Raw genomic sequence first — 144,179 nt, 5'->3', positions numbered from 1 at the left:
GTTCCTAACTCCCATGTTAGAAAATATTCCAAGACTTTCAGTGAATAGTCCATCTTTTTATTTGTTCTAATTCAAAAAACCTCATTCCTTTTCAAAGTTCTTCCATCGGTCAGAATTTTAAAACATGTACTTAGACCCTTGATCCACTTAATTGAGCTAAGGATGTTTTTAAGATGATTCAAATGTCACAAGTATCAACGTTTTGTCAGTGTTGCAAGCAACAAAAGAAAGAGAAAAATAAAAATTGAAATGCTTAGAATTTATTGTGATGCATTTCTCTCTTGCACACAGCCCCTCCTTCTAAATGCCATCTCTGAAGCGAAGGCCTATAAACCATGTTAAGAATGCGTGTTGTCTTTTCAAGAATGAAAAGTTCTTTCAAATCGCCATGAGGTAGTCTCTTCAAATGTCCTCGAAGGATGACAAATCGCGTGAAAGGAAGAAAGAAGCTATACAGTAGAGCAGGCCTGCTGTTTCTTGTGCTGAAGTCAGAAGAAAATGCCAAATGGGAAGGAATATAACTCTCTGAGACTATTTAAGATTCCAAAAGAATGACTCTGCCTGCATTCCAATTTTCTTCCTAAATGCACAAAAAGGCAAAAAAATAAAATAAAATCTGAGTGTCAGGAAATCACGACATGTGACCAGATTCTTTGACAAGCAGCAATTTATTTAGTCCGCCCTTGAGAAACTGAAGAGCTATTCTTATGAATGTTGGTACTGCTGTAATTGAAAGATTAGAAAAAGATTGCAGATTTCTTTTAGGCTAAATACAATCCCAGCCATCTCTAAGAACCACAAATGAAAATAATTTATTGGAAGGAATTGGGTGCCGTAATTGTTTGTGTGAATGATTGTTAGGTGGTGGGGGACACCTTAGCAGTACGACTCTTCTTTTCACTACAACTTCAATCCTGAACAACAGGATGAGAACAGACAGATTTAGTCAGAGCATTGTCAGAACAATCTCTGTCCATCTCTTCAACATCTTCACCAAAGTTTTAAACTGCTTAATTAATATGTATTTCGGCACCTCCATTTCCTTGGGCAAACAACACAGGAATTTGCTTAAGAATTAAAGTATTTATCTTTGTACCTCTCATGTATATCTCCATTTCTGCGTAAAAAAGAGGTGAATAAAAAAGAGTCTTAAAATTATAGAATAGAATACTCAGAGGTGACACTGTAGGAGGAAAGTTCTGTTATCCCATGGTCAAAATAAAAATAAAATAAATTCAGAAAAAGTTTGATAGCACCATTTCTGACTAACATAATTTATTCATGCACTTTTGTGAACTGCACCTAACTTCATTAGATGTACATAGCGGCAAGATTGATTTAGGAGTTGTAGTATTAGGGAGAGGTGATGGATAGAAGGAGGAAAGATAGCTTGGTTATGCAAATACAGGTTACAGGTGAGACAGATTACAATGATCTTATAAATTAACAATTGTAATATGTTTAAAACTCATACTACCAATAAAAGAGAATATCTGTCGCTCAGCGTTGAACTGTGGAATTCTTAGTACTTTCTGAGCTTGGCTGTTTTCTTGCAGATGTTTCATTACCCAACTAGGTGATGGGTAGATGTTTCCTAATTGGGTAATGAAATGTCAGCAAGAAATCAAAGAGTACCAAGGACTCCATTGAAAACCAATTGTGTTTGTGAAGTCCATATGAGATAGCCTGAAAATGTTTACGTATGTGTAAATGCAATGGTTCTGTTAAAGCATGTTAATTTTTATTTATTTTTTTATTTATTATCAAATTTATATACCACCCTTCTTCCGAAGGACTCAGGGTGGTGTACAGCCAAAGTAAAAAACATAGATACAAACATTAAAATACAGTTAAAAAGATATATATGCATTTGGCCCCATAATTAAAAGAACAATAACTAACCTATTAAAAACATTTTAAAAATGGGGCCACCAGTCTACATTGCTTGGCCGATGGCACCCTGAGGAGGCCCTCTCTGTGGGAGCGCACAGGTCGGTGGGAGGCCATTGTAGCAGCAGGCGGTCTCGAAGATATCCAGGTCCTATGCCATGGAGCGCTTTAAAGGTGATAACCAGCACCTTGAAGCGCACCCGAAAGAACACTGGGAGCCAGTGCAGCTCACGTAGGAGAGGTGTTATATGGGAGCGCCATGCAGCTCCCGTAACTACGCACGCGGCCGCATTCTGGACCAGTTGGAATCTCCGGGTGCTTTTCAAGGGGAGCCCCATGTAGAGAGCATTACCGTAGTCCAGGTGAGAGGTCACGAGGGCATGAGTGACTGGAATCCTGATCTAGGAAGGGCCTCATCTGGCGGATCAGGCGAACCTGATAAAAGGTCCCCCTGGCTACAGCCATCAGATGTTCCTCCAAGGACAGCTGCGTATCCAGGAGGACGCCCAAATTGCGAGCCCTCTCCATGGGGGCCAAGGACTCGCCCCCAATAGTCAGTGATGCAGTCAAATGACTATATCGGGATGCCGGAAACCACAGCCACTCAGTCTTGGATGGGTTGAGCCTGAGCCTGTTCCTCCCCATCCAGATCCACATGGCCTCCAGGCACTGGGACATCACTTCAAGGACATCATTGGGGTGGCCCGGGGTGGAGATGTACAGCTGGGTGTCATCAGCGTACAGGTGGTACTTCACCACGAAGCCACAGATGATCTCACCCAGTGGCTTCACATAGACGTTGAACAAAAGGGGTGAGAGAACCGACCCCTGAGGCACCCCACATATGAGGCATCTTGAGATCAACCTCTGCCCCCCTGTCAACACAAACTGCGACCGGTCCAAGAGAAAGGAGGAGAACCACCGTAACACGGTGCCCCCCATCCCCAACTTTTCCAACCAGCGCAGCATGATACCATGGTCGATGGTATCAAAAGCCGCTGAGAGGTCTAACAGGACCAGAACAGAGGAGCAACCCCTGTCCTGAGCCCTCCAGAGATCATCTACCAATGCGACCAAAGCCGTTTCCGTGCTGTACCCGGCCCTGAAGCCCGACTGGAATGGATCTAGATAAGATGTTTCCTCCAGGTATTGTGGAAACTGTCATGCGACCACGCTCTCAACAACCTTCGCCACAAAGCGAAGGTTGGAGACGGGGCGGTAGTTGGCTAATACTGCCAGGTCCAAGGAAGGCTTCTTGAGGAGAGGCCTCACCACCGCCTCTTTCAAGGCCGTGAGGAGGTAATCCTCACTCAGTGAAGTGTTGATAATTCCCTGGAGCCAGCCTCGTGTAACCTCCCGGGAAGACAGTACTAATCAGGAGGGACACGGTCCAGCAAACATATGGCCGCACTAAGTCTCCCCAAAATCCTGTCCATGTCATCAGGGGTCACAGAGTCAAACTCTTCCCAGATAACATTCTGAAGACTATTCCTCGCCACCCTGCCCGAATCTACCCAGTCAGAGTCCAAATCCCCCTGAATCTGTGCGATTTTGTCATACAGATATTGTCCGAATTCCTTGGCCCTGCCTTCCAGGAGGTCCTCCCGCACTCCCGGATGTAGCAGGGAGTGGGTCACCCTGAACAGGGCGGCCGGATAATTATCTGATGATGCAGTAAGAGCGGAAAAGTAATTAAACTTTGCCGCCTTTATCGCCACTAGGTAGGTCTTAATATGCGACCTTACCAGTGTTCGGTCAGATTCAGCGAGACTGGCCCTTCAACCACTCTCTAGGCATCTTTTCCGGCGCTTCATCTCCCTCAGCTCCTCGGTAAACCATGGAGCCCTACGGGATCGGCACTGGGTCAAAGGCCGCAAAGGCACAACTAATATATGCTAGTTGGGAACTCTAGGAGCAGAAGTTCACACATCTTAAAATGCCAAGGTTGAGAAACATGGCATTAGAGTGACTCAGCCTTCCATCCTTTCAAAGGTAGGTAAAATGAGGACCCAGATTGTGGGGGCTGACTTTGTATAAATATATAAAAGTATGAAGGCTATTGCTTAATGCATTGTAAGCCGCCCTGAGTCTCCGGAGAAGGGCGGCATATAAATTAAAGCAAAAAAAAAAAAGAGTGTGTGAACAGACCTCTAATTTGGGGATTCTTTGTTAAGGCCTGTGATGGTGCTGTTGGTGTATATGTAGAGACTATTTGAATTTGTGACTAAATTTGTTTCTGATTAAGATTGTATTTTAAGGCATTTTTCACATGTTTGCCATTTAAATGAAAGGAGATGCTGAATTCCTTGTACAGATTATTTCATCTGCCATTTTTAAACATCTATTGTTTTATGTTTGCATTTGTTATGATTTTTTGCTGAGGGGAAAAGAAAATACCTAAAGCAGGAAAAGATAAAAATGTGCTCAAACAGAGGTTGACTCTTGCTGATTATATAGACGTTTCTGTAAAATGTCTTGGCAAGAGACAATATAGAAATGATGGCTATGGCTTTCTCCTATCAATTTTTTGTTTTGTACCTGAAGGCAAAAACAAACCCACACATATACATACACACACAAACACACATCTCACTGCAGAGGTAAAAAAGTAAAATAAATCAGAGAAAAAACATAACTGATTTAAACAAAAGAGAAACACTTAAGAAAAGTGCATTAGTATACGTGAATTTGAAGTAGAAATGTTTTTTTAAGTTCTGCATGCTGTACTTTTCTCCAGTACAACATTTATGCACATAAAAATAACCCCTTAGGACAAATCTTATTAATATCGCAAATAAATGGTGACTGAATTTGAATAAATTTATTTCATTTATAAGGAGAGGTGGGTTATAGCTCTTTGTTGTGTTAATTAACCAGCCAGAGCCACTCTCCACACATTTAAATATTACTGATCCAATGAAAGCTATATTTCAATTTTCCAGTGTTTTGCAACAGAAACCTACCAGCTAATTCCAATTTCTTATGCCGAATATGCCATAGTAGGTATAAACAACAAATAAACATGGTTTATTGTGAACCTTGTTGGGTGATTGAACATCCTTCAACCAAATATCTGATAATTTGGCAATAACTATCAGTTTTTTATTCCTTGTTAAGTTCACCTCACCACCACCCCTCATTCAGCTGTTATTTGAGGTAAAAATATGCTTTTGTATTTCTAATGCAGTTTTTTTCATGATTGTGCCTTTGTTTCTAACTTAAAGAAGGAATCCTTACAAAGCGCACGTTTTCCCATCAGATGGATAGACAAATAATATTAATGATTATTCTCAAAGTCCATGATGGATATACAAAAGTCTATACAGCTTTCTTGTTTATTGATTTATTTATAACTTTATATGGCTACCCATTTTATACATGAACCTAACAAGAACAGAAAACAAGTTAAAATAATCTTAAAACACAAACAAACAAACTCAACTGCAAAACATACACAAACACACAACACACACAAATATATATTGGATTTATCTAACATCCTAGCACGTGGGGAAAAATCCAGGTCTTCATGTTCCTAACCAAAAGTGTTGGGGCCCTCCAGATCTTAGGGGTGAGCTATTCCAGAGCAGGTACTGTGACAGAGAAGGCGCGATAGCTTGGTTCTACAAGTTGACATTGTTTAATAGAAAAGACTAAAACAGGGCTGTCAATCTCCCGGGCCATGGTCCGAATGTGTCACATGCTGGCCACGCCCACACCCGGTTTAGCGAAGGGGGAAAAAGTCCTGATACATCACATGATGCCACCATGACAATGTGAGATTGACACCCCTGGACTGGAAGGATACTTTCTATATTGGACCTAGATGGGCAGGCAGAGACCCTATAGATGCTATCTGTTCCTCAACATTGGCAATTTTAAGATGCGTGGACATCAACTCCATGAATTCCCCACTGGATTGTGCAGTGTGAGTCATCTTACACTGTCCATTAACTCATTTTACTCTGACTATTCTTGTGCCCTGGAAAACACCATTTAGAAATAATGGTTACTGCTGTAGCTACTTTGAATAAACCTACAATGCTGGCGAAGTACTGATATATAGAATGCTTGCTAGTCTGCTAGAAATGCTTGTATTTCTAGGCACCTGTGTTGCTTGCAAAAAAAAGTAATGGAGTTCAATCACACAGACATGACCACTATCTTGACCACTTCTGTGGTCAACCCTGTGTAGTCCCACTTTAAGCGTGAATTCAGCTGGGTGACCTTGGGCCAGTCATTCTCCCTTAGCCCTAGAAAGCAGGCAATGACAAACCACTTCCGAAAAATCTTGCCAAGAAAACTGCAAGGACTAACCCAGGCAGTTTTCTGATCTAAATGATGACTTGAAGACATACTATCAAACAAAGTTTGATGCAATTATAGTTTGTTATTGCTTATCATTTTAGTGTTTTTATCATATTGGCCCTTGGATTGGGTTTGGGTTTTGTGTTCCATGCCATTTTGTGTACTATACAACTGTACAGTGTTAGCATAAATATATAGGTAGGTAAATTTTTTTGTTCCACCCCATTTTTGTGAAATACTATCCCTTTTTATAATGCAATTCCTGATATGTCTTCAGCCCAGAGAAATGTATGCAGTACTGTACTAACAGGTGTGGGTTCTGTGTTTGCAGCCATCCTGAGAAGTGTGGATTCTTTCTGTGTGTGAGTGTGTATGTGTATGTTTGCAAAGCACTGAATTTTAAAAGGCACTGACAAAATTGTTGGAATATTCAAACACTACCCTGCAGTGACACCAAGAGGTAGAAAACCATATGCTGAATTACGTCAAGGATTAGACATGCTAAATCTGACTGCTGGCATCTGACTTTGTCCATTTGTAGGACACATCAATTCTTTTTATGAGTGGTTCTTCTTATTTTGCACTATTTCTTTCTGCCAGTATCCCGCAGTATCCCACATGCCAAAGATCCCCGATTCCAACTCTGGCATCTCCAAATTAAAAAGTAATCAGATAGCCAGAAATGGAACATATCTCTGGCAGGAACTCCTACAGAAATCCAACAACAATTAGAGTAAGTGATGCTTGCTTTAATGAACCTGAGGAGCTTTCAGGCAACTGATAATATTTCTTCATGTGTATATGTATATAACCTCTTGACTGAGTGTGACAAGCTGGTATTTAGCCATGTCTTCTTGCTAGCTAGACAAGTATCAAGGTTTCTATGCAGAAGCCCCCCAAAATGCTTTGTGTTGGCTTGTGCTTGCTTTGTTGATACGGTAAGTAAAGCTAGTTCGGTTGTCATGAGAAGGTTTCTTATTGGTGATGGGAGAGGATACAGAAGCTGAGCTGGTATCAGAGGTGGTCTTAAAATCATCAGAGACAACTCTAGAAGAATTAATGGGGAAAATTAGAACTGCTTTGTTGTTGTTCAGTCATTAAGTTATGTCTGGCTGTTCGTGACCCTATGGACCACAGAATGCCAGGCCCCCTGTCCTTCACTGTCTCCTGGAGTCCTTCCAAACCCATACCCCCTGTGTCAATGACACTATTTAAACATCTCATTTTCTGCTGTCCATTTCTCTCTTTTTTTGCCTTCAATCTTTCCCAACATCAGAGTCTTTTACAATTATTAATTTATTTAGCATATGGCAAATACATGGACTTACAGTAGTTCAAATGTTAATGCCCAGTCCACTCAGTCATTCAAAGACAGAGTGGTCTATGTTGAAAAAAAACAGACATTGAGCCAGTGTAAGCTCTTGATGGACATTCAAACACAACGTGGTGAATATTTTGTCGAGGAGCACCGCAGTCACACTGAGGGGTAGAGGCAAGACCCCACTTAAACAATAAGTCCTGTCAGACACCATGTTGGGTTCAGATCCTGTTCAGAGTTGACCAATGTTGGTGAGGAAGGTCAAAACCTGGCACCTTTTGTGTAGAATAATCTATGTAACTGCCTGTATGTGGGCATTCAGCAGTCCATTTGGCTTTCCACTGTGTCTTTATCCGTTGCCATGTAAACTCTTTTCCAATGAGTCCTCTCTTCTCATTTGGTGGCCAAAGTATTTGAGCTTCAATATCAGTTTCTGTCTTTTCAAAGAGCAATCAGAGTTGATTTCCTTTAGGGTTGACTGATTTGATCTCCTTGCCATCCAAGGGACTTTCAAGAGTCTTCTCCAACACCACAATTTGGAAACATCAATTTGTTGGTGCTCAGCCTTCCTTATGGTCCAACACTCACAGCCATACATTGATACTGGGAAAACCATAGCTTTGACTATAGAAACGGATATATTGACCATTAAATGAAATAGAGTTAGGCAGTTGAAGGTTTATGATTTTAATAAAGAACATTTTGGTTGGAAAATGTTGAGTAGAATAGGACAATATTTAGGGGTGAAATCCAGCAGGTTCTTACAGGTTCTGGAGAACCAGTAGCGGAAATTTTGAGCAGTTCGGAAAACCGGCAAATACCATCTCTGATTGGTTCCAGAGTTGGGTGGGAATGGAGATTTTGCAATATCCTTCCCCCTGGAGTCGGGTGGGAATGAAGATTTTGCAGTATCCTTCCCTTGCCATGCCCACCAAGCTATGCCCACCAAGCCCTACCCACAGAACCCGTAGTAAAAAAATTGGATTTCACCACTGACATTATTCCTAGTGCTGGTGGTTCAAACTGGAGCAAACCTGGAGAAATTTGTTGAACCGAAGTATGGAATGTGAATTGAGAAAAGGGCTGAAGGGGACAAAGTGTCAGTGGATAGAATCTTCCCCACAAACATAATCCCCAGGGATCAAAAAAGATAGAAATTCAAAGTATTATTGCACAAAGAGGGGGGGGGGGAAGTTCTTACCTTCCTGAGAAAGAAAATTGCACCCAATCTCTGTCAGCCCTTCCTTAACTCTAAAATTAGGAAGCAGGTAGGTTTAAAAATGGAGCAACTCACACATAAATTAATCCCACATTATAATCTGCAGATATTCCTTTAGACTATTTTGAAACAGCAAAAAAAAAATGTTCTTGCTTGCAGTTTAAACCATTTACAGTGAAGGCTTGGTAAGGAAGAATTCTTGAAGTTTGTTTTGCAAGTAGTTTGTTTCCAAATCAAGGCTTTAAAAAAATGGCTCATGCTTCCTAGTTTAATATGCTTTTTTAATAAAAGGATTAAGACATTCAAAAGACTTTCCTTTGCATTGTCTCATTTATCAGATTATATCAACTGGCGGTTCCGGTCGCACTTAATTGATGAAATGAATTTATATTCCACTAGTATCTCGTGGCTCTCTGCGATGTAGAAAATATGAAAAGACCAAAATCATCAACACCATCATCATCCATTGTAAACTGAAAACACAAACACTATGAAGTGAAAATTAAAAAATACCAACTAAATTAGAAGAGAATATTTGTAGCTCAGGGTTGAAGTGTGTGGTTCTTGGTGCTCTCTGACCTTGGTTATTTTCTTGCAGATGTTTCAGGGGTGAAATGCTCCCGGTTCGGACCGGATCACCCGATCTGATAGCGATGGCGGCGGGTGGTTTGGAGAACCGGTAGCAAAAATCCCTCCCCCCCCACCATGCCCAGCTGAGCCGCACGATCATCAGAGGCTTTTTTTTTTTTACTTTTAAAAGCATTTTTTCTACAACCCCTTCCAAAGAAAAAATGGATCATCAGCTGGGATCATCAGAGGCTTTTCAAAGCATTTTTTTCTGCAATCTCTTGGCCGAAGAGGTGGTTAAAAAAATGCTTTGAAAAGTCTCTGGCAACTCCCAGCTTAGTTGCCTGATCGGCAGAGAGGCATTTTTTAAAAAGCCTCTCTGACGATCCCAGCTGAGTTGCCTGATTGGCAGAGGCTTTTCAAAGCATTAGAAAAAATGCTTTGAAAAGTTTTTTTTTAAAAAAAAAAAGTTGGCCACGCCCACCCAGTCACATTAACCCTCCACCACCACCAAGCCAAATCCACAGAACCGGTAGTAACAAATTTTACATTTCACCCCTGAGATGTTTCATTATCAAACAAGGTACTGGATTCATCAGTACTAGTAGGGAGGGGTGAGCAAACTTTACTCCCTTATTAGCACTGATGAGGTTACCTGCAGAGGTGGGATTCATTTGCCTTCCCTACTGGTTCGTAAATGTGAGTGAGCACCTTCCACCTTCCACATATGCTCTTTGCTCGTGCACGCGCCGTCCGCACATGCACACTGCCTCCAAAATGTGGCGAAATAGGATGGCATTACATCCGGGTGAGTGGGCGGGGCCTATCACAGTCGCTGCTACCGGTTTGCCCAAACCGGACATAACCGGCTGAATCCCATCATTGGACTTGCCTCATTTGGTAAGCCTCTTACATCTGTAAGGAAACAAACAAGCTCAGAGAGCACCGAGGACCCCACAAAAGCTAAATTGATAACCATAATAGCATAAAATATGAAGGAAAAGATGGTATTCTAAATAAATATCACTGGAGCACTCTAGAAAAGCTCAGATTTTAATAACCTTCTAAAAACCGCCAAGGAGGAGATTAGCCTGATCTACAAGGGGGCACCAGCATTGATACCGAGAAGCTTTACATTTTAGCCTCTGGTCTCTTGGAAGTGTGGGACTATGATGATGTTCTCTTTCAATGTTTCTTGCAGGTTGGATTGATACATATTGGAGGAGACACTCTTTAGGTTGATTAGCCTCTTTAAAAACATCTGCTGTTAAGATGTTCAGCACGTGAGAGCTATACTTCAAAGGAGCCTCAGGAACTTTACATTGTATTTTTCTGAGTTAGGTGTCCATTGATAATACGGTATGAATTCACGGTAATATGATGCAGTAGTGATAAACTGTACCAATAGTATTTTGAACCATACATCTAATATGATAATATCGAACTGGCTTTAACATCTAAAATTCTTAGAAATTTGTGGTTCCCCATTTTTGAATTCAGAATCCCAGGATGTGTAGTCTTTTCTTGTGATCTTGCTTGGAAATGTTGAGGTTCATATATGTATAGGAAGTGACCTTTTTGGAGAATAGAATAGAATAGAATAGAATAGAATAGAATAGAATAGAATAGAATAGAATAGAATAGAATAGAATAGAATAGAACAGAATGGTTATCCAACTTCTTCTTAAAAACTTCCAGTGTTGGAGCATTCACAACTTCTAGAGGCAAGTTGTTCCACTGATTAATTGTTCTAACCGTCAGGAAATTTCTCCTTAGTTCTAAGTTGCTTCTCCCCCTGATTAGTTTCCACCCATTGCTTCTTATCCTGCCCTCAGGTGCTTTGGAGAATAGTTTGACTCCCTCTTCTTTGTGGCAGCCCCTGAGATATTGGAACACTGTTATCATGTCTCCCCTAGTCCTTCTTTTCATTAAACTAGACATACCCAGTTCCAGCAATCACTCTTCATATGTTTTAGCCTCCAGTCCCCTAATCATCTTTGTTGCTCTTCTCTGTATTCTTTTTAGAGTCTCCACATCTTTTTTACATCATGGCGAGCAAAACTGAATATAGTATTCCAAGTGTCGCCTTACCAAGGCATTATAAATTGGTATTAACACTTCACTTGATCTTGATTGATATAGGAAATTGCCTTTTTCTGAAAACGTTGATTCATCTAGCTCAGCATTGTCAAACCCAATTGGCTATGGCCATTGAAGATTTCATGCAGTTTTATCTGAAAATGACCTGTATGAAAACATTAATTCCTGGTGGATCAGATTTCTCACTTTTTCTTACTCAGCACAACTTGCAACGCCAATTGTGTAGCAGCGATGACCTCATCTCTTTTCTTTCGTCATTGTCCTGCTTTGGTTCATCTGCCTTATTTGTGGCAAAGCAAAAGAACAGCAACAAACCATTCTGTATGATTGTGAGCAGGCAATACATCGCGAATAATTTAGTCTTCTCTCTTTGCAAACACAAGCCAAGCTTTTAAAACATTGCCTAGTCTATTAGCATGTGCACATACACACACATACACAAACAGGCCTGAGCATATGTCATTCCAGCAGCCATCACCCTGTCAAAATGCCCCTGAGCGGAATTCTTTCTCCTGGTTGGAAACAGCCATAGCCGCAGCAGTGAATGTTCAAGTTGTTAGACAGCAAGTATTTTGGGGGAAATGACAGCTGGCTTGTCAGATGTTAATCCAAAGCACTTGTGTTTGTACGTTACAACAATGATGTGTTGAGCTTTTATTTCTGCATTAGCGTATAAAGGGCTGGGGCTGTGAAACTGCCTCCTAAAGGCTGTAGGGAAAACAAGACGAGTTTGTAATGCTTTCATTCATATTGCCACAATCCCGCTCCCTGTAAATTATCAGCATTTCTATTTTTGTTTGTATCACCCAATATTTTCTTGACAGAAACATCTGCTGCTGAAGAAGAAATGTAGTATTAACTACTTGGAGCAAAATTAGTTACCTAAAAGGAAATATTTGAGTAGAAATGCTGGTCATGGTGGTATTGATTGGTATGAAAACTTTCTACAAATTTGTAAATAAGATTTACAAATAACTGTTTTTTTGTTGTTAGTTGCGAAGTCGTGTCTGACCCATCGCGACCCCATGGACAATGTTCCTCCAGGCCTTCCTGTCCTCTACCATCCTCTGGAGTCCATTTAAGCTCACGCCTACTGCTTCAGTGACTCCATCCAGCCACCTCGTTCTCTGTCGTCCCCTTCTTCTTTTGCCCTCAATTGTTCCCAGCATTAGGCTCTTCTCCAGTGAGTCCTTCTTTCTCATTAGGTGGCCAAAATATTTGAGTTTAATTGTTTTTTAAAAAGATAAACAATATAACAGATAACAGAATAACAATGTTGGAAGGGGACCTTGGAGGTCTTTTAATCCAACTCCAGCTCAAACAGGATATCTTATACCATTTTAGACAAGTGGCTGTCCACTCTCTTCTTAAAAGCCTCCAGTGATGGAGCACCCACAATTTCTGAAGGCAAGCTGTTCCACAGGTTAATTGTTCTGTCTGTTAGGAAATTTCTCCTTAGTTCTAGGTTGCTTCTCTCCTTGATTAATTTCCATCCATTGTTTCTTGTCTTGCCTTCAGGTGCTTTGTGAAATAGTTTTTGACCCCTATTTTTGTAGTTTATAGTTTAACTTTATAGTTTTTTGATGGTTGACACCAGTAAATATACATGCTTGACTTCTGCGTTATTAAAAACACTACATAGAATACTGTTGAGGGCTGACTCTCCTCCCCTGGTAAGAGCGATCACTTGATACCTTAAAAGAATGACAGCAATACGAGCCAGTTATATATATAAAAAAATTATCGATTGTAAGGAAGATGAGCTCAGTTAGAGAGGAGCTATCCTATTTGGGTTATCTAGTCTTGGCAACTTAGCTATTGAAATTTGATATTGTAAAATTTTAATGTCATCTATCATATATTTTTAGATTGCTATTTTTGTAACTGTTTTATCTTTTTCCCTTTTTCTTTTCTGTTTTGTTTGAAAAGGCCTTCGGGCTATTCAATAAACTATACTATACTATACATAGAATACTGTTTGACAAAGAAATGTTCTTCCATTTTTCCTAACCAATTCCATGATGATGATGATGATGATGATGATGATGATGATGATGATGATGATGATAGAGGCTTGGCTTTTAAATTTGATTTCTAGGCATCAGAGGATTTTGAAGAAATTACCCATGAAAATTTATTGGGTATGAATGTGCAATGAAGTGGTCTAAATGTCCTATTTCAATGTGCAATCATTTCTCCATCAGTTTCACAGTTTCCCTACTTTACCGCATTTCTACTACATTCCAAAGAAGTTAGACTCCTGTAGCTTTTTCAGCAATGGGACAGTGATTTGAGTGAGTGAGTAAGTGAGTGAGTGAACGAGTGAGTGAGTGAGTGAATGAATGACTATCATTCCATAGCAAATTGTGGGTACTCCGCTGCTGGGAACCTTCAAGAAAAGATTGGACAACCATTTGACCCAGACAGAATAAAGTCTTCTGCCTTGAGCAGGGAATTGGACTAGAGGACTCTAAGATCTCTTCTAACCCTATGATTCTATGCCTAAGCATAATCAAATCAGTGTCCACTCTTAGCAACCACATAGATAGATTTCTTCCATGATGATCTGTTCCTAAACTGTTCTATCGAATTTGGGTTGATTTGTTTGATGGTCCATCAGTTTGTTTTCTTGGCTGTGCACTCTCTTCTCAGGAGTCTTCTCCAACAACAACACATTTCAAAAATGTGAATACTTTTCCTATCTTTCCTTTTCAAAGAAGAACTTTCACTTCTGTAGTTTATCACAGGGAATACCATTGCTTCCCTACTCTGATCTTTATAGGGATAGAAACATCACGACCTCTGAAAAAGTTCTCATTTTACAAGAATTTAATAGCTGCAATATCAAATGCTAGTCTGCAGTGTATTTCTTGACTGCCTGTTTCTTTAATGTTGAGGATTGATCCTAAAAGGCAGACACTATCTATCAATTTAATATCTTCATTGTCAATTCTGCTGACAATGTCAATTCTCTCCATCCTCTGAAGAAATTCAGAGAAAATCTCCATTTAATTTCTTTTACATCACCATGATGTAAAAAAGATGTGGAGACTCTAGAAAGAGTGCCGAGAAGAGCAACAAAGATTATTAGGGGACTCAAGGCTAAAACGTACGAATGGTTGCAGGAACTGGGTATGTTTAGTTTAATGAAAAGAAGGACTAGGGAGACATGATAGCAGTGTTCCAATATCTCAGGGGCTGCCACAAAGAAGAGGGAGTCAAACTATTCTCCAAAGTACCTGAGTGCAGGATAAGAAGCAATGGGTGGAAACTAATCAAGGAGAGAAGCAACTTAGAACTAAGGAGAAATTTCCTGACAGTTAGAACAATTAATTAGTGGAAGAACTTGCCTCCGGAAGTTGTGAATGCTCCAACAGTGGAAGTTTTTAAGAAGATGTTGGATAACCATTTGTCTGAAGTGGTGTAGGGTTTTCTGCCTAAGCAGGGGGTTGGACTAGAAGACCTCCAAGGTCCTTCCAACTCTGTTATTCTATTCTATTCTCTATTCATGAATTTGATGGCAATTTCAAATAGGTAATTCCCTTGTCTAGCACCACTTAATGCTAAAAAAAATGGGCTGATTAATGATTTCCAGTCTCTTGGGAACTGCTTAAAATTTCTTATGTATGAAGCAATCTCTAAATGCTTATGTCAGATTTCCTATGAATCACAGAGAATATGACAGATGTAGCCCTGGCCAAGTTCTTAATTATTGCCTTACAATTTTGTGGAATGAATTAAGAATTAGGAGATAACATGCTGGGGACTGGCCTGTGGATGGAATAATCAATATTTTTTAAAGATGAAATATATATATATATACAAATAATGGCATGTCATTCCAAACTATGGATATGGACTCACATAGGGAAGCATGAAAGTAATCTACTTAGCTAATGCTGCTACATTGCCTTACTCAAGTACTCTATAAAATTTAGATTCAGCTAGTCAATAGCATTTAAGCAATGTACAAATCTATGCAGTTTAGCAAATGGAAAGTTATGCTGAAGAAGGAAATTGTCAGCTTTTCTTCCACCAACCAACAACCAGAGCAGACAATTAGACTTTCAAACATATTTATTTTGGAAATAGAAGACCATTCACCTGCCCCCTTCATGTTTCACACTTAGTCACACTTACCAGTGTCCAGTAGCATGCACCAAAAACATTGTTCAAAGACAAAAAATATATTGTGCTTAACAAGGTTTGGGTATTAGCTATTCATTTGCAAAATAAATTGAACTTAATGTTAACCTTAAGGAAGGTTGGTGCGCAAATGCGTTTATTTCATTGTTCATTTTCTGGCTTAGCGTATTATCCAAACTCACCCTTTTTAGTTAGGTTATAGTTCAGTGTATTGTGCTCTCAGAAAATGAGTTTTTTTTTTTCCCATAAGCAGGTTAAGCATGCTTGATGAACTTAGAGTGGTAAACTAAACCTATGAATAATGCCATAAATCAAGTGCTTACAGATTAACAGAGTTGAAAGGGATCTTATAGGTCATCTACTCCAATTCCCTGCTCAGCAGGAGACCCTACACCATTTCTGACAAATGGCAGGCCAATCTCTTCTTGAAAGCCTCTAGTGATGAAGCTCCCACAACTTCCGAAGGCAACTTCTGTTCAATTCTTTGATTGTTCTCACTGTCAGAAAATTTCTCATTATTTCTAGGTTGAATTTCTCCTTGATCAGTTTCCATCCATTATTCCTTATCTGGCCTTCGGGTGCCTTGGAAAATAACTTAACCCCGTCCTCTCTGTGGCAGCCCCTCAAATATTGGAAGACTGCTATCATGTCTCCCCTGATCCTTCTCTTCACTAGACAAGCCAGGCCCAGTTCCTGTAATCATTCTTCATATGTTTTAGTCTCCAGTCCCCTAATCATCCTGGTTGCTCTCCTCTGCACTTTTTCTAGAGTCTCCACATCCTTTTTATAGTGTGGTGACCAAAACTGGATGCAGTACTCTAGGTGTGGTCTTACTAGGGCTTTATAGAGTGGTATTAGTACCTCACTTGATCTTGATTGTATCCCTCTATTAATGCAATTTAGGATTGCATTGGTTTTTTTGGCTGCTGCTGCACATTGTTGGCTCATATTTAACTGGTTGTCCACTAAGACTCCAAGATCCCTTTCATAGTCACTGCTATTAAGCCTGGTTTCACCCAGTTTATATATGTACTTTGCTCCATGTAGCCTGGACCCCTGCACGATTGGAATTCCAGATCCATCATAAGGCTTAGCTTTTTCTTCTTTGCGCATTAGACTCAGACATAAAAATAGGTCAGATGATAGCAGGGGCTTTATAGCATGTAATATCATAGGTAGGGTACCTACTTACTATGTTCAGAAATTGCATATGATATTGGATAGAGTTCATAATATATGAAAACAAGTTATATATAAATCATTAAGGATATTTTTATGGCATGTTATGCACAAGAAAATTCTCAAGATTGATTTTTGTTTAGCAATTCACAAAATGTGGACTTAAGTGAAATGTTTCATACCCATAAAGCATATTTTAAAAGTCCTTCACATCATCCCCAAAGGGAGAGAAATACATAGCCATCCCAGCAAGACACAAATTGACATTTCATATGGAAAGTATTGACATAATTGTGACAGTCTTCGATCAAGAAAATCTCAGGAGGAAAACAGTTCTTCAGTGTACTCCTGCTCTATTTCTCTGTAAATAATATATTATGAATTGGTTGAGGCTGCATCCAAAATGCAAGCAATCAAATATTCACCAGCTTGATTAGTCAAATAATTAAGCATTCCCAACCCTTTTCTTGGGGAAACAAAAACAAAAAGAAATCTGAACTTACAATACTGATGGAAGATAATAAAAATTTGCTTTCTGATATTTTAGCCATCTGATGCTAAAATAATATGATCATACTGGTACAAAATGGAAAAGTGTATTCTTTTTTTTCAAAGGTAATGGGAAAATAGTTTGGAAACTATCTGAGTTTATTCTATTTATCTGAAAAGGGATTTATCTGAAAAGGAAAAACATTCTATTCATTCTCCTAGTAAGTCATAAACCTTTCAGTAGTACTATTAGTTACATAGAACTTCAACATTTTGTAGGGACATAGGAAATTTTCTTCAGTCCAAGTGAGACTGTTGATCCAGTGTTTCTCAACCTTGACAACTTGAAGATGTGTGAACTTCAGCTCCCAGAATTCCACAGCCAGCATTCTCCACCAGACCTTATATAGGCATAGAAACTATGCATGGTTAGAACTGTGATAAGTTATTACCAGAAAATATTAGGAGTGTAGAGAAAGCAAAACTGGGCCCACATTTTGGGCATGCTACATATAGTATGTTGAATCCATGACTTCACTGTTATCCAGGAAAGGATTGATACTATTTATGTATTTGTAAATGGAGTGGCACACAGTGGCCTAGTAGTGAAGATGCTCGTCTCCCATTTGGAAGGTTGAGAGTTCAATCCTAGGTAGTGGCAGATAAAGAAAAAATATCTGCTGAGAACACTGCATGGCATCAAGAAGGGCATCCGGCCAGTAAATGCTGAACTTCATCCAGTGGACCCAACCTCATCCCTAAATTAAGGGATTACAGGGTCGTAAGAGAGAGTTTATGTATTTGTAAATGACTATGTATACTAGACAGAGTTAAGCGAGACAGGGGAAAAACTTATTATAGGGATGATGGGATCTGTATGTGTGAAGAGGGAGATTAATCCAGAAGGAAGATGGAGTGGAGTAGGGGAATTGACCTGCTCTTTTAAGAAATAAAATATGTTTTGTGGGATAAATTTCCTAATTTTGATTTCCATCAATATAATAATAATAATAATAATAATAATAATAATAATAATAATAATAATAATAATAATAATAATAATAATAATAATTTTATTTCTATACCGCCCTTCTCCCGAAGGACTCAGGGCGGTGTACAGCCAATTTAAAAACACAAGACACAACAATAATTAAAAATTAAAATAATTAAATAGATTTGGCCGATTTAAAACCCCAAAAATTAAAATACCCCAATTTAAAATTATTATATTGATAGCCCTGCCTGGCGGAACAACAGGGTCTTCAGTGCGCAGCGGAACACCCGGAGGTCGGAGATCTTACGTATTTCCGGGGGCAGTTCATTCCACAGGGTTGGGGCTCCCACAGAGAAGGCCCTCCCCCTGGGTGTCGCCAGCCGACATAACTTGGCTGATGGCACCCTGAGGAGACCCTCTCTGTGGGAACGGACTGGTCGGTGGGAGGCTATTGGTGGCAGAAGACGGTCTCGAAGGTACCCGGGTCCTGTGCCATGGAGCGCTTTAAAGGTGGTAACCAACACCTTGAATCGCACCCGGAAGACCACTGTGCAGCTCGCGCAGGAGGGGTGTCACGCGGGCAGAACGAGGTGCGCCCATAACCACCCGCGCGGCCGCATTCTGGACCAGCTGGAGCCTCCGAGTGCTCTTCAAGGGGAGCCCCATGTAGAGAGCATTACAATAGTCCAGCAGGGAGGTGAGATAAATTTGTTTTCTTATGTTTAAGTGAGAGACACCTAATTATAAGGCTCACCTCTTTCATTTCTCTCAAATATGAAATAGCATAGATTCACTATAAAATTAAGATTTAATTAAAAACTATGCCTATCTACAAGAAACATGACATTATAAAATAAATGAATTATTCTGGTAGATTTTCTAAAGGTAAGACTGTTGGTAACTGAACACAGTCTATACTCCCAGGAACAATGAAGAAATAAAATATTCTTTCAGAGTACCACAAATTCTGTTTCTGAATAACCATTTATGGGGGAGAACTATGAGTGGTTGTCCTGAAGAAGAGAAGTTTAGTTTTAGCTATCCTAAATTTCTTTCTTACAACAGTCATTCCATTTTCCCAGGCAACCTTGGCAGTGAAATTTGTTTTTCTATGCAATTTGCCTGGTATGTAGAATTAGGTACAGGTAATCCTCAATTTACAACCACATTTGAAACCAACATTTCTGGTATTAAGCAAGATCGCTGTTGAATGAGTTTCCCCCACCCCCATTTTACAACCTTTCTTGCTACAGTTGTTATGTGAATCGTTGCAGTTAAGCTTGTTAAGTTAGGCACACAACTGTTAAGTGAATCTGATTTTCCTGTTGACTTTGCTTATCAGAAGGTTGCCAAAGGGATCACATAACCCAGGAGTTTATGATGCAACCATCATAAATATGAACCAGTTGCAAAACCCCAAGTTTTGATTACCTGTCCATGGGGATGCTGGAACAGTCATAAGTGTAAAAAATGGTCATAAGACTTTTTTTTCAGTGTCGTTTTAACTTTGAACGGTCACTAAATGAATGGTTGTAAATTGAGGACTACCTGCATTTGGCGAAGATATCAGATTTCCATGCAAGAGGGAGAAAAGGGAATAATCCAGTGGTGAAATCCTAATTTTTTTACTACTGGTTCTGTGGGTGTGGCTTGGTGGGCGTGGTGTGGTGTGGTGTGGCTTGGTGGGCATGGCAGGGGAAGGATACTGTAAAATCCCCATTCCCTCCCTACTCCTGGGAGAAGGATATTGCAAAATCTCCAATGCCACCGTACTCTGGGGGCAGCCAGAGGTGGTATTTGCTGGTTCTCCGAATTACTCAAACTTTCCACTACTGGTTCTCCGAACTGCTCAAAATTTCTGCTACCGGTTCTCCGAACTGCTCAAAATTTCTGCTACCGGTTCTCCAAACTAATCAAAATTTCTGCTACCAGTTCTCCGAACTGCTCAAAATTTCCACTACCGGTTCTCTAGAACCTGTCAGAACCTGCTGGATTTCACCCCTGGAATAATCCAATAGATTTTTTAAAAAAACTGAATGGATTCCTTATTCTGTTAGATTCTTCCTTTGATCTATAAAATCCACGAGACTATTTTCTTCTTAATCCCAGTAAGAAAGTGCTAGCATTATTTTAACTCGGTGTCCCCATTCCAAGTAATACACCCATAGCAAACAGAACTCTGAGGCAGGTAGATTTCTCAAAGAACAGGTTTTTTTTGGAGATATCATATTGGCACAGCCTGGTGAAAACCGACTCTAAAGGTTCCCACGGTTTTCACCTAATTAAAAGTAAAAGTTTCCCCCTTTTCACAAACAATCAGTCACAGAGTGCTGCCCAGTTGCTTGGTAACATCACTCCTCCTCTCTTCAGCCACCTGTGTTGGAACATCCTTGGTTCCCAGGAGAAACTATTTTGTTTTGGCTGCAAAACCTGAGCTATCTCTATTCACCCCCTCCCTATCCTCATCTCCTTTGTGGCAACACTGAAGCCTTAAAAATGGCCTCAATCAGGCTAGCTTCAGAGTTGACACCCAAAAGATGACACGACAACAACACACACCATTTTAATTTTGATCCATCAAGATTTCAGATAGCATCAAAAGTGGTGGATTTTTCCTTTAATCCAAAAACCACTTCATCTCACTGAAAACTTATTTTAATTACTAACGCCCTAAACTAATTCTTCCCACCTCTTATTTGTTTCCATTGCATTTTCACGAATGAAGGCGAATATATGTGACCAAGGATAATGTTGGTCACTGGGACCAGAGGTTTTGTATTTCAGACTCATGCTGAAGTCCATTTTCAGGGAACTTCTCTCTAGCTAGGGAGGCTAGAGAGAGGTTCCCTGAAGATGGGCTCCAGCATGAGAATAGAATAGAATAGAATAGAATAGAATAGAATAGAATAGAATAGAATAGAATAGAATAGAATAGAATAGAATAGAATAGGAGTAGGGTAGGGTAGGGTAGGGTAGGGTAGGGTAGGGTAGGGTAGGGTAGAGTAGAGTAGAGTAGAACACTTTATTGTCACTTTAAATGTACACTAATCGGCATACATTAAAATGAAATTACATTGTACACAGTTCTCAAAGGGTCTCCACCTCTAATATAAACATAAACATAAACATGACAAGATAAATAAATAAATATGCACATACCCACATATATTATATGACATTGAGAAACAACAGTCTACATCTAGTTCGGATGTAAAAAAAATATGAAGACTCTAGAAAGAGTCCAGAGAAGAGCAACAAAGATGATTAGGAGGCTAAAACATATGAAGAGCGGTTGCAGGAACTGGGTATGTCTAGTTTAATGAAAAGAAGGACTAGGGGAGACATGATAGTAGTGTTCCAATATCTCAGGGGCTGCCACAAAGAAGAGGGAGTCTAGATGTTCTCCAAAGCACCTGACGGCAGGACAAGAAGCAATGGGTAGAACTAAGGAGTAATTACCTGACAATGAGAACAATTAATCAGTGGAACAATTTGCCTCCAGAGGTTGTGAATGCTCCAACACTGGAAGTTTTTAAGAAGATGTTGGATAACCATTTGTCTGAAGTGGTGTAGGGTTTTCTGCCTAAGCAGGGGGTTGGACTAGAAGACCTCCAAGATCCCTTCCAGCTCTGTTATTTTATTCTATTCTATACATGTACATGGCAAGAGAATTAATCTGAAAGCTTGGAATACAAAATCTCTAGTCCTGGTGATAGACCCAGATTGGATCCACATTGCATTTTCCCTAAAATACCTTAGATTGTACAGGGGTGTGTGGACACCATGACTTCACTATGTTCATTTCCTTAGACAATGATTTTTCCATTTAGATGGAGAGAATCTACTCTTTCTATTAAGCCTAAACAAAGTGCTAATATAATTCTTCAAGCAGTATATAAAAAATTCATTATCCCTTTGAAGGCTAAACAAGTTGGAGCACCAGCAGAATAATGCAGTGGATCTTACTTACAATCGGCATCTCCCCTGAATTGTGTGCTGTATGCACAGATGTTATTTATTGACAACAAAACTCAAGAAAATGCCTGGCTGGTATTCAGTGTTTATTAAAGTGGACCCTGGAGGCATTAGAGCAGAGATCGCTGTCCTTTGTATGGGGAAAAAAATGCCCTATTGCATACATTGCATCACATTAATTTTGTAAATCTATTTCTTAAGCCACCAGTCCCTCAGTATGATTAGGATATAGATTTTCACAGTATAAGGAATACCACTTCAAATTTCTTTGTAATGTGATGGAACCCCTACTGTGTATGAAATGAAGGAGACCAAATTTTTAGCAGCTCCTGAGGACAGAACAAAATTAATCTGCTCTAAAGGTGACCAGCCTACACCAGTTTCTCCATTATTGAAAGCTATACAGATAGAGATATAGACTAAACTTCCTATGCAATCCATAAATATTTTCCAAAGGTAAAATGACATATATTACAATTTGGAGGATAGGAAGGGGTCCTGTTGAAGAGGTGAAGCCAATTGAGGTAGAAGCTCTAAGATCCACCTTTAAAGCGCTCCATGGCTTAGGGCCGGGGTACTTACGAGACCGCCTTCTGCCACCAATAGCCTCCCACCGGCCAGTACGCTCACACAGAGTAGGCCTCCTCAGGGTGCCGTCCGCCAGACAATGTCGGCTGGCGACCCCCAGGGGGAGAGCCTTCTCTGTGGTGGCGCCCACCCTCTGGAACAACCTCCCCCCAGAGTTACGTACAATAACAGACCTCCGGATTTTTCGTCGGGCCCTGAAAACCCATTTATTTCAACTAGCTGGGCTGGCTTGAGTCAAATTTTAAATTGATTTTAAATTGGAACAGTTTTAATTATGGCCAAGATATTTAATTATTTTAATCAGTTTTTTAGATTTTGTATGTTTTGTATGTATGTCTTGTTTTTACTTTGGCTGTTCACCGCCCTGAGTCCTATATTGGAGAAGGGTGGTATAGAAATTTAAACAAACAAATAAATAAATAAATAAATAAATGCAAGAAAATTCCTGGGATGGAACTGAAGATTATCTATTCCTTTGCAGAGAATCCTTTGAACCTTAGTCTCCAGATCCCAGAGAGCTCCAATTTTGATACAGAATTAGGGGTGAAATCCAGCAGGTTCTAAGAAGGTTCTGTGGAACCGGTAGCAGAAATTTTGAGCAGTTCTGAGAACCAGCAAATACCACCTCTGCCTGGCCCCAGAGTGGGGTGGGAATGGAGATTTTGCAATATCCTTTCCCCAGGAGTGGGGAGGGAATGGGGATTTTGCATCCAGTATCCTTCTGCACAACCATCAAGCCATGCCCACCAAGACAAACCCTCCAAGCCACACCCACAGAACCAGTAGTAAAAAAAAATTGGATTTCACCACTGTACAGAATCATCAGCTAAGCCACAAGCTAGCTTTGAAAAGGTGCCTAAAGACACTCCTGGATGAAGCCACCACTCAAATGTAAACTCAGATCTAAGATCATCCCCAACTGAAGACCCGATTCCTTAAGAAAGATAGTCAATGCGTGTCAATATTCTTCTTCTTGGCTTCATTGCCAGGATTCTATTCCAAGAACCTATCAAGATGTCAACAATTTATAGACTGTTTCCACTTGGGTGAAAGCCAAAAGAACTATTATAATCAAATAATAAGGAAAGGATAATACTAGATCTGGCTTGGCCACAATGGACCGCTGATACATTTGCAGTACCTGAACTGATGTGGGGTGGGAGGAGTATTATAGAAGAGGAATAACAAGACAGAGAGAATGTAATCAACTTGGTCTAACATAATAACATGTATATATATATATATATATCATATATATATCAACATAATCAGATGTTGATGCAATATCAACATCACTCCAATGCCAAGGTGCAGAACTTGACGATCCAGGATTTAAAAAGCTTGAAAGAAAATTGGAATTGTTAATGTGTCAGGAAAATGATCACATACTTTTTATTGATTGATTGATTGATTGATCAAATTTCTATACCGCCCATCTCACCTAAGTGAATGTACATATTGGACTAATGACTTTAAATATGATTGATTGATTTTGATATTAAATTAGTTGAATCTGGTTTTATCTATTTCATCATCTTAGCAATTCCTGCCTTGTAGAAATTGGCTACTGGCATACTGCACAAACTGTATGAATCCACTCCAAAGCATTCCATAAATGACACCAGAAAGATGAAATGTCCCTCACAACATGATGAAGCAAACTCCAACCTTTCAGAATTGCATCTTGATATCACATAGAAGTACATAAGCCATGATGTTTTTATCACCACTCGCTACCCATATAGACATGCCTGTGTTTGTTTTTGCATATATTTCAAAGGTAGGGCTGTGACCAGTGCTTTTATGGTTTGCAATCTCAACTTGAGAATTCAGGGCTAAGTGTTGCACTTTAGAGAATGCCAGTCTCTTTTCCAAAGTCTTCCCTTTTTCTCCTTAAGGACAAGGTCAGGGGTGGGCTGCTGGGGGTTCGCAGGGGTTCGGGAGAACCTCTAGCTAAGATTCTGTGCAGTTCAGAGAACCCCCAAATCCCACTCCTGGCTGGCCCCTCCCACCCCACCCCAGAGTCCCCACACGGCCCATTTTGGATGCAGGTAAGTGCAGGGCGCGTGGGGAGGCTCAGGGAGGGAGAAAAATGGCTCTACCAGAAGTTCGGGAAGGCCAGAAACAGGCCCGCTTCCAGACTCCAAAGGGCCTCCAGAGCCTGGGGAGGCCATTTTTACCCTCCTGGAAGCTCGAGAACAGACCCCGGAGCCCAGGGAGAGCAAAAATACCCACCCCACCATGGTGCGGGAGGCCGACTAGGCCACGCCCACTATGGCCACACCCACCCAGCAACCAGGCAGAGAACCCCTTGCTAAAATTTTTGAAGCCCACCCCTGGACAAGGTAAATGTAGCCAGGTAAACAAGTGGGTCATTTGACCCAAGGGATAGAAAAAAAATGAATTTGAGTTTAAGAAAGAATCCAGTGAGGAGGAACAAGATATGATCAATTGCAACAAAAAGAAGAAAAGCTGGTTAACAGAAGGCTAACAAACTTACCCATCTAAACTTAACAGGAACATTAAACTTTTAATAAATACATGGGGTAATTCCCTCATCGTGCTTGACCTTTATATTCCATCAGCCTCTTGAATTCAATGTTAAATTTACCCAACATGTGACTTTCTAGAAGAATGAGAGCCGTTTCCAAGTAGCATCATTCAAACTGTCTAATCAATGGCTTGTATAACCTTAACGGGTAATTTCTAAATCAGCCTTATCATAGAAAAATCAGCTCATACAATCTTTTGAAGGATATTTCTAACACATTTACATCCAGATTAAAAAGAGAGAGATATTTCTGTACCTTATAGCCAAAGGTACAGAAAGTTATTGTTCAGTTTTGGAAAGATAAACCTATGACTCCAACTATTCAGTGAACTGCAGAATTGATTAGTATAGAATAGCTATGGATGTCTGCAAATTATGGCTTCCATTTATTAAAAGGTATATTGTACAACCTTTTGTGTGTGTGTGTGTGTGTGTGTGTGTGTGTGTGTGTGTGTGTGTGTGTGTATCAGTGGTGGTATTCAGCTGGTTCTATCCGGTTCGGGCAAATCAGTAGCGGCGGCAATGGAAGGCTCCGCCCACCTGCCCGGATGTAATCACATCCCATTTTTGATGCTCTGTGCATGCGTGTGCGCTCACATTTGCGAACCTGTAATGAAGGTAAGTGAATACCACTCCTGGTATGTATGTGTAGGCTATATCCCTGAATATAATTCCTGTACGTTTTTCTTTCTTTTCTTTTTGTTTTATAATTTTGTTGTTCTTTTTTTAAAAAAATCAGCCTAGATTCAGTAGGGTTGATCAAAGCAACTTTAACCAAGTCTTTTGTATAGAAAAAATAATCCAGTCACCAGTGAGGGTATTTTGTACTCATCAGAGTATTACATATTCTGCTTTACAGCTCATCATATTACTTCATTCCCCAAGGGCTCCTAGAGAGATTAAAGTATATATATAATCACTTAAAACTAATTGTGTAAATATGTGGTTGGCAGAATAATTAGTTTTCAGGAATTTAAACAAAGCTGTGGTGATAGGTTAGCAGCTGGACAGTCATGTAGCTTGGATGAGCAGAAAGCTTTCCAGACTAAACCTCTCAAGGGAAGTTATCCAGATCTATACTCTAGTTTAGTTTATACATTCTAGACTTCTGTGGGACAAATGTTCATAAATTCGGTTCACATTTCCAACTTATTGTCACAAAAATCTCTGGAGACTATTTTTGTTTGTCCTGGCCAAAAAAATAAAAAATAAAATGCCAATAATGAGTTAGCATTCGGTTTTGCAACAAATGTCTGGAATTTTGCACAAAGAGAAACAGAGGAGAAAGCAATGGGTTGAAGCCAAAGCCAATTGACACGGCAAGACCAAATCATGTATTAAACTTGCTTTATTATTTTGGAAAGCAAAGGAGTTAGCATCCTTTTTCTAACATACTACTTTTACAGTAGCAACTGCAGAAACATATCTCTAAAAAGAGCTGTGCTGGAGCCAAACAAAACTGATTTATCTAACAATCTATCTCAGCATAACATCCAGATGTGTACACATAGGATGTATGTGAAATAGAACATTACCACTCATGTTCCCTAATAGCTGCCATTTAGTCTCATGCCTCTAATTTAATTAAGAGCATTAATTAAATCAACTGAAATTGAACTCATAATGCACAGAACAATAAGTGTAGCTTGGCCCTGAAGTGCAAGGCAGAAGGGAAAAATGAATTTGAAGTCCTGATGCATTCAACTTTGACTCCAGAATTTCAAGCCACTCTGTTAGCTAATAGGAGACTAGTATAGCAGAATGAATATGTAGTGTGGCTGTGGGAGGTGAACCATAAGGAAGGCTGAGTGCCAAAGAATTAGTGTTTTTGAATTGTGGGGTTGGAGAAGAGTCTTGAGACTAGGACTGCAAGGACATCAAACCAGTCAATCCTAATGGAAATCAATCGTGCCTGTTCTTTGGAAGGACAGATGATGAAGCTGAATCTCAAATACCAATGAGAAGAGAGGACTAACTGAAAAGACCCTGATGTTGGGAAAGACTGAAGGCAAAAGGAGGAGACAGCAGAGGATGAAATGGTTAGATGGTTTCATCAATACAATGAACATGAGTTTGGGCAAACTCTGGGAGACAGAGGTGGACAAGGGGCCTGGCGAACTATGATCCAGGGGGTCACAAAGAATCAGGCATTACTTAGTGACTGAACAAAAATGACAAATGTCAGGATGGAACCTGGTTGTGAAAGTCTGCATTAGATTTTCAGTCTTTTACAGAACACAACTTTAATAGTGTAGACGTAGAAATGCCTGCTATTATCATCTATCCCATACTCAATATTCTCCCATTCTTTAATTTAAGAAAGAGTTATGGCCACCCATTTTATGAACCACAATCCTGGGCAGGTTCACACAGCAACGATACAAAACTCAAACCAGATCGAAAACCTTTAGTGCCCCAAAGGCGGCTGTCCCGCTGTATCAGAATTGACCTTTACTGGGTTCTAGATTTACTCTGTCCCAATGCTTGGGGAAGAACCATCTTTTCAAGACCTTCCAGGAGGCTAGGAAAGTAAGAGTCTGTCAGATCTCAGGATAAAGGTTGCTCCACAGAGCAGAGCTGCTATTGAGAAGATGCACTTCCTAGGCCTGACCAGATGATAACATTTAAGAGAAGGGACTTGGAGTGCATCCATCCTGTATGATTTCTTGGAACAAGCCAATGCATTTAGGGATTGATCGTTCTGTCAATAACTTGCCCCTGTGCCCTTTCAGGCTTTAAAGATGATAAACCAACACCTTAAATTGCGCCTGCAAAAATGGAAGCCAGTGCAGCTAGTGCACCAACAGCATAATACAAACAAACCATGAATCACCCACAATTGCACACAACTGCAGTGGACTAGTTGTAATTCTGGATGGATTTTGCAGAGCCCATTGCAATAGTCACTAGATACTCTTTTATTAGCTACTGTTCCAGAGTTACTAATAAATTGAGAAAGATGTGCACTACGCTCAATAATAATAAGAAGAACTGAAAAAGCAAAAGTCCATTGTTATCATTCAGAGTTTTCCATATTTGACTCCTTTCTCTTTTTACACCTTGTCCATTCTTCTGATATCTTAGATAGCAATAGCAATAAACTTAGACTTACAAACTGTTCCATAATGCTTTATAGCACTGTCTGAGCAGTTTACAAAATCAACATATTGCTTCCGATGATCTGAATTTTACTGACTTTGAAGGATAGAAGACTGGGCCAATCTTGAAACTGTAAGAATCAAACTTCAGGCTGTGGGCAGAGTTAATCTGTATGCTACTAGGGCTCTTCAAAGCCTTCCAGGAGATCAGCCTTCCACAATCTAATGTCCTCCAGATTTGCTCTCTAACAAAGTTTAGAGGATGTTTAGAGTGCCCAGATTTGGGGAATTTGTTGATCCCTTATCTTCACTGTTGCAATATTTTGAGGATCAGACTCAATAAAGATAATAAGAATTAGAGATTTAAATATATTTCTCTTTAATAATAATAGGCATTCTATATTCGCTGAATATTCAAGATAGAAGCAAAGAAAAATGGTGAGGGTGGCTCCTTATATATACAAGGGGTGGAGCCAGGAATGGGAGTGGTAAATTATGAATACATTAAAATCCAAAGAATAAGTTAACCCCTGATGTCCCATATATACATTATTTACACAATAGAGAATAAGGCATTTACATCTGACAAATCCCCCTCTAAATGCCGGTTCGCTATACAACACCAATTACATTCAGATTCAGGACAATATAATACATACAATTTAGAAGTTAAATATTTGTGCTGTTTAGAAGGTAAAGGCTTCGTTAATATGTCAGCTAATTGTTCAGAAGTATCACAATGTATTGCTTTGATGAACCCATCTTGAGATAATTGTCTCACGTGCTTAAATTTTATATCAATATGCCTGGACCTTTGTCCAATGGCATCGGATCTGGATATTTCAATGGCTGCTTTATTATCTTCATGCACAACAAAAGGTAATGCAGGTTTTTTACCAAACATCTGAGATCAAATCATTGAACCATACAAGGTTATTTGCAGCTTTGGATAAACAAACATATTCCGCTTCTGTGGTTGAAGTGGCTACCAGTTCTTGTTTACCAGTGTACCAGTAAACTGGACAATCATTCAATAGAAAAATATAACCAGAAGTACTCTTTCTGCATGATGTATCACCAGCCCAATCTGCATCCGCATAACAGGTAATTTTTGGTTCTTTGTCATTATTAGGTTCTAATACTAAACAAAAATCTAATGTACTTTTCAAATATCTTAGAATTCTTTTGACAGCTTCCCAATGATACATGGTTGGTTTGCTAACATATCTTGACAATAAATTGAGAGGTAATGCAATATCTGGTCTGGTCCAATTAGATATATAAAGGAGTGAGCCTATAACTGATCTGTAAAATGTATTATCTTTAAATTCAGGGGAAGACTCATCAGTGTTTCTAAGGAAATAAGTTTGCATAGGAGTGTCACAGGTTTTGGCATTGTTTAAATTACATTTGTTTAGAAGTTCAATGATCTTATCTTTCTGAGTAAGTTTGAATCCCCTTCTAGTTTTGTTAATTTGTACACCAAGGTATTTATTCACTTTACCTAGAGATTTCAACGAGAAATGTTCGTTTAACTTATTTACAAAGATTTCTCTGCTCTCTTTGTGTTTTCCTATATATAAAATATCATCCACATAAATTAATACAAATTCAATGTGATCATCACTCTTTTTTACAAAGAAACAGTTATCAGCAGTGGTAGCGTTGAAATCCATGGTCTTTAGTACTTTTACCAAGCAATCGTACCATCTCTTGCCAGATTGCTTTAATCCGTATAGACTCTTGTTTAATAACCAAATTTCATTCTTATTAGTGTATTGACTATGTGGTGCTCTTACATATATTTCCTTATCTAGTTTTGCGTGTAAATACGCAGTCTGTATGTCATATTGAAATACGTCCAGATTGAGTGCAGATGCTACTACTAGAGCTGTTTTAACACTCTCTGTCCTCACCGTGGGGGAGTATGTGTCAGTATAGTCTTCTGGATATTTTTGTGCATAACCTTGTGCAACTAGTCTAGCCTTGTATAAAGTATTGCCTCCTTCTAGGTTCTTAATTTTATAAATCCACCTGGTACCTATAATTGTTTTATCCTTAGGTGCGATCGCAGGAGTGAATACATTTAATCCTTGCAAACTTTCCATCTCTTTTTTCATAGCTAGTTCCCATTTTTCTCTTTCTTCACGAGGGAGTTTTAATACTTCCTCATATGTATTAGGTGTTATTTGTTCTCCATTCATATGCATTATGTAATCTTTGTATTTACTTGGTATTTGATTTCTATTGTTTCTAATAGCTCTTTCAGGTTTGCTATGGTTGTCGTGCAAATATCTAGCTTCCTTTTTTGTTAATGTGTCTGTCTTTATTTTATGCTGACTATTTGTCCAAGTTTTGGTTTTGTTCTTATTTTTGTTAATGTTTTGATTTTCTATTGTCCCTTCCTCGCAAGATATCGCATCTTTGCATTTATTTGGAAATATTTCATTAAGGTGCAGTTTAGACCAATTGGCCTGCTCATGGAACACAGCTGTTCTGGAGACTATAAATTTGTTATTATTATCAATGAATCTGTACCCTTTGGTTCCAGTTTCATATCCCATAAATCTTAATCTTCTGGATACGTTTTCTCCCTTTCTCCTCAACTGCTTAGGTATGTGCACATCTGCAGTGACTCCAAATATGTGCATGTGTGCTAATTTAGGTTTCCTATTGTACATCACCTCATACGGTGTCTTATTCACAATACTGGACCAGGTTCTATTTTGAGTGTAATTTGAATAATGTAGGGCTTCTGACCAGAATTGTTTGCCTAAACCAGCATCCTCTAATGTGCATCTAATCATGGTTTGTAGTGTGGAATTCTTTCTCTCTGCAATCCCGTTTTGAAACGCAGAAAATGGATTGGACGTGAAATGTAGCATTCCCCTATCCTTTAACCATTGGGAGAATTCTTTAGACATGAATTCACATCCCCTATCTGTCATAATTTGTTTTATTTTGATATTATGTTGTGTTTCTATGCGTTTGTAGAATTCCTTAAATTTCTGAAAGGTTTCATCCTTGTGCTTTAATGTGTAAACAAAACCATAGCGACTATAATCATCCACTATTGTTAGAAAGTAACGTTTTCTATAGGTAATTGATGGAGTTAATGGACCAACTAAATCCATATGTACTAAGTCAAAAATATTGTTAGTTGATCTGTTAGATTTTTTTGGTCTGGGACTGGTTTTTAGTTTGGTGGATTTACATACTGAGCATTCCAAATAATTATCACAATTTTTTATTTTGACACCTTCTGCGTGTTCAGTCATTTTTTGAACTACAGGAAAGCTTGCATGTCCTAACTTCCTATGTAAGATGTGAGCACACTCATCATGAATTGGTTTACCTATTTTTGGTTTCTTCTCATTGTGTGTATTTTTGTGATCATGAGGTATTTTACATTCATCATTGTCACTGTTACTAACATTTTCATCATCTGCTTTAATACAATCTTCCATATTTGAATCAATGTTATGTAACCATCTTTCTTTTGTTATCAGATAGGGTAGACCTCCTTTTATCATCACAGTGCCTATATTTGTTTTGTCCTTCTCTAAAGTTGCTTTCCCCTTTGAGAAAACTATATTGATGTCAGAATCTCTGCTTAGTTTTATAGCACTTAGTATGTTATGAGGTATTTCTGGGATTAATAATACCCCCTCTATTTTACCTAAACCAGGCAAGGTCACATTTCCTCTGCCTAATACTTGAACCTTTTCTTGATTAGCTACCTTTATCACAAACTTATCTTCTGTAAATGAAGATAATATACTTTTGTTGTTAGTGGTGTGATTGGTTGCACCAGAATCAATAAGCCAATTATTGTTCTCATTTTGTTGTGTTTTGGTGCTTTCTTGTTTGTTTAGTCCATTTAGTGACCCAGATTTTCTCTCTTTTGAATTTTCTCTACCCCCTCTACTTTCTCTGTAATTTGGTGGGCTTCTATATTTGTGTCTATCTGTGGAAGACTGTCTATAATTGTATTTGCTCCTATATTCTGGCCTATGTCTCTCCCTTGAGACTTTGGGACAGTCTCTTCTACTGTGTTCCCTGGACCCACAATTGTGGCATCTAAAGGCTTCATTATATTTTTCTTGGAAAGCTACTTTCCTAAAAGATTTGTGTTCTGTTTGATTACTGGAACGATTTTTTCTTGAATTGTCTTCTGCTATCAATTTGTTAGATAGACTTTCTATGGTTAAATATCCTAAATTAATAGTATCTAAGTGTGACATAAAGCTATCCCATGATGAATCAAGTGAATTGATAATAACACTTTTCATTGTTTGATCTGAAATCACTTCCCCCCTCAATTGCAGCTCAGCTCTTATTTTGTTTAGAGATATCAAATGCTCACTTATAGAAACCCCTGGTTTCACTCTAGAAGAAAAGAAATCCTTAGACATTCTTGTAGTTGTAGCTACGCTATCGCTGTGAAATAGATTAAACATGCATTGAATTATTTCTGACACAGTTAGGTTTGATTTGATGCTATGATACATTGCAGGAGACACGCTAGATATTATTATGAAAAATGCTCTATGATGTAAACAATCTATTTTTAAAGTCCAAGGTCTTCTTGGAGGACTAGTTATAAAGAATAGTAAATTTTCTTTCATAAAGACAACCTGAAGTTGTTGATACCACTCTTGTAAATTAATGCCATCAATTCTAAGTTTTGGGAAGTCACTGGGTAAGTTCCCTACATTATTTTGTCCATTACTTACAACCTGAGGCAGTCCGTGGTCTCGCAAGTGCAGGAAATTACAGAACGGCATGGGGATGCTCGCAACGAGTCTGCGCGGTTCTCTGGCCAGTTCAAGTCTTTCGGGGCCGTCTACGTAGCTTTGCACATGCGCGTTGCTCATTTCTTCCTTGGCGTCGTCGTGGAAGGTTCTCTCCATTTCAGCTCTCTCGTTCCGCTCCTCTTCAGATGAGTCGGTCTCTGGTTCGGTTTTAGGGGTTCTGGTGGTGGCGACAGCTCTTCTCTTTCTTTCGTGTGCGTTGGCACTTGATCCGGTCTGCGGTGTAGGACGGAATCGGCATGGCTCTCTGGGCTCAGGTGTCGTCGCCTTCGAAGTCAGGATGGGAGCGTGCAGGTCTCGAGTTGTCGGTTTGATCTCTTGCTTCTTCGTTGGTGCCTTGGAAATTTTCAATCTTGGCCCAAAAGCAGCAAAAAGCGTTTTCATTGCTGACTTTACTTGAGACTTTGTTAAATCGTCTTCACTTTCTGATTCTGGTTCTTCTGAAGAGTTTGAGTCTTCTTTTTCACTTTCGTCGTCTGATAGCGTTTTTCGCGCCAGAAATTTTGAACTGAGCGTTTTGATTGGCTCTGCTTCACTCTCTTTTGAAGTTCGTTGAAACCAAGATGGCTGCCATTCAAAATTTCGCGCGGGATCACATCTTTTCTTTTTCACAACGACTTTCTCAGTATTCATTTCACTCACAGTTTTTTGATCTTTGGGTTTTTCTTTAACGACATTTTTCTCTCTCGCTGCTCCGTTGTTCTTCAGCATTTCTTGGAGGTTCGCGATGAGGCTTTCATCGTTCTTCTGGCTTTTTAGTATCTTCAATATCTCTGACCTGAGTTCGTTATTTTCTATTTCGATTTCTTCCTGGTCATTATTTTCATTTATCAGTTCTTCTTCTTCAGTGGTGTATTCTTCGGATTCTCTCGAAATCGCGTTAGTGGATTCGTTGATCATCTCTTGTTCAGTTTCTATTTCCTTGCTGTAGGCCCTGGTGTTGGGCCTATCTTTCTTAGACATTTTTAATTATTTATTGAGTCAATTAACCATCCTCTGCTACCAGCTTGTTGCAATATTTTGAGGATCAGACTCAATAAAGATAATAAGAATTAGAGATTTAAATATATTTCTCTTTAATAATAATAGGCATTCTATATTCGCTGAATATTCAAGATAGAAGCAAAGAAAAATGGTGAGGGTGGCTCCTTATATATACAAGGGGTGGAGCCAGGAATGGGAGTGGTAAATTATGAATACATTAAAATCCAAAGAATAAGTTAACCCCTGATGTCCCATATATACATTATTTACACAATAGAGAATAAGGCATTTACATCTGACATTCACAAATCTATTCAATTCTCTAATTATTAGGATAGAGTATTTTCTCTTCGGCTGGATTTCAGAGAGAGAGAGAGAGAGAGAGAGAGAGAGAGAGAGAGAGAGAGAGAGAGAGAGAGAGAGAGAGAGAGAGAGAGAGTATTAGAACATCTGCTGGAAGGGAACAACTGAATCATTAATTAATGAAAAGATCTTATTTTCTAAAAATTGCCTCTAAGATTCATGGTTTTATGTCAGCAATATCTGATGTCCAGGTTGTCTACTTTCTGTAGTCCTGAGAAGAGAATGCCTTCTAATGCTATTTTTTATTTATTAAAATTTTTATCATACCTTCATTGCTTTATAAATAACTCAAGATGATGAACCTACATCATATTCCTTCCTCTTCCTATTTTCCCTCAAACAATGACAACTCTGTGAAGTAGGCTGCGAAGAGACAGAATGATTGGCCCAAAGTCACCTGGTTATCTGAATCTGAAATTCCTTTCAAAAGGTTTTTTGCTTGTTTCAAAATATGTTTCTGTGTAATTCTTAAAATGTTTAATCCCCCGCTCCCCCTCAATTTCACTTTGTGGTATTTATAGTGGGGACAGAAGGGGCTACTGCTGAAAATCTTTTCTGGAACACATTTTTTCTACTCTTTTGAAGCTCAGGGTTGCCTGCTCTTCACAGTCAGAAAAGACTTCATGGAAGGAATTCATTCACGTTCTTCCTTTGAAAAGTCAGAAAGTTACAGAATTCTGGTAAGGAGATTATAGAAAAAAGATGGGTCGCTCATACACAGCATTTGGCCGCTAGGTAACTATAAAACCTTGAAAAGTCTCACTCCATGGATAAAATATAACTAACCTTCTCTTTCACAGAAAGATTCTCTTTTATTGGCCAGACCTAATTTTTCTAATTATTATTTATTTTAAATGTTTAATTAAAAAGGGCAGATGAGCCTGAGTGGCGCAGCAGACTAATGCTACTGTTAAAGGTAGTATTTAGCTTCCAGCTGCCTGCAATTACTGTGAGTTCAATTCTCACCAGGCTCAAGGTTGACTCAGCCTTCCATCCTTTCTAAGGTAAGTAAATTGAGGACCCGGTTTGTGGGGGCAATAAGCTGACTTTGTATGAATATACAAAAGTATGAAGGCTATTGCTTAACGCCTTGTAAGCCGCCCTGAGTCTCTGGAGAAGGGCAGCATATAAATCAAAATAAATAAATAAAAAAAATTGACATTCTGCATAATAAATCTACTTATTTATTTAATAGATTGCGCAACCTATTGCTAGGGTCCCCTGAATATGGAAAATTAAACACAAAATTAGGTACAGGGGAAAAAAAACTTGCAATCAACCAAGAAAATCCTATTTCAAATGCTACATTTTTCTGGAGTTTTTTTTAAAAATGAGGGTAGTCTATTCAGCTCAATGGGACGTGGTGGCTCCGTGGCTAAGGCGCTGAGCTTGTCGATCGAAAGGTTGGCAGTTCAGCGGTTTGAATCCCTAGTACCCGCGTGATGGGGTGAGCTCCCATTACTTGTCCCAGCTTCTGCCAACCTAGCAGTTCGATAGCATGTAAAAAATTCAAGTATAAAAATAGGGACCATCTTTGGTGGGAAGGTGGGAACGCCAGAGGCAGTTAAAAGGAAGAAACAGCTGCGATCACACATATTGCTCCTAGAAGCACGAAGCCAAAAACACCAGCCTGAAGATGATGAATGAGACTTCGTCGAAACATTGCCAAGACACCTCCAATTTTACCCGGGAGAAAACCCAAATAACCAAAGACCTATATATATATATATATATATATATATATATATATATATATATATATATATGTATATATGTATATAAATGTGTGTGTGTGTGTGTGTGTGTGTGTGTGTGTGTTTTCTGAGGTTTTCGTGGGTGTTTGTATGTAGGTCTTTGGTTTTATATATATATATATATATATATATATATATATATATATATATATATATTAGATATATTAGATATAGATATTATTATAGATATAGATATACATTATAGATATAGATATATCATATAGATTCTCTATATGATATATATATATCATATATACATATATATGATATATATATATCATATAACCTTTTAATTTTCATATTAATTTGTTCTTCATCCTAATAAATTTGCACATTCTCGGGGTTGCCTTTCTACCATCATCTCCCTTGTTTTACAACAATTCTTCTTCGCCTCTCCTCTCTTTTTCTTCCCTCCCTTCTTCTATGCCTTTCTACTTTCCTCTTTCCTCCTCTCCTACTCCTTCTCTACTTCCCCTTCCTCCCCCCTCCTCTATTCCTTCCTCCCTTTCTAACCTTCTCTCCTACTCTTATTTCCCCTCCCTTTCTTCCTCTCCTTTTCCCTTTCTTCTATTCCTCTCTCTCCTTCCTCTCTTCTCCTTCTTCCCTCTTCTCCTCCTTCCATTCTCTTTCCATTGTTGTATTCATTTTCAATTCAATATTTTCCACAATGGTATCCAGGAAACCCTGATTTTACACCCCACTTATTAACTATATTTTTCAAAGTCCCCATCACATTTTTTAATTATTTAATTATTAAAAATTAAATTATTTTTTAATTTTTAATTATTAATTATTAACAATGTATTTCAACTCATTCCATATTTATATTGAAACCTTTTAACTTAATTAACCTTCCACCTCTTATTTTCCTTAGTTCCTAATTTCTTATTCCAACATCCATTAGTTATTTTCCTCATTTACTAGCCTTTCAATTTTATATCTTGATTTCAGTTTTTTTCACATTTAAACCAATCTTCATTTCATATTGCATCTGCTAATCCATTTTACAATAAACAATATATTTCTTCTTTTTTACTTCTTACATACATCATTTACTAGCATTTCAATTTTATATCTTAATATCCATTATTTTCATATTTAAACCAATCTACATTTCATATTACACCTGCTGATCCATTTTACAATAAACAATATTCTTCTTGTTGTTTACTTCTTAGATACAATTTCTACTATTAATACATTTTCCTTAAATCAACTAATAAATGCTTTATTTCAATTCCTTCTCTCCATTATTCTTCCCCTTTTACCCATTTTCTTTTGGTCTCCCCAAAATTCCACTTCTTAATATTTTTCTCCCTTTCTCCCATTCTCTTATTTTCTTCTTTTTCTTTTTATATTTATTGTATCTTTCCCCCTGAATCCTTTCTCTCATTTTTAAAATTGTTACCCTTTTAATTCTCCCCCTCAGTCTTTTCCCATTTCCTTCTCTTCCTTTCTTTTTTGGGTGATATTCCCCCAATATACATTTTGTTTTTCACTGTCAATCCCAGTGTAATCTTCAATTCTTTTCCTTTCAACATTATGTTCTTGCTTCACATTTATATTCTCTTTTTCCTTTTTCCTTTTTTTTTTTTTTTGGTATTCTAACCAGATTTCTGCTTCTTTATCATCCTTAAACACTCCATGCACCTTTTTAAACATTTCCATTAATTCCTCATATTCCCAATGTTCCATATTGTCAATTCAAAGACATTTTTATTTTAATTTATATGTAATTAAAATTCAAGTCCATATAGTGTGTCTCTTTTTTTAATTTCCAAATAGTATCCAATTCAAATATTTATCTAAACCATTCCAGTTTAAAGCTTTGTTCTTTTTCTCTTTCAAGGTTGGGATCCAGCTGTTTAAATAAGTACTCCTTTCATGTTTAAAATATGCGTTGTGGTGCTTTCTTCTCTCTCCAGTTCACAAATCCCCAGGCAACACAATATCACTTTTAAATCCACATCGAAAATACTTTCCTTTTATTGTTAAAAAATGCTTTCTCTCAGTTTTCTTTTTCTTGTATTATTTCTAATTTCTTCAAATTCAATTTTAAGTCCAGGTAGAAAGTTTTCTTTTTGGGGCTTTAGTCTTTAACTTCCTCTTTGTTCTTTTCCCTCCAATTAACATTCCAAAGTGCTCATTTCACGCTGGGACCTCTTTCAAGCTTTTTCCAAAGAATTTCTTTTTATCTTTAAATTGGCCAAATTGCTCCTCTGGTAACAATATTCCATTCAAACATTGCTCCTGCACAAATCTTAGTCTGGTTGCCCCAACTTAGAGCGGTCGTTTTAATGGCTGCCACCCCCGCTGCCAGATCAAAGAGCTGCCTCCGACCTTCGAGGAACTTGCCTGTTCTTCTTGGTCTTCTGAGGCGCCTCTCTTTCTTCACTGTCCCTCCAAGACAGTTCTGGTCCAAAGACCTTCCGACAGCAGTTTGTCTGGCTGGATTTTTGCAAAGCTCATCAGAGTTTCTCTATTTTCCAGCCAGTATCTTTGTGACACTTCCAGTTCCTCTCGACTAGACAGGCCTTTGATTGGATCAAACAGGGGTCTTCTTATGTGTTAGAACTCAGACTTTTAGTAAATGAGAATTCTCTGGTGTAGGATGTTTTGCAAGAAAAATCAAATGTACAGGTATAGAATAGATGGAACCTGACTCAATAGCAGTAACTGTGAGAGGGATCTTGGAGACCTAGTGGACAATCACTTAAATATGAGCCAACAATGTGTAGCAGCCACAAAAAAGCCAATTAAGTCCTAGGCTGCATTAACAGAGCAATAGAATCATAGACATGAAATATTAATACCAATTTATAATGACTTAGTAAGAACACATTTTGACTATTACATACAGTTTCAGTTGCCACAATATAAAAAAAGATGTTGAGACTCTAGAAAGTCTTCCAAGTGTGGCATTTACCAAAGCATTATAAAGTGGTATTAACACTTCAAGTGATCTTGATTCTATGCAGCCTAGAACTGTATTGGCTTTTTTGGCAGCTGCTGCACACTGCTGGCTTATATTTAAATGGTTGCCCACTAGGACTCCAAGATCCCTCTCACAGTTACTACTATTGAGCAAGGTGTTGTGACTCCAACCCCCGAGCCCGTTTTATCGGAGGGAGAAGACTCCGAAAGTGAAGGAGAGGAGTTGGCAAGGCCTCCCTCTCCAGGACCCTCCTCTCTGGCAATGCCTCAGGTGTCTTCCGAAGGAGAAGAGATAGGCCAGGAGCCAGGCACTTCCGAGCAGCCGCAGTTAGACAGCGATGGAGATAAGTCTTGGCTGGATCCCCGACAGTGTTGGAAAGACAAGCACGCGCAACAGAGAAGGAGGTGTGCCAGAGATTAAGTTGAGTCACTGGACCACACCCCACAGGGGATAAAAGGGGGTGTGGTGGCCATTCAGGCTTTGTGATGAACAAAACTGAAAGCTAGCAAATCATTCTGCATTTCTGGAACTTTGTTATATGCTCTGCTTGGATTGATTCTTGGACTGGACTTGACTATTCTTTGGCTTTTGTGGATTTACTTTGATGTTTTCGGAGGAGATAAACCTCCCTTTGTAAGTAAAAACTTTTGGCAAGCAGCCACTGGGTTGCTGCCAATCTGTTATCAAAGGAAATTCTTGTCTGCTGGTTTACTTTAACTCTTGGTCGACTGCTGGTGTGCGTGTGTGAGACAGGGACAGAACACAAGGTACCACATATACTGTACCTGTGCATTTTGTTTTTCTTCCAGAGATTCCAGAGGTTGTCTGTCCCTTGCAGTCATGTGACCATATTTTGAACTCTCAGCAACTGGGCCATATTTACAGCCATTGGCAGCAACCTGCAGTCACATGACCATTGTGGCAGTGTTGCTAAACAACATTTACTTCTTTTGTTTGTTTGTTTGTTTTTTTATAATGAATCATTGGTTTTCTACCAACTCTGACATTCACTTAAAAACTGCAGATTGGCTTAACAACTGTGGTGATTTTTTTTCATGACCACCTTAGAAAAGGTGGTAAAATTGTATTGACATTTCTTTGATTATTTTCAGTTTTAAATTTATCAATTTACACTGGGTATATTAAAATGCTATTTTTTAAAGCAAGAGAGTTTTTAGTGTAATTTTAAAAAGGGGATGTCTACATGGATGTATGTACAAATGTGCATAAGCTAATATGTTGTTTTTTATTTGTAATGGGTTTATTTAATTCTCAGAAAAGATAAAATCTACAGATGAACAGATAGTTTATATATTTGAGCAACTGCTGCTCACTACCGTAAAGCATTAGTAAAAGATGCTAAGCAAAGTACATTTAGCTGTTTTCATAATATTGTATTAAAAAGAAAAACAAGAAATGTGAATTTTTGAGTTTAGTAACAAAGTGTTCACTATGTTATTGTTTATGAATATTAAAAGGAAAAGAGAAATAAGAGGGACTGAGAAACATGCCTAAAACTAATATAGATTACTTAAATATTTGATTTCTGATTTTTTTTCATTTTTTTTCATTTCATTTTATTAAATTTGTATACCGCCCTACTCCCGAAGGACTTCCCTTTCTTTGTTCTTTGCAATATCTTTTAAATTAAACTTTAGAAACCATGTTATAAATATTTGCATTAGCCTTGCTGTTTCATGTGCTACTTCTATGTCTGTCTGTCTATCCATCCATCATCTATTTCTATCTATTTATCCATTTATTCATCTATCCATCTATCCATCCATCGTCCATCATCTAATCTAATCTATCTATCTATCTATCTATCTATCTATCTATCTATCTATCTATCTATCTATCTATCTATCTATCTATCTATCAACTATCTCTATCATCAGTCTGTCTGTCTGTCTGTCTGTCTGCCCATCCAGAAGCCAGAAGTTAAACCTTTGTTTTACTTTGAGTGGCTGGATCTCAAAAATGTTTGGTATGTGAAGGAAATAAATTTTCTAAGACTAGTTTTGCATGTATTCCTAATTAGAATTGGGTGTTACCTAACAGAAAATTTGAATAAATTGATTGTTTTTTCTGAAATAAAGCTGCAGGAAAAATAGAAAGGTTGATATTACTGTAGGTTGCAATGTAACAATGTATTACATTTTCTCCCGGTGTAGAGTATAGAATGAAAAAAAAAAAAGAATAAAAATATCTGAAAACTGAGTAATGCTTCCTTCCCTTCTTGGTAGAATGACATAAAACCTTTCAAAGAGAGCTCATAAAGCTGATGCTCTACTGGGTGATCATTCCATACAGATAAAGTTAAAAAAATATAAATCCTATTATATTTTTGAAAACCTGATAAAGACCAACTTGATATCTTATTCCAATGTCAAATAATTATTTTACAAATCTGACTTACAAAATAGGCTGTTTTCTTTCCACTTGCTATTTGCTTCCCTTTTTGGGGTGGTCAAATTCTGATCACATGGTTTTCTGGGATGTCAAGAAGGTAGGCATAGAAGGTTGATGAGTTCACCTTCTTCTGGAGAGGACTCTCTTATCACTGACAATGCTTGATTGTGTAGGAACTATAGCGTGCTAGCAATATCTGTTAGATAATTTGCAGAGATACTGTCAACCCTGATAGCTGACCTAACCGAAGCCAAAGAAAGCTATTTTGAAGCTTCAGTGTTGCCACACTGGAGCTGAGAGATAGGGAGGGGGGAATAGAAAATGCTGGGGTTTTGTAGCCAAAACAAAATACTTTCTCCTGGGAACCAAGGACATTCTCACAGGAGAGAGGAGGAGTGAAGTTACCAGGCAACTGGATGGCACCTTGATTGGACCAGATGACTGATAGTTTGGGAAAGGGAAAATTTTTTTACTTTTAATTAGGTGAAAACCATGGGAACATTTAGAGTTGGTTTTCACCAGCCTATACCAATGTGATATATCCAATAAACCTGTTCTTTGAGGAATCTACCTGCCTCAAAGGTCTGTTTGCTATGGGTGTATTCAGTGGTGGGTTGCCCTTGGTTCGGACCGGTTCTATAGAACTGGTAGTAAAACTGGCGGGAGGCTCTGCCCACTGACCCCGACATCATCAGAACGCTTCTGTGCATGCGGTGCGGCGGATGCGGTGCGCGCGGCCCCGTTGCAAACCGGTAGTAAAGGTAGGTAGAACCCACCCCTTGGTGTATTACTTGGAACCCTGACAGATACTGCATGCAGATTGGTACAGTATGATGAGGAAAGCTAGTAAAGCAGGAATTTCTCATGGCCACACCAAAAAAGTCATTTTATATATATGGGATACTTACAAAAGCCTTCAATGCTGAGACACTAGCAGTTATGTGACCATTGACTTGAAAAGGTAGGAGAAAGATGTCTAGTACTTAAGCCTGTGTTCTAACATAGTCAGGGCAAAATTCTGGGCTAGTGTTAGAGAACTTTGTTTATAGGTAGTGTTGTGACTCTGACTCCCGAGCCTGTCCTCATGGAGGAAGAGGACTCAGAAGGTGAGAGGGAGGAACTGATAAGGCCTTCCTCTCCAGGACCCTCCTCTCTGGCAATGCCTCAGGTTCCATCCGAAGGCCAGGAGGAAGGCATTCCGAGCACCCATTGATAGAGAGTGATAATGATGAATCCTGGCTTGATTCCAGGCCGCGTCGGAGAGAGAAGCGTGCGCAGCAAAGGAAGAGGCATGGGAGGGCCAGGGATTGAGCTGACTCACTCAGCCATGCCCCAAAAGGGATAAAAGGGGGCGTGATTGCTCGGCAGGCTTTGTGACAGACAAAAGTTTAAACTCTAAAGAGTCACATCGTGAATACTGCACTTTGGCTCAAGATATCTTTTGGACTAAACTCTTGTGGATAATTTGTCGCTTTGGAAACAGACTGCAGATAAGGCCTTTCCTGCTCTTGGGAGTACTAATTGGACTTGGCAGGTGTTTTACAGTTAGCTGCCAGAACTCTTTCGGAAACTTCACATCTCGTCTGCCAGGAATTCTGGTCTGTTTATACAATAAATTATTGGCAGGCGTGTTTGATATTGCATTTGTCTGTGTGAAGACGGGGGACAGAACAGGTCTTCTTATTTCTTGCATTCAGTCTTGTGTTTGTTGAGAAGATGAAGCAGGGAGCACTTAATTATCACATAAAGTACAAAGTCAGCATGTAGAATAGCAATAGCCCTTAGACTTATATAGTACTTCTCTAAGTACTTAGACTTACATAAGCCCTTAGACTTATATACAGCCCTCTCTAAGTGATTTACAGAGTCAGCATATGGCCTCCAACAATCTGGGTCATTATTTTAGCAACCTCGGAAAGATGGAAGGCTGAGTCAGCCTTGAGCTTGATTGAACTGCCAGCAGTTGGCAGAGTTATCCTACAATATTGCATTCTAACCACTGTGCCTCTTTTGAATGAGAGTGAATACTCAAGATACAGGCAGGGAAGGACACTGGCACATAGAAAGTGGCATTTATAGACTTGCCACCGCGTCTTATTGGTAGAGCAGTAAAACTTTGGGTTGATGCTAAGAGCATACTGTGTTTCCCTGAAAATAAGACTCTGTCTTATATTTTTTGAATTCCGCTTGGCCTTATTTTCGGGGAGGTCTTATTATTTTTGGGTGCATGGAGCAAGATGGGGCTCCTCTTACCGTCTTACCTGATTTCCAGCTCTGTCTCCTTAACCCTAACCAGAGGAAATGGTGGGGACCAGCTGCACATGCGCTTAAATATTTTCGGGGAGAGTTTATTTGGAGGGGGGGTTATTTTTGAGGAGGGCTTATTTTAGCTCATGTGCTCAAAAGCCCGATTGGGTTTATTATCCGGGGAGGGCTTATTTTCAGGGAAACAGGGTAGCACCCATTCATTTATTGTTAAGAGGTTTAACACTGCACTACATTTACAGAATTTTTTTTTAAAATAGCATCTTTATGCCCACATTTGGAGTGCTGAAAACTGAGCAAAGCTCTAAGTTGTATTGGTAGGACCAGTGCAGAAATAAAAAGTCCCTTAGCAGAGTTAAATTGAGGCTTGCAGCTGGCCACATTCGTGAAGCTGAGAAAAATGAATGCAGCTGAAAACAAAGTCACCCCAAACAGTCAGAGGAGCAGAACTGTTTAATGAGGATTTAAACTAATTGGCCAGTTAATCATGACAATTGCATGAGTTACCCCCCCATCAATAATTCTTAATATATGATAATAATAATATATGAAATTGAAAGGACTCCGGTATCACCCCCCTTGCAAATACTGTATATCTCCTGTAACAACCCAGAAGCAGTGACAAAATCCATTAAACCTGCAAAGCTACTGTATGAATCTCTTTGAAGCTCATTGCTTTTGATTTAGGTTTGAAGTAGATTCCCACCTCATTTTGTGAATAAATAGGAATAAAATAATCATCTCATCTATATCTAATTGGAATCACCATTATGTGCAAATGAAATAAAAGCAAATTCATTGGGTTGTTTTCTTCTTTCAAGGACATCCCCTTCAGATCATCACTGCAAGGATGGGTGAACTGATGGGTGGATGGACAGGTAGGTAGATGATAGATAGAAAGAAAGAAAGATAGATAGATAGATAGATAGATAGATAGATAGATAGATAGATAGATGATAGTTAGATAGATAGATAGATAGATAGATAGATAGATAGATGATAGATAGATAGATAGATAGATAGATAGATAGATAGATAGATAGATGATAGATAGATGATAGATAGATAATAGATAGATGATAGCTAGCTAGCTAGCTAGCTAGCTAGCTAGCTAGCTAGCTAGCTAGCTAGATAGATAGATAGATAGATAGATAGATAGATAGATAGATAGATAGATAGATAGATAGATAATAGATAGATAGATAAAAGATAATAGATAGATAGATAGATAGATGATAGATAGATAGATAGATAGATAGATAGATAGATAGATAGATAGATAGATAGATAGATAGTTGATAGATAGCTGGCAATAGCACTTAGACATATATACCACTTTACAGTGCTCTCTGAGCAGTTTACAGAGTCAGCACATTGTCCTCAAAAATTTGGCTCCTCATTTTACTGATCTCAGAAATATGGAAGCCTGAGTCAACCTTAAGCCAGTCAGGAACAAAGTCTTTGCTGTGAGTAGTTAGCCTGCAATACTGCATTCTAACCATTGTGCCACTATGAGTCAGATAGATAGGTAGGTAGGTAGGTAGGTAGGTAGGTAGGTAGGTAGGTAGGTAGGCAGGCAGGCAGGCAGGCAGCAGGCAGGCAGACAGACAGACTTCAGTGCAGTGGTGGGATGCTGCCGGTTTAACAACCGGTTCGGTGATTGCGCGCTTGGTGCGTCCATGCGCCTAACATGCGCTGTGCGCAAGTGCACAGTTTTAAAAATACTAACCTTCTGTGTTTCCACTTGGGAGTACCACAGCTGAGGTGCAGCAATCTGCTCTGTCATGCCAATCAGCTAAATGTAAGTAAAGTGCAGAGGCGGGTGGGTGGGTCGACCTGATCATCGGAGCAAACCGGTTTGCTCCCAGCTGATTGTCAGAATTACTGGTTCACCCAAACCGGTCTGAACCGATAGAATCCCACCCCTGCTTCAGTGGATATGGAGGTTTTCTACACATAATCAATACAGCAGTTAAAAAACAGGCCATTTGAATCCTTTGGAAAACTTGGGGATGAACAGTCCCGATATTATTCCTATGAGTCTATGAGAGAGAAAGCAAGAGAAAGAATTGGGAGAGGTGAAGAATCACTGAATGCCAAGAGATAATGCTAATGCAATATGCATCTGCAGTTGCCATTTGAAATATGTTGACCATTTTAATGCTCAGGAATAGACTCTAGTTCTCTCAGAGGCAAAGCGATCATCATTTATATCCTGACTAAATCAAGGGCAGTCCAGTTACTATTTATGTTGTATACTCCAGTGAGTTTCTGCTATATTCACTGCATCGGTATTGCAATTTAAAATGCTGGGTTGCAGCCAAAGGAGAGTAAGGTAGATGCTTTATTGTGAACCCATGTGTTGTACTGTAGATGTGGAAGGAGACCAACAAATCAGCAGATAACCTTTCCATCATAGCCTTGCATTTAATAAACAGGCAGATCCATTTATTCAATTGAGCAAAATGTCAGACGGACTGGACATACTTGCCCTTGAGGGCAGTGCATCTAGCCTTTGTAAAAATTGTTTTATATATACTATAGCTACCACACCTGGGCTGAAAAACTCTGGGCAGCCACTAGAGGAACACAGAGAAGCAGATCAAACACTTTACTGCCATCTTGTGGATGACCAGATTTTGCACCCGAGAAGGTAAAAGTTCCTCTCGCACATATGTGCTAGTCGTTCCCGACTCTAGGAGGCGGTGCTCATCTCCGTTTCAAAGCCGAAGAGCCAGCACTGTCCGAAGATGTCTCCGTGGTCATGTGACTAAACACCAAAGGTGCACGGAACGCTCTACCTTCCCACCAAAGGTGGTCCCTATTTTTCTACTTGCATTTTTTACGTGCTTTCTTCACCTCTCCCTCTTTCCCTTCCTCCCCACCTCCCCAACACACTAAATTTAACTGAATTAATTCTGGGTACATTTCCCTGGAGAATACATGAACAAAAAAGGAAGCAGTAAAAGGTGTATAGATGCATACACTTGTGTGAATGTGTGTGTATCTACAAATCAGTCCTGACTCCTGCCAACTGCCTGAAGCATTTTCTCTAGCTATCTTGGCAAGATTTTTCAGATGTGGTTTGTCGTTGCCTCCTTCTGCCTACTTATGAGAAAGTCTGACTGACTCAAAGTCACCTAGCTGGTTTATTTCCTAAAGTGTTTTCATGATCTCCCATTTTCTAGTCTGGTGTCTTAATCACTACACCCAATTTGCTTTCTAAATACAGTTTTTTTCTGTATCTGGGCAGCAAATTTTGTGGAGCCAATTGCTGTGGGTCTGAAGCTTCCTCCAGTTTTATTTGGTGATCTCATCCAAGACTAAGGACTTATCCTTATTGCCCAGTTGCCCAATCATTTCTAAAAGACAGAGACAGATGACATCACTAATCACAGATGACATCTATTAATTTCTCACCCACCCTCAAAGCAACATCAGAAAACATTTTTCTGCTCCATTTTCAAAGTTCATTTCATGTATGTTACTTTAAGTGCTCTTGTCTGCTTGGGATAAAATGCTTCTAATTCATTGGCCGCTTCAACTGAGCCAATGCTTCTCATACACTATAATAGTCTTTATACATCTCCTGATCAGCATAAATGAATAGCACATGGTTAAAATCTTTACCTTTTTTTCTCCTAAGTTAGATGTCAGGTTCCAAGCAATGCATTCCTCATAAATTGAAGTCCTAGGCATTCCTGTTTCTCAAAGTACAAATTTATTTAGACACATCATATTGGCACTAATAAGGATGCAGTGGCTCAGTGGCTAAAATGCTGAGCTTGTTGATCAGAAGGTTGGCAGTTCAGCGGTTCGAATCCCTAGTGCCATGTAACAGGGTGAGCTCCTGTTACTTGTCCCAGCTTCTGCCAACTTAGCAGTTCGAAAGCACATAAAAATGCAAGTAGAAAAATAAGGACAACCTTTGGTGGGAAGGTAACAGCGTTCCGTGCACCTTTGGCATTTAGTCATGTCGGCCACATGACCACAGAGACATCTTCGGACAATGCTGGCTCTTTGGCTTTGCAACGGAGATGAGCACCACCCCCTAGAGTTGGGAATGACTAGCACATATGTACAAGGGGAACCTTTACCTTTACCTTTATTGGCACTAACTGGTGAAAAGCCAGTACTAAAATTCTTGGGCTTTTCACATCAGTATAAGTTTCAGTTTTCTCAAGTTTCCAAAACTATCGGTCACATTGGCCAACCAAGATGGGAACTGGTTTCTTGGTGACTTCTCTCCTCCTCCTCCTCCTCCTCCTCCTCCTCCTCCTCCTCCTCCTCCTCCTCCTCCTCCTCCTGTCAGCAAGCCATTGGAATGTACATGACTCATCGGCTAGCTATGCTGTGGGTGCTGAAAGCTCCAAACTGTGTCAAACTGAAATTCAGAGTTAATAGAGATGGCCAAATCAGCTGCTTTAGTTGAAGAAAATAATATATCCAGTTTTGTGTCTACTTAGAAACCACTTGTAGACTTTGTGCTCAAGACACCCATTCTATACCTGTGCATTTGATTTTTCCTGCTTAAGCGCTAGACCTTACTTTTCTTACCAATGAATTGCTGAATAGGATCCATTTCTCTAATCTATCAAGATCCTTCTGAATCTTTCATCTGTCTTCCAAAGTGTTAGCAATTTCCCCCATTTTCTTGTTCTACCTTACCAAGAAGGAGGCTGTGGTCTACTTTGTCAAATGCCTTGCTTTGTCAAATGTCCAACTATGCTATATCCATAGCATCTCCCTGATCTACTGATATACTTTGGGAACTGAGCCCATAGAATCTGGACAGATGTTAACCACAATAACATCTTCAATAACATCATCTAGCACAGGGGTCCCCAACCTGTGGTCCATAGACTGGCACCAGTTCGCAGCATGCCAGAAACTGGGCTGCATAAACAAGCGATGCACCATCCACAGGATGCAGGCAGCACATGAAACGACACCGCCTCTGATCCATGGAAAAATCTCTTTCCACAGAACTGGTCTTTGGTCTCCAGAAGTTTGGGGGTTGCTGATCTAGTGTATGTATTGCAAAAGTTGTGTTAGTTGAAGGAGAAAAAAAATGCTTCCAATCCAGGATTGCTCAAGATTCAGATATCTTACTATCTGAATTATTACTCAATGGGCTGGAAATGAAATGAAGACAATATTGTCAGTATATGAGTGTTCATAGACTGGAATAGACATGGCAACAGGTCAGCCAGTGGGGACTGTTTGGAAACTGAAACATAGTATTTGTTGTATGGGGCCATAAGAGACAGTTTGGAGCCTGGGTGTGGCTTAACTGTTCTGTATATAAGCTTGAGGGCACTAGCTTCTCCCTCCTCCATTCTGCCTTCTCCATGTTTGCTTTCTCCATTTTGTGCTTCCATTTTATGCTGTGTTTGTACTTGCTATTTCTCTTCTCTACGACGTGGAAAAACCTACAAGGGTCTTGTATGACTTATGTGTTATTATGTACATAAAGAAGTTTTGAATCCTGATGAATTGTCTGATTGTGTGTGCTGCAACAAACTCTGACAAATATTAAGAAGATTTGTCTTCTTAAAAATCCAAATCTTTCTTCCACGAAATTGCAAAACAGAGTCATAAGAATTCTGGACAATATTATTTCTAATTTCTTTGTCTGTAAAATAAATCACCACATCTCTAGGCAATTGCCTTTGTTTTGCCAACCAGGAGTTTATTCTATAAATTCTGTCAATCCTGCAAAACACTTCATCAGGTTGAACCTTTAAAATCCCAGCCAGAATTTCAGAAGATATCTTCCTTAAATCATCTCTGTCATCTTCCTGCAAACCTCTCAGTCTAATTGCATATTCTGTAAAATTGTATTGGATCCTTAAAACTTCTCTTTCAATCCTCTGTTGTACATTTGTACATTGTACATTTTCTTCATTAACAGACTTTTGATCAGCCTCCATTTTAAGTTTGTCTTCTGAACTATTATCCTGAATGTTTGCCAAATCCTTTTTAATTTTTTGGATCTTGTCATCCAAATTCTCCTCAGTTTCTTTCATTTTAGAGTTAGTATTTGCTTCCAACTGAGTCATAAAGTCTGCTAAGCCTTTAGCTACTTTTAAAATCTTTCGATCCAAAAAGCCAAACTTAGATTTCATCAATTCACCAATTTCTTTGATTTCCAACTTAAATTTTTCAAGTTGCTGATTCACAATCTCATCCCTTCTTACAATCTCCTCAAGAAGAAATTCTATTATATTAAAGTCAGATTTCTGAGACTGGAGAGTTAAAACTTGTTGATGTAATTTATTAATGGGGGAATCCCCCCCCACTGCCTGTTTGTCTAGTTTTATAAGTCTCAGTGCCATTTTTCCACGCAGACAAAATTTACTAGAAAAGAGAGAAAAAAAAAACTTTTTTCCAACCAAGATCAATATCAGATCCTCAAAGAGAAGAAAAAAAAGAAAAAAAAAACAGAAGTGAGAGTGAGATTTTGCCTCAGTTACAGCCAAAAGTATTCATTCCGCTACTTTGTAATTGAAAACGGAAGGAGTTTCCCTTTCAGCCTCTCTTCAAACCGCAGCAGCAATCGCCATTTTAAAAAAAAAACTTTTTTTCCCTTCACTTCACTTCTTAGGCAAAATAGAATAGAAAGAATACTTGCGCTTCAGGATCAGAGGTCCAACTCATATCTTCTTTAATTAATTTATTTGACAGATTTACAGGCTTGCTTTTGCCCCCTAGCTCTGCGTGTAGCAGAGATTTCCCAGAGCCCGGAGCATCGGCTGGGGATACGGGGAGTCTCTTCCGCTCCCTCCCAAAAGTAAATAAAAAACTTTTGGGATTAGGCAGAGGACTCTACTCACCCCAGCCGGCTCTATCTCCGTTTCCTAATGGAAACGGAGTTTTTTCGAGCCGCCATTCCGCTGAAAAAGGCGGCTCTTTACAGGCAGTGGGTTCGATGATCCCAAAGGAGCGTCCAGCGGGGACAAGCAGCAAACCGGAAGTCCGGTTTGGATTTTTAAGGAACTCCCGCCCAAGATGTTAATGGAGAGGAAGAAATTTGGTTTTCTAGTGAATGAGTTAAAAAAAGGAATATTCTATTTAGGTGGGACGGTTTAATATTGAGACACCAAGGAGTAAGATACCAACTGGATACAGTCGAAAAAGCGGAAGAATTTTATCAAAAAATTTTAAAAATAAATTTAACATCTTTAGGCATAACACAGGACAAGCAAAAGGAGTTGGAAATAAAGGGAAAACATCAAATTACAGAGGCTGTGGTAGATAAACTGTCTTTGGACTCCTTGGATACCCCAGCTGGATTGTCTATAAATTTGAGAGCAGTGTCATCTGATTCTAATGTGATGAACTATCAACTTACAGACAAGTGCGCAAATCAATTAGTTGATATACAAGTGATGGAAAAGACATATGAGATAATAAAACAAAACCAACAAGATCAATTTACAAAGCAGAATGACAACCGAACAGCTGATACACAACTTGTAGGAAGGAAATCTGGATGGAAATGCAACCCGCAAAAGAAAAAGAAAAGAAACAGATCTCGTAGAAATAGTAGTTTCTAAACTAAGCAACAGTGAAGCCAGGGATTTTAAAAAAAATAAATGAATATGTGAAAAGATATTGGAGGCGAATTATCGTTTAATACTATCTTGAGGAAAGTGGCAGATCTCTGCAATGCCGTGATTTTGGGATGTGGAAAGAGCCTTACACTGTTGGATTTGAACTATCTATTTTGGATTTCTTTTACCGATAAATATATTATATCTATTTCGAGTTACAAGGCAAGAGAGTCATGCTGGGGCATGCAGAAGATCTGGTTGTTACCCACTAAGATGATGGGGATTTATAATCCTGATGAAAACCACAATTATAACTATATGGAATATAATTATAATGTCACTCGGGTGGTTGTTTTTACTTTTATATATACATGAGGATACTCATTATTGATGGGGGCAGAAGATGACTGAAGATTTTGAATAAACTGTTGCACCAGGATGCTATGTTACCCTATTATGGATGATGGATTTAACAATCTAGTGGAAAGACATCAAAGAAGATACTAAATGAATTATAAATTTAAAGTTATTGTCTTTTCTTTTTTTATAAAATGGAATGTATATATAGACATATGTATATTTTAGCAGAGTGGGCAGTGGATTATATTTAGAATTGTAGTGCATGGTAATCTTGCAGGAAACTGGGTTGAAATAGGTTAGTTTAGTGATTGATTAGTTTAAGAATAAGGATTTTTAAGTCATATATTTCGGGGAGTGGAAGAATTGGATAGAACTGAATAAATGTTAAATTTGGAGAAGGCTGCTTTGAAATGTTAAATTAATATATATAAAAGTAAAGGTTATGTTGTTGTAATAATAATAATATTTTATAAGTTTGGGGGAGGAGAAAAAGGGTAGATTGTGAAAAGCGGAGAAAAGCGGAGTTATAAGAATACTATGCTAAGGGTCAGTATTTTGAGGAGTGAGTAAGGGCATGGTAAAATATTATGTAATTAATTATGAATTAGTTTATTGTTGTGAAGAAGAAGTCACAGGGGGGGATGGGTGGTGAGGGGGGGTTAGGGAAGAAGGGAGGAAAAGGGGGAAAAACTTGTATTTGAAAAACTTTTTCAATAAAAAAAAAAAAAAAGAAGATTTGTCTTCTGATAATGGCTTGTGGGGCATCTTCGTGACCCTAGGGGATGTAAGGAATAGCCTTGTGTTTCCCTCAGACTGCATATGCAGAGGGGATTTAATAGGTGGGATATATCTGAAGCAGAATCAGAAGAGATGAAGAAAAGAAGTCAACGATAAAGAAGACAAGAGAAGACAGCAGAACTGTCAGAAAGCAGAACAAATGAAAAGAAGAGTGATAGAAGCAATCATGAAGGGTCAAAAGAAACAGTGAAAAATATTGAGATTCAGCAGAAGTGACCAGGATAAATCACTATCCAATTTTCATACCACATTTGTAATCAATTGTGATTTTGGTAACAAGCCTTTGTATTTGATGAACATCATGGTTCCCTACCCTGGATTTCATCTTCTATAATCCCCAACAATCACAATCAATGGCTGCTAGGGGATTATGAGCATTGCAGTCTAAACTCATATCAGGGCAAAGAGATTGGTAGTCTGATTTATTTAGTCATTTTTTCTTTCTCCATTTTATTTCATCCTGCTGCTTCATAAAGTTCCAAAAACCCGTGAGAAAAAAACCTAAATCATTGCAATCTGCTTCTTTTCTTTCTGGTTCTAACATTCTAAAGATTTTATTCCTGGAGATCAGGGGTGGGCTTCAAAATTTTTAGCAAGGGGTTCTCTGCCTGGTTGCTGGGTGGGCGTGGCCAGGGTGGGCGTGGCCTAGTTGGCCTCCTGCACCATGGTGGACTCCCCAGGCTCCAGAGGCTTTTCTCGAGCCTTCAGGAGGGCGAAAACAGCCTCTCCAGGCCCTGAGCCTCCGAACACGCCCTGCACTTACCTGCATCCAAAACGGGCCACCTGGGGACTCCCAGGAGCGGAGGGGAAGGGTGAGCAAGGCAAGCCAGGAGTGGGATTTGGGGGTTCGCCGAACTGCACAGAATCTTATCTAGAGGTTCTCCCGAACCCCTGCAAACCCCCAGCAGCCCATCCCTGCTGGAGATCAGAGCAAATGTCTGAAGATGTCATCTCCTGATTCTAGACAGCGTTGTATATGATGGGTTAAAAATTGTCTACCCATAAACCAGATTAGAAAATACATGTGCAAATCTTCTTCTGAATATTTACCATTCAATGCTCCAGTTCCTCAAAGAAATCAGAGGCAGGCAGGCGTTTTTGTTATAAACAACAACTAATATTAAACAATGCTATTTTTTTTTTAAAAAATGTAACACTTATTTATAGAAATTTGGCCTCCAGATGAAAAGCTGCTAATTAAAATGCTTAGTGTGTTTAAACAGCTTTATGCTCTTATTGATCTTCCATATTCATTGTTATGTCTCTGCTCTCACGCACAGATAGAAATATCAATAGGCGCCCACAACGTGTTTTTTTTTTTCTGAGATGGTAATAAATTCACTGGCTAAGTAATGCGATCAAATTAATGCAAGATAAGTCACTTCCTCCCCTGAAATAACACACTCGTTTCCCCATTTATAAGCAAAAGAAATGGGAGCAGATAAGACATAATACATCAGTTGGGGTTTGATTAGCGTGATGATTCATTTCCATAGCACTTTTCAAAGCACAGAGGTGCTCATTTTATTTTTCTTTTCATTTACACTAGCAATAAACTTGCGAGACAGGCAAACTAGAATAAAGACAGCTTCAAGCCTACCAATGACTTGATAATTCACATCACTGTGGAAAGTAGTTTTGATTTCAAATGATCTTTTCAAAAGCAATCAAAACCTCTAACATTTCAATCCTCTGCGTATGTTCCCTTACAGGTAAATGTTAGACAGTGCTCCCAAGTAAATCTAATATCATTAGTTATCATGGGGTTATTGTCACCCTGATGGAAGTAGCTTCTACAAATAAGAGCTGTGTCCAGAGGGGGTTTTATTCACTCATTTGCAGAACTATAGCAACAGGTGCCCTTGACACTTTCTGGGAAGCTACAATTACAATATTGCAAAATTTTCTTATTCATTTTTGTACCACCCTTTCAGGGATGGTATTCACTTACTTTCACTACCGGTTCGCAAATGTTTGCCACCTCCCCGCATGTGCAGAGCTTTCCGTGCATATATGCAGAGAATCAAAAATGGGACGTGATGACATCTGGGCGAGTGGGCGGAGCCTCCCAAAGCCGCCACTACCGGTTCTCCTGAACCGGATAGAACCAACTGAATACCATGACTGCACCCTTTTTACAGTTCAAAGCAACATACACACTAGAACAGGGGTCCTCAAACTATGGCCTGTGGGTCAGATACGGCCCGCTGAAGCCATTAATCCAGCCCATGTGGAACCATGAGGTTGCCCTGCCCACATCATCCCACCTACCTGCTGGCCCCCACTTGCCTTCTGGTTGCTGGGGAGGCCAAAAATGGGATGCACGGAGGCCTCTGGAGGCCAAAAATGGGCCTGTTTTTTTGTCTCCCCAGCCTCCAGAGGGGGAGAGAGAGAGAGGTAGGGAGACACACACACACACACACACACACACACACACACACACACACAAGCAGAAGTCCCTCATACACACCTTAAGGCAGCCACATCCCTTCTAACCACCCCCAGGAGCAAAACAAATTACACTTTAATTTGTGTGTATTGTTTGGACTGCTAAATTGGCCATGCCCACCCAGTCACATGACCACCTAGCCACGCCCCACCCAGCTGGTCTGCCCCCCCCCAACAGTCTAAGGGACCGTGAATTGGCCACTCTGTGAATAACAGAGTTTGAAGGGGCCTTGGGGATATTCTAGACCAACCTGCTGCCCAAGCAAGAAACCATATTCCATTTCAGACAAATGTTTGTCCAATCTCTTCTTTAAAACCTCCACAATTTCTGGAGGCAAGTCTTTCCACTGATTAACTGTTCTAATTATCAGGAAATTTCTTCTCAGTTCTAGATTGGTTCTCTCCTTGATTAGTTTCCATCCATTACTTCTTGTCTTGCCCTCAGGTGCTTTGGAGAATAGGTTGATCCCTTCCTATTTGTCCTATACCAACAATCTGTGAGGTAGACTGGGCTAAAGCAGAGAGCAAGTCTGGCCCAAAGTCACCCAGTTGACTTTTATGGATGAAGTGGACTGGAACTCATCTTTTATCACTTCTAGTCCAAAACTCCTACATCACACTGAGTTTCTGATGTGGCAGCTATATTACTGGCAGCATTAACACACAAGCACAATGACATATCCATTCATATCACATTTCATGCTATGCTTTCTGGCCCACTCCAAAGTTCCCATACAACACTGAGATATATTGGCCATTCTCTACCAGGAGAGATTCTTTTCTGCCTCTCTGATTAAAAGGTCCTGTTGAGGAGACCACCACCTCTCAAGGTTCATGGATGTAAATGGAAAAAAAAAAAAGACTTTCTTGGTGGTGGCCTCCATCCTTTAGAACATTTTTCCTGAAAAATATGCATGGTCCTCCTAACCCTTCTTTTCCGTTTGAAGCATGCATTTGTTCTTGATGTCTTATTCTATTGCATGCTTTTATTTTTTTTCTTTTCATTTTTGTAGAGTGTATTTATTTTATAGATAAAAATAAAAAGGAAGGAAGGAAGGAAGGAAGGAAGGAAGGAAGGAAGGAAGGAAGGAAGGAAGGAAGGAAGGAAGGAAAGAAGGGAGGGAGGGAGGGAGGAATAAAAGAAGGAAGGAAGGAAAGAGAGAAGGGAGGGAGGAAAGAAGGGAGGGAGGAAAGAAGGAAGGGAAGAAGGAAGGAAAGAAGGGAGGGAAGAAGGGAGGGAGGCTTTGAAATGAGATCAAATTGCTAAACGAAATATATAAAAAACAGGACATTCTACTAGCAAGGACTATATAAATCCATTTGGATTTATTCTGGGAACAAAGTATTTGCTCATATGCATTATTACCATTTTCTCCCTCCTGCATTTTAATCACAGCAGGTAGTTTCTCGGGTTATCTGGAAATCACTCTTCTACCTCCACAGTTGAACTGTTAGAATGGAAGTCAAGTGGCCAGATTTCCTGAAAGGCATGGTTCAACCATTGACATTTGCAAGCAATCGTTGTATTTCAAACAGTTACTGGAAATCATTCCCAAGTCAGCCTGACATAAACCAAAGGGCTGACTTTCAAAAATGCCCTACATTACATAGTATGATCTCACCAAGATCTGAATGAAAGCTATTGAAGCTTGTGCTTGAATATCAAAGAGAAGGGAAGAGAGAGAGAGAGATGAAAGCTACGAATAGCAAGTATGATGCTTTTTCAAAGACCAACTCAATTTATTTGCTTTTTATGGCAAGTCCCCTTCCCCAGTTCTCCAGGTTTCAGATTTTTCTCTGAAATATGTATTACAGTGTCTGAAGGCTATATATTTGCAAATAGACTCATATAAGTTCTTAGACTAGGGAGTTATGCTCAGAATAATGCAATCTTTTACACCAAAACAAGATTGTGTGTTTCTCGGTGTCAGTTTATTTAAGTTTGTACATACACACAATATATGTAGATATATATATATATCTACATATATTTCTATCTCTATCTATCTATCTATCTATCTATCTATCTATCTATCTATCTGTCTATCATCTACCTATCTATTGATAATAACAGCCAGATTGATAAATATATATATATATATATTATATTTAGCAATCTAATTCTCCAAAACTCTTTTTAAGAAATAGCTTTTCTATTGTACTATAAATGCAATTATCCTTATTTAAAGACTACATTTGAGGAATTTCTCTCTCCCCTTATGGCCTGACTTCCATATTTCCATTTGACTTAAGCAGTGGTGGGTTGCCCCCGGTTCGGACCGGTTCACAGGAACCGGTGGTAAAACCGGCGGGAGGCCTCGCCCACTGCCCGGATGTCATCATCGGCAATCTGCGCATCTGCAAAAGCAAGGCGCGTGCACTTGCTTCACTCACGCTTGCGCGTGAACCTGTTGCGAAGCGGTAGTAAAGGTAAGTAGAACCCACCCCTGGACTTAAGTAAAATATCATAGTACCAATATATGATTTGTTCTTGCTTAAGGCAAAATCTTTTGTTCCTTGGAATCAGGAGTAGTATTCACTTACCTTCGCTACCAGTTTGCAAATGTGAGCGCACATGCTCACTTCGCTCACACGTGCCACCTCCGCGCATGTCCAGGACTTCCGCACATGTGCAGAGCATCAAAAATAGGATGTGATGATATCCGGGTGGGTGGGCGGAGCGTCCCACCGCCGCTGCTACCGGTTCGCACGAACTGGATAGAGCCAGCTGAATACCACCACTGCTTGGAATGTAGGTTGATATAAGTTTACAAAGTTATTAGCCAACTTGAAAATAAGAGCACAAATCTAAACTAGACAAACCACTTTTTTTTCTCTAGGAGGAAAATAAGCATGAAACATAAATCTCCTCTGATTGCCTTCCTGCCAGATGGAAGAGCAAGCTAGGCCAGATTTTTGTAAAAGCAACTGTTTAATCACATCAGCTTGCACTTGGCTAACATTTAAATCTGAACACTCTTTCATTTTAATTATTTGAAATACTGCAAAAAACTTTGTGTTTATTTCTCGAAGGCAAGCTGCTAAAAATAAATAGTTCAAAATGCTTTCCCCCTAGCTTATTACACACAAACAAAGCAGTTCAAATGTTTAGAAACGTGGAGCCAAATGGACTATTGTAGAAAAATGGTCATTCTTTCTACCATCCAATTTTTGAAAGGGGTGAACAGTCAAGAATACCAATAGGACAACATACGGATGCTGTGAAATTCTACCTGGCTAATTTGTGTCTCAAAGATCAAATGAAAATTGTTTTCTTCCTGCAATAGCTTACCTACAAGTATACAATTTGGTACCTGGTTGAAGGTGAGCTGTTTATTTCAGCTTTATTTGTTCGACATTCATCTTGCCTTAACAAATAACAGATTAACAATGTTGAAAGGGACCTTGCAGGTCATCGAGTCCAACCCCCTGCCCAAGTAGGAGACCCCTACATCTGCCTCTACCTAGGATTGAACTCACAACCTCCTGATTGTGAGGCAAGAGCTCCACCTCTAGGCCATCGGGTCTTCAAACTCGATTTCATTGAGGGCGGCATCAGGGTTGTGTTTGACCTTGGGGGGCCAAGGTGGGTGTGGCCAGGGTGGGTGTGGCCAGCTTGACATCACTCATGCCAGGGAAACCTATGGTGGCCCGAGGGTTCTGCCAGGGAAAACAGGGATTTTTTAAATGTGGTAGACCTGAATATAATTTCTGTAGGATATAAATATATTTATACATTACTATTTGAAGTCAGAATCAATTTTGTTTCTTGGAAAAGAAATATTTTCTTACATTATAGCTAGAACAGACTCTGGTGCTTCTTATACTTCACAGTATTATTAAATATCTTAGAGCTTTGGAGTGGCTAATATCTTTGTCCATTGGGATTGTTTAATTATGGCAAACACACTTAAGCCCTCTGTGTTTACTATATTTGCAGTTCTCCAGAAACTTACATTGTTTAAATAAACCACAGAACTGCATTTGAGTTCCTTCCCCAGCACCAATCGCCATACTGGACAGTATATGTATTTACCACGTATGCTCGGAAGGAATACAACTTGCCAATGTTGACAATAGAGGACTCAATTTACATTCCTGCTCCATGGGAATGACAGATAGGCCATAGCCAGTGTTGGTTTTCAATCAGACTTGCACAAATCCTGATCCAACAAAGTTCTTTTGGCTTTCTCTTGTGGTTGCCAAAGGTTTTCACAAACACACAGACCTATATATTTCTGCAGTTATAGGTAACCCATTAGCCTGGGGAATTTATCAACAGCCTCATGGACTTAGTTACAATGGTGATGGGTATACCTGTTGTGGCTCCGTTACCTGAGCCTGTGTTATCGGCAGGAGAGGACTCCAAGAGTGAAGGAGAGGAATTGGCAAGGCCTCCCTCTCTAGGACCCTCCTCTCTGGCAATGCCTTCGGTGTCCTCCGAAGGTCAAGAGATAGGCCCGGGGCCAAGCACATCCACGCAGCCACAGGTGGACAGTAATGAGGAAGATGAGTCTTGGCTGGACCCTTGGCAGTGTCGCAGAGATAAGCGCGTGCAGCAGAGGAAGAGGCGTGCAAGGGATTAGGCTGAGTCACTGGACCACACCCCACAGGGTATAAAAGAGGGTGTGGTGGCCGGTTCAGCTCTGTGACAAGCAAAAAACGGATATTGGACGACCTTCTTTGTATTTACTGGACTGTGTTGATTATTATGTATTGGCTTTGTTCCCGGACGAAGGGAGAAACTCCCCCCTCGTGAGTAAAGAATACCTGGCAGCCAGCCACTGGATTGCTGCCAATACAGAGCCTTGATAGTACAGTGGTTTACACACCCTGTTATTAACACAGCTGCCTGCAATTTACTGCTGGTTCGAATCTCTCCAAGGCTCAAGGTTGACTCAGCCTTCCATCCTTTCTAAATGGTGAAATGAGAACCCAGTTTGTGGGGGCAATAAGCTGACTTTGTATAAATATACAAAAGTATGAAGGCTATTGCTTAACGCATTGTAAGCCGCCCTGAGTCTCCGGAGAAGGGCAGCATATAAATCAAATTTAAAAAAAATAAATGCTGATACCGGATAAACTGTTGTCAGCTGAGTTCTTTAACTGTTGCCTGTCTGCGGGGGTGCGTGTGTGAGACGGGGACAGAACAATACCATTGGAAGACCATATTAGGGACATACCTTCATGGAGAAAATCTGTCAGTGTGATTGGTAGAGTCAGAAATGATTTGATGGCACATAAACAATGAAGCACAAAGATCAGTTTGCATATCAGAAGCTAGGCAAATTCTTTGGACCATTCTCTTCTCAGAAACATAGCACCTACTTTTTAAAATAATATAAGTAAACAAGCTTTTTAAATACATTTATTTCATCCAACATGTCTCAGCGGCTCCATCTCTCTACTGCCAAATAGCATTTATCCAGATGTCCGCAATCCAGATCTGATAGCTTTATCTTTATTGAATATGATAGGTTGACCCTTGATACCACGGGTAACTCCAGTTAGGGCTAGATTAACTTTCATTTACCAAGCTTAAATTACGAAACAAAAAATATATATGTAAAAACCATTGTAGAATCACCTCAAATGCCCGTTTAATTCTTCTCTGGAGACAGCAGCTCATTTTCTCTGGCAACTGCTATTGAGCTTGATGTTTTCAAAATTGACCCCAATATATTTGGCTAAATAAGTACTTTAATGACTTCATCTAAAAGATGTGCAAATCTTTTAAGGCTGGCAGCTGCATTGGTTTCATTTGTTTTCACCGGTAACATTGTACTGCAAATTAGGGCATACAAAACCTTTGCTAGACCAATTCTCGAATACAGCTCATCTGCCTGGAATCCGCACTGTATATCGGATATTAATACAATTGAGAGAGTCCAGAGGTATTTCACGAGAAGAGTCCTCCACTCCTCTAACCACAATAGAATACCTTATGCCACCAGGCTTGAAATTTTGGGCTTGGACAACCTAGAACTATGCTGTCTACAGTCTGACCTAAGCGTAATACACAAAATTATCTGCTAAAACGTCCTACCTGTCAATAACTACTTCAGCTTCAACCACAATAATACACGAGCACACAATAGATACAAATTCAAGGTAAACCACTCCAAACTCGATTGCAGAAAATACCACTTCAGTAACAGAGTGGTTAATGCCTGGAATGCACTACCTGACTCTGTTGTTACATCCCCAAACCTCCATAACTTTAACTTTAGACTGTCTACCATACACCTCACCCCATTCCTTAGAGGTCTGTACGGGGCATGCATAAGCGTACCAGTGTGCCTACCGTCCCTGTCCTACTGTCTCCATTTATTCGTACCCATTCACTATGTTCATATTTATGTTTATACTTATGCCTGTTATCTTTTATATGTTTGACAAACTAACTAAATACATAAAAATATAATAAAATACTAAGAACAAGAAAATGCATAGCAGTGACATCACCAGGCCTGAATCTTTTTACAGAGTTTCAGTGGTGTGAAAACTTAACACATACGTTTTACTTTATTTCCCCCTTCCAAAAAAAATAATAATCTAAAAATGGCAGTGATACTTTAGTGATTTTTCTCACCAATGATAACAGAGCCATCCTGGGGAGTCTCTAGGGAGGTTTTTGGAATAAAGCCCCCATAAGCAATCTGGTGGGCATTGTTTTTCCAATTTTAAAAGCTGTCCAGATCAAGGTCCATCAATGCATCTTGTAGTACTTACTTCCAAAGTATAATGTGTGCTCCGCAGAGATTCCCCGCCCCCAATTCTTCTCCAGCAGTCATTTTATTGGATTAGTTTGTAACTAAAGCTTTCTCCTTATCCACCTTTTTGACATAATGCATAACTGACTAAGCCCTTTTCATGTTTTCCCCAAACTCACTTTTCTAAGCTAAAAGAGACTGATTTTTCCTTCCCTTGATCAAAAGATTTCAATTTTTCAGTTCTACAATATATTTTGAAGGTTGTAAAGATATGCAAGGCATTAAATGTGGTAGTAATAGAGATATCTATAAAGCATCACAATATTTTAAAGTCCTGGTAATCTCCAATTCAAAATATAAAAACAGCCTGAAGTTGACCACTCTGTTGATGAAAGAAACTAGTTTTTTCTAAATTATTATAGCTGTCCTCTGTTGAATTTGAAGATTTGATAAATGTGTTTCATAACAAGATTAAATCTGATGGATCACATGGACTTGCATTATGTACTGTTATGGTTGAAATTTTAAACATTCCTTCATATTTTGATAGCTTATGACATTTGAGATTCAACACATATTTGATATATGACAATTTGATATATGACATATGACAAAATATGAACAGCAACAATTTTAGCTATTAGACTTGCAATTCTTTAATTCAAACATTATGTTTGATATTTCTAGTCCATATGCATTTTTAATTCTGCAAATAACATTTGACTTGCTACCCAATCTGTTCATATTATTATTAGTAGCTGATAGCTACTGCAGATGACTCCTAATTTCAATGAAGCTTTGTTAGTTGTTTTAAATCCATGAATATTTAATTAAAACATGCAGTTGGCTGGAATATTCCTATTATACTCAAGGTAGACCTTGAAACTAAACTGTCAAGATTCCTTAGCCAAGAATAAATGTTATGCTTTTAGGAGTTCCAACATATCTAGTTGGGACTGGTTGGTTTAGAAGAATTTACCTGTTTAGTCAAATTGAACCCTTTGACAATCAGAATTACTTTTCTCCATTGATTTCAATCAAGGGTGGGTTCTAAATTTTTTTACTACCGGTTCTGTGGGTGTGGCTTATTTTATGGGCGTGGCTTTATGGTCATGTGACAATTCTTTAGGATTTAGCAGAGGTGCTGGTCTACCAGGCTTTTAGCTGCTTGCAGAGCTGTACTGGTCTACCCATTTATTTTTGCAGGCACCGGTCTACTCATGTATTTTTGCAGGCACTGGTCTATCCATTTATTTTTGCAGGCACTGATCTACTTTTTTTTTTTTATTTGATTTATATGCCGCCCTTCTCCGGAGACTCACGGCGGCTTACAATGCGTTAAGCAATAGCCTTCATACTTTTGTATATATATACAAAGTCAGCTTATTGCCCCCACAAACTGGGTCCTCATTTAACCTACCTTAGAAAGGATGGAAGGCTGAGTCAACCTTGAGCTTGGTGAGATTCAAACTTACAGTAATTGCAGACAGCTGGTGTTAATCACAATGCTTTTAGTCTGCTGAGCCACCAGGCCTACTCATGTATTTTTGCAGGCATTGGTCTACCCATTTATTTTTGCAGGCACCGGTCTACCACCAAACTGCCTTTTACCACTGATCAGCTGTAAGGCAGCCCTTTGAAGCCCCGCGGCAAGAGTTTAAACAGTTTTTTTCCTTATAGCCCATCAGCTGGGACTCAGGAGGCAGCAATAGATTGGGGGTGGGGCCAAATAAAAGATAAGAATAACGCGGGGTGGGGAGACGGGGGGCAGAACCAGTTCAGTGACATCATATCGTCACCGCTACCGGCTCGGCGGAATCAGGTGGAACCCGGAGGAACCCACCACTGATTTCAATGTGTCCAAAATCTGTCTAAAATTCACTGAATTGACTCACTTGCTTGTAATCATGACATGCTAAACATGCAAGAAGATGAATGAGGACAAATGAACAATGATTAACAAAAAAATTTAAGTTACATTTTTAAATTCAAGTCTATTTTTTTCTAAAGTATATCTGTATGTCTCGTATTTTCCCCCCAAATTTGAATTTAAGGTCATTTAGTAAATTTTTAAAGATCTCCAATCCATCCAAAGCAGGAGTGGGTTCTACTTACTTTTACTACCAGTTTACATCACACCCACATGCACACTCTTCTGCGCATGCGCAGAAGCTTCTGCGCATGTGCAGATCACCTATGATGACGTCCGGGTCAGTGGGCGGAGCTTCCCACCAGTTTTACTACCAGTTCTTGTGAACCGGTCCGAACCGGGGGTAACCCATTACTGATCGAAAGACCAAACCTGATCTCCTTAATATTAACAAGGTTGTTTGTTAGGTATATTGTGACTTCAGACCAAATCCTAAGACTTTAAATCCAAATTAACACAACACAAGAGCTAAAGTCTCATATAAAACTAGACTATGATATCAAAAAGGAAAGCAATTTGACATATCATGCATGCTGCAAAGAAACATTCAGGTTCTCTACCAATAAGGGAGTTTATGTTTTCACTATATCTTTTCTAAGAGGTGAAAGGCTTCTAGCTTAAGGAGTGAAGTCTGAGCCACAATCAATAGATTGTAGCGTTCATGCAAGCTTTTTAAAAATGCTTCTCAATAAGCAGCTGTAAATCACAGGATGTGACAAAGAACTTGGGAAAGGGATAAACAAAGCTTTATTGTTCTCTTTTTACTGCAGGAAGAAAATATGCAGTGGAAATAGATTATTAAAAATTCTCAAAGTGAGATTTGTACAATTAATCATTCTTAATGAACATCATTCTTCATCTGACTCTTCTGTTAATCAGATTATTTATCCAAAGGCACTGGTAAAATACCACAATTTTTATTCTCTGAGCCAGTCCTGTAATGGTTAATAGTTGTCATTTTTGCAGCTGTAGCAACTTCTCACCTCAACCAATCAGGGCTCTTTTTGAAGATACTTTTCTTCTTAGTCTCAACATTTATTTTTTTATGTTTCAGTGTCCCAATAGAAGACATCATTTGTAGCTCAGGGTTGAACTCTGGAGTTGCACTGATGATGTTACTTTGGGTAAATGAAATGTCTGCAAGCAAACATTCTCAGAGAACTCTAAAGAACCAAGAATGCCACCCATTTCAGTGTCTTCAGTGACAAAGGAAAGCAAAAATATAAACAGCTGCTGGCTGACCAAAGTTTATTATGAAAATACTGAGCATGTAACAGGGACTTGTCACCTGTAGGGAGTGGAAACACCAAGAAGCTAAAAGGCAGAAATTGTATATAGAAGAATAGCTCCATAATGTGTAAATTCATATATATATATAGAATAATGGAGTTGGAAGGGACCTTGGAGGTCTTCTAGTCCAATCTCCTGCTTAGGCAGGAGGAAACCCTACATCACTTCAGACAAATGGTTATCCAATCTCTTCTTAAAAACTTCCAGCGTTGGAGCGTTCACAACTTCTGGAGGCAAGTTGTTCCACTGATTAATTGTTCTAACTGTCAGGAAATTTCTCCTTAGTGCTAAGTTGCTTCTCTCCTTGATTAGTTTCCACCCTTTGCTTCTTGTCCTGCCTTCAGGTGCTTTGGAGACTAGCTTGACTCCCTCTTCTTTGTGGCAGCCCCTCAGATGTTGAAACACTGCTATCATGTCACCCTTAGTCCTTCTTTACATCATACTAGACATACCCAGTTCCAGCAACCATTCTTTATATGTTTTAACCTCTAGTCCCCTAATCATCTTTGTTGCTGTGTTCTGACCTAGGCTTCCCCAGCAGCACGAAGCCGAGTCCTCGTCCCGATAAACCCCTTTTATTTAATTTACAGTGAATTCCTTTCCAGCAAAGTCTCCCACAGTCTTTCAAGATAGTTCACAATTACCGATCTTTATCAGGCTTGGAGAGTGGCCAGGCTGCTATCTTTCAGATGCCGCAATACTTGGCAAAAATGCAGGAATGAACTAATTATCTCCTGCAAACTCCACTCCCCTTTCGCTCCTCTTTTTTTCCCTCTGGGAGGGGCCATTCATCGTCCACCTGTCGCCTTATTCCCAAGTCGACCCTTGTTCTTTAGCTGTTCCCTTCATCTGGCAACTCTGCACATGCACACACTGGGAACAGGCTCCAGCTGTTCATTTGCCTCACTGATGTCTGACTCCAAAGGCAGCTGATAACTGGCATACGGTTCTGGCCCCCTCTCTGCCCCTGATGTAGAGCCCTCATCAGAGCCTTCCCCAGACTCCAGGACTGGCCCATGTTCCTCCCCAACCTCCTCATTGTCCGAATCTGCTGCCAGATCCACTGGCCGCTGGCAGGCCACAACAAGCTGTTGAGTCTTTCAAGTGTTACTGTGATTGACAAACATAGAAACCATGTAAGCAGATGATATTTTGGGGCACTGGTTGCTCTGCTTCTAGTAATATTTATTAAGTAGTGACTGAAACAATGAGTTGATTTGATCTCTTCCTGCCCGAAGGAGAACCAGCTTCATTATACTTTTCTCATGGTAAGGTTCAGGAAACTCGCAATCTGAATCACGAATGCAATCAAAGCACAAAAGGCTGTGTCTCATTATTTTCTGAATATTTTAGAAATGTTCTACGGATATTTTAGGCAGGGGAAAATAAGCCCTCCTCCTGAGGTGGTATTATCACCCATCTCCATCTATATTTTGATTTTTAAAAAAGGAATACACAATGCACTAACAAATGCCTCTGTCCCCATTTGCTGAAAGATGCTAAAGACTTCCTCTGAGTTAATAGTATATTATAGGATAATACATATAAAAAGGGGTTGACATTTCATTCATTCATTGCAGCCCAGATACAATAAGACTTGTGTATCTGAAGAGAAAGAACGACACAGAGGCTCTGCGTTTAATGAACAAGGAATACCTTTTGCTAAATAGAGATCATATAACATTACCTAAGCTGTTCAGTCACAATGGCTCAACTGGCATAGAAATTAGTGAAATTTAGCACAGACTTAAGAAATATTCTTAAGATTAAAGCAACCAACTTTAAGTTAGACTATAAAATAAGTGGGTTGAATGGATGTTAGTGGAACATTCTACCTGCATTCAAAACAATGAAATTTTGGTGTCTGCCCCTGGCAAGACTGGCCAAAATGTTTAACAATATGTCCCCAAAATTTGGAAATGTAAACAAATACCTGGCACATATTACCATGTTTCCCCCAAAATAAGACATCCCCTGATAATAAGCCAAAATGGGCTTTTGAGTGCATGCACTAAAATAATCCCTTCCCTGAAAATAATCCCTTCCCGAAAATATTTAAATGTATGTGCAACCGGTCCCCACCATTTGCTTTGGTTAGGGTTAGGGAGACAGAGCTGGAAATCAGCTAAGACAGCAAGAGGAGCCCTGTCTTGCTCCATGCACCCCAAAATAATAAGACCTCCCTGAAAATAAGGCCAAGCGCTTATTTTGGGGTTCAAAAAAAATATAAGACAGGGTCTTATTTTGGGGGGGGAAATGGTACCACATATGGTGGGCCTGTATAAAGGCAAGGAAATTTTGGATACAAATTCATATGTGGTTAGAAAAAATTGACCAGACAACATATAGAGTTTAAGCCAGAATTATTTTTATTAGGCATTATATCAGATGTTATGGTAAAGGGACAATATACCTAATATCACACGTTTTGACCGCAGCAAGAATTATGTATGTACAGCAGTGGAAGAGCAAAAACACCACTTCAGAGGAGGAGACTATAAGCAAGATACTAGCTTGTGTGGAAATGGACAGACTAATGCTAAAAATAAAAGATAAAGGAGATACAGTATACTATGCAGTAGTGGGTTGCCCCCGGTTTGGACTGGTTCACAAGAACCAGTCCAAACTGGTTCTCCTCATTTGTAAAAATAGTGAAGAACTTGCAATAAATTTATTTGGAGCAGAACCAAGGGTAGGGTCCATCACATCTTTCCAATTTAAATCAACGTCCCATATAGAAAATGTTCTGTTTTTTTTTAAAGTAGAGATTCACTTCTCTTTTAAAAGACAGTTACATCTGCAACAGGGTGGGTTCTACTTACCTTTACCTCCCGGTTCGCCACCAGATCGCGCACATGCGCTTGCTTTGCTCACGCGCGCGTCTTGCTTCTTTGCATGCGCAGATCACTTCTGATGACATCAGGATCAGTGGGTGGGGCCTCCCGCCGGTTTTACTACCGGTTCTATAGAACCGGTCCGAACTGGGGGAAACCCACCACTAATCTGCACCTAAAAACATTTTAACAGATATAGTAGGTGTTTTTTTGTTGTTGTTCCTTTAAATTTGGCTGTTGATATGGATAACAATCCACAGTGATTATATACTTGTAAAAAAGTCCGTCTGAATCATCAAGTATAAATTTTACCATCATCACCCTCCCCATATTATAAGTTCAGAAGGTTGTATTTTTTAAAAAATACTTGGCTTTGACAGTATGACTTCTAAATAGAAAATAGGGCCATGACCATGGACATCCATGGGTGGAGATGGAGGCAAACATTCGTGAGATGATAAACATCATCTCAGGAATGCTGCAGCAAATGTTTTTGCATTAGGCTTTGTGATCTCAATACATAATTATAGCATTACTGTGATGACATCATTCTTTTGGTGTCATGGCAATTTGTTACACTTGCCATTCCTCAAGGAATCTGCATTTGTTTCAATGTATAGTTAATTTAAATTTAATTAATGAATGATTATGTTTCATTAGAAATATCCCTATTTTTTCCCCTCATCTATGATATTAAGAGCAACAATTTTAGTAGGAGCTTCTCTTTTGGAAGGCCACATTCAAGGCTTTAGGAAAACTGCAGGTCCTGGGGCTCCACTTTGTGCATCCCAGCTTAATGAATACAATTTTTGCCCATCAGTTTCTAATAAAACCCAGGAAAGGTTTTTAGCTAGAAAGAAACATATTGATTACATTGATGATTGATGAAGATTATGAGCTAACAAGTAGTTTCTGAATCCCAGCAATTATATAGGTTTTCTCTATAATGACCTATCCAGGGGTGGGCTGATCGGGGTTTGCAGGGGTTCGGGAGAACCTCTAGTTAAGATTCTGTGCAGTTTGGAGAACCCCTAAATCCCACTCCTGGCTGGCCCTGCCCACCCCGCCCCTCCCAGGAGTCCCCACACGGCCTGTTTTGGATGCAGGTAAGTGCAGGGCATGTGCAGAGGCTTGGGGAGGGCAAAAAACAGGCCTACCAGAAGCTTGGGAAGGCCGGAAATGGGCCCATTTCTGGGCTCCAGAGGGCCTCTGGAGCCTGGGGAGGCCATTTTTGCCCTCCAGGAGGTCAAGGAAAGCCTCTGGAGCCCGAGGAGAGCAAAAACACCCCCACCCCTCGCCGTGGTGCATGAGGCTGACTAGGCCACGCCACCATGACCATTTTTATTTATTTATTTATTCAATTTATATCCCGCCCTTCTCCCCGAAGGGACTCAGGGCAGTGAACAGCCGAAAATTAAAATAACATACAATATAAAAGTTAAAATAACTAAAAATAAATTAAATTAATCGGCCTCCCAATTTAAAACCCCAAGATGTACAATTAAAAACTAACCCATAAAACCTATTCAGGCCAGGCCGGCTTGCTGAAATAAAAACATCTTCAGGGCCTTACGGAAAGTACGGAGATCCGGAATCAGCCGTATTCCGGGAGGTAGCTCGTTCCAGAGGGCGGGTGCTCCCACAGTGAAGGCTCTCCCCCTGGGGGCCGCCAGCCGACATTGCTTGACCGACGGCACCCTGAGGTGGCCCTCTCTGTGAGAGTGTTTTGGCCGGTGGGAGGTTATCTGTAGCAGAAGGACCATGCCCACCCAGCAACCGGTCAGAGAACTCCTTGCTAAAATTTTTGAAGCCCACCCTGGACCTATCCCTAACTTTTCAGGTCTTTCAATCACCACTCTAACTGAGTCCATCTTGCTGTTGGCCCTTTTCTTCTCTATTGTTCCATCTTTCCCAGCATTAGAGCCTTTTCCAGAGATATAAGTCTTTGCATGATATTGCAAAGTAGACTAATTTGATCCTTGTCATTATGCCTCAAATGAGAACTCTGGGTTGGTTGGTTTAATGAACCATCAGTTTGTATTCTTGGCTGTCCATGTATTCACAGGAGTCTTCTCCAACACCAAAGTTCAAAGGCATCAACACTTTTCCTATCCTGCTTTCTTCAAAGTCCACATTTGTCAGAGTATGAATATTCATGGACTGGAATAGATCAGCCAATGGGGACTGAATGGAGACATGTTAACAAGGTCAGCCAATGAATAGGCATGATAACGGGCTCAGCCAATGAGGCTTATTTGAAACAGAAACTTATGTCTGAAGTCTGGGCATGGCTTGGGCAACTGAGTCTGTGCAGAAGCTTAACTACTCTGTATAGAGGAGGCTCTCTTTGTATTAAGCTCTGTGCTCAGCTCTGAAATGAAACAAGCCTGGGCTTGTCTGCTCTGTTGAAATGAAACTAACTGTTCTCTCCTGCCTTGTGTTTTGCTTGTAACTGCTACTATGTTGAAGAAGAATCTATATTGGTATTGTACATTTATCTTCATGTATTATTATGTATATAAAGAAGTTAATGAATCCTGCTGCATCAGTCTGCCTGCATTAGTCTGCCTGCATCAGTCTGCCAGTGTGCTTTCTGGATTTAATTTTCTGCAACAAGCTCTGACAAAATTTCACTTCCACAGAGTGTCACAGGTCATACATACCATGCTTGCATCATTCTGATGTTCGTAGGTCACATCCTGGCATTTGAATATCTTTTCCAAGACTTTCATATCTTCTCTACCAACTGCTCGTCTGCAGCATCTTTCTTGTTCTTGTTCCTTTACTCAGGTTAATTAGATTAATAATTATTAATAAATAATAATCAACAAACTCAGGCAGAAAATTACAGTTTCTTCTATTTTTCACCTTGCAGAGAGGAACACAAATTGAGTACAGCTGCCTGCCACTTCTTTGAAGAGCTCCACTGCCGAGGCTAAGAAACAATTAGTGCTTTGCCTTTTGAAACTGGTTCAGAAAAGCACCAAATTGGAAGCATGTCTACTCTTGAATCTTACGGTGTGGGGGCTCTATGTTCTTTGATTCACAGCTGGTTGAAGCTGATTGGTGCCAACTCCCAGCAGGTTTCTTCTTTATTGCATGTGCTGTCAGTGTTCTAAATTTTAGTATATTGAACTTTTATGAATATTTCTAAACATAAAGCGCCATGAAATCACGTCAATGCAAGTTTGCTTTGAAGTGAACGCTGGCAGCTTTCAGACTCAAGTGATGGAGGATCAGAAGATTTAGTTGTGTTTTAGCTATTTTATCTGGGTATTTTAGATTCTTAATTTGCTACTCACCCTAAGCCTTCACGATGGGATATGATAAATGGGTGTTAAGAGCCATTGTGGCAGCCCAAAGGCTAACACTCCTGCCTTAATAGAATAGAAAGGGACAATTTCTACATATAGGTCTTGACAGTGCAAATGGATGACCTAACAGGTAAAAAAAAATCCCTTTTTTGGAAAAAAAAAAGATGCAGCTATCTAAATGGTAGGGATAGAGGAAAAATAAAGTATATTTCATGTAGATTAAGATTGTGTAGGAAGTTAGCACCCACCCCTTTCCTGGAAGAGTGAAATATTTTAGGAAATATGAAAAAGGCAGAATATTATATTTCCCTGGATGAGAAATGGAGAAGCATATTTTACAGACAAAGCAGCTCCTATCTTCCTGCCCCCACCCTTTGTCAATGGGCCATTAAGGCCTGGGCCAGTCTATTCTACATAACAAAGATCTACCTCCTTCAGGCAGAGCCATAGTAGGAATTGCCAAAGATCCAACAAAGATAGGATTAGCCCTCTACACAATAGCAGCAGAAACTCACCACATGTGACCTGGGAAGCACATGTGACCATCAGCCAGCAAGGCTAGCTAAGACCCCCACCCCCTGGGAGTCTGACAACCAATCAGGGTACTCTTTCTGGGCCCCAGGAAGTTCAAAGCCAGAGAGAGCATAAAACTCAAAAAACTCGCTGTATCTGCCCTTTTCTGTTCAGGAACTCAAGCCATGTGATCCTGTCCACCATTAAACCATCTTTCCAAGCAGTCTCCATGTTTCCAGTGTCTTTTTCCCCACTTGGAGCAGAACCTAGACGGAGATTTCTTCCAACAATTGCATGTGCCTAATAAATAAAATATTATTTAGAATTGAATTAAGATAGAAATCAGGAGAGATATAATATAATAATACTAATAATTCCACTAGTCTCGGTCCAAGGATTTCTCCCATTTAACTGAAGAAGTCTACGTTGAAATAAAGATTTGATTATCTCAGCCTATTACCATCTGGAAGGGAATAACATAGGTAGAATTCATTAGGTATACGAGGTCTATGGCTTTATCATTAATACTGATGGTGGTTCATACTCATGCATGTCCATCATTTAATCCTCATATCTTGCATCTTTGAAGGAGCCACCACAGGCATAAATAGACTTTTCATTAAAGTTCAAGGAAGTTCAACCAAATTAGGCTATGAACTAAACTTCCCAGAGAAAGCGAGAGATATTCACATAATAGTTGCATTCCACCAACGCATTAAATTATGCAGATTTCCCAATTGCTACAAGCAGCTCAGTATAGCATAAATTACCAGTGCAAAACTTAGCACAAAACAAAACAAAATCCCCTTATACTTTTGCAGAGATACAACTAATGCTGTAGATGTGATACATATTTAAATAATCTCATGAATGAAAATTTGAATTTCCATCTATGTTTCTAAATTACTTGTTCTGTGACTGCACAGGCCACATAATATTTCTATGGATTACAGAGTCTGTGTACTATAAATGAGATGCAAAAGGATCCATGATGGAGAATGCTTCAAATATAGGAAGTAAATAATTTAAACCAAAGTCCTTTCTGGATTACTCTGTTGTTGAGCTCTAAGACTTATGAATGAAAGTGAATATACGTGTCCCAGGATAATGTTGCAGGATCCAATCTGGGTCGGTCACCCAGATCCCAATAGCTAATATATGGGACTTCTTGTTGTGTTTCATGCTTGTGTATATGCATGTGTCATGCCAAGGGTGGGATTCAGCCAGTTCGGACCAGTTCGGGTGAACCGGATATTAATTTTAATCTGGTTTGCTGAACCGGTAGTTACAAGGACTGGCTGACTCCACCTACCCACCCCCTCCCCTCCCAGGAGTCTCCGTGCGGCCTGTTTTGGATGCCAGATAAAGTGCAGGGCCTGCATGGAGGCTCTGAGAGGGTGAAAAATGGGCCTACAGGAAGTACTGGAAGTCCAGAAATGGGTCCGTTTCCAGCCTCCTGAGGGCCTCCAGAGCCTGGGGGAGGCCATTTTCACCCTTCCGGAGGCTCAAGGAAAGCCTCCAGAGCCTGGGGAGGGTGAAAAACTGGCCTACTGGAGGGTCTCTGGAGCCCAGGTGAGGCCGTTTTCACCCTCCCAGAGGCTCGAGGAAAGCCTCTGGAGCCTGGGGAGGGTGAAAATGCCCTCCCTGCCATTGTGCAGGAAGCCAACTAGGCCACGCCCCCATGGCCATGCCCACTCAGCAACTGGGCAGAGAATCGGTTGCTAAACTTTTTCAATCCCACCCCTGGTCAGAGCCCTACGATTCTTTTTTTTTTTTTTTTAAATACTTTATTGAATTTTCCAATTTTTAAAAAGACAATGTACAATCACAATCTTGATCCGAGGTGCAATGTTTACACATTTCATAGATCAAACATTAAGTGAATTCCATCCATAACTATACAATATACAGTTCTATACAATTCTCTACATTTCTATACAATTAAGTCCATTTCAGGTGTCTAACAAATCATAGCCTATTATCATATTTTTATCCTATTCTTTAACCAGTTATACCAAATTCCCCATACTTCGTAGTACTTAGAGTTCTCTTCATTTTTTAGCTCGCTCGTCAATTTAGCCATCTCTGCGCACTCTAGAATTTTATTTATTAATGTTTCTTCAGAGGGGGTAGAGTTGGATTTCCAGAGTTTCGCAAAGGCTAATCTAGCCGCAGTAATAATTTGAATTGCCAATTGGGTTTTATTGTTGTCGAGACCATCTTCAATCATACCTAAGAGGAAGGATTCCGAGGCCAGGGCTATCTCCTGTCCCATTATTTCCGAGAGCCAGAGTCGAATCTTTAACCAAAACTTTTTGGTCTCAGGGCAAGTCCACCACAGATGATAAAAGGTGCCGACCGTCTTTCCACATTTCCAACATAAAGCAGAGGAATTTGGAAATATTTTGGCCAGCCTGTCCGGGGCTAGGTACCACCTATGCAACATTTTGTAGTGATTTTCCCTGAATGTTACCGATTTCGTTATTTTAAAATTTCTGTTCCAAGCTATCTCCCAGTCATTGAAATTAAGGCCATATCCTAAGTTTTTCTCCCAAATGCTTAGCTGATTTTTAGCTATCGTCTCGGCTCTATCCTCATCTAATATAAAGTTATAGATTTTCGATAACATTTTCTTATCTGGTCCCCAAATAATTTTGTCAAAATATCCATATTTCATTTCAATACCACATTTATCTCTATCTTCTTGAAATCTAGACTTGATCTGGAGATATTTCCACCAATCCAGAATAAACCCCTGGTCCCTCAATACTTCCAAGGGTTTGAGCTTCCCTTCTTCATCCAAGATATCCTTATATGTGCCCATTTTATAGTTCCCTCTTCTATTTGGGGCCACTAGAGCATCCATAATCGACAACCAACTAGGAACCTTGGTATATATCTTCTGTCTAATTTCCAGCCACGTACGAATCAATGTCTCTCTAATTTTATGTTTATAGAAATGAATTTTCCTCCTATCCTTTGTATCCCAGAGGTAAGCGTGCCATCCTTCAAGGAGATCGTGTCCTTCTAGTGTCAAAATTCTACCTTCTTGTAATTTGATCCACTCCTTTATCCAAATTATTTTTGCCGCCTTTTGATATAATTCCCAGTCAGGGAGCCCGAACCCTCCCAAATTTCTTTTCCCTTGAAGTGTCTTGAGAGAAATCCTCGATTTCTTACCCTCCCACAAAAAATTCCTGATATGTTTATTCAAATCCAAAAAAAAATTTTTATCTAATGATATCGGTATATTTTGAAATAGAAATAGAAATTTCGGTAAAATATTCATTTTGATCGCCGCAATTTTACCAGTCAGGGACAATTTAAGCCTCCTCCACCTATCAAGGTCTTGATTAGTTTTCTGCAATAAGGGGATATAGTTATCATCTTTTAATGAAGAAAGTCTCGCCGTAATCCATATTCCCAGATATTTTATCTTCTTAACTACCTGGAGGCCTAATAGATCTTCCAATTCTTTCGTTTGTAGGTTTGTCATATTTTTCACAAGTATTTTGGTTTTGTTCTTATTAAGTTTAAGGCCCGCGACTTCTCCATAATTCTGAACTTCCTGCATTAATTTTGAGCCAGTGTCTAATGGGTCTTCTATTATGAAGGCAACGTCGTCCGCAAAAGCCTGTGTTTTAAATATTTCCTTCCTAATCTTCAAGCCTTTGATATTTTCATTAGTTCTAATCCTTCTAAGTAAGACCTCTAATGCTAGAATGTAAAGTAAGGGGGATAGGGGACATCCCTGCCTGACTCCTCTTTGAATCTGAAATGTCTGGGTTCTGTCTCCGTTAACTAATATATTTGCCCTCTGATTTTGGTAGATATTCTCTATCATCCTCCTAAAATTAGTCCTGAATCCCATTAGGTCTATTTGGTTTATCATGAAGGTCCAATTCAAATTGTCGAATGCCTTTTGGGCATCGACAAACATTAAAGCCATCTGTTTTCCAGGGTGTTGTTCATAATATTCAATGGTATTTAGAACTGTTCTCAAGTTGTCTCTAATCTGTCTCCCTGGGAGAAAACCATTTTGATCCTTATGTATCCATCGGTTTAGAATTTTCTTGAATCTCTCCGCTATTATAGTCATAAATAATTTGTAACCTGCGTTAAGCAGTGAAATAGGTCTATAGTTAGAGATCTGCTTCGGGTCGGCACCTTCTTTCAGAATGATCGTCAGGTACGCTTTCCTCCAGGAGTCTGGGATTGTTATGCCAGCAATAACATCATTTAGAATTTCTAACAATTCCAGTTTCAGGGCATCATCAAGTTTTTGGTATAATTCCCCGGGGAGACCATCAGGGCCTGGGGTTTTGTTCTTCTTTATTTTGGATAAGGCGGTTCTTAACTCCTCTATGGTGATCTTTTCATTTAACATTTCCTTTTCTTCTTCCGGAATTTGAGGAAGGTTGGCTTCCAACAAATACTGTTCTACCTTGTTTAACTCAATTCCTTCATTTTTGTAAAGACATTCATAAAATTTTCTTATGCTTTCTAATTTGTCTTCTTCCTTCGTCAACAGGATGCCCTGTGGATCTTCTAAAGCTAGTATTTGGTTTTTTCCTTCTCTTTTTTTAATTTATATGCCAGCCATCTCCCCGACTTGTTAGCGTTCTCAAAGCAATAGTGTTTAGATCTTCTTATTTTTTGAGCTACCTCCTCCTGGTCCAATAGATTCAATCTATGTCTCATCATCAACCACTGTTGTTTCGTCGCCTCATCTCCCGGTCGTTGCTGTAGTTCAGCCTCAGTTTGTAATAATTTTTGAGTAAGTTCTTCTCTACTCTTTCTTTTTTCCTTATTTTTAAAGGCAGTATATGAAATAGCTACTCCTCTGACATAGGCCTTCATAGTGTCCCACACAATTTCTTTGGCTGTCCCTCGATTTCCGTTTTCTAAGAAGAAACGTTTGATTTCTTCATTCAATTTGAGTGTGAACTCTTTTTCATTTAGGAGATTGGTCCTTAAGCTCCATCTCTGTTGTATTTTCTTCGTATCATGGGACCAACTGATTTCAAGGAGCTTATGATCTGCCCAAGTATTGGTACCCATGTTAACTTTCTTAATTTCTAACGCCAATTTTCTAGTAACCCAAACCATATCAATTCTGGACCAGGAGTTCTGTGGGATGGAGTAAAATGTAAATTGTCTGTCCTGGGGGTGTAAGGTACGCCACATGTCAATTAGATTTATCTCATCGACCAAATCAAAGAAAGTCTTTGGTAAGGGAGATCTTTTATTCTTTTTGGTTATATCACACTTATAATCAAGCTTTGGATCTACAATTCCATTAAAATCCCCTAGCATACATATTTCAAGATGTGCCCAATTTGCCAACTGTTCCTGCAGTTTCCTATAGAATTTCCCTTGTTTTTTATTCGGTGCATAAACCCCTACTAATAGCAGTCTAAAGTTACCTCTCGTTATTTCAACTATGAGTATTCTCCCTTTTTCATCTTTATATTTACATTCTGCCATTATTCCTTTCTTAACATAGATAGCGACCCCCCTTTTCCTTTTCTCAGCTAGTGAGGAAAATACTTTACCAAATTTACAGTAATTTAAATATTCAGCTTCATCTTTTTTTATATGGACCTCTTGGATGCAGATAATATCGGGATTTTGTTTCACCAATTTCGACAATATTATCCTTCTTTTTTTGTAATCGTTTAATCCATTCACATTTACCGATATGATCTTGGTATCGTTCATTCCTGAAATTGGTTTCTAGTCTCTTGTTCTTATTTACCTTTTAAAGTTACTGCTCTCACTGGTCTTGATTTTTTCCCTCTTTCCTCAGTATCCTCCTTTTTCTTCTCCTCTTCTATGTCTTCCCTAGTAATTTGCTCTTGGGATATCTCTTCTTCCGTAATTACTATCTCGTTATCCTCCTTACTAGTTTGTTCCTCCTCTCCTCCCCTTAGTTGTTCTAAAAAGTCTTGAGCATCACTTAGACAATCAATTCTTATTTTCCTCCCTTGCCAGGAAATTTGCAGTCCTTCTGGCAAAAGCCACCTAAAAATTATATTTCTCCTGTTTAGATGATTTGTCAAAAACCTATAGTTTCTCCTCCTTTCCCTCACTCTTCTCGGAATTTGTTTCAGAATATTAATTTCTTTTCCCCCATAGGTAATTTTTTCCTCCCGAGCTATATTATACAGGATATCCCTAACTTTTTTTCTAGCAAAGCGCACATGGACCTCTCTGGGGAGTCTATTTCTTCTTACGTAATTTGTCTGAACTCTGTACACCTCGTCAATCTCCCGAATTATTTCCTGCTTGTCTTGCTGCAGAGTTTCTGCAATCAACTCCGCTATCTTATCACCTAAATCCTCATCTTTATCTTCCAGGATGTTCTGGAAACGCAAGAAAAATGAGGCCTTGTCCATCTCAAGTTGGATCAGCGCGTCTTCCATTTCTTTGTTTTGTGCTGACAAAGTTTGGTCTACTGTGTCCAGTTTTTTCTCGTTTTTTTCAATTCTTTGTTCTGCTTTTAAAATTCTATTTTCGTTACTAGCAATAGCAGTTTGAATCTCATTCATTTTAAAATCAAGAGCATGGATGTCTGATTTTAATTCGGAGTGACTATTCAAAAGTTTTTCTTGCATCGCAAGCATTGTTTCTTGGATTGACTGAAGAGATGTTTGTACCGTTTGCAGTGTAGGAGTTATAGGGGGTTTGTCTAGTTTCTGGAGACCTTCTACTGATTTCTGGGTGGCTGGGGAAGACATCGCTAAGGTAGGTATAGATGTCGCTTTTTTACCAGTTTTTGCAATTGTAGAGGTCAGACTTGCCATTTCTTTCAGAACCAATTTTTGGTCTCTTATTATCTCCTCTATCTTTCTCCAAATTCTCCTCCAATGGCACTTGCCACGTTTTCTCTGAGGAGCTTTCTTAGACCTTTATTTCGCTCCTTTATTGGTCCTCTCTACACTCTCAATAAGTTCCAATTAATACTAGGTTCTAAATTTCCAAAGTACTGTAGTAGGCTACTATAAAGTTTCCAGCAATTAACAATCACTAATTATATAATTATATAATTCTCCTCCAAATAGGTAGACAAAATATCGATACAAATCAATTAATCACTTAATAAAATCTAAATTCAATCTTAGAAAAGAGTAAGTAATATATGTAAATTGTTAAAGGCTAGCAGTACAAGTAATTGTTTTAAGTTAATAAATTCTAATTTCAGATCCTAATGGATAATATTGATATAGATAAATACAGATGGATATTCTAAATTGTATAAATTGACCCCAATAAGTTAATGAACTAATAAATTCTAAGTTCAGATCTTAATAAAAGTTGGATATAAATAGATATAATAAATATAAATAAGTATAAATAGGTATAAATAGATTACAATAAATATAAATAAATATAAAATCCTATATAATAATTTAATTAGTAGGATACAAATCCAACCCTTTTTTTTTCCTTTAACTAGTAATAATTATAGAAATCTAAATTCTCATATATAATCAACCTTTATATATATATATATATATATATATATATATATATATATATATATATATATATATATATATATATATATATATATATATGATGGCTTAACAGGTCTAATTAATATTAATTATAAAATTATAAAGTTAGAGAGAAAAACAGAGTTCACTTATTAATATCACAGATACTCAAGAGAAGGATAGGAAAAATATAAACATATAAATATGTGGGTATAAGTATATTGTTTTATAGTATTTATAGTATTTACGGAGTTTTAAAGTATGAATAGGAGTTCTTCAATTTCCCACTTTGCTGGGCTCCAACCAAACTCGATGGTAATAGTCTCTGCCAGAGCGTCTTCTTATTCAACCACTACTGTTCCACTCTTCCAACTCAATGGACGCACTTCCTGTTTGCTGGAAGCCTCAGACAGCTAATCACTGTATTTCTTCTGTTTTCTTCCACTCAATCCCAATACCAAAAGCCAGCCACACCAATGGTCTTTCCTTTTTCTTTTACTCTCTCGCCACACCGCACTCTCCAAAGCTCCTTACAGACGCAATCCACTCCCCCCGTTTTCTCGTCTGCTCTTCGGCTTGTCGGATCGCCGGGAGTACAAGCTGCTCCACCCTCTCCGTCTCTGCCTCTCGCCGCTCCGAGCACTCCTCTCCCGACACCACCGATCCCCTCTCTACCGCACGATCGTAGGTATAGGGAAATAGGCTTAAATCTGTCACCGCACCTCCGATCTTCTTCTTAGCTTCCCGTCTTTGTTGGCTATTGCTGCTTCGCGCCCGCCATCAATGGCCGGCTCACCGCGTTGGCTAGACAGAGCCGCCTGGTCCAGCGAGAGGTGATCGCACCCACTTCCCGCTTGCCTGGCTTCCTCTTTTGCCCGCAGGGCTCTCCGGGTCCCGCGTCCCCCGAGGGGATCCCCAAAACGCGATGTTTAAAGGTGTTGAGGAGCAGCGAGCTCTCACTCAACACCCTGTCGCTGCAAATCACCAACCGGAAGTCCAGAGCCCTACGATTCTATGATATAGGAAATTGATTGAGTCAAATGGTTGGCAATAAAAACATTACAGTGGTCCTCCAGGACACCTAGATCTCTCTTTCAGGCATTATTGTTGAGCCATGTGCCTCTGGTTTTCCTGCCTAAGTGTGGGACCTTACTTTTCTCACCACTGAACTGCATCTTGTTGAATATATACAAAGATCAATGTCAGTATTGATGCAATAATGACAGTGAGACTAGTCTGCAATGGGATTGTGAAAATGCAACCATTTATACATTCTTAGAAATAAAAAAAAATGGTAGGATCTATTGGGACTCCTTCATTTTACAACTGATGGTAAAAATAGCAATCTTTTAATCTCATATTCTAGCCAAGAAGGTGTGGAACAATTCAAAACATTCAACAAATAAATTACAAATATCTAGGTCTAACAACCTAGACTAGATTCAGAACAGGAAATGCTGTTTTGCTTATTGTAATGTTACTTTTATAATTTGGTGTGTTATCTACCTTTGATTATGTCTCAGATCTTTGGAGTTGGCTCTACAATAAAATCAGTATCAGTTTCTTAGAATTTAGGAAAATGACATAGGGATCAAGCAGTGTCCTAGTGAAGGGGATTAAAGAGGATCAATGCAAGCTACAAGCAACTGGTTTGCCTAGTGATACATGGGCTGAGCTCCCAGGGCAGCTATTTTGGATACAGGCTTTTTCCAACTCCTGCTATTGTAACTTCAAAAGAGACTTTGCCCAGCTCAGAAGGCATCTTCTAGTTGTCATTGGATGGTCTTTATAAAAAGATCTAAGCAGAGTTAGAACCACTTAGATTTGAGATTACCAGGAAAGGTCAGAATTGTAAGACACACAAACAAAATCCTGGGATAAAGCAGTGGCAAACCACTGCTATCTTATTGCCAAGAAAAGAATATGCATGAATCCATGGAGATATCAGGATTTATGTTCAACTTGATGGAGTCTTTAGCGCTGTCCTTGATCTTGAGAAATCTTGATCAGAGTCAGAAGGATCAAAGAAGTCAAGCTCAGCCTGATGTTAAAGGGTATTTCCAAATCAAGTTCTTGAATGCAAAGGATAGGATCTAGAGCAGTGATGGCTAACTTTTTTGCCATCACATGCCAGGAGTGGGGGCAGGGGGGGGGTCGCATGTGTACATGCCCACATCCATAATTATATGTGCCCTGCCCCCAGGCATGCGCATGTGATTCCCCTCACACTCCCTACGCTCCTGGCACATGATGGCATGGTAGGCCCGTTTTTTGCTCTCCTCCAGCCTCCAGAGCCTTTCTTGGAGTCTGGGGAGTGCAAAAACGGCCTTCCCCACTCCCCCAGAGACTGGAAATGGCCCGTTTGCCAACTTCCGGTCCCACTGCAAGTTGGCAAATGGTTCATTTCTGGCCTCCGGAGGGCCTCCAGGGTGGCTGGGGAAGGCCGTTTCACCCTCGCCAGACTCCTAGAAAGGCTCTGGAGCCTGGGAAGAGAGAAAAATGGGCCTTCCCCACCACCACCCCCGAGGTCCTCCGGAGGCAGGAAACAGCCTGTTTCCCTACTTCTGATGGGCACAGAAGCCCTGAAAATCAGCTCGCCGGCCCATGCATGCGCACCAGAGCTGAACTCGTGTGCCCACCGATATGGCTATGCATTCCACCTGTGGTACGCTTGCCATATGTTCGCTATCACGGATCTAGAGACTAAATAATGGAGGAATATAGTGTGTTTTTCTATGTGCATATGTGGATTTTTTTTTTGAAAAGTTTAACGAATTCTAGTGTTGTTGTTGTTATTATTGTTATTATTATTATTTCATTAAACATGAAACTCGGTCAACTGAACATTTAAAAATGTATCACACATATCATTGACTGGCACTGATGGTTGATACGGGTTGCTGCCAGCATCCTAGGTATCAACCAAGTATCTTCTTAAAATGTATGATGTTCCAAGTAGCCCAGTTTTTTGCAGTTCTGCTGGTGTTATTGCAGGAAGCTGCAATATTATTATTATTATTATTATTATTATTATTATTATTATTATTATTATTAAGTTTGGTAGCAATTTTCTGTTTAAGTTTGCATTTTCATCCACAGAATATTTATCATATTAAATATTATAAAAATAAATATTGCATATTACAGAAAAAAATGAGAGAGATTAAACTGGCCTTGAGAAGGTCATTCAAAATGCATTCTGACAATTAGTTATCCATTGACTTAGTCTGAGAAGCTTCTTGCTACATTTTTTTCCCAACTATACATGACTTGTATTGAAATTGTGATAATGCAGAGAAGCTCTCCACCTTACCCCCACATGTGATCATTTTTTATCATTCTTCATTTTGATCCCAAAGGGATCTGCAAAAATGTTCCAGATGATGTCAAGGAAAAAAGTAGAAGGTATTTTACCCCAAAACCTAGACAGGACTTTTAATTGGACAGGTGTGCAATCCTGTTATGCTCTTTCAATACCTAAGGGCTGCCACAAAGAAGAAGGAGTCAACCTATTCTCCAAAGCACCTGAAGGCAGGACAAGAAGCAATGGGTGGAAACTAATCAAGGAGATAAGCAACCTAGACCTAAGGAGAAATTTCATGACTGTGAGAACAATTAATCAGTGGAACAATTTACCTCCAGAGGTTGCGAATGCTACAACATTGGTAGTTTTTAAAAAGAGGTTGGAGAACCATTTGTCTGAAAAGGTATAGAGTTTCCTGCCTAAGGAGGGGGTTGGACTAGAAGACCCCCAAGGTCCCTTCCAACTCTGTTACTCTTTTATAACTCTGTTATAACTCTTTGCTACCTTTAACAAATGAATATTAAAAGAACGGTGAAAGCTGTTGCAATAGTGAAGAGAACTGCTCATTCTCAGCAATGTCTGGATTCATTTGGCTCTTTAAAAAGCCTAAACTGTAGGTTCTTCTATTACAGCTTTTAACATATGGAAAAGTTTTTTCTGCTCATTAAGCAAGGACATATTGCTTATTTGGGTGTAAACTGTAATGTCCGGTGCTTTCAGGAAGAGCAGGGGATGACGAGGAAAAGTTGACTTGCAGAGAACACAGCCTTGCCAAGTAGGCAGATGGAACAATAATTGTTTAAAAGGACAAATAATAGAGTTGATGTCCTGTCTCTGCCCAGAAAGCTTCTTCAGTCACCCCAGGATCCATTTTGTGCATGCATCATCCTTTCAGATCTGACGGTTGAAGTTAGAGAGAGTTGCCCAGGTGAGTTGAAGCAACAAGTGGAAACATGGAAAGACATTTACAACAGAATAAAAAAAATATGTTCCTCCTGTACAGAACGCAAAGCTCTCCAAAGCTGTAACTCATATATTATAGACCATTTTCTCCATTCCTAATCAATCTTTCTAACTATAAAAATGCTCAAGGCAGTTTGTAAAAATTAATGGAATGTGAAATCAGAGTAAAAGTAATTTGACTGAATTTGCAGTATGAAACGGCAGAATGGGGGGGGGGGGGAAGCTTTCCAGTGGTTAGAGAGCCAAAAATGGTCAACCCCATCAATGAGAGCAAAAAAGAAAAATAATGTATAAACGGTATTCTGATGAGTTGCAATTTGGTGAGCTTTTATAGAAACAAAGATCCGAAATTATGGTTTCACCAACTTAAAATGGATGCTCTATTTTCAATCTCTTTTCAGGCCTTGCCTAAACTGAATAGTTTGAGAACTATACCCCATGGATATTTGTTGTTTCATCATCATCAATAAACCCCTTCAACGACAGATGTAGACACAGACTTTTCTGTAGCAATATACCACTGTCTAAAAGGGATTCAGTGGCTCAGTGGCTAAGAGGCTGAGCTTGTCTATCGAAAGGTCGGCAGTTCAGCAGTTCGAATCCCTAGTGTCGCGTAATGAGGTGAGCTCCTGTTACTTGTCCCAGCTTCTACCAACCTAGCAGTTCAAAAACACGTAAAAAATGCAAGTAGAAAAATAGGGACCACCTTTGGTGGGAAGGTAACAGGGTTCCATGCGCCTTTGGCGTTTAGTCATGCCGGCCACATGATGACTGAGATGTCTTTGGACAGCACTGGCTCTTCGACTTTGAAACGGAAATGAGCACCGCCCCCTAGAGTTGGGAACGACTAACACATATGTGTGAGGGGAACCTTTACCTTTACCTATACCACTGTCTAAAATGAGACTAGATTAGATCACCCATATATAAACAACTATTTGTTTGTTTGCTTGTTTGTTTGTTGCATTTTTGAACCATCCATCTCCCTCAGGGAGATAGTCTGAACATTGTACAAGAAACAGTTAAAATGTTTTTTTTTTTAATCTAAAATATAGATATTTGGCTTTTGTCCTTAGCTCCTAAGTATTTGATAAGTCAACTCCTGTTGACTGACGAGGGGTCAGTCAAAAGTTAACACTGTTCTCCATACAGCTTCTTGTCAACCTTCTTTTTTTTTTTAATTTTTATTATTGTAACATAAAATGACATTACAAGACATACAACATTTATATATATATATATATATATATATTCTGTTAACAGCTCTTTCATGATGATCTTCTTCTAATATTTACATTTTCCCCTATTTTCCCTTTATATTATTCCAGTTTCTTCTTGTCCCCTTCTCTTTTAATTACAGTGTTTTTCTTAAGACCCATATTAACTTTATATTTTCTATATATTGACATATTCATTCTTTCCTTTTTTACATTTCACCCCTATTTTTCTTCTCCATTATTCCTGTTCTCCAGCCACTTATACCATTTGTGCCAGATTATATAATATTCCGTATCCTCTTTTTCTTTAAGTTCTTTTGTTAATTTATCCATCTCGGCACATTCTAAGATTTTTTTATATATTTTATATAAAATATACCATCAAAAGAAGAGTTGATAAAAAAAATCTTGTCAATATTTTTGATCCAAGTCTACAGACATAATTTTTCTAAGAGAAAAGTTAGAGAGCAGATGTTGTAGGCTGGGCTTTATTTAAGAGGGACCAAAGTCTCCATGGGTCAGGACAGGATTTTCTCCCAATGTGGATTTTCTCTGAGTCTTTTCTGGAAAATCCTGGTTCATTTTTTGGTACATTTTAAAATATGCAAACTTTATTTGGGATACAACTTTCATACGTTTCTCATTTGGGAATGATAGGAAACCACACCACTGATTTTTAGCAACAGTGGTTAAAAGAGTTTCCAGAAAAGGAATTTGAGAACATTTGCCTTATTCTTGCCTTTAGAAGGTGCTGCACAATTCACTGCACTCAAATGTCTTAAAGCTGTAAAGCAGTCTCAGCTTCATGCATTTTATCCCTATGGTGTGAAGTCAGTTCTCCAACATATGCAAAATGATCTATTGTTTTCGTATACAGGGAGTTAGCATAATAAGAAAATATAATTTATATATCCATCGTATCATCTAAAATGTATACTTAGCTAGGCTATGGGAGATTCACAAAGCATCTACTGATTTCATAATAATTGCTGGGTGAACTGGAAAGGGAACTAAGATTTTGGGACCAGAAAATTTCATGTAGTTATAATCAAAACCATTGTTCACAGTAGCTGATTTAGAACCGTTTCTTTCTTCAGGGTGTTAACCTGCTTTTTCTTCTTCTTCTCTGTCTTCAAAAATGATGCATTACCATAGCAAAGTAGTTTCTATAGACATATTTTGTTCATCAGGGAAGGAAAGAATAAAGTGATATTTCAGATCCAAATTCATTCTTTATTCTGCCCCTATACCAATATTTGAGATTCTTCTATGATCTTTTTTTTTTTTAGTGTTCCATCAGAATGTGGAAAAGTCTATATTTTGTTAACCTTGAATGTTCCTCCTTTTGTTCTTGTCATCTCTTTTTAACTCCTTCATGATCAAGTAGGAAATGTTGATGAATTGCAAGTCTGAATGAAGATAGATCCTTGTTCTTCTTTTTAGACTTTGTTGAATATTGAAATACACCTCCCAGAAGTTAAATGTACAAGAAATGTAGGACAGAGAGTCTATTGAAATACTGAGAAATGCCAAATGTGGAAGAAATCATATGTTTGCAAAGAATGTTTTTGTCTGTCATATTTGCGCATGAACTAAGAAGTGGAAATCTGGGACAGAACAATACATCGGATAAATTAATATTTATTTATTTCTATTTTTTTATTTCTTATACTTATATGCCGCCCTTCTCCCAAAGGACTCAGGGCGGCTCACAGAAATCAAAACAATGAAACAACGAAAATAACTCCTAAAATAATCAATTAAAATCTCCCAATTAAAAATCACCCATCAGATCAGCAAATTTGTCGGAAAAGCCAGGTCTTCAGGTCCCGGCGGAAAGAGCGGAGGTCAGGGGCCATCCAGAGCCCTGTGGGTAACCCATTCCGGAGGGTCGGTGCGCCCACAGAGAACGCCTTCATTCTGGGCACCACCAGCCGACATTGTCTGGTCGATGGCACCCAGAGGAGGGCAGTCCTGTGTGAGCGCACAGGGCAGTGGGAAGCAGGCAGAAGGTGGTCCTGCAGGTACTCCGGGCCCATACCATGTAGGGCTTTATAGGTAAGTACCAGCACCTTGAAGTGGATCTGAAGGACCACCGGTAACTAATGCAGCTCACGCAGGAGAGGTGTAACACGGGAGTAATGGGAAGCTCCCGTAACAACCCACGCGGCCGCATTCTGGACCAGCTGAAAATATGTGCATATTTTCTCCCAAAAAGAAAAATACCTCATTTTTCATTGTTTTATCTTGCATTTTCTTATTTTCTTTACTAAGAAAGCATTATTTAACAGAATAACAGTGTTAGAAGGGACCTTCAAGATCTTCTAGTCCATCCCCCCTAGACTATTGCAGACAAATCTTTTCTTAAAGACCACCAGGGATGGAGCACCCACAACTTCTTTTTTCACCTTACACACAATTTTTAACTTCATATGCAATTTTTCCCCTTTACACACAAATTCATTAGTTAAGGATCCTTGGTGCTCTCTGAGTTTGGTTGTTTTCTTGCAGAGGTTTCATTAACCCAAGCTAGGTAGCATTAACAATGATAGCAAAGCAACCCAGCTCAAAGAGTACCCAGGAACGCTTATTTTAATCCTGAGCTACAAATATTCCCCTTTATCAAAGTGCATTAATATTATTATTATTTCCTTGAAACTTGTTACCATTTTACTTCGTTTTCTGGGGGTCAGCACCAGGGATGAAATGCTCCTGGTTTGGACCGGATAACCCGAGCTGGTAGCGATGGTGGCGGGTGGTTCGGAGAACCGGTAGCAAAAATCCCTGCCCAGCTGAGCCATGCAATCATCAGAAGCTTTTTTTATTATTTTTAAAAGCATTTTTTCTACAACATCTTCAGCTGAAAAAATGCTTTTAAAAGTAAAAAAAAAAAAAGCCTCTGGTGATCGCGCAGCTCAGCTGGGATCGTCAGAGGCTTTTAAAAGCATTTTTTCTACAACCTCTTCAGCTGAATTAGTAAAATGTTTTTAAAAGAAAAAAAAAGCCTCTGCCAATCAGGCAACTCAGCTGGGATCGTCAGAGGCTTTTAAAAGCATTTTTTTAAACAACCTCTTTGGCCGAAGAAATTGTACAAAAAATGGTTTTAAAATGTAAAAAAAAAAGTTGGCCACGCCCACCCAGTCACATTACCCCCACCACCACCAAGCCATGCCCACAGAACCGGTAGTAACAAATTTTACATTTCACCACTGGTCAGCACTAACTAACTTGAGCCTGGGCATGTACTGTATTTGGCTTTGCCAATCTATGATACCAGAGATGATAACCCCAAAACATCATCAAAAAAGCACAACAAAAAATGTTCTTTCTGTGCCAACTCAGAAAGCTCAAACCGCCCAAGGAGCTGCTGATACAGTTCTACAGAGGAATTATTGAGTCTGTCATCTGCACCTCTATAACTGTCTGGTTTGGTTCTGCAACCCAACAAGACAGACACAGACTTTAGAGGATAATTAGAACTGCAGAAAAAACAATTACTACCAACCTGCCTTCCATTGAGGACCTGTATACTCCACGAGTCAAAAAGAGGGCTGTGAAAATATTTACAGACCCTTCGCATCCTGGACATAAACTGTTTCAACTCCTACCCTCAAAATGATACTATAGAGCACTGAACACCAGAACAACTAGACACAAGAACAGATTTTTCCCAACAGAATTATTCCCAAATAATTCCCTCAACACTGTCAAACTATTTACTAAGTCTGCACTACTATTAATCTTCTCATTGTTCTTATCACCCATCTCCTCCCACTTATGACTGTATGACTGTAACCTTGTTGCTGGTATCCTTACGATTTATATTAACTGTTTCCTAATATGATTTGATTGCTTATTTGTACCCTATGACGATCATTAAGTGTACCTTATGATTCTTAATGAATGTATCTTTTCTTTTATGTACACTGAGAGCATATGCACCAAGACAAATTCCTTTTTTGTCCAATCACACTTGGCCAATGAAGAATTCTATTCTGTTCTGTTCTGTTCTGTTCTGTTCCGTTCCGTTCCGTTCCGTTCCATTCTATTCTATTCTGTTCTATGACAAAGCAAATCCATCTGGACTTTAGTGAAAGATAGTAAATATAATCCTAGGCTTCTCTGTTCAAAAGCATTGATTCCAGTGAAACTACCCCCTTACAGAAACTCTTTTCAATTTTCCTTTTCTTCTTCTTTTCTTTGTTAATGGCCTCTATTCTGGACTTCAGGTGAACAGACAATACACATGTTCCCCCAAAGACCCTGTATTCAAATAGTAATTTGATTTTTTTCCTCCTCTGACATGTTTAATTCAACAATACTTCTTCAACATGTTTTAAATTACACCACATCCTGGCAGTACCTCTTATTTAGACCAACAGAAGAGGGGGGGAGGGGGGAGAAAAGCTGTCACAACAGTTGTTTCGATAATAATAAAAATATAGAATTCTCGACAACAATCAGGCATAAGACAAACAATTCAAAGATAAGGAACCAAAAGAAAGCAATGAGAAAATGTAGTGTTCAGCCATCAGTCAAAAACATGGGGCTTGCTTACATTCCTACTTGCTTGCAGGCAATATGGAAACTAGTGCTTCTAAATTAATGTTCTTGCAGATCACTATTGCCATCTTCTGGTACACCAATTCTTTCAGCTGATTCCTTTAAATGCTTTCTCTTTCTCTCAGTGATCAATGGACAGCGATCAAGAAAAGATCGCATCATAAACAGGCACTGAAAAGTGCCAAAACATGGAGAAATATATTTACATCTTCGGTGGATAGGCATATATTGATATAAAGAGATAGCTCCCTTTTTTTTGTCAGATTAATAGTTTACTGCCTTTCAGATATGTTAATGTTCAACTTCTCAACTCTTTAGTCTAGCTCAGGGGTGTCAAACTCGACTTCACTGAGGGCCGCATCAGGGTTCTGTTTAACTTTGGGGGGCCGGGGTGGGCGTGGCCAGGGTGGGCATGGTAAGCTCAACATCACTCATGTCAGAGGCGCCTTTGGTGGCCCAAGCGCTCTGCCAGTGAAAACGGGCTCCCAAACTCTGTTTTTGGCTGTGACGGCATTCTGCAACCCTCTGCCAGCGAAAACGGAGCTCAGGAGGGCTGCATGTGACCCTCCCGAGCTCTGTTTTCACTATCAGAGTCACCTCTGGTCCTTCACTGTTTCCAGGGCAGCCCCATGGGCTTATCTGGCCCCCAGGCTTTGAGTTTGACATCCCTGGCCTAGCTATTCCAGAGGGCATCAGGATGGAAAAGGATGTATACAGCACCAGGGCCAGTTTTTAGGGACCACCAGGGGGAGAGCCTTCTCTGTGGGGGCTCCTGCCCTATGGAATGAGCTGCCCCCGGAAATAAGAAGGATCCCCGACCTCCGCGCCTTCCATCGTGCTCTGAAGACTCTATTGTTCAATCAAGCCGGCCTGACCGAATAAATTAATTTTAATGGGTTTTAATTGGTTTTAAAGGGGTTTTAGCTAAGGGTTTTAATAACAGCCAAATTGCTTTAATTTATTTTAACGGTTTTTAATTTTTGTGATGGGTTTGTTTTAATATGGCTGTACACTGCCCTGAGTCCTTCGGGAGAAGGGCGGTATAGAAATGTAATCATCATCATCATCATCATCATCATCATCATCATCTATTGTAGGCTCAGTTTCCTGTCATAATTTTCTCTGGGAAATATTTATAACTTTAGGATTATCATAATTTATTTCATTATTTGCATGCTAAATTAGTGAGTGCTGGATATTTAATTTCCTAGTTAATATTGTAATGATCTCTTTAGGGTAACATACATCCTTGGTTCTTCTAAAGCAGGGGTGTCAAACTGGCAGCCTGCGGGCCAGATGCACCACACGTAAGCCACACCCACCCCAGCTCCATGAAGAAGAAAAAATCACAAAAATATCACGTGACGGCAATGTGATGCCCCGTAAAGCATCAGTGGCATATAGGTAATCCCAGGGGTGAAATCTATTTACCTTCCCAACCGGTTTGGAAGTGCACGCGCTGTGTGTGTGTGTTTGCTTTGCTCGTGCGTGCTGTCATGTGCACGCATGGACCTTCTGTGCATGCGCAAACCCTTCTGCACATGCGCAGGGGGTAAAAAACAGATTACTTCCTGGTTAAAATCAGGAAGTAATGACGACCAGGCAGGTGGACAGAACCTTGCGCCGCTATCACTACCAGTTCTCTGAACCGGTCTGAATCAGGAGCATTTCACCCCAGGGTAGTCCTCAATTTACAACCATTCATTTAGCAGCCAAAGTTACAACAGCACTGAAAAAAAATGACTGATGACCATTTTTCAGACTTATGACTGTTGCACATCCCCATGATCACATGATCAAAATTTGGATGCTTGTTCAACCGGCATGCATTTATGATGGTTGCAGTGTCCCAGGATCAAGTGATCACCTTTTGCGATCATCTGACTATACGAAGTCAATGGGGAAGCCAGATTCACTTAACAACCGTACTAGTCATTTAATAATTGCAGTAATTCACTTAACCACTGTGGCAAGAAAGTGTTGTGGCCCGTCAGCGGCCTGTGCAGATTGTAGATGATTCTGACAGCGAGGAGGCTGGTGTGGTGCTGCACCAGCAGCCTGTGCAGCTGGCACTCAAGTCAGACAATGAGGAGGCTGGAGAAGATGTGGTGCCAGAGGTGGGAATTCAGCCAGGGTCTTCAGAACTTCCAGAAGCTCCTTTAAGTGAAGAGGATGAAGAGGAGGGGCCTCTTCTCAATGCACGGGTGCACAGAGCTGCCAAAAGGCAGGAGTGGCTCCTAAGGAGGACGTCTCCTCAAGAGTAAGGCTTGAGGCTAATTGGCCACTCCCTTAGCCTATTTAAGGAGGAACACTGATTGAAGCAAATTGTAGGGAACAACTTTAGTTCACTCTCCTTCGTGTCTGGGTTCTCTGTAAATTGCTTCTGGGCTTTCTGCTAACCATAGTAAGATTGTGATTATTATATCTTTGTTTTCTTGTAGGCTGTTAAGAAAGTTTATTAACAGCCTTTGTTTAAAAAAAACTGAGTTATTTTAGTAAATGTAAGTGTTGCACAGACTTTGTGTGTGCTGTGTTCTTTGGGGTCCGTAGCTGGGGCAGAACAGAAAGGTTGTAAAATTGGTCAAAACTCACTCAGCAATTATCTTGCTTAGCAACGAATATTTTGACTCCATTGTTGTCGTAAGTTGAGGACTACCTACTGAATACCTTTAAACAAAATTCTCAAGACCTACGAAGCAAAGGAGAAATGCAAATTCCAAGTCAGTGACAGGGGCTGCAATAGGTGTTTTTAGATTCCTATAGAACAGCAGTTTAAAAGCAGCCGTAGCTTTCAGTAGGGTACATGACTTATTCGTGGAATGATGGAAAAATATCTCCCTGGCACCAACTATACCCTTTTTAAAACAACTATACACGTTTGGTATTCTATGGCTTACAAGGGTATCGATCTGTGTGCATTTTGCAATGGAGCTGTTTTCATTTTTTACATTGATCTCATTGTCATGTTGCCTTGGTGTCATCCTTGGTGGCCCTCAATAAAACAAAAGTATTTTGCGTTGCTGGCCAGAAATCCAGACATAGCAAAGCTATCCAGACAAAACAAACTCTATTTAGCCACAGCTGCACATGTGAAAATGCCCCTTCTCTGAAAATACTGGCCTACAATGATTGAATTTCACAACAGCAAACAAACATCAAGAAGGGGGAAAAATATGCTTCTATTGTTTCTTTTCAACTCAGTTTTGGAAGAAGCTGGAAATGGAATTTGCTTTCCTTTTGGTCTGGGGTTTGGGGTGGGTTTTTGTTTCTCTGTGTTGTTGGGTTGCCTCTTAAATGGTTGAAAAGAATATTTTATTCCCTAATGGGTTTGTGTTTTTCCTGCTTGGAAAACATGTATCCCTCCCAGCTTTCATCTATCTTCTTACACCACACAAGCCAACAATATTCTACTGACTCTATGAATGCCACCAAGTTTATAACTATCATTTTCACAGGAAAATGTTAGTTTTCTTCTTGGGGAGATAAAGGCTGCAAAATAGGAAATGTATTGTGATCTGACTAGATGGCTCAGTGGCTAAGACACTGAGCTTGTCGATCAGAAAGGTTGGCAGTTCGGCGGTTCAAATCCCTAGTACAGGTCTCCTATGTGAGCAGGGGGTTGGACTAGATGACCTCCAAGGTCCCTTCCTACTCTGTTACTGTTACTGTATTGGCATTTCAGTGTTGGAATGAGGATAATACTGAAAAATGGCGAAGAAAGTAGATTCTGATTTTCAACATTAACTCTCAAGGATGTCTACCATATACCTCTGCATGGCGGTGGGGGTGTATCTTTAATATACTTCATTGTTGATAATGCAGAAAAACTATTACCGATATTGTTTTCCAAAGCATATTTTTCATTACTTAGGAAACTGCAACGTTTTCAAGTCAGGGAAATGAGAAGGATCCCTTCCAATCTTTTTTTCCCCTCTCTTGGGATTTAATTTTCCCCTCTCTTGGGGTACTTGCAGGATCACTTCCTACTGGCCTCCCACCACCCAGTGCGTTCACATAGGACTGCCCTCCTCCAGGTGCCATCGGCCAAACAATGTCGGCCGATGGCACCCAGAATGAGGGCGTTCTCTGTGGGCGCACTGACCTCTGGAATGGGTTACCCACTGAGCTCCGGACGGCCCCCGACCTCCGCTCTTTCCGCACTGACCTGAAGGCTTTTCCAACAAATTGCCTGATCTGCTGGGAGTCTTAGTTTTAACTTCCTGGGGATTTTAATTGGATTATTTTAGTATTAATTTTATTGTTCCGTTGTTTGATCTTTGTGAGCTGCCCCGAGTCCTTTGGGAGAAGGGCAGCATATAAGTATGAATAAACTAAACTAAACTAAACTAATGGATAGGTGAAAAGCTAGAAGACAGCAGACTGCTGGAGATATGATTATACTGTAACATTCATATAGGACCTTCACCACCTTATTAACAAAGGGTCACAGTTGTTTTTCCACTGTATATAGCTAATTGTTCCTGCAGGTGCAGAAATGAATTCCTTGGCTTCCTTTTTTGTGCATAGCAATAGCATTTTGTTATGGCCCATCAGCGGCCGGTGCAGCTAGTAGCTGATTCCGACAGCGAGGAGGCTGGTGTGGTGCTGCGCCAGCAGCCTGGGCAGCTGGCACTCGAGTCAGACAATGAGGAGGCTGGAGAAGATGTGGTGCCAGAGGTGAGGATTCAGCCAGGGCCTTCAGAACCTCCAGAAGTTCCCTTAAGTGAAGAGGATGAAGAGGAGGAGCCTCTTCTCGATGCACGGGCACGCAGAGCTGCCAAAAGGCAGGAGTGGCTCCTCAGGAGGAGGTCTCCTCGAGAGTAAGGCTTGGAGTTAATTGGCCACTCCCTTAGCCTATTTTAAGAGGAACGCCGACTGAAGCAATTTGCAGGGAACAACTCCGTACACATACCTTCGTGTCTTGTCTTGCTTATCTTTTCAACTTCCTGCAAATTGCTTCTGGGCATTCTGCCAACCACATTAAGCTTTCAGTATTATTCTTTGAATTCTTGGTGGCTGTTAATGCAGTTAATTAACAGCCGTTGTTGTAAAAAAACTGGTTTATTTAGTAAACTAAGGTTTGAATGGACTTTGTTGCGTTCTTTGGGGGTCCGTAGCTGAGGCAGAACACATTTAGACTTATATACTGCTTCATAGTGCTTTACAGCCCTTTCTAAATTGTTTACAACAATCTGGGAATGATGGAAGGCTAAGTCAACCTTGAGCCAATCAGGATCGAACTCCTGGCAGTTGGCAGAATTAGCCTGTAATATTGCATTCCAACCACTGCGCCACCATGGCTCTAGATACATAGCTATACTTTATATCTATGTCTCATTCGATGATGAGAATAAGGTAGTAACAGACTGTTCTATCATGACATATACTAACATGAGGGTGGATCCCTGATATATCCAAGTATTATTTCATAAGGTTAATCACACTTCTTCAAATTCTAAACTAGTCATTTTAGTTATTAAGATTCTTTGATAGATGATTGCTAAGGACTGAATTGAGAATACTTTCTTAATAGAAAACATGTTCACAACACTGGATGTTGAATTTTTGTCATGGAATGTAGTGAGGAGATACAGTCTGAGAAGGGAGGGTGTGCATCAGTGGTGGGATTCAAAAATTTTTACTACCGGTTCTGTGGGCATGGTTTGGTGGGCGTGGCTTGTCTTGGCTTGGCAGGTGTGGCAGGGGAAGGATATTGTAAAATCTCCATTCCCACCCCACTCCTGGGGGAAGGTTACTGCAAAATCCCCATTCCCTCCACACCCCACTAATCTACTTTCCGGCATCGTTCTCCTGTGCAGGGCAACAAAAGAAGACCCAGCAGATCAGCTGGGACTCGGGAAGCAGAAAATAGATGGGGATGGGGCCAGTCAGATGTGGTATTTGCCAGTTCTCCGAACTACTCAAAATTTCCATTACCGGTTCTCCAGAACTGGTCAGAACCTGCTGAATACCATCGCTGGCGTGCATTGCCGAAGAATAAGAGCAGCTCAGACTTCAGTTTTGTGGGTGAAAACAGTCTCTCCCTAACAGTTCTCAGAATATATGTTTGAAGTAAATAGTAGAGGACTTTAGTTTGGCAGGATTCTCTCTATAGGTGAGAACAGTCAAATCTGCTTGGAAAAATCTCCAAGTGCCTTGGTTTTTAGGCCTGACCATTTTCTTCATATATTCTATGTTGAAATACTACTAGTCATTGCTATATGTCTAGCAATATCTGTCTGATCTTCCTAGGAACATAAGAGAATTGGTTATTTAGCCCAATACAATGTTTACTGATTTACCAACAGAAGTATTTACAATCCTACTTGGAGATGCCTGTGGTTGAATCAGGGACCTTCCATATAGAAAGCATGTAGCTCTGCCACTGTCAAAGCTTGGCAATAAATCTCAGAACTCAAGCTCTCTTTGAACTTAGCAGTAAAGAATCAAAAACAAAATTTGGATAGTAGGATGGAATGTTGTCTGTATTCCCAAAACAGAGGGAGGGTGGGAGAGAGTACATTCCAGAGGACCAAGAAATATCACAGTTCATTCATTCATTCATTCATTCATTCATTCATTCATTCATTCATTCATTCTTTTTATAGTCTCCCATCTCAGTCAATGACTCTGGGTGGCTTACAATTCAAAAAATTTAGATAGCTGATTTGGGAGAAAGAGGGTGAAGACAACTCCTCCCTATTTGTTCTCAGTATATGAGTTGTATGGTACAAGCAGACAGGTTTAATTTGGCAAAATTTGAGGAAGAATAAAGAAAACTAGTTAAAGAATCCCAATGTATCTTTCTTGGTTTTTGGAGGTTGACAGATAGGAATGTTGCTATAATTATTTATTTATTTATTTATTTATATTGGATTTCTATACCGCCCTTCTCCCTGAGGACTCAGGGCGGTGTACAGCCAGATTAAAAAACATGCAGAACAAATATTAAAAACAATTAAAAGATATATAAATTTGGCCCAATTAAAACTCATTACCAATTAAAAACGTTTAAAACATTTAAAAAACAGTTAAAAATTTCATCTTAAGCCAGCCCGGCTTGTTTAAATAAATGGGTTTTAAGGGCGCGACGGAAGGCACTGAGGTCTTGGATTCTCCGTATCTCTGGGGGGAGCTGATTCCAGAGGGTAGGTGCCCCCACAGAGAAGGCTCTCCCCCTGGGGGTCACCAGCCTACATTGTCTGGCTGATGGCACCCCGAGGAGGCCCTCTCTGTGGGAGCGCACGGGTCGATGGGAGGTCGTTGGTAGCAGCAGGCGGTCTCGAAGATAGCTAGGCCCTATGCCATGGAGCGCTTTAAAGGTGATAACCAACAAATTAGAGAGCTGATAACACTCTTAAAAAGATCATCAACTGTAGAATCAAGACTTCTATGCAAAACACCCCCAGTGTTTAAGTCTTACATCTTTTTGCCACTCTTATCCATAATGAACTCATTGCTATTGATGTCGTGCTCCAGAATATGGAGGATATCTCCACTACATATTTCTGGCAATTCTGTTTGATCTCAAGCTCTTTATTTCTGTTTCAACCTTCACAATCATTGAGATGAGCCCACCATTTTGTAATGCATAGGTCAGCATACGTTTTTTTTTTTTCATTCTATACAAACTCCACTAGTTTCTTATTTACTTCCAAGTCCAGTTTTCATCTGTTTCATTTCATCTTTATTGATATATTGTTAGGACTATTTTGTGTCCCAAAGCCAGATTGTGACAAGAAGAGAAGTAATGATTGCTCATTGGTGACTTAGCAATCAGCTTTATGGAGATCTACTGTTTATCTTCTGATAAATCAGTATACATTTTTAGAAATATTTTCTTAATCCATTCTCAACAAACGACAAAAATGCAGTGCAACAGATAATGAAAATGGATTTTAAAAGCCCATTAGCAGAGTTGTGCATTACTGGTGCTGTATTAAAGTTCTTTGTGTTATCATTGTTGATCCATAATTCTGGAGGTTTGTATCATTTATTCACTTAAGATGACTATTCCACTGAAACAACAAATAAATAAGGGGGGGGAATGTTATTTAAGCACTCTATTGAGCAATAACTATGCGTCAATTGCCAAGCACTGAGAAACAGTATATTACTTTATCTTAGGAAAGTAAAATTTAATACACTGTTAGTCTACAAGCTCCAGAATGAAATGATTGGAAAACACTTCAATTTTCAAATAGAATTTACTTCTCTGGGAGGTAAAATGAACCATTCCAGCTAAAATTATTTGAGATCCCCTCGGCCTTTTTCAGTCAGCAAATACTGAAATTATTTTTTTTCACTTGCTTCTTTATCTTTTGCATTCTTATATTATATACCAAGAGCCTTGGGGGTGCAGTGGACTAAAGTGCTGTTAAGTAGCACTTAGCTGCCAGCTGCCTGCAATTACTGCGAGTTCAAATCTCACCAGGCTGAAAGGTTGACTCAGCCTTCCATCCTTCCGAGGTAGGTAAAATGAGGACCCGGATTGTGGGGGCAATAAGCTGATTTTGTATAAAAAGAACACCGCTTAGGGGGGGGCCAAAAGCCCTACTAAGCAGGTATATACAAAAGTGTGACGGCTACTGCTTAACGCATTGTAAGCTGCCCTGAGTCTCCGGAGAAGGGCGGCATATAAATCGAACTAATAAATAAATAAATAAATAAATAAATAAATAAATAAATAAATAAATAAATAAATAAATAAATATTCCAGAATTCAGGATTTGATTATCAAAATAACAGAACAACAGAGTTGGGAGGGATCTTGGAGGTCTTCTAGTTCAACCCCCTCCTGAAGCAGGAAACCCTACACCATTTCAGACAAATCATTGTCCAATCTCTTCTTGGAGCACCCACAACTTATGGAGGCAGAATATAGGTATCAGATATGAGCTGTGTCAACTCTGAGAAGACTTCAATGTTTGAATACAGCCAATCATTTAGCAACCATTCCAAGTTACAATGGCACTGAAAAAGATGGCTTACAACTAATCCTTGTACTTATGACTGTCATAGCATCCGTACAGTCACATAAACAAAATTTGGGTCTTGGCAACCCACACGTATTTACATCCCAGTTTCAGCATCCCAGGGACGTGATCACTATTAGCAACCTTCCCAGCTGGCTTCTTTTTTATTATTATTTAAAAAGTTTTTAATTTTTTTTAAATTAAACAAACATTATATCATTAATCAATCAGTGTGTTATCTGAGTATAATTTTTGTGTCATCATATTTAACGCTTACCACCATTTTCTTTATATTTTATATATAAAATATTTCTTTATAATTTATATTTTGCTGATAAAGAAATAAAGGAAGACTAGTATAGATCTATTTCAATGTGTGTGTATATATATATATATATATATATATATATATATATATATATATATATATATATATATATATATATGTCTTTTTCTTTTTCGTAGGCTTTTATGTGCATATTCTTTCTAGCCAGGTTTTACCTACGTAAACCAAGTTGTTCTACAGCCCTGGTTCTGTGAAATCTCATTCACAAGTTTCTGGGCCTTTTTTCTGCTGACAAACTGCAACTCTGTGTTGCTCTCTGGGAGACTCAGATAGCTATTTCTGCCTTTTAAGGCATCATCAGTGAGCCACACCCACTTCTCAGACATCCTCCCTGTAAAGGTACAATGTGTCTTTTTCTTTTTCGTAGGCTTTTATGTGCATATTCTTTCTAGCCAGGTTTTACCTACGTAAACTAAGTTGTTCTACAGCCCTGGTTCTGTGAAATCTCATTCACAAGTTTCTGGGCCTTTTTTCTGCTGACAAACTGCAACTCTGTGTTGCTCTCTGGGAGACTCAGATAGCTATTTCTGCCTTTTAAGGCATCATCAGTGAGCCACACCCACTTCTCAGACATCCTCCCTGTAAAGGTACAATGTGTCTTTTTCTTTTTCGTAGGCTTTTATGTGCATATTCTTTCTAGCCAGGTTTTACCTACGTAAACTAAGTTGTTCTACAGCCCTGGTTCTGTGAAATCTCATTCACAAGTTTCTGGGCCTTTTTTCTGCTGACAAACTGCAACTCTGTGTTGCTCTCTGGGAGACTCAGATAGCTATTTCTGCCTTTTAAGGCATCATCAGTGGGCCCAGAAACTTGTGAATGAGATTTCACAGAACCAGGGCTGTAGAACAACTTAGTTTACGTAGGTAAAACCTGGCTAGAAAGAATATGCATATATAAATATATATATATATATATATATATATATATATATATATATATATATATACATACATACATACATACATACATACATACATACATATATGTTTTCATTGCTTCTAGAAGCACGAAGCCAAAAACACCAGCCTGAAGATGACGAATGAGACTTCGTTGAAACGTTGCCAAGACACTTCCAATTTTACGTGGGAGAAAACCCGAATAACCAAAGACCTACATACAAACACCCGCGAAAACCTCAGAAAACAAATATTGTACCTCTACGGGGAGGATATCCACCATCTGACCAGGACCTATGAAAAACTTGAAGTCCAAAGAGCTTCCATTTTATGTGACCTTGCATTCCTATGCAACTTCCGTGATCAAAATTTAATCCCCACATGCTTCCAATTGAAATACCACTCCAACTCTGCAGCCACCAAACGCATCCTGAAAAGAACAGAATTGGCTCTAATCAGAAATGAACTTCACACAAAAAGATTCCTCCTAGACCGAATCAACAAAGATCTCCTCACACTTCACCTCAAACTCAGCAACAAGATCCACCCCGCACTTTGGGACAAATCCAAACAACTCGCTGTCTGGAGAGCCGAAACACAGACCACCCTCAAGACAGACACACACACCAACAAACTCCAAAGACTACAAGAATGCCAGAAACAAACCCCTCTCCCTTACAGCCACACATGAAACAAACAGTGCATAACATCTCAGATAGGATCCTCACCAAAGCCGAAACCAATGTCTTTTCCAAAGGATTCAATTTTGCAGTCGCTCCCAAACACATCCCCACTGAAACCATTATATGCGGAGTTGAAACCAGCCTGACCAAAATCAACCCCGACGATGCTAACAGAATCAGACTCGAAATCACCAACATTCTCTGCACCAGCAAGCCATCCAAAAGCAACTTACCCAAAGAGGAACAGACAGCACTACTTAACCAGCATAATAATCCTACCAGCAGACAAGGGAAACACCACAGTGGTTATGAACACATCTGACTACCAAACCAAATTAACCAACCTAGTCCAAGACTCTACATACAAACCCCTAAACACAGATCACACCACCTACCTAGAAAAAACCACTAGATCCAAAATAAAAGCCTTCCCCATCAGCAAAGAGATCCAGCAAAGAATCATTCCCAGAGAGAAATCATCCAGATGCCCTAAGCTCTATGGTCTCCCCAAGATACACAAAGAAGGAACCCCACTTAGACCCATAGTCAGCTCCATAGGCTCACCTCTACAAAACCTAGCCAAATTTCTCGCCAAACAATTACAGCCCTATGCAGAATCCATCACCTCACACGTAAAAAACTCATTCCAGTTCATAGAGATCATAAAGAAACAAAACTTACAGCCCAGCGACCAACTCGTGAGCTTCGATGTCATATCCCTCTTCACCCAAGTGCTAATCAAAGAAGCCTTGACAGCTATGCAAAACAAATATAACCCCCCCCCAAGCACATCCTAGATCTGACCAACCACTGCCTATCCAACACATACTTCATCTATAACAAAAATAAAAACAAATAGAAGGAGTACCCATGGGATCACCCCTCTCACCTGTCATTGCAAACCTCTACATGGAACATTTTGAAACCCAAGCTCTAGAAAAATCTGACCACAAACCCAAACTCTGGCTCAGATACGTAGACGACACCTTCATAATCTGGCCACATGGGAAAGAAAAACTGGAAAACTTCCTCACACACCTCAACAGCCTACACTCCAAAATACAGTTCACCATGGAAATAGAAGCTAACAACCAACTTCCCTTCCTGGATGTCTTAGTCTACAAGAAATGCTTAGCTTACGAACAACACCTAAAAACCGAACTACACACTCTCACTAACGTACTAACATCCAACGGATTCCAAAGAAATAAGATTACCAACCTAATCCAAAAAGAAACCCCCACTAAAATCCAAGACAGAGAACAAGAAAATGGCAAAGCCCTCCTCCCATACATAAAAGGCACCACAGACAGAATCAGCAAGATCCTCCACAAATACAACATCAAGACAGCATTCTGCACAAACCAAAAAATATCCACCATCCTAAGAAACCCCAAAGACAAAATTGAGTTAGAAAATCAAGGAGTATATGAAATCCCATGCACTGCCTGCCCCACCACATACATTGGACAAACCAACAGAAGAATAAGTGCATGCATTGAAGAACACAAGAACTCAGTCAGAAAAGAGGAACCAACTTCTTCCCTGGTCCAACACCTTAAAGCCACAGAACATGATATTGACTTTAAAAAGACCAGAACTATCGCCAAAACTGAACACTTTAACAACAGAATAATCAGAGAATCCATCGAGATAGAAAAACGTCCACACAGCATTAATAAACGAGATGATACCTCCCGCCTACCAGCCATTTGGAAACCCGCCCTCATTGACAAACAAGTCCCTAACACAAAGAATGACACCAGACCCACACTCACGAAAACCACACAGGATGTCACCACCACACATCCACGCAAAAAGCAAACCCACACCAATGAGGCACGACCACAAACCAGAAGCCAGACCACAGCTGCATCATTAGCCACTTTAAACCCCTCCAATCCATACATGAAGCAAACTGACACCCACCATGAAGATGTGGCACGACCACGAACGTGAAGCCAAACAGCAACACAGCTCACCAGCTCAAATCCCCCCAACTCAGACTAACCCGAGCACAACCAAGCCCCCACCTAAACAGAACACACCCCCATCCAATCAGAGCACACCTCCACCCAATCAGAACATAGCCAAGCTCCCACCCAATCAGTTCACACCCCCACTGGCAGTTAAAAGGAAGAAACAGCTGCAATCATACATTGCTCCTAGAAGCACGAAGCTGAAAACACCAGCCTGAAGATGACGAATGAGACTTCGTCGAAACGTCACCAAGACACTTCCAATTTTACGCAGGCGAAAACCCGAATAACCAAAGACCTACATACAAACACCCGCGAAAACCTCAGAAAACCTCAGAAAAACCTTAGTTACATAAGAAAAACCTGACTAGAGGAAAAACACACACACACACACACACACACACACATATATCTTTGTTTTTACATTTCAATTTAATATATCTTCTATTAAAACATTTTCTTTCCAAAATTTTTAATTTTATAACCACTTTTTATCTATATTCATTTTCTAACCAATGATAAAATTGCCCCCATATATTATAATACTCCGATTCTTCCTTCCCTTTAATTGCCAATATTAATCTATTCATTTCTGCACATTCTAATATTTTCTTAATTACCTCTCCCTCTGTAGGGATTTTTTCCACTTTCAAATTTTGTGCAAATACAATTCTCACTGCAGTTATTACATGAATAATGTAATATTCAAGGTTGACAGCCTTCCATCATTCCGAGGTAGGTAAAATGAGGACCCAGATTGTGGGGGCAATAAGCTGACTTTGTATAAAAAAGAACACCACTTGAGGGGGGCAAAAGCCCTACTAAGAAGGTATATACAAAAGTATGAAGGCTATTGCTTAACGCATTGTAAACTGCCCTGAGTCTCCGGAGAACGGCATCATATAAATCGAACCAATAAATAAATAAATAATCATATATACATTTTCTTTGCTAAATTTCTCAGATAAAATACCCAACAAAAACAGCTCCGGTTTTAAATCAATATGTTGCTGTGTCATTTTCTCTAACCATATTTGAATTTTTGCCCAATAATTTCTCACTTCTGCACATGTCCACCACATATGATAATATGATCCTGGTGTCTGGTGACATTTCCCAGCTGGCTTCTGATAAGTAAAGTCAATAGGGGAAGCCAGATTCACTTAATGACTACATAATTCACTTAACAACCGCAATAATTCACTTAACAACTGTGTCTAAATGGTCATAAAATAGGGCACAACTCACTTAACAACCACCTTGCTTAGTAAAAGAAAATCTGGTCCCAGATGTAGTCATAAATTGGGGACAATGTGTATTAGGTTAGTAAAGGGAGAACTGAGAACTTCAATTATATATATATTTAAAACCAGGTTTACTCTATATATGCATTCAGTATTTTTAAAGAAAATAAGTTATAGCCAAAATTAAACCTGCAAATATTAACTGTAAATATGACAAGAGAAAGAAGAAGGTAGCATCTGATGCCTGAACATAATGTAGAATCACAAGATGTCATAACAGGGCTGAGCTGCTAGAAACAGTCACACAGGGATTGTCATTTTATAATAAAGAACATACCCTAAAGACAGACTAACAAGATACCTTGAACTTTTCACATTTTGAAGCTTTTTGTTAGACAGCCTGGGAGATAGAAATACTGTACATTCAGAATGATCTTCTGATTAAATACATAGCAAATATGCAAAGTCTGATGCACAATTTCAAGGATCAGTCATGGTGAGAAGGGTTTTTATAGAAGAATGGAACGGGACGGGACAGGACAGGACAGAATTCTTTATTGGCCAAGTATGATTGGACGCACTAGGAATTTGTCTGTGCTGCACAAGCTCTCAGTGCACAAGTGATAAATCATGATCATAGCTATTGTAAAAATACATTCATCATAAATGATAAGATACAACACTGAGTGATAGTCATAGGATACGAAATAAGCAATCAACATAAATCATACTAGGATACTAAATGAACCAATATAAATCATAAGATACAAGCAACAAAGTTATAGTCATAAGAAGATAAGGAGAGATGTAATAGGAAAGATGAGAAAAATAATACTGTGTTTCCCCAAAAATAAGACCCTGTCTTATATTTTTTGGAACCCTGAAATAAGTTCTTGGCCTTATTGCCACGCGCTCAAAAGTCCAATTGGGCTTTTTATCAGGGGGTGTCTTATTTTGGGGGAAACAGGATAGTAATACAACCTTACTAGATAGTTTGACAGTGCTGTGAGAATTAGTTGTTTAGCAGAGTAATGGTAGGCAGGAGATGATTGTCCTTGTGTCTAGTTGTTCTGGCGTGCAATGCCCTATAGCGTCATTTTGAGGGTAGAAGTTAAAACACTTTATGTCCTGGCTGTGGGGGGTCTGTAAATATTTTCACAGCCCTCTTTCTGGCTTGTGCAGGATACAGGTCCTCAATGGAAAACAGGTTGGTAGCAATTGTTTTTTCTGCAGTTCTAATTATCCGTTGAATATTGAAATTATCCATTTGATTGCAATGTCAAACCAGATAGTTATAGAGGTGCAGATGACAGACTCAATAATTTCTCTATAGAACTCTATCAGCCACACCTTTTTTGATGATGTTGATGATGAAATAGCTATAACAATAGCACTTAGATTTACATACCACTTCACACTGCTTTACAGCTCTCTCTAATCAGTTTATAGTGGCTGTCAGCATATTTCCCCCAACAATCTGGATCCTCGTTTTACCAACCTCAGAAGGATGGAAGGCTGAGTTAACCTTGAGCCGGTGAGATTCGAACTGCCAAACTGCAGGCAACCAGCAGTCAGCAGAAGTAGCCTATAGTACTGCATTCTAACCACTGGGTCACCATTGCTCTGTAAACCCAAATAATCTTTAAATCCAAATATTCCCTTTCTTTTTTTTCTTCTGGAGGTCAACTACAGAAATAAAAGTCATGTGGGAACACCTCCCTCAAAGAGGCATTGTTCTTGGTACCCAAGGAAGTGCTGAAAGCTTTCTTTTCCTTCCAATTGCTTTAACAGCAAGGAAACAATGGTCAGAACAGAAAACAGGAAGAGGAAAAGGAATAATCTGGGGTGCCCTATTTCATATGAGACCTTCTCACTCAATTCATCAAACTTTCTAATATATTCTCTTCCTCCTTCTCCTACAATCATCACACCAGCATCCTTGCCTAGTTATCCCAGTAACCCCCAGTCTCAATATCTTACTTCAGCCATGACTGTCACTCCAGAAGACCAACTATCTGCCTGTCTGATCTTCACAATGACTTTCTTCTCTCTTTTCACTAGGCAGAGATGCACATTTCCCGTTGACCTGCCCAATGTCTTGAGAATCTTCCCTTTCTTACCTGGAACTGAAAATGAAAGAAAGGCAGAGGCTAACACATAATGGACTAGCAAGAGCTTTCTGAATATGGAAGAAAAAAAGGCAGGCAAGCAAAGCTAACTGAACATGCAATAACGAGTAATTAATCCTAGTTCTGAATTAATATATTTCCAGGAAAGATCTGTTTCTAAACAGCTGCCGAGCATTGTGCTACAATTAATATACCAAGAATGTGTTGGTGTGGTGAGAGATCAAATTAATGATAGGTCTTCAATTAAAGATAATACTCTATTAGAAATATCAATGTAAGGCATAAGAAGGCATTTTTTGAAAAGCTTTCAGATGAATGATTAGATAATCACTCGAATATGAATGAAGTAAGTGATTGGCCAGCCAATTACCGATGTTAGTAGTGATGGCACTGAAATTCTTAATTATCTGTTGAGTAAATGAATTTGTCCAGTTTATAATACTTGGCTATATTACAAATTGAACATATGGTCTCATTGGAAAATTGTCTAGCTCGGAATCTTAAAGAAGTTTTTGTATATGCAGAAATGGCATTCAACATACCTGGAGTCCAGCACCAGCTGAGTGCTATCTATGCATGTTATTTAAATTTAATCTCTTGCCTTCATACAACTTCCATTGGCTATGGGGAAGCTAGCTGAGCAGACTTCTGTATGATAAGTGTTTTCACTATTTAAGTGGCTTGTAGGTAGCCAAGAAATCTGTACAGATGGGTTCATAATGCCACCAGGAGCTGAATTGGATTTGTGGGACACTTTTTCTTAAAATCTAGTTTCTTGTCAATAAATTTATGGCTAGGTTGAGAATGTAATCATTTGCTGAAGCCACGAGTAGAAAAAAAACTGCCTAAAACTGTTGTCAATCTTGTTTTGCATGTGTTGATAGCCAGTTAAACCCTAGTTTACATCTAGAGAACAGGGGAGTGCTAGTGGTGATAAACAATATGACTTTGCTTCCATAATCACATTTAACACTGACTTTGATGGGTTCAGATAATCCTCTTCTTAAGGATTAAGAACGTTTGAGACCTGAGTGCTACCATGGGATGGGTTGAGCTTCCATCCTTTGCTCCAGCTCCTGCTGGGGACATGAAAGGATCTCCCAACCGGGCATCCCCTGGGGAACAGTGATGTCATTAGCTAATCCTTTCACCCTGGAAGTGCCTTGATGCTTCTGACCAGTGGTGGGATTTAGCCAGTTCGGACCAGTTCGGGTGAACTGTTAGCTCTGACCAGTGGTGGGATTCAACCAGTGTAACAACCGGTTCGCTGAATGCACACTTCTTTAAACTTCTACAATCGTCAGCTCCACAGTGGAATCTGCAGGGAGGATTTAAAAAATAGTCAAGATGTCAGTAACAGCCATTATCTATCTATCTATCTATCTATCTATCTATCTATCTATCTATCTATCTATCTTTTATCTATCACCTATCTATCAAAAATCTATATCTCATCTATCTATCTCTCATCTATCTATCTATCATCTATCTATCATCAATCAATCTATCATCTATCTATTTATCTATCTATCATCTATCTATCTATCTATCTATCTATCTGTCTGTCTGTCTATCTATCATCTATCTATCTATCTATCTATCTATCTATCTATCTATCTATCATCTATCACTTATTTATCTATTTTTTATGCCTCTCATCTCCCCCATAAGGTGACTATCAGTACTGCTCATTCATAATAGGGACAATATGTGTCATCAAAGTGTAGCATAAAAACCTGCAAGCCACAATAATTGACTGTTCATTACAATGTGGCTAAATGGATATTCTCTGAATTGTTCTGGTGTTACAGTGCAGGAGCTTAATTAAATAAAGAATGCTGAGAGTTATGCTTTATTTATTAGGGTTTTATGCCATAGTAATGTAAGGGGAAAGTTGCCAATTTAATAAAGTGCTACAAACATGATGTTCCTTTCATATATTATTAACATCTAAGCAACTCTAATAAATATACACTTGCATTTTCTTCTACAATCTTTGTGATGAGCTGTTGCACGACTAAAATATAAAAAAGCAACATGAAGCTTTCAGAATAGGGTATTAAACGATTCAGAAGGCCCATAGTAAAGTTTACATTAAAAATCCTTGTAAACAATAATATAATTTAGCTGAGCAACCCAAGCAAGAAACATCAATTGTACTTCAAAAGGCACATTATATATTGAAGGTTATTTAAATTATATATGATACTTTCTTGGCTGTTTCCAGAAAGAAGGAATCAACCAAAGGATCCTGTAAGCATAAGATTGTTTACATAAAGTACTGAATCAAGTCAGATCAACATTCAGCAGGTACATTGAACCAACATGCTAAACTTAATTAATGTGGACTGTAGGTTTTTATGATTCAGTTTATTATAAGAATCATTTATAATTTAGTATAAGAGCTGTGGCAGTACAGTGGTTAGAATGCAGTATTGTAGGCTAATACTGTTGACTGCCAGTAATTTGATCCTGACTGGATTAAGGTTGACTCAGACTTTCATCCTTCCGAGGTCGGTAAAATGAGAACCCAGATTGTTGAGGGCAATATGGTCACATTGTAAAGTGTTTAGAGAGGACTGTAAAACACTGATAAGCAGTATATAAGTCTAAGTGCTATTGCTATATTGTACACATACAGAAAATACATTAACTTAGTAACCAAGCCATATGAATGCAGCCACAGTAACCAAGCTATATGAATGCAGCCCTTCTTTCCATCTCCCAATTTGGAAGAATTGAGGAATAATCTGAGATTTTGAGCATCCAAATTATATGACCCATCCTTGATCTGTAGGCTACAAAGGTAGATGGGAGCTACAAAGAAGATCTATAAATGTTAAGACTATCATAAGAGAAGCAGGTATTTATGTTCATTTAAACCTTCCCCAGTTTAATCTGTATTAAGAAATCATATTGCATCTTTTGCAGGTGTATAATATCTTCAAGGTCACTTACTCCAAATAGTATTTGCCCAGTTTCTTTTACCAGAAGTATCTTTGTAAAATCCTGACCTTTGTCTCTTTTTTCCTTTGTTTTCCTTTGAAATCAAAGTATTGACTTAAAAATGCTTTGATTGACATGTTTCTCCCACCTAAAAGAAAAAAGAGAGAGAGAGAGAGAGAGGTGAGGACTGCGCTAGATTCTAGCAGAGATTCTATCCTAGGAACCAATGTCCATGCATTATAATCACCATTTTCAAAAATACAACCCAATTAATTTGGTTCCATTTGTATGCACAGATTCTCCCAGCTGTATTCTCAGCCAGGAGTCTATTGCTGGTGTACAATAGCATTTAGCAGATGCTAGACAGTATAATCACCTGTTGTTAGCCACAGGTAGCTTTAATTTTGATGTTAATTGCTTATAGTGTTCTGTTCACTGAGCTGCTTCAAGTGTCAAAATCTGTGTGCTCAATGACAGATGGGTGACAGAACAAAATAGGTTGATGATCTCTCGAGAGAAGAACAAGATTACTTTTGTAATACACAAGAAAGCCACCTGACATAGCTATAAAGCTATAAAGAAATTCAGGATAGTCCTTTTTAGAGATAATAACGACTCTAGGTAAATGAAGCATCCCATAAAATGTACAAATGGAGGAAGGGTGGAAGAAAAGTCTTCTCCATTGCACGGTGCCAATAAATACAAATCACCAACCATGGAGGGTCTGCCTAAATACCTTTCCATGTGTCTTTGTCCCGATCACCACCAGTTTTTCCTGCTTGTTTTTGTCCTTATTAAGTTCTTGCTTTCTATTACCAGTATGGTTCTATTTATTTTCAATTTGGGGATTCAGTTCTAAAACCTCTTTTATCCATTCTAAACACCAAAGTGACTTTTTGAATTGAGTTACCTGTTTAATTATAATTATCAAGTTGAACTGGGTGCTACTGAATTGATTCAGAAAACTTCTGCACATGTATAGGAATTGATTTTTTTTCTTTTTTGATTTGATTTGCAAGTCTGAAGCAATTCTTTCAGTCTGGACATGTAGATCAATTTTTTAAAAATTAAATTGGAAGACCAAATCAGATAGCAAATCAGAAATAAATTGGCAATTAAAATATTTTTTTTAATTTACCCCTTCCTTCCTTCCTTCCTTCCTTCCTTCCTTCCTTCCTTCCTTCCTTCCTTCTTTCCTTCCTTCCTTCCTTCCTTCCTTCCTTCCTTCCTTCCTTCCTTCCTTCCCCATGCTACAAAGGAGGATTTTTCATCAGATTCGCCTGATTCGCCAGTTACGTCCCTTTCTAGATCGGGACTCGTTACGCACAGTCACTCATGCCCTCGTCACCTCTCGCCTGGACTACTGTAATGCTCTCTACATGGGGCTCCCCTTGAGGTGCACCCGGAGGCTCCAACTGGAGCAGAGTGCGGCCGCGCGGGTGGTTATGGGAGCAACATGGAGCTCCCATGTAACACCTCTCCTGCGCGAGCTGCACTGGCTCCCGGTGGTCTTCCGGGTGCGCTTCAAGGTTCTGGTTACCACCTTTAAAGCGCTCCATGGCTTAGGACCTGGTTATTTATGGGACCGCCTACTACCACCAACAGCCTCCCACCGACCAGTACGCTCCCACAGAGAGGGGCTCCTCCAGGTGCCGTCGGCCAAACAATGTCGGCTGTCGGCCCCTAGGGGGAGAGCCTTCTCTGTGGGGGCACCGACGATCTGGAATGAGTTCCCCCCAGAGATACGGAGGATTCCAGATCTGCGCACCTTCCGCCGCGAGTTGAAGACGCTTTTATTTCATCAAGCGGGCCTCGCCTAAATCTTCTCCCTTTTAAGTGTAAATTTTAAATTTTTTAATGTATTTTAAAATTATGGGTATTTTAAATTATGGGTATTAATTCAGCCAAATTTATTTAATTCATTTTATTTGATTTTAAATTTTGTATATCTATGTGTTTTATTTTATGGCTGTACACCGCCCTGAGTCCTTCGGGAGTAGGGCGGTATAGAAATTCAATAAATAAATAAATAAAATAAATAAAGCAAAAGTACTGTTGTGTGTTTTGCTCAAATAGTGGCAGTATCTGAGTTGGTTGAGAGAATTTCTAGGAATGTCAACGCTGTAGACTAGATTAATGATTAGAGAAGACATTAAGAAAGAAAATGGAAAAGCCCTTCCATGTTGTTGCCAATAAAGTTAACAGAATAACATAGTTGGAAGGGACCTTGGAGGTCTTCTGGTCCAACCCATTGCTCAAGAAGGAAACCCTATACCCATGATGGTGAACCTATAGCATGCATGCCACAGGTGGCACGCATAGCCATATCGGTGGGCACGTGAGCTCAGCTCCAGATGATTCAAAAATCACAGATGATTTTCAGGCCTTCTGGGCCCACTGGAAGTAGGGAAACAGATTGTTTCCTACCTCTGGAGGACCTGGGGGAGTGGGGAAGTCCCGTTTTTCGCTCTCCCCAGGCTCCAGAGCCTTTCTAGGAGCCCGGGAGGGCGAAAATGGCTTTCCCCGCCACCCCCTGGAGGTCTTCTGGAGGCCGGAAATGGCCAATTGCCAACTTCTGGTTTGCCAACTTTGAGACAAATGGTTGTCCACTCTTTTCTTAAAAACCTCCAATTACATGGGTGGAGTTCACCAAAAGTCAATTTCAGTAAAAATGACATTATATCTTTTCTTCACTTCCACAAAACCTGCTGGGAAGAGTAGATGATGAATTATAAATTTTGAGTGTACCTTCTCAATAGCCCTTCAACTCTAGTGGCAACTGTGTTTTCCATCTTTATACTTTCATCAGAACTAATGAAGAATGTCTACTCATTCAGGGCCTGAATGAATAAACTCAACAGAAGTTTGCATGAATGTATCAATAGGTTCCATACTGATTTGTCTTTCCAGTTTGCAGCATGACACCAATCTCAAACACACTGCCTCTGATAGGGATACTGTAGTTATGTCTACTACTGAATAAAATATTCTGATTCAAGTAAGGTGATTAGTTCAACAGATATTATTGAATTATAAGCAAGTGGAACAAAACTGTCATGGTAAAATTGACGTAAAGTAAGACTGCAAATACAACACTTTAAGTAACAGAGCAAATCATGCCAGCTTATTATGGAATGAAAACATAATCACAGGATTCTCTCTCTCTCTCTCTCTCTCTCTCTCTCTCTCTCTCTCTCTCTCTCTCTCTCTCTCTCCCTCCCTCCCTCCCTCCCTCCCTCCCTCCCTCCCTCCTTCCCTCCTCCCTGTATGGAAGACACCCAAGTTAAGTAATTATCTCTGGTTCTACCTAATTGCTTGGCAACATACATGTTTACTAATCAGGTCTGTGCTAAATAGATTTTGCTATTAAAGATTTAAAGCATTCAATGCAAAACAGCCTTTACATCTTTTTAATATGATACCTCTAGCATGGTCATTCCAAATATTTTACAGAGATTGCACAGTAGTTTTGCTTAGGCCAGGGGTCTCCAACCTTGGTAATTTTAAGCCTGGAGGACGTCAATTCCCAGAATTCCCCAGCCAGTATTTTGGGAGTTGAAGTCCACCAGGCTTAAAGTTACCAAGGTTGGAGACCCTGGCTTAGATGACCTCTCTAGTTTCTTTCCAGTGGGACATGGCTATTCACATGTTCAGATGGCAAAAACAGTTCCAAAACCCCTTAAAGCATCCATAGTTTCTCCAATGCACTAAAATTACCAGATACTATCTACACATTTCCTAAGTTAGAACATAGAGTAGGGGTGGGCAACTGTGGCCCTTTTATAACCTGTGGACTTCAACTCCCAGAATTCCTGAGCCAGCTTGGCTGTCTCAGGAATTCTGGTAGTTGAAGTCCAAAGGTTGTAAAAGGGCCACAGTTGCCCACCCCTGACATAGAACATAGAATAATACAGTTGGAAGGGACCTTGGAGGTCTTCTAGTCCAACCCACTCCTCAAGCAGGAGACCCTATTTTGTTTCAGACAGATGGATGTCCAGTCTCTTCTCAAAAGCTTCCAGTGATGGAGCACCCACAACATTTGAAGACAAGCTATTCTATTGGCTGATCGCACTCACCCTTAGGAAATTTCTCCTCAGTTCTAGGTTGCTTCTCTCCTTGGTTAGTTCATATGGAGAGATTGAAAACCTAGATTTTCATTAACCTTTTGGGTTTCAGCCCATTGTAAATTTGACTTCATCAACCACAATCGGTGTGGAGAAATGATGTCATTAGCGCATACTACAGTCTTCCCGTTGTTTTTATTTCTGCTAAATCAATTATTTTGGGGAAGCAGAGCAAATAACATTTTGTTTCTTCTGATAGTAATTTGAGTCAAATTAGGATATATCCCTATGGAGTACTCAGATTCATTTTCATGACTATCCTCTACTATATTCTGCTTAAATGGAGAAAGGCAATTAAAAGTTTCCTACTGATAACAACAAACACAAGTGAAGTTGCTTCTCCTTTTTTTGTGCGTTTAGCTGTAAATGTGAGATGCCTAACTACATGTCTACCACAAGGATAGAGGGAGGGAAGGCTAATTCTTCCACATAAAAAGATAAACTTAATGAGATAAAATGGTCACAGCTGGCAGTTTTGTAGATGCTTTTTGCCTGCTACTATTTTCAAACAGTTTAGCTATGATCTCAGTCAATGGTGCCTCTGCGTGAGCTATCCTTTTGTTTTGCTATCTTAAGCTGTGAAAAACAAAGTGGGATGAAATTGTTCTATGAGGGCACACACAGCCTGACATGAGGTGTTTTTGTTTTGTTTTTTTACCTCAGTGTGGGTTGGGGGAAAAAATGAAATGAAGACAAGAAAAAAAATGGATCCGATTCCTTGAATCTTCACTGAAGGTGAGCTATAAATGTGTTAAATAGGGCATCATATTGGGAGTTTCTTCCTGTTATTTGCACAGGAAGAGTTATATTGATCTGGAAATCTTACACACACACACACACACACACAAACTGAAAAAAATCAGCCAGTAAATTCCTCAGTTAGTGGAAATTTGACACCAAATCTTTATTAACCACTTTAACCACTACTAGGAATATCTATAGCTGTGATGGGGAACCTATGGCATGCGTGAGCCAAATCTGTGGGTACGCGAGCGTTGCCTTAGGTCAGCTCCAGCAGCTGATTTTCAGGCCTTCTGGGCCCACCTGATATTGGGAAATGGGCTGTTTCTGGCTTTGGGAGGCCCTATGGGGGTGGGGGGAGGCCGGTTTTGCCCTCCCCAGGCTCCTAGAAAGCCTCTGGAGCCTGGGGAGGGTGAATAATGGGCCTACCGGGTCCACCGTGCTATCACATGCCAAAAACAGGGAGCGCATGGGGGGGTCATGCGCTCATGCACGGGGCGCATTGAATTATGGGTGTGCATGCTCCCCCCACTTTCGGCACATGATGGTAAAAAGATTAGCCATCACTGGTCTATAGGGAGGAGAGAGGGATAAAAAAAATTAAGATGGTTGTGCAATTTAATATTAATATAATAATGGAATCATTACCTCAGTGGCTAAGACGCTGAGCTTATCGATCAGAAAGGTAGGCAGTTCGGCGGTTCGAATCCCTAGTACAGGTCTCCTGCGTGAGCAGAAGGTTGGACTATATGACCTCCAAGGTCCCTTCCAACTCTGTTACTGTTGCCTATTATCATTAATTTTTTTTAAAAAAAATTCCCACGTTTCTATTGAACAGCATTTAAGAATGTTACAGAAAAATAAATGCAGGATTAGCAACCTTTAATTAAAATGATCTGATATGCCTGATCGAGGCATTATTTTTTTAACATTTTCACATTTAGGACCCCTAGAAGGGCTTTTAAAAAATATTTTGATATAATTTATTATTTACATAGGAAGTTATACATTTAGGGGAGATTTGATGGAGGTTCTAACAGCGGAACGTAACTAACATAGACCCCCTGAGCAAGTTAGTACACTCCTTAATATCCGGGATAATTGTCTCCTTCTATGGAGACACAACTTCACAAGAGATACATATGGAGATTTGATGAAGAAAGTGGTTCTGCTGTTCCATGATGGAGATATCAAGAGCCACAGATGGAGAAGCATCTAGACTGTTTGCTGGTTTGACCTTTCTGAACAGGAAATTTGTAAGACTTCATCCTTCTAATTTGGACTTTATTCACTTGGTTTCACCTCAGTTCCTGTTCATCATCCAACCTAGCCTTTAGTTATCCTTGATCTTCCACCTTATCTCATTTGTTTTGAACCTTTCACCATTTCATATAGCTGATGTCCCAGGAATGGAAGGAACAAGAGAGATATTAGTGAAGTTTGCATGATGTACAACATGAAAGTCTACAGTTGTTCACCATGGTGCATTCATTGAAGACTAACTATCACCATCTTGACTCATCCATTGTCAGCCCTTTCAGGTAAACCAGATAGGAAACATACTGTATTTTTCAGAGTATAAGATGCTCTGGAGTATAAGACGCACCTTAGATTTTGGGGAGGAAAATAAGAAAAAAAATTCTGCCTCTGCCTACCAGCATCCATTGATATTCATCTGGCTAGCATCCTGTCAGTGTGTGAGGGCTGTTTGGAAACTGAAACAGTATTTGCTGTGTGAGCAACAAGGAAGAAGACAGAAAGGAGCCAGGGTGTGGCTTAGGTCTGCAGCTCTGAGTCTGTGATGAGCTGTAAACTAGTCTGCTGCTCAAAACTGAAACTCCTCTCCTCTGCTTGTGTTTTTCTTGTATTTACTACTACGTTGGAAAACCTGCTTTTGGTATTTTGGAATATTTACTTCATGTGTTACATTATATATAAAGAGAAATTATTGAAGTAATTCCACTTTATTGTAAGGCTATGTTAACAGAATATTGCAAGTTTGGAAGTATTAACTTCCTTCCATCTCTGCTTGATCCATTAGGTGAGTCTTTCTTAAGTTTCTTTCTCTGATCATTAAACCACTTAGAGCTCCTTCCTTTTTTTGTCTGGTTGTTCCTAGTAAACATCTCTTTCCTTCCTTCCCCAAGATCATTGATCCATTCCATTACATCCAAATACCAAAAGGAAGAGCAGGAGTTTCCCCTTGCCCTATTAAAATGTTGGAAATTGTACCTAGAGAATCATTCACTGGCCACCGTTGAACTCATCTCTGAACCCAGCAGAAGCACCATTTAGTGTTCAGGCAACATAGCAATTGATAGTTCTATCCAATGATATGTGGTGATTGAAACAAAGCTATGGAGTCACACAGATCTCTTTTTCATGAGGCTGCCTACATTTTGGAATAGCAACGTCCCCCTCACCAGGAATTCATCTTCCCTGATGCTATTGGCTTTTTGTAAGCAGTTAAAAATGAAGTTTTTCAGAAAGCTTTTGATGTATGAGTTGACGTTATCAGTTGCAGCTCTATGTGTTCTAGTTTCCTTTTATTATATTATTCTGTTTTGTTGTTGTACACTGGATGTTCTACCATTTGTATTGATGGATGATGTATCTGAGGCTGTCTCTTTGTAGTATAGATAAATGTTATCTCTCTCTCTCTCTCTCTCTCTCTCTCTCTCTCTATCTATCTATCTATCTCTAGCTAGCTAGAGATCATCTAGCAATCATCTCTCACACACTTTTTTTAAATAAAAGCTCAAAGTTGCTTGCATGGGGATCTCCACAACATCTCCAGTAACATATATGTGGTCTTTTTTGCTGTTTCACAATGCCAGTTCACCCCTCCCCCTCTCTCTCCCTCTCCCTCTCCCTCTCCCTTTTTCTTTCTAGTTGGATCAGTCTTTGATAAGTTTCTTTTTGTTGCTTCTTGTCCAGCCTTCAGGTTCTTTGAAGAATAGGTCAATCCCTCTTATTTGTGGCAACCACTTAGATATTGGAAGACTGCTATCATATCATCCCTGGTTCTTCTTCCCATTAACTACACATCCATGCTAAGCTTACTTAGTGTTAACCTTGGTTTGCTATTTGGTTTCTGCATTGTATAAAGCTTTTAATGTATTGTGTATGTACTGTATTTTAGCAAGTGGGTTCATTTAGTCATCAGGATAATCTTATGGTATGAACGCAGCCACATTCAGGTGTGCCTGCAAAAGAATTGCCAAGGCAACATGGCAATGTTTTGTTATGTAGCATTTGTGGCTGTTTTATTCTGAACCATTTTGTTAAAAGAGGAATCCTAGGGATGAAATGAATGAGTCTAAAAATTAAATTCATGCACATAAGGCATTTTGGAAAACCAGTTCTTTTGGCTGAATATTGTAATTAAATGCACAGGCTCTAATTATACACCAAGTTTTCTTAGATTTAAAAATAAAATTCTTATCTGCTCTCAGTTAACTTCCATATAATTAGTTTTAAAAGGGAGTTGTGTTTTGTAGCCAGCATACCTTTCGAGACCATTTCTGTTAACTGACAGATGAGAGTTAATTTCCCTTATATGTGTACCTGCAAATCAGTGTTGGAAAGATGCTCCAGAAAGAGGCTGGAAAAGGAAAAAAAGTCATGAAAGAAAGAGATTAATGAGAGAGGTGAGAGGTAAAGCATTTTTTCCCTAACATGAGGAATTCTTCTTGATTAGAATTTTCCAATAGAAAATCCCCTCCTGCTCATGGCAACTTGAAAGCTTTGCAAGTTGACAGACTGTATGGCAGGGTTGTCAAACTCGATTTCATTGAGGGCCGCATCAGGGTTGTGTTTGACCTTGCGGGGCCGGAGTGGGCATGGCCAGGGTGGGCATGGTTAGGCCAACGTCACTCATGTTGGGGGCGCCTGTGGTTGCCCGAGTGCTCTCCCAGCAAAAATGGGCTCCCGAGCTCTGTTTTCGGCTGCGACAGCCTCCTGCAACCCTCTGCCAGTAAAAATGGAGCCCTCCCTAGTTCCATTTTCAATGGCAGAGTCACCGCAGGCTGGTCCTTTGCGGTTTCTGGGGTGGCCCCTTGGGACAGATCTAAGCATCCCATGGGCCAGATCCAACCCTCGGGCTTTGAGTTTGACACCCCTGCTGTATGGTCATCAGATGGAGATCCTGCATGGAGTAGATGGTTAGACTAGATCAAGGTTCCCCAGCTTGATCAATATCAATGGGACCATCTAAGGGATCAGTGTTAGTAGTATTAGCATTAGTTCGCGTGAGCAAATCGTAGCAAAGGTAAGTGAAACCCATAACTGTTGGAGATCCAACCTAGATGAACTTCATGGTAATTTCTGATTCTACTGAGTCTACGAAGGATATGAACTCTCATGGATGGGAGCAAACAGATAGTGCCACAACTCTTGCAAGACTGACCCATTTACATTTTGCATGATCACTCCAAAGGATTATTAGCAAATTAAGAGATACTTAGGCTCTTTCCTCTACATGTTCCAAAGAAGATAATTGATAGTTTGTATCCCAAATCTGTTATGACCTAGGTTTCCTGAGTCATTTAAACACATGAGTAGTCCCAAAAACCTCTTTTATTGCAACAGCTGTGAATTACATTCATTCACAGCTGAGTCCCAATTAGTTGCAAAAAGTCTTTCGGGAGAAATCCTTCGGGATAATCACCAACCTTTATCTCCCTTGACACTCTGCCAAAGACCTACTTGGCAAAGCCACACAGATTCCAGAATCAAACAGAGATGCCGACTGGGAACAGAATTAACAAAGTTGCTTTTCTGCAAAGTATCCACGTGCCTTTGCTCCTATTTTAAGCCTTATGGGAGGGGCCAATCATCTCCAGGCCTTACTCCTGAGTTGTCCCTTTTGTTTTAACTGTTCATGCCTTCTGACAGCTCTGCGCACATGCACACTAGGAACAGGCTCCTCCTGTTCCTCTGCCTCTCTGCTGTCGGACTCTGGAGTCTCCAGAGTCCGCGCATCACTCCCAGATGGCCCTGGCCCCATCTCTGCCTCTGACACAAAGCCCTCATCTGGGCCTTCCCTAGACTCCAGGACTGGCCCATGTTCCTCCCCAGCCTCCTCACTGTCCAATTCCACTGCCAGCTCCACAGGCTACTGGTGGATCACAACAAAATCCTGGAACAGAAACATTAAACATGTTGTCATTTATTGGCAGTCTGAAACCGTACCGCACAATTTGATGGCATAATAATAATAGCAATAGCAATAGCAATAGCAATAGCACATAGACTTATATGCCGCTTCACTATGCTTTACAGCCCTCTCTAGGCAGTTTACAGAGTCAGCATTTTGCCCCAACAATCTGGCTCCTCATTTTACTGACCTTGGAAGGATGGGCAGCTGAGTCAACCTTGAGCTGTTTAGAACTGAACTCCTGGAGTGAGCAGTGAGTTAGCCTGCAGTGCTAGCATGCACACAGTGCATGCTAGGCTACTTTGTCTAGTACATATCCTGAAACTAATTTGCATTCTTTTCTTCAACGTTTTCTATTCTTTGGGTCTCTCCTTACTTGTCCCCTTCCATCAAGAGTAAATCTACTCTCAGCTTTGAAAGCTCAGCAAGTGACTTTGAGCCAGTCAGTCTTTTACAGCTCAACTTATCTCACCAAGTTCTTGTAGGGAACATTGAAATATCAGTGCGATTTGCAGTGCCCTGAACTCTGGCAAGGAAGGTAGGATAAAAATAACCAACAACAAGAATATCTGTAGGTTTACTTGTCCTCATTGTGGCCACTCACCATTGCACCATGCACTCTAGGACAAAACCCAATGGTTCACCATAGTTCAAAGTGAAGCAAAAGATCAGGGGAGACATGATAGCAGATTCAACCTAGAAATAAGGAGGAACTTTCTGACAGTGAGAACAATCAACCAATGGAACAGAAGTTGCCTTCGGAAGTTGTGGGAGTTTCATCACTGGAGGCTTTCAAGATGAGATTGGACTGCCATTTGTCAGAAATGGTGTAGGGTCTCCTGCTGAGTGGGGGGTTGGACTAGATGACCTATAAAGTCTCTTCCAACTCTGTTAATCTGTTAAATCACAGATTAATTTAGAACAGATTCTCTTTCTGCAATCCCTCAAACTCCACCTGATCTTCCCACTAACTTTTGGTGCTACAATTGCTGAGAACTGGGAGCCTAGTTTCTTGCTAGTGGAAATTGAGAAATAAATACAATTTAGTGGACCTCATATAGTTAAGAAAATAATCCCAGTCCCTCCCACCTTGCAAAAACAGAACATCCTAAATCTTCCCATGCAATATATTGCCTATATTATATTATTTCTTCATTCTTCCACCACATTAAAAAAAAAAAAAGTATGGTCCCTGAATACAAAATGATTAACTATCTAAAGCTTAAAAGAACACTCAAGATGTCCAACATACAGTCTGAGAACTAATGGGAGCTATTAGTTTAATTATTATTATGAATGACCGTAATATGTTGAACGCATGATGATATTTCATCGTTCTCCTCCCTAATGATGTCAATGCATAAAAGTTAAATGAGAAAAAAAATACTAACACCAGATTCAAACAATACAAAGTGAGTTGAGTCTGGGAGCAGCTATATAAATTAGGCCAAATAAATAAATATCTGCTTCTCTTTATCTTCCCTTTTGCAGGTTTCTATCTGAAACAGCAAAGCAGAGCTGCTCTTTAAAAAAAGAGATGGGCTTAAGCTGTCAAATTTAAATTTTTTTTTGCTTTTCGCAAGTCATAATAGAATCACGATATCTGTGAGATACACCTACATTTAATGGAGATGATTTCCGGCCTTGGATGGGTGGCGCCTGTTGAGGTGTTAATGAAAGACGGAGGCTATGGCTGTTGTGGGTAATTTTCACTCAGTCTTCATGGCTAAAGAGAAAAAGTTTTCACTACTGGTACTGAAACAGCTTTCTCTAACTTTCCCAGTCTTAAATGTCCATCTTTAGGATGCATGTGAATGTATGTCTATACATGTAATATGCATTGACATTAGCTATATCACATAACAGTTTGTTAATGGATTAAACCAGTGGTGAAATCCTCCACAGATTGCCACTGGTTCGCTGCCTGCACATGCGTGGTGCATGCCAAAAGCATGCTGCAAGTGCATGTGCAGTGCATGCCAAGTGCATGCTGCATGCACGCACATGTGCAGTGTGTGGCAAACATGTGCTTCACGGAGAAAAAGGAGACTTAACAAGGTAAGTAGAACATCAAGAGGGGAACAGCTGATATCCTGCTTTCTAGCGAATATAAATTGCGTGGCAATACTGATAATCAGAAATACCAGTTCAAATGAACCGGTAGCTTTTTTTTTACTACCGATTCGCCCGAACCAGTGCAAACTGATAGCATTTCACCCCTGGATTAAACCCAAAAATAAACTAAAGCAGAAGCTTGTCTACCCCAAGGATAAAACACCCAGAAACAAACTGAGCAATATGGTATATGAAGTACAATGAGCCATGTGCAGATCTGTACAATGGGGAAGTAAAACAACCACTTCATAAAAAGTGTGGCACAAGATAGAAGAACATATCCATCAAAATTAGATTCGGCACTCTAGCTGCATTTTAAAGGGAAAGGCCACTCTTTTGAAAACAGCAAAGTCCACATTTTGGACAGAGAGGACCAGTGGTTTGAAAGATAAATCAAAGAGGTCATCTATGTTAAAATTGAACAACCCTCTCTCAACAGAGGGGGAGAGATACGACATCATCTATCTCCAGTCCAGAGGTGAAATCCAATTTTTTTTACTACCGGTTCTGTGGATGTGGCTTGGTGAGCATGGCAGGGGAAGGATACTGCAAAATCCTCCTTCCCTCCTCACTCCTGGGGGAAGGATATTGCAAAATCTCCATTCCCACCCCACTCTGGGGCCAGCCAGAGGTGGTATTTGCTGATTCTCCAAACTACTCAGTTCTCCAGAACCTGTCAGAACCTGCTGGATTTCACCCCTGCTCCAGTCTACAACAAAGTCCTTTCAGCAGTTCCAAGAAGGCTTCACACCCATTTGCGCTACTCAGGTGACCCTGATGACACAGATAAACCTCCAGGTGGCTTTTAATGACTCATTAAAAGAATGCAAATGACCAGCTGTCTGTGAGGAATATAAATCCTTCCATTCCCCACCATCAACTCCTACATCTTTTGCTACCCACTACTGTTTGGCATGAGAACCATGATGGAAGAGACTTGTCCTCAAATTCCCACTAAGGACGGCATCCTAGACATACTTGCTTTGATTTGGCTTCCCTAAGAACCATTACTACTAGGCAGTGCTTAGTAGTTTGGAGTCAAGAATGTAACTGGCAGGAATGTGCAGAGCTTCGAAATAAGTGCTTTGCTCCACTAAAGTTTCTAGGGAAGTACGCCTTCAAGCAAACTTGTAACTCAAGTGGCCCTACTTCTAAATGTGGAACAGACCAGCAAGTAGATTTCTCCTTGATTGATCAAAGTGGTTTCCAAGCATGTGACAAACCCGTTTTCTTCAAAGAAAGGCCACTGGTTGAACATTCCTGCTGCAAGGCTTCACACAGCGTTGTCTCTATTCCACAAAGTAAACTTTTGAGGTAGAACACCTCACTTCTGTAACTCGCAGCAAAGCTGTGTGTCTCCTTCCCCCATACTTATTAAATGGCTCCTTCCAGTTCTTTGGGGGGGTTTTTTTCCCTCTGACTTATCCAAGAAAAAAAAAATCGCACACCATTCCACAGGGCTTCCTTCTGGGTCATTCTTTAAAATACTGTGCTATTATCCATGATGTTATCGAGTTAGCTTTCACCAGACTTTTTTTTTTTTTCAGTCTTACCAACCTCAAGGAATTATCATGAGAATTGATTGTGACAAGAAAAGAAATCCTGCACGTCACTCTGAGCAACTAGAATTAATAGAGATATGAAATACTAGTCAACAAGTATATATTTATACATGAAGTGTAATGATTTGTCTGCATGCTACCATGGGAAAGTGTGATCTCAAATTTTAAAAGAAAAAATAAACAAGTTAGGTTATTCAGGCTTTCATTTGGGCTTGTGATAGGAGGAGGAGGAGAAGATAGAGGAGGAGGAGGAAGAGAAGGAGCAGTTCATTGTAAGTTTTGTAAATCAACCACTTTACACTGCCCTGGCCTATATACAAATGTGGAGTGGGCGGGGGGCTTCTCAGATTTCATTATTAAAGAAATGTGTATAAAATGTGCGTATTAAGAAAAATCCATTACTGCAATAGCAATAGCACCTAGATTTATACACCACTTCATAGTGCTTTTACAGCTTTCTCTAAGCAGTTTACAGAGTCAGCGCATTACCCCCAACAATCTGGGTCCTCATTTTACCCACCTCAGAAGGATGGAAGGCTAAGTCAACCTTGAGCTGGTGAGATTTGAACTGCTGAACTGCAGCTAGCAGTCAGCTGAAGTAGCCTGCAGTACTGCACTCTAACCACTGAGCCACTTACAAGGCAAATGTTTTTAAAAGGTGATTACCTAGAAAGTTAATGTGTTAATATGTTAATATGTCTGTTGATGAATAAGGAAGGAACCTTGGAGGTTTTATCAGCCCTGGTGGTTAGAATGCAGTACTGCAGGCTATTTCTGCTGACTGGCGGCTGCATGCAATTTGGCAGTTTGATTCTCACGAGGCTCAAGGTTGACTCAGCCTTCCATCCTTCCGAGGTTGGTAAAATGAGGACTCGGATTGTTGGGGTCAATATGCTGACTCTGTAAACCGGTTAGAAAGGGCTGTAAAGCACTGTGAAGCACTATATAAGTCTATGTACTATTGCTCTTGCTTCTAGTCGAACCTCCTGTTCAAGCAGATTCTATACCATATCAGACAAGCATCTGTCCAGTCTCTTCTTAAAAATCTCCAGTAATGGAGCACCTCCAACTTCTGAAAGCAAACCGTTCCATTGTTTAAGTGTTCTCACTGTTAGGAAATTTCTCCTTAGCATAAAACCACATAAATATACACACATTTTCATACTGATTTTTGTTGTAGAATTTGTGGACTGATACAGACATGAAATAAAATTAGTAATTCAAAAAGTTCAGCAAAACCAATATTGATAGACGGATTCATCCTTACCCATCATGAACATAAAGTAGGTAAATATTCATTTACATGAGCTAATATGAATGAATCTCAAACTGCAGCATTGCTGTAAATGAATTATTGGCAAAACAACCAGTAATCTTGGATCTTGCAAATAAAATGCTACCAATTGTAGTTTGATGAAAATGTCGACCGATTATTGTTGTATTTTTCTCACAAAGTTAATGTTTCCCAGACTTGCCTAGGAAGACAAAATACTAACAATCACCATGCAATGCAAAGGCTTAATTTGTAGAATCAGCTTGAAAGTAGTTTAATCAAATTGCTGCGTCAAACTGATTTTTCTTTTTTTTCTTTTGATTATCATTCAAATTGAATTCATTGCCTCTAGCTGGATCTGATAATTTGATGGCCTTTTACATAGACAAAAAAGGTTTTATTATATGGGAAGAAAATTTCCAAATCATATTTACTCAGTGTGATGAGCATATTGAGAAATCACGGTCCAATTAATAATGTGAGCTGGGTGCAGCCAGATCAGCACACAGCATTGTCTGAAGGACAAGTGGAGATTAAATGATAAAAACTGCATTGAGGCATTGCTTTTAAATGTGCTTTGTGACATGTCTCACACACACATAAGACCGATAAAGAGTTTGTATCACAATGGCATAATTCTACTTTTGTTATGTATGAAAGAATGCAATCCTGCATGTTTCCATTAGTAGAGTGCTCAAAATGTATGGATATACCCCAGTGCTAAATAGCAACAGCATGTAGACTTATATACCGCTACATAGTGCTTTTACAGCCCTCTCTAAGCAGTTTACAGAGTCAGCATATTGCCCCCAACAATCTGGGTCCTCATTTTACACTTTGGAAGGATGGAAGGCTGAGTCAACCTTGAGCCTGGTAAGATTTGAACTTCCAAATTTCAGGCAGCCGGCAGAAGTAGCCTGCAGTACTGCACTCTAACCACTGCGCCACTGCAGTTCTTGAACTCTAAATGCATTGAACTCTCAGTCATTTTCATAAAGAAAACATGCAGAAGGTATGAGGGATTTTGTGCTGTTTTGCTTTGATAATATTATGCACAAGGACCACATATTCATGGTCCTTGAAATTTCAGCCACCAAAGTGGCTCCATAGTCAAAGGATTATGATTCAGGTGCTTGGCAATCAGGTGCAATTACAACAATTAGAGCATCGAATGCTTGTGTGATCACAATTTTCAACCATCATTGCCCACGCCCTAGAAGCAAAGTCATTGGGGAAGCCAGCAGGTGGTTGCAAATGGCAATCGCTTTTAGCAATTGGGTGAGATTCATTTAATGACCACAACTGTAACCACCAGAACAGCCATCAGTACACTTTATGTCTGGGTCAGTTAGTGATGGAGCTCCTAGTCACCATCATTAACCGAGTCATGTGATCACCTTTGGCAGTCTTCTACCTGTAAATGTAAGACAGAATATAGAAGCACCTTGTCCGCTTTTCAAAATAGGAAACACACATCACGAGAAATACTAAGACTCCAGTTTGTTGATGTAAATCAAGGGTGTCAAACTGGAGGCCCGCAGGCCATGCCCACCCCAGCTCCGTGAAGGGGAAAAACATTGCATCACATGACGGCAACATGACGTGGTGTGTTTGACACCCCTGATGTAAATCATAATGACAGAACCTTGATAGAGTTTCTCTTTCTTATACCCAGAGAGTCAAAGCAAAGTTCTCTTGAGTTTCTTTTTCATCCATTCTCTCTTTCCAGCATAAGCTTATGTTTTGTAGTGGAATACTTTCTTCCAAACGATCTACACACACACACACACACACACACACACACACACACACACACACACACAAACTAATATAAAATATTATTATACTACTTAGAAATGGTGGCAAAGTATGTTTATCTACCCTCAAATAAGCCATGGGCGTGGCTTATTTTGTGGACGTGGCTTGATGGTCATGTGACAATTCTTTAGGATTTAGCAGAGGTATTGGTCTACCAGGCTTTTAACTGCTTGCAGAGCTGTACCAATCTTCCCATTTATTTTTGCAGGCACTGGTCTACCCATTTATTTTTGCAGGCATTGGTCTACTCATGTATTTTTGCAGGCACTGGTCTACCCATTTATTTTTGCAAGCACCGGTCTACTCATGTATTTTTGCAGGCACTGGTCTACCCATTTATTTTTGCAGGCACCGGTTTACTCATTTGTTTTTGCAGGCACTGCAGGTACTCATGTATTTTTGCAGACACTGGTCTACCAATTTATTTTTGCAAGCACCGGTCTACTCATGTATTTTTGCAGGCACTGGTCTACCCATTTATTTTTGCAGGCACCGGTCTACCCATTTGTTTTTGCAGGCACTGGTCTACTCATGTATTTTTGCAGGCACTGGTCTACCCATTTATTTTTGCAGGCACCGGTCTACTCATTTGTTTTCTTTTAACACTGATCAGCTGTAGGACGGCCCTTTGAAGCCCCGCGGCAAGAGTTTAAACAGTTTTTTCCCTCTAGCCATCAGCTGGGACTCAGGTGGCAGCAATAGATTGGGGGTGGGGGCAAATAAAAGGTAAGAATAACACAGGGGGTGGGAGGGTGGGGGGGCCAAACCAGTTCGGTGACATCATATTGCCACCGCTACTGGCTCAGCGGAATCGGGCGGAACCGGGAGGAATCCACCACTGAGTTTGGGATCAATTGATATTTATGTGCTGGCTTATTTCTTTATTTAAATCGCATATACAGGTAGTCCTAGACTTACAACAGTTCATTTAGTGACCACTCGCAGTTACAATGGTAGTCAAAAAAGTGACTTCTGACCGTTTTTGCACATTTACAAACTGTTGCAGCATTTCCACGGTCCCATGATCAAAATTTGGATGTTTGTCAACTGGCTCAAATCTATGAGGGTTGCAGAGTCATGTGATCCCCTTTGTCAACCTTCTGACAAAGGGGATCTGGGGAAGCCAGATTCACTTAACAACCTTAACAACTGTGGTGATTCGCTTAACAACTGTGGCAAGAAAGGTTGTAAAATGGGGGAAAATTCACTTAGCAACATACATTTGGGGCTCAATTGTGGTTGTAAATCAAGGATTACCTGGAATTTTTTTTTTTTTAGAGATATACTGCTTGGGGGGAGGGGGGAAACCCTGTTAGTGTACTAAATCTATCTGATGCTCTAATCTTGTTTATAGAAAATCCATGCAGATTAGTTGAAACGTACATCTCCTGAACACATAACATTGTTCACATTGTCTGAATGGGAAGAACAGGCATATGGAATGCTCATACCTGGGAAAATCTCTAGAAGCTCTCTAGAATTTTTAACACCTGCAGCATAATCTGTAGCTCGGGGTTTTTTTCCCACCGAAGTTCATTATTTGGTGTTGTGGTCCATCAGCGGCCTGTGCAGCTAGTAGCTGATTCCGACAGTGAGGAGGCTGGTGTGATGCTGCACCAGCAGTCTGTGCAGCTGGCAGCCGAGTCAGACAATGAGGAGGCTGGAGAAGATGTGGTGCCAGAGGCGGGGATTCAGCCAGGGCCTTCAGAACTCCAGAAGCTCCTATAAATGAAGAGGAAGAAGAGGAGGAGCCTCTTCTTGATGCACAGGTGCACAGAGCTGTCAAAAGGCAGGAGTGGCTCCTGAGGAGGAGGTCTCCTCGAAAGTAAGGCTTGGGGCTAATTGGCCATTCCCTTAGCTTATTTAAGAAAGGATGACAGCAATTTTCAGGGAACAACTTTGTTCACTCTCCTTTGCATCTCGATCTTAGTTCTCTTATCAGTTTCCTGCAAATTGCTTCTGGGCTTTCTGCCAACCATAGTAAGATTATAATTATTTATTCTTTGGATTCTTGTAGGCTGTTAAGACAGTTAATTAACAGCCTTTGTTTGAAAAAGACTGATTTAATTTAATAAACTAAGGTTTGTACAGACTTTGTGTGTGCTGAGTTCTTTGGGGTCCGTAGCTGGGGCAGAACACTTGGAGAAGAAATGTGTAGAAGTTTTTTTTTAAATTTCCTGGCCAGTCGATTTTCTATGAAATGAAGAAACCTGGGCCTTCAATGAAGTTGTTGCCAAGGAATATTAGATATATTCAAATTACATGATGTGCACCATCTTAAATGTACCGTACTTTTTGGAGCATAAGACACACTCCCCCCCCCAAAAAAAAGAGGGTGGAAATGTTGGTGTGTCTTATACACCAAATACAGCCAAAACCCCGCCCTGTGTGTACCATTTTTACCAAAAACAGGCCCGTTTTTTGCAAAAATGGGACCTGCAGAGGGTTTGGGAGGCCTGCAGAGTGCTCCGGGGGCTGGGGAAAACACAACACACGGGGGATTTGGGAGGCCAAACAAGGAGGCGTTTCTGCCCTCCCCAGCCCCCGGGACCACTCTGCAGGCCTCCCAAACCCTCTGCAGGCCCCGTTTTTAACAAAAATGGGACACACAGAGGGTTTGGGAGGCCTGCAGGGCCAGGGAGGGCAAAATCCTTTTTTTTCTTGTTTACTTCTTTGAAATCTTGGTGCGTCTTATACTCCAATGCATCTTATAGTTCAAAAAATACGGTACATCAGTGCAAAGACTCCATCCCCAAATGTAGCTTGTTTATATCTTACAATTATTTGCATTGTTATTTTAGTCTTTATATCTTGCCAAGCTTACCAGCATGGAAAGTGGTGTATAATAATTAGATGAAAAATAATGCAAAACCCAATCCTTTCATGTCAAAACTCAACAATAAATAGAAATAACAATAATCCATAATAAGCAAAAAAAAAGGAAACCTCCATAATCATCCATTAAATGCCTGATTGAATAAGATTATCTTAACTGCCTTAAAAAGCAAAATGTAGCTTTGGAAGCTGGGAGTTCCAACATTTTTCCAACTGCGATGGGATCCCTAATCTTTTCATCCGCACATGGATTTATGTTACTTGCAGAATATGTTTCCTGAGTTAATTGGATTTTCAATGGATCCTTTTATTATTGATTGATTTATTAAATTTATTTGCCACCCATCTCACTCTACAAAGTGACTCTTACAATTAAAATCATAAATATAACAATATTGAAGATACTAAATGCAGAGACAAGAAGCAAAAGACTAAATTGTAGGCGGTAACATGTTCTCAACCCATCAACCAATTTCAATACTGAGCTGAAGTAAACTACAACTCAAAGAATGTGGAATTTAGGTACAGAATGGATTAACCCCCAAAGTGGAGGAGCTGACCTTTGTTAACCTACAACGACAAGAAATTATAAGGATTATTGCAGCTTTTCCGACCGATATATTTTATTAAATTCAATAAACTTTTATGAGTTGCAACTTACTTCATTGGATGAATAGAATCATGAAGTTCATTTTATCATATGCATATATAAAATATCATTTGTCAGAACAGGAAGTATTAAAAAGATGAAAGATCTATTTCTGAGAAAGTTTTATGGAATGAATCTTTTGATGAGCAAAGAAACATTTATTTCTTTTTAATTGTCATCCCCTTCTGCTCTGCCAAATTAAAATTGTGTGGACTTTCATAATCCTGATTTGGAACAGAAAAAGTTGAGGAAAATTTCCTTACATAAAAGACAATCAGTTGCAGTTTTGCAGTTTCTGTACCCACTAGATAAAGTATTTTCTCATTAGGTGTTTTCCAAATTTGCAAACTGCAATCATACCTCACCCTTCCAGGTAAGATTATAGCTTACATAAAATACTTGTTTTAAAACTGAGCCCTTTATCAATGAATCATCAAAGAGATAAAATATTCAGTGGCACGATTTCCAGACTATATAACTTCTGCAATGTGACTTCTATCTCATCAAGCACAAAAAGCTGAAAAATAACCAAAACTTACCTCCACATTTTAATAGAACAGTGTTCCCGTTTAATGCCTTCATTGTATAAAAAGTATGTGCGTTCTTTTGTTAAGAAGCATATTTGTAAATAGCATATCATTACGACCAAATATTTCTCATAATGAAATGTTATCTATCCTTTATTTCTTTTTGTCATCAGATGTGGCTGGCTTTTGGTAAAATTTCATGAACTTTTAATTTATTTCAAATTGAACTACTGAATACAATAGAATTGCTGTTTTTCTTCTTAAGTATAATGAAGAAAGAAGAAAGAGGAGGAGGAGGAGGATGCGACAATGTGACACTGTGGAAATTTCAAAAATGTCTCTGAAGAAGTAGTTCAGAGGTGGTATTCACTTACCTTCGCTACCAGTTTGCAAATGTGAGCGCATGCACAGAGCGTCAAAAACAGGAGATGATGATGTCAAGGTGGGTGGGCAGACCCTCTCTTAGCCTCTGCTACCGGTTCAGTGGTGGGTTGCCCCCAGTTCAGACCGGTTCTATAAAACCGGTAATAAAGGGAGGGAGGCACCACCCACCGACCCTGACATCATCAGAACGCTTCTGCGCATGTGCAGAAGAGCGCACGTGTGCACGAGCAAAGCGAATGTGCGCATGCGGCCCCATTGCGAATCGGTAGTAAAGGTAAGTAGAACCCACCCCTGTATCGGTTCACCCGAACCGAATAGAACCAGCTGAATACCACCACTGGAGTAGTTCACATGAATCCACCATCTTTCTGCTTATAGATTAAAGTAGTCGCTCTTTATGATGCTTCCACGTTAGAAAAAAATATGTCATTGTTTCTCAGGGATTGATTTATTGTCACCCTTAAAAGTAGCAGCATCTGTTTTCAGAGGCCTGAACATTTGAAAAAAGAGGAGTTGCTTTAATGAATGAGAGAGAAGTGTTCCATTTGCATTTCTACACGCTCCAAATTCAGAAGCGTCCACAGACCCTGAAGGGTGCATCAGAATGGCAATATCTAGATGAAAATATCACAATGTATATTTACCAGAGCCTGGTGGCTCAGCAGACTGATAGCATTGTGATTAACACCAGCTGTCTGCAATTACTGTAAGTTCGAATCTCACCAGGCTCAAGGTTGACTCAGCCTTCCATCCTTTCTAAGGTAGGTAAATTGCGGACCCAGTTTGTGGGGGCAATAAGCTGACTTTGTATAAATATACAAAAGTATGAAGGCTATTGCTTAACACATTGTAAGCCGCCCTGAGTCTCCGGAGAAGGGCGGCATATAAATCAAATTTAAAAAAAAAATTGCATGCCTCCCTTACCCCCTCTACAGACATTCATGTCTCCCAAATGTATTCCAAATTATTTCTAAAACATTCACAGCCCTAATGTGAAATCTTTAACGTAGGGAATAGGAGCAACCACTCTACTGATTATTCATATTACCCCTGCCAATTACTCTTTATTTGGCTATTTTAGTCAATTGGAAGGTAAAATGTGTCTTGAATTGCATCTTGAAGCAAAGTAGCTAGCCTCATGTATTCTGAATTAATCCAGATTTATTCCAACTGCTTCAAACTGGACCCGAGACCAAATCTAAAGGTCAGTGCACACTCCTGATCACAATTCTAAGATTTTCTGTCTGTCTGTCTGTCTGTCTGTCTGTCTGTCTGTCTGTCTCTATCTATCTATCTATCTATCTATCTATCTATCTATCTATCTATCTATCTACCTCTATCATTTATCTATCTATCTATCACCTATATCTATCTATCAATCATCTATCAATCATCTCTGTCTGTCTGTCTGTCTATCTCTATCTATCTATCATCTATCTATCATCTACTGTGTTTCCCTGAAAATAAGACCTCCACGGATAATAAGCCCTCCCCTGAAAATAAGCCCTCCCCCGAAAATACTGAACCGCATGCGCAGCTGGTCCCCGCCATTTCCTCTGCATAGGGTTAGGGAGACAGAGCTGGAAATCAGGTAAGATGGCAAGAGGAGCCCCGTCTTGCTCCACGCGCCCCAAAATAATAAGACCTCCCTGAAAATAAGGCCAAGTGTTTATTTCGGGGTTCAAAAAAATATAACACGGTCTTATTTTTGGGGAAACACAGTATATTTATCTATCATCTATCATCTATCATGTCTGTCTGTCTGTCTGTCTGTCTATCTATCTATCTATCTATCTATCTATCTATTTATCTATCTAATCTTATCAATCACATTTAGAAACCACCAATATGGAGCACTTTCCTCATCCTGTGTAGAGACTGAATGTAGTGAGTCACTTTTATGCCTTGCATCTCCCTGAGAAAATTATTCTTTAATGCATTATGTTCCATATTCCACTATCTCCTTTCCAATTTACAGAGCATTTTCCTTGGTGCTGAAGAAGGGGGAAAAAAAACCACAATCAAATCTTCATTATACAGTATATGTAAGCAGGGAATGTACTTGCAAATTAAGTCTGATGGAAGAACGTCATTCAATTTGAAGTTCCCATTTCTCAATGACCTTACATCGTGCTGGGATGATTAAGAGTTTTTCTTAGTACTGCTAAGACCCACACCTGCTCCCTTTCCTTTTTAATGCTGTATCTCCTCTGTTTTAGAAGAAATCCATTGTGAAAGGCAGCCTTACAGCCATAATATCTTTCAGATTATTATATACACAAATAATTGCTACGAACTGCATTTTGTATATAATTTTCTTGCCACTACCATATCAGCTTAAGGGCAATCCTACCCATGTCTACACATAAATCAGCCTCACTAAATTCAATGGGGCTTACTCCCCCATAAGTAAATGTAGCATCATAGACTGAAAGTCACAAGCAAGTGTTTAGACTCCTTTTCACTTATCTATGTGGGGAGGCAGTATAATGTTGAGAAGGGAATGCAACAATAACATTATTAGTAACCCTCAATCAATTGCAAAGACAGCTTTACTCAGAACAGCTTACATCCTGCAATGATATATGTAATGCCACAAAACATCAATTATATGTCTATCCCAGATTCTTGAGAAGGACTTAATAGGTGGATAAAAATGCCAACTCTAGTTTGAATATCAGTTTGAATATACTGACTGTATAATGAACTATAATTTTTAATAGATGCCTTGGGTATAGTCCCAAAACATCTGGAGCATCTCTTGAATGCCCTTGGCATTGACAAAATCACCATCAGTCAATTGTAAAAGCTGTATTGGAACAGCTTTCATCCTGCAATGATACTTTAATACCATTAAATAACATCTATCCATCCCAGATCCTTGGCTTCCTAGTCTTTGGAATTGTCCCAGTGTTAATTGCCTTGATGGTATTTCCTTTACTAAGTTTGGATGTTGACATTTTTTTCAATCTCTTGATATATTTCCTCCTAACCTTCTTAACTTCAGAGTGATTGATGTTGTCAGCTTGAAGGATGCCTAAATATTTGTAGTGATTGTTTCATCCCCAGTTTTGATCTTATTTTCATAGGGCAGCTTGGGTTTTTTTTTTTTTCAGTTTTCACTATTTTTCCTTTATTGATGGCAAGAGTGGACACATTTATCCAGTCCAAACTCCATTGCAATATCTTAGTTGTATATTTGGACAGTGTTGAGCTGTGATTATATTTCAGATGGTGTGTTTTCATACTGCTTTGGATTGTCCATATAAAAGAGGTATGATAGTCCGGCAGATGTTTTGGAGCATTATTATTGTTATAGTACATTATAGAGTATTCAAAATTAATTAGATACTAAAATATGAAAGAGATGTTGAGACTTTAGAAAGAGTACAGAGGAGGGCAACTAAGATGATTAGGGGGCTGGAGGCTAAAGCATACGAAGAACCATTATGTCTATTTTAATGAAAAGAAGGACTAGGGGAGACATGATAGCAGTGTTCCAATATCTGAGAGGCTACCACAAAGAAGAGGGAGTCAAGCTATTCACCAAAGCACTTGAAGGCAGGACAAAAGCAATGGATAGAAACTAATCAAGGAGTGAAGCAAAGTAGAACTAAGGAGAAATTTCCTGACAGAACAATTAATCAGTGGAATGACTCGCCTTCAAAAGTTGTGGGTGCTTCAACACTGGAGGTTTTTAAGAAGAGATTTTGAAATGGCATGGGGTCTCCTGCCTAAGCAGGGGGTTGGACTAGAAGACCTCTAAGGTCCTTTCCAACTGCTATTCTGGTATTCCAATATTCTACTAAATTCACATTAGAAATGCATCCATTAAGGGGAAACTTATATAGATCTCAGTGGGGTTTATCCTCATACTAAACTGCCTACATTTAGGTTTTAATTCTTAAAATATCTTCATAAGGCAAACAAGTGTTATTTAGTTTCAGTCTGAAGGTGAGGACAGTTGAAACCTGGTCTGTCGCTATTTCATGGCCGTTAGATACTCAATGACAGGAAATGCATACATAGCAATTAATGTTTTGCCCCAGGAACTAACCCCTCAAACAGTTGTGCCTGAGTATTTTGATGCTTTTAATCTGGAATTCAGGATACTGAAAAAATTAAAATTGCTAGTGTTTATTGTCACACATTAGCTGCTGACACTGTTGTTTTTACCAGCTGAATTTGCCTAGGCTATCATCTATTCACCAAATAAAAGTGTGCACAGAAAAATTACCCATACTGGGTAGGTCAAAGAGAAAGGAGCAAACTCAGAATATGAACTGCTAGAAAAGAAAATAGCAACTCATTCCAATATTCTGGACTAAAATTTGTGACATTATTAAAGATGAACCAAAGAAGGTAAAATGACAGCTGATATGTTATAAATTGAAAAATGGAAAGGAAAAGGAAAAATTTGTCCAGCTACAAAACTGGAGAAGAGCAAGAGGAGGCAAGAAGTTATTGCTAAATGAACAATGAGAAGAAAGTGAATATATCAATTAATAGGAAAGGACAAAGTTGCAGATGTTGATGAAAAATTGTCACAATTTACAAGGTGATGCAGCAAAAGGGGTTATATAGAAAACACATGTGCCAAGGGACTGAAATTTATATTCCAGTACAGAGAAGTACAATGTTAAAGACTGTTCAAGCTATTGGATAGTTCACATGCTAATGCTCAACATTTTGCAAACAATATATGCATCCTAACCTGCCAGATGTACAAGCTGAACTCAGAAGAGGTAGAGGAACCCAAATTCACATTGCTAACATCTGGTGGATACTATTTAATTTAGGTTTATTGGCTATGTAGACTTCTGACCAGGCAAATCCCCACAAACTGTGGATATTCCCTTAGTAATTTCAGTGTACTGGACCACGTCAACTGGTTTTTGAAAAAAGCAATAGTTAGAATGGAATATGTCTAGGGAGATTCTCAGTCATCCAGGTCATGATTGTCCCAAAGGTGTTTTTTCAAGAGGCAACTGGACTTTCTGGTTTTTCTTTGAGGGCGTTTGAAGAAGCTTTTTTTTGAAGAAGCTTCTTGAATGAGAAGCAAAACGTCTTCAAAGAAAAGTCAGAAAGTCCAGTTGCCTCTTGGAAAAAACAGCTTTGGGATTAGAATAGAATATGAAGCATCTAAATTAGTGATTCTCAACGTGGGGCTCATGCCCCACAGGGGGGCAATTTGATTTTTAATTGGGGCAATTGGAACCTTGTTTAAACCAGGTTAATGGCCTTTTAGGCTTCCTTCACATGAGTAGGAGTCACTTTTTGAATAGTAAGAATTATATGTCACAGGGGGAGGGGTGTCAGGACTTTAGAGATGCTTAGGTGGGGGGCATGGCCAAAAAAAAGTTGTGAACCACTGGTCTAAACTGTACAATCTGAGAAAAGAGCAAACAAGATCTGTATCAGTCAAGATGAAGTCAAGAATCATTGGGAAAGAACCCGGATTTGAAAACCATGATATAGAGACTGACAGAAGACAAGGAGACTTGATACTGATGACACGTGCATGAACTTGCAAGGACTCAGAGATGCAGAAACAGTTACTGGCAGACAGTCCTGAAGGAATGATCAGATCAAAAAGAGTCAGAAATGACTGAACAACAAAAAGCCATCTAAGCAAATTTTTAGCCGGGACAACATTTGAATGAAAGAATTTCTAGTCTAACATTCATATGCTTATTAATAAAAAGATACCCAAACAAATGGAAAATTAGAGGGAGGAAAAAAGAAAAAAAAACACGATTTCATTAATATATCCACAAAATGCTAAGAAGGAAAAAAAAAGTTATTTTCAAGGGTAAACCCTCCCCCACCCCAAAAAAAAAAATTGTAGGCATTGCATGTTACTAAAAACCAAATTGCTTTCAAAAACCACATTTACTTAATTCCTTTTCTTTGGAAGAAGACCCATTAATAGGCTGCTTTATAGCTGGTGGTTTCTTCCCAAGCAATCTGAATGCACTTGAGATGAGATACGCTGAAGTGTGTGCAATTATTACAATAGAATACAAAGTGGAATTCTTTCCGGCTTGACATTCCCAGTGCCCTTTAAGAAACTCAGAAGCTATAAAGTTATCAGTTGCGTGTCTGTTATGCTTGGACTCATCGGCAACATCAAGTTGCTTTTTCTCTTGTAAGTGCCTGATGTTGTGTTGTTTTCATAGTTTGTGTCTATTTTTGCCTAATTTAGCCTGATGCAGTTCATTTTTTTCCCCTTTATGCTTTTAATTCTACTTTCTTTTTTCTTTCTTTCTTTCTTTCTTTCTTTCTTTCTTTCTTTCTTTCTTTCTTTCTTTCTTTCTTTCTTCTTTCTTGGCCAAGTGTGATTGGATACACAAGGAATTTGTCTTTGGTGTGTATGCTCTCGGTGTACATAAAAAGACAAGATACATTCATCAAGGATCATAAGGTACAACACTTAATGATAGTCATAGAGTACAAATAAGGAATCAAATCATACTAGGAAACAATCAATATAAATTGTAAGGATACAGCAACAAGTTACAGCCATACAGTCGTAAGTGGGAGGAGATGGGTGATAGGAACGATGAGAAGATTAATAGTAATAGTAATGCAGACTTAGTGAATAGTTTGACAGTGTTGGGGGAATTATTTATTTAGCAGAGTAATCTTGAATTAATCAAAGATGTTGGAGGCCACAAAGCAAAAGCTGTAGTAGCAATCCATGAATGAATGAACTCTTATGATAAACTATCCCAGACTCACAGAGGCAACTGTTATTCCTCATAGCTGCTCCAATGACCTGCCAGAAGTCCCTTTTCAGCTATGTCTCACGGCATCTGCTGACCTGCTGCTGCTATAACCTCTCGGTGTTCTATTTCTCCTTGCAGGAGAGGAAAACAAAATATTAGCTGTAACATACCCTTCTCTGGACTTCCGTCCTTTTTACTGATGCAATAAATAAGGCATATATATGCTGATAGGGTTTAAGGCTGTGCTGAACAATAAAGGAATGAGCAAAGCACCACAGTCAGATTAAGTTTATGGGGTTTTCTTTGTAGAATAAGAATCTTTTAGCTGTTGGACAATGACCAACCATCTGGTGGAAATACAGAACATGAATTCTGATCATGATCATTAGCTAGGCTAATGATGTTGGAAGTGATGGGGTTTATTATTTTGTTGTCAATTGGAGTCTCTCCACTCTGGGCACCTCTCATTTCTTTCTGGACTCTGAGTTAAGTAGGCTGTCCTCACAGACTAGAAGAAAAGAGCCAGGGCTGGAGAGTTGAAACAATTTATAAAAGTTTGTCTTACTTGAACTCATAGGATACTTCTTGAAGGGCAACTGAATCAATCTTATTAAAGGTCAGTTAAAATGATATCGTAGTTTTAATGTGTCTCAGAAGAGAGTGATTCAGATGCATCTGAAGAAAAGATTTAACATGCATTGGCCCTTAATCAGTCATACCTTTGAGATTTCTGTTGACCGATGTTCCTATTCTGCTACTTTTCTTTTCTTCCCTCCAAAGTTGTCCATAAAGTTTATCGGTGGCACACTAATTCTGTAATTGAAAAGTTCTTCGTGACAAACACACAGGGAGGTTTTTTTGTAAAATGGACTATCATCCTGGCTACACTGTGAGTTGAGTTGCACTGAATGTGTAAAATAGATGTCTTCAATTGGAACAAATCGAAGAGCATGAAATAGCAATAGCACTTAGAGTTATATACTGCTTCACAGTACTTCACAGTCCCCTCTAAGTGGTTTACAGAGTCAGCATATTGCCCCCAACAGTCGGGGTCCTAATTTTACTGACCTCGGAAGGATGGAAGGCTGAGTCAACCAACCTGTAGCTGGTCTTGACAGTTCCTAAAAAAAAGCTAAGAGCATAGGTGTGATTATTTTTTAAAAAAAATGGGGCACCATTAAGTAATCAATGCAAACAATGTCTGAATTGTTCCTAAGGAAATTGGACCTTGGGTGACTTAAGGCAGTGGTGGGATTCAGCCAATTCGCACCACTTCGGGAGAACTGGTTGTTAAATTTCTGAGCAGTTTGGTGAACTGGTTGTTGGAAGAAATCATTAGGGCAGAGAACCGGTTGTTAAATTAGTTGAATCCCACCACTGACTTAAGAGGAAACTTTACTTAGAAATGCATCTAAGAGAGAAATCTTTCAATACTTGCAGGGCTGTCACAGAGAAATTGGTATCTCCTATGTGGGTAGGGCAAGAACCAGTGAGTGAAAGGATTACAGAGGAAGATCAAACTTAAAATAAGGAATTAAGGAAAGTTAAATAATCAAAGTTGGACAATCATTTGTTTGAGATGATATGAAGGTTCCTGTCCGGGCAGGAGGTTGGACTAGAACTTCAAGAGTTCTTCCAACCTGATGATTCTATGATTCCTCCCTGAATCCCCTTCCTGATCTGCAAAATTCAACAGAATGAATCTCAGCTATTTTTTAGATCTAACTCCAAACGTACAGTATATGCCCTTAATTTATTTGTGTAAGCTACATCTCTAGAGGCCAGAAATAATAACAGCTCTGCTGTTGAACAGAAACAATCCTACTTAGCCCACTAACCCAAATGCAGCCAAGCTATCAGTCATGAAGGACATCCTGCCAAAAGCATAAAAGTCCCATTATTTGTAAATGAAATGGATTGATTTCACTCTAGTAGAATTTGTTCATTTGTGGATTTGAAAGATTTATATCCTGTCTTTCCCTTAAGAACTCATGATCGTTCTATGGGGATCTCCATATTATCCACCCAACAGCAAATAGTAAGGTGGATTGGGCTAAGAGAGAATGACTGGCATGAAACTACCCCTTTAGGAAACCAGGCTGAGTTTGGGCTTGAACCTGGTTCAATCAAGATCACATGAAGTGTTAATACCACTTATAATGCCTTGGTAAGGCCACACTGGGAATACTGCATTCAGTTTTGGTCACCATGATGTAAAAAAGATGTGGAGACTCTAGCAAGAGTGCAGAGAAGAGCAACAAATATGATTAGGGGACTAGAGGCTAAAATATATGAAGAACAGTTGCAGAAACTCAGTATCAATGGTGGGTTGCCCCTGGTTTGGACTGGTTCACAAGGACCAGTAGTAAAACCGGTGGGAGGCTCCTCCCACTGACCGCAACATCATCAGGAAGGTACTGCGCATGCACGCAAAGCAAGCGTGCATACACGGTCCCATTGCAAATCAATAGTAAAGGTAAGTAGAACCCACCCGTGCTGGGTATGTCTAGTTTGATGAAAAGAAGAATTAGGGGAGACATGATAGCAGTGTTCCAATATCTCAGGGGCTGCCACAAAGAAGAGGGAGTCAAGCTATTCTTCAAAGCACCTGAGGGCAGGACAAGAAGCAATGGGTGGAAACTAATCAAGGAGAGAAGCAACTTAGAACTAAGGAGAAATTTCCTGACAGTTAGAACAATTAATCAGTGGAACAACAGAAGTTGTAAATGTTCCAACACTGGAAGTTTTTAAGAAGAGATTGGATAACCATTTGTCTGAAATGGTATAAGGTTCCCCCACAGAGGAACAGGGGTTCAACTAGAAGACCTCCAATGTCTCTTCCAACTCTATTATTCTATTCCATTCTGATTCCATCCAGTCCCAATCAAGCTCTTTACCACTCTGGCCCATGACTGATGACCATGATGCTGAAATTAGAACGTTGCTATTTAATGTTTGTGAATTAATGCTATTTAATGCTTGTGCATTGTCTATTCTTTGCTTTCCCCAGCTTTTCTCTCTAGTGTGTTGACAAAAACAGAAATCTCTTTTATCTCCCTGCATTCAGTGGGACCTCAGCCTTTGGTCATCGTCTCAGTGGTACTACTTCACTATCCATAATAGCAAGAATGTCAATTGGCTCATAATTGCGGAGGAATAGATAGCTTATTATATTTTTGCCTTTCAAGGCTATTTCTGAAGGAAGTTCTGTGCCTGATAGAATTTTATTTAATTAAAGATGCTTCTTCAGTCCCTCTGCTGTTCACACACAATGACCCATTCTTTCCATTCCTCTTCCTCCTTTATCTTCCCGACCATTCTCTTTCCCCCCATAGCTCTTTTCACCCCACTGTTTCCTTCATTTCCCAGCTGGGATTTCTAACATGTTGATGAACTCACACTCCAGCTCAGCATCTCTGAGCATTTCAGTCGACTGCAAGAAGAAATTATCCTGCGGGGGGAAAAAAAGAGGAAAATATACTTACATAAATGGATGCACAAAGATAATAGAGGTTGAGTAGGGGGAAACACTCAATTACAAATATTCATACATTTGCAAACCCCCTCCCCCAAAATCACTTCTTTGCATTAAGGTACTGTATATTTTAATAGATTTTTGTGTGTGTCTGTTCCCAAAGCAAATTCTTTCTGAAAGTGACAAATGTGAAATTAATTAACACTCTGCATCATTCTCTTGACTCCTGGAGTTTTAATAATGAGTTTCCTTTTCCTATAGCTTTGGCTGTTACATTTAACAGGCAAGCCTGGACTTACGTGGTTTATATCATTTCATGGACACTTTTGATTATTAGCATCAATCCATAGGTTGCCTTTCTCCCATTATCCATGAAAAAGCAGCTTCTGTAACTCCGCAAATTCAAGCATCCCAATCCAAGCATTCAAAGAATGTCTCCATTAATTTTTTTACCCGTCCTCACTCTTTATTATTTCAACCTTGTATGCATAACCCTAAAATCATCAGGCCTTGAGCTGGAATGGAAAACAAGAGACCTCAGGATCTATAAAATATTTGATACAATCCCCCAGAGTACGTCTAAAAGTTGATGCCTGTATACTGCATGAGTCAAAAAGAGGCCTGTGAAAATATTTACAGACCCCTTGCATTCTGGACATAAACTGTTGTAACTCCTACCCTCAAAACGACGCTATAGAGCACTGCACACCAGAACTGTCAGGACGGCCTCCTTTCATTATCCAAGAAAGAAAAACCCCGACTCCATTTTCATAGAGAAAGGTAACTTTTACTGGATAAGAACTGAATGCAGTCAAAGAAAAGCAAGGTCTGAAGCAAAGCCGTGAAAATCACATATAGAAAGCATCCCCCCCCCAACTGTCCATCATAAATCATCCAATCCATAGGTTCTCCAGGGGTCATGTGGGAGCAAACGTCTGGCAGTGTCATCCTCTTGTTATGCCACGACCGTTGACCTGGAGACGTTATCAGCCAGCTTCAAAGAAAACCGCTGCAGCAAAGTTTTACTTTCGTTTCTCCTCCAGCTCGCTTCCCCCCTCCCAAGAATTCCAATAGCTCCCCCCTCCCCCCATTCCATGGCAGCAGAGCAAATAAGCAATGAGCAAGTAAGTCTGGACTATTGTAACGCTCTCTACATGGGGCTCCCCTTGAGGAGCACTCGGAGGCTCCAACTGGCGCAGAGTGCGGCCGCGCGGGTGGTGATGGGAGCGACGTGGCGCTCCCATGTAACGCCTCTCCTGCGTGAGCTGCACTGGCTCCCGGTGGTCTTCCGAGTGCGCTTCAAGGTTTTGGTTATCACCTTCAGAGTGCTCCATGGCTTAGGACCTGGCTATTTGCGTGACCGCCTGCTACCACCAATAGCCTCCCACCGACCAGTACGCTCCCATAGAGAGGGGCTCCTCCGGGTGCCGTCGGCCAAACAATGTTGACTGGCGGCCCCCAGGGGAAGAGCCTTCTCTGTGGGGGCACCTACTATCTGGAACGAGCTCCCCCCCCCTAGATACGGAGGATTCCGGATCTGCGTACCTTCCGTCGCGCGCTTAAGACGTTCCTATCCCATCAAGCTGGCCTGACCTAAACTTTTCCTCTTTTTAAATGGGAATTTTAAATTTGGTTTTAAATTATTGGGGTTTTAAAATGGTTCAGCCAAATTTATTTAATTTGTTTTATCTCCATTTTAAATTTTGTATTTATATGTTTTATTTTATGGCTGTTCACCGCCCTGAGTCCTTCGGGAGTAGGGCGGTATACAAATTTAATAAAATGAAATGAAATGAAATAAGTGGAGGCTGACAAGAACAACTAGACACAAGAACAGTTTTTTTCCCGAATGCCATCACTCTGCTAAACAAATAATTTCCTCAACACTGTCAAACTATTTACTACTATAGTAAGTATAAGTAGTACTCTACTATTAATCTTCTTATCGTACCTATCACCCATCTCCTCTCACTTATGACTGTATGACTGTAACTTTGTTGCTTGTATCCTTATGATTTATATTGATATTGTTTCCTGATTGCTTATTTGTACCCTATGACTATCATTAAGTGTTGTACCTTATGATTCTTGATGAACGTATCTTTTCTTTTATGTACACTGAGAGCATATGCACCAAAAACAAATTCCTTGTGTGTCCAATCACACTTGGTCAATAAAAAAATATATTCTATTCTATTCTATTCTAAAAATAAGGAGAAATTTCCTGACAGTTAGAACAATTAATCGGTGGAGAAGCTTGCCTTCTGAAGTTGTGGGTGTTTCATCACTGCAGGTTTTTAAAAAGAGATTAGACAACCACTTGACTGAAATGGTATGGGATCTCCTGCTTGAGCAGGCAGTGGACTAGAAGACCTCTAATGCCCTCCCAACTCTGTTGTTTTGTTCTGTTATCCTACAGTATATCAAACTGACTCCATCACATCTGCATAATGAGAAGACTAATAGGTCAAGTAATAGGAGGAGAAAGGGTAAAAGAACATGGGAAGCAATCATACTGTGACAATTGAGATGAATGGAGTCAAACCTCCAACACAATCACATAGGGCCCATTTGTTGTAAATATGCTACCAGCAATTGTATGATTTATAAAAATTACTATATCTTAGTCTCAGTATATCAGAATCTGATGATGAATTTATCTTCAGAGGCCAGGTAGCCATGTGTTGGGGAGGCTTAAGTAGTGGATTCTTACAATGGGCAGAAGGTTGCATCAGATTATTTCCAAGGTCCAGTTCTTTCATTCTATTCTTCATCCACTCTTATCCCTAAAATATATTGCAGTAAATCTTTTAGTTATAGAACTGAAACTTTGAAGGCTCAATCTGTTCTGGAAGTCTATCCTCTCTACTAGGTTTTACCCACTCCATCTAAAAATGAAACTGCTTCAGGTATTTCAAATTTCCTCAACATGGTTCTTCTCTGGAAAAAAAATGTTTTTTCTTTGCCATCAAATTAAAACCCACGGTTAACAAAATAGACGTGAAATGTTCAACACAGAATAATTATAAAACATGGGTTTCATCAGTCAATACCTAACAGAGGATAAAATAATTTATTTAAAGGATATTAAATTGGCAAGAACTAAGAACACTTTTGTAGAAGATATCCTGTAGCAATGGCAAACAGAGTGCCAATGCAAAATTCTAGAGAGAGAAAAAAATGGATAAACTATAGGGTATTGAGGCATTTTTCTCTGTTGTTAGTAAAAAAAAAATGATAAACCTTGGGAAATTTAGCAAATTACTTTATTATTGTTAATATTGGCAGAATAAAAGTAGGTTCCTGAAACCCACGTCTTTCAGAGAGGCGAGAGTTGTTGGACGTAACAAAAGATCTAAAAACTTTTTATGATGGATTCTTGTTCATTTACTGTCTAGCTGTTCCATATTTAAATTATTATTTCTTAAATTAATGTAACTCATAAAAGGCATGTTCTAACAGCTCTCAATTTAAGACACCAGAGTGCAATCAAAGAGAGACTTTTCTAAGTAATTCTTCATGTTTCCTTTTTTTAAAAAATTCAAACTGTTAGAGGTTTCTTGTTTTAAATACCAAACTCAATCTCCAATAAAAGATGTGGTGCCTCTTGATTGATTGACTTTTTTTTTTCAGTCAGTCAAGTAATACAGGGAATAAATTGTTCCCTGGGGATATGTTCCAAGCTGGAATGATCACTGGAATAATAATGAAGACAATGACAATAGTTTATTGTTATACTGATAGAAGAGAATATTTGTAGGTCAGGGTTAAATGATGGGTTCTTTGTACTTTCTGAGCTTGGTGGTTTTCTTGCAGAAAAGAAGGTCTAGGGGAGACATGATAGCAGTGTTCCAATATCTCAGGGGCTGCCACAAAGAAGAAGGGGTTAAGCTATTCTCCAAAGCACCTGATGGCAGGAGAAGAAGCAACGGGTGGAAGCTAATCAAGGAGAGAAGCAACTTAGAACTAAGGAGAGATTTCCTAACAGTTAGAACAATTAATCAGTGAAACAACTTGCCTCCAGAAGTTGTGAATGCTCCAACACTGGAGTTTTTTAAGATTGGATAACCATTTGTCTGAAGTGGTGTAGGGTTTCCTGCCTAAGCAGGGGGTTGGACTAGAAGACCTCCAAGGTCCCTTCCAACTCTGTTATCCTATTTTATTCTATGTTTCATTACCAAACTAGATAATATCATCACTGCTAGTAGATGATCCCACTCCCTACTGGCATTGATGATGTTACCTAGTTCGCTAATGAAACGTTTGCAAGAAAACCACCTAGCTCAGAGAGCTCCAAAGACCCTGCAGTTTATTCTTGATTAGCCATTACGCTGTATAAAA

This window comes from Pituophis catenifer, unplaced genomic scaffold (genome assembly GCF_029215685.1).
Source record: "Pituophis catenifer annectens isolate HBS135680 unplaced genomic scaffold, rPitCat1.0.hap2 SCAF_6, whole genome shotgun sequence".
In the NCBI taxonomy this organism is placed as follows: Eukaryota; Metazoa; Chordata; class Lepidosauria; order Squamata; family Colubridae; genus Pituophis; species Pituophis catenifer.
Note: the sequence above shows the minus strand (reverse complement) of the source record.